This window comes from Azolla caroliniana, unplaced genomic scaffold, assembly GCF_043228905.1.
Source record: "Azolla caroliniana isolate FFs.n. ecotype wild unplaced genomic scaffold, voAzoCaro1.0.p SCAF_5, whole genome shotgun sequence".
Classification (NCBI taxonomy): Eukaryota; Viridiplantae; Streptophyta; class Polypodiopsida; order Salviniales; family Salviniaceae; genus Azolla; species Azolla caroliniana.
In genome coordinates this window covers 22,548,861-22,670,756 of record NW_028230440.1, presented here as the reverse complement: position 1 = coordinate 22,670,756, position 121,896 = coordinate 22,548,861, and the positions used below count along the sequence as shown (strand labels likewise).

At 45.8% G+C, this 121,896-nt stretch overlaps 6 protein-coding genes across 7 annotated transcripts; all 6 read left to right on the top strand.

The window, feature by feature from the left end:
• The first annotated feature begins 1,552 nt into the window (after positions 1-1,552).
• LOC147864482 (uncharacterized) lies at positions 1,553-20,886 on the top strand. Of its 2 annotated transcripts, none has more exons than XM_087320346.1 (19): positions 1,553-1,744; positions 2,222-2,285; positions 2,418-2,516; positions 2,655-2,718; positions 2,805-2,956; positions 5,244-5,303; positions 5,599-5,685; positions 5,781-5,842; positions 5,981-6,080; positions 7,849-8,028; positions 8,863-9,054; positions 18,666-18,764; positions 18,850-18,927; positions 19,098-19,171; positions 19,629-19,770; positions 20,027-20,079; positions 20,163-20,319; positions 20,406-20,489; positions 20,585-20,886. In XM_087320346.1, the coding sequence occupies exons 1-19, from the start codon at positions 1,560-1,562 to the stop codon at positions 20,636-20,638; spliced, it is 1,986 nt and encodes a 661-aa protein (XP_087176472.1). In that variant the 5' UTR covers positions 1,553-1,559; the 3' UTR covers positions 20,639-20,886. The 2 variants fall into 2 exon arrangements, with proteins under 2 accessions (XP_087176472.1, XP_087176473.1); XM_087320347.1 differs by having other exon boundaries at positions 1,554-1,744; positions 2,222-2,322.
• Positions 20,887-25,034: 4,148 nt separating this feature from the next.
• LOC147864479 (expansin-A10-like) lies at positions 25,035-88,320 on the top strand. The gene is made up of 2 exons (XM_087320343.1): positions 25,035-25,881; positions 88,209-88,320. The coding sequence occupies exon 1, from the start codon at positions 25,078-25,080 to the stop codon at positions 25,876-25,878; it is 801 nt and encodes a 266-aa protein (XP_087176469.1). The 5' UTR covers positions 25,035-25,077; the 3' UTR covers positions 25,879-25,881; positions 88,209-88,320.
• On the top strand, positions 31,878-32,924 carry LOC147864481 (expansin-A2-like). Its single transcript, XM_087320341.1, has one exon. It carries the CDS (start codon positions 31,954-31,956, stop codon positions 32,752-32,754), a length of 801 nt encoding a protein of 266 aa, XP_087176467.1. The 5' UTR covers positions 31,878-31,953; the 3' UTR covers positions 32,755-32,924.
• Positions 87,307-88,217, top strand: LOC147864480 (expansin-A10-like). The gene has a single exon (XM_087320342.1). It carries the CDS (start codon positions 87,414-87,416, stop codon positions 88,215-88,217), a length of 804 nt encoding a protein of 267 aa, XP_087176468.1. The 5' UTR covers positions 87,307-87,413.
• Positions 88,321-93,279: 4,959 nt separating the features above from the next.
• LOC147864478 (expansin-A10-like) lies at positions 93,280-94,578 on the top strand. The gene has a single exon (XM_087320338.1). The coding sequence runs from the start codon at positions 93,433-93,435 to the stop codon at positions 94,228-94,230; it is 798 nt and encodes a 265-aa protein (XP_087176464.1). The 5' UTR covers positions 93,280-93,432; the 3' UTR covers positions 94,231-94,578.
• A 2,493-nt stretch (positions 94,579-97,071) lies between these two features.
• On the top strand, positions 97,072-98,446 carry LOC147864477 (expansin-A10-like). The gene has a single exon (XM_087320337.1). It carries the CDS (start codon positions 97,217-97,219, stop codon positions 98,021-98,023), a length of 807 nt encoding a protein of 268 aa, XP_087176463.1. The 5' UTR covers positions 97,072-97,216; the 3' UTR covers positions 98,024-98,446.
• The last annotated feature ends 23,450 nt before the right edge of the window (positions 98,447-121,896 follow it).

Sequence of the window (121,896 nt, the reverse complement as noted above, 5' to 3'; positions counted from 1 at the left end):
TGTTGAACCTATTGAATTCCCAAATTTGCTTTTCGCTATTACAAGTACTTATGATATCCTCTCGCTTCAAAGACACTTGGCAATTTCTGAATAGCAAAAAAGATGAAGTTGCTCATTTTTCCAACCGGTGACCTAAAATATAATTCAAGTATCAAGATGGAGGAACTGTGCTTTTGATGGCTATTTGCATTAATGTTGTTGAATAGTAAGGGACTTGTTTTTTTCATGTATAAGAAACTCTTAATAACATAACATTAATATGGTCTAATGTCCATCTTTGGATCGCGTGCCCCATGTTTTTAATCAATAACAACATATTTTGGTTTGATTCCATCTATGATTAAAGCAACTAGATGCCTATTGATTATCAACATATTCTGTAAAGAGGTGAAGATACAAATGATTTTTTGGTTTATTTTCTTATGTCTCTATTATAGTCACAACATTAGAAACTAGTTATTCTAGGACTAGGAAAAACCATATGGGAGGGACACATGACAATCTAAGACCCTAATGAGTTGGGTCTTGAGGCACCATTGAGACTATTGGTGAGACAAACCTCTTTTCTTTTGGATCAGTTCATCTCAACTTCCAACATAGAGCATAAAATACTATCAATGTTCAGTGAAGTTAGACTTCATAATTGGTCCCTAAGTTTATGTTTGTAATGGACTCTCCCATATTGCATCAACATAACTGTTCACTCATTGTTATAACATTACATGTATGTTATCCATTTTTTACTTACACTTTAGTGGTTGTTTTAATTCATAGTAATGAGTTTGAGAATCTTAATCCCATATTCAATAAGTCTATCATCTTGGAAGGGTTTAAAAGCTCGATTGAGGAAGGTTCTGTGTATTATCTTCCACAATAGTAAACCTCCCACAAAACCATCATTAGGCTAGCAAATTGGCTCCTTCTCAAATTATATCTAAGAAGAGACCTCAAACATATTATCTTCCACAATAGCAGACCTCCCACAATACCTTCATTAAGCTAGCAACTAGCTCCGTCTCAAATCGTATCTTAGAAAAGACCTCAAACATGTTATCGATGTTATATCTAAGTTTCGATGCTAATGAGTTTGTCACAATAAATACGTATTGATTTGTCGACAGATTCATTCAGATCCATCAACAGTCTTTCAGCCAAAATGGCTTCACATGCAGCTATTGTTGCACCCTTATATTTTGCTTTCGAGATCAATAGTGCAACTGTTAACTGCGTCTTACTACCCCAAACACCATATCTCGGCGACTCGATCACTACTTCATTCATCTGATGTCACTAAACTAAGCCTGCATCCCCGTGCTCAATGCCAATGGCGAGGTGTGGCAGTGCAACATGAATCGCTCAAGCACACGAGCACGAGCATACGATTGTCCGGGACAAGAGATGATCGATCGGCAATCAGACAACGGGAGGAGGACATATCTCCACAACCCCTTGGCCTTAAGAGTCTCGAGTCTTCTTCCTACACTATTTTAATAAAAGAAAATTTGTAAACAAAAGGAAATACATACATATGTATGTACGTGGGCTGTATCTTCTGTGTTATGCTAAGACTCAGCCATTCCTGTGTGGTCTCAGAAAACAAGAGAAAGGACCCAACAATGCCTCTGCCGCTACAACAACTCAATCAAGCAGACCTTCTTCTTCTTCTTCATGCAAACCCTCTTTCCCATTCTCCTCGCTTGCTTTCTCCTGCAATCTCCTCTCGTCCTCAGCAATCCCGAGTCAGGTATTGGTTCTCCATTATTCTGAATTTCTATTTTTTCTTCTTCAATATATCTAATGTGGGTATCTGAACTCTCAATCTTGACTCCATGATTAATATTGAACAATTGTAAATATATTCTTTTGAGCAGCATATATCTGAATGCATATGTGTCAGTTATATTATCTGTATATCTGTATGTGTTTAGTATTTACACAGGTAAACTATACATATATCTCGCTTGTGTCAATAATGGCTTATTTTCAGATCTTCTGTTTGCAGAAGTTTGAAAGAATTCACGGTAGATTTCTGGTATGCATTATTAAAGAGACCTATAAACATACTCAGTTAAGGGCCTAAAATTGCATTAAAATGCTGCAATTAATTAAAAATCATTATCACCTGCAATGCATATACGTGTTTTACATGTTCTAGAGTACGATCGTCCTGCTTTTGTAAACATCATGACACATCTAATGTATGTTTGCAAACAATGTGTAGAAAAAATGCTAACAAGGACATCCGAGTTTCGAGCCTCAAAATCAAGTCTTTGGCCACCACGACGGTAAATAGCTCATTAAGAAAAGATAACGTGATAAAAGGTTGTGAATTTGATTAAGATGTTACGCCGATTAGTTTGATATAATTGGATGTCTTAGTAATATTAATTTGAATATATATTGGATTTACAATGTAGATTCTATTAGATCCCAAGGAAACCGTGGAGACTCAAGATTCAAACTTAGTCAAACCATACATTTCAATTTATGACACTACATTGAGAGATGGTGCTCAGGTATCAAGGGAAGCTTACACAATTTCTTTTAGAAACGTTCAGAGATACCTTTACTGTGATGTGACAGTGGAAACATTTAAGATAAACAAACCACCAATAAAGCTCATGTCTATGATTTTTGGTGGCATTTGTTTTCAGATGGTTGGAATCTCTCTTACTCTAGCAGACAAGCTAAAGATTGCCGATGCCTTGGTTGAACTAGGTCAGTTGCTCGGTCTTTAGATTTTGTGGTGGGGAAAAAGTTTTGATTTTTTTTATGGTAATCAAGATGAGAATGTTTGTTTTAAGGTGTGGAATACATCGAGGGTGGATGGCCAGGATCAAATCCAAAAGATGCAGAATTCTTCAGTGTGTGCAAATTGAATATCGAAAAGAGTAAGAAGAACACAAAACTTGCAGCATTCGGTGCTACTCGGAGAAAAGGCTCAGTGTGCCATGAAGTGAGTTTCATAGTTCTTTGAAAACAAAGCATAGAAATCCCTTATGTCATTTGTCCACCGCTTGATGTCATGCATGTAGCCTTTGCATATCTTAACATTTGGGTTTGATTTCTAAGTCTTGGAAGAATCAAGGAATTTAGTCTGAGATTCTGAGGTGATAGAATTTGTTGCAGCAGTGAGAAAAGTCCAAATGTTGTAACTAAGGGAAGTTCTAAAATTAGGAGAATTTGATTAAGTGTGACAAAACAATAGATTGGGAGTGGGGGCATAGTGTGCCAAAGACAATGGTATCTCCCTCTTACATTCATAAAAAACAGTACAATGAAATACATATTTTCCTTCAATTTCCAGTCCTTGATGATGAAACTGACAAATTCTTCCTTCTAGAGGTATTTTTGCATATCTGCCCACCTCAATCTCTAATTGATTTGATGAATTTTGCAGCTGCCCTATCCCACTGCGTGATGCATATGACAGATGTAAATCTGTATAAGAGGGTCTCATGATGAATCCATCCTCCGACATGTGTAAAAAGTTTCTTGTAGTGGGACTGATCTGTGTAATCTTGTTTTCCACGTTGATAATATTCAGTTCAGATCACTGTATTCTTTTCTACTTTGATCATGTTCAGATGGGGACAAATAAAGCTATATTGGAATGGGGGTAGTGTATTTATGCTTATGATTAGGGTGTGTTGATGATGGTAATGTTCATGGTGTGATGGAGGAAATGTTGTGGGGTTGTTGATATAGAGAGAGAGTTCAGATCACTCTATTTTTTTTCCCTCTTCGGTCATTCTAGACGAGGACAATCCAAGCTTTATTTAAATCGAGGTAGTGCCTTGACGATTATGCCCTCTGAGTTGAACCATTGTTGTGTTTCAGCATATCAACAATGATTATCTCTGTGCCAACCTTGATTTCCTTTGTTTAGGGAGTTCCCAAAGATGTTGGGTGTCAGTGAATAATTGGAATAATGCATTGGTGATTATTGGGCTGCTTCTATATCTTCGCAGATTATATCATGGGGCACTACATGCTTTGCTCCTTATCATGTAGGCAATCACTGAGACTAAAGGACTCTCCAAAGCTTTCTAGTTATTTTCCTAGTGACGTCTCAGTCCCCAAGTTTCTCCGCCGTGGAGAAGTCATTATGACAAGTGTATCAAATAGCTACAATTTAGTTCATGATTCTTGGAATTGTATATCTGCACACTGTCTTTCAAGAGCACCTAGGGCTGCATATCCATGAGAAAGTAGAGCATATGCAGCCTTCCATAAGGAGAATTGAGGTCTTGTGAATGTTACTCATAGGTATGGTATGTGTAGGATCGTGTGTATGCCGCCTTTTTTTCTCCCAAGAAGAATTCTGGTTCTGGTCATGTTACCCATGCCTGAGTGGCATTAAACACTACAATCTTTCATGAACACCAAGGGCTGCGTAAGCGCATGCTGCCTCCTGTAAGGAGAACGAAGGCCTTGTGTGAATGTTACCTCTAGTTATGTGTAGGATTGTGGGTATGGCATCTTTTCCTCTCTCAAGAAGAAGTCTGGTTCTGATCCCATTACCCATGCTTGAATGGTATTAAACACCATCACATCAATTTCATCTAGGTTTACTGACAAACCCTTGTCCACACAAAATGATTTCAAGGTATCTAGAGTCTTTGATAGTCCGTCTGGAGAGCTGGAGATCAGCATGATGTCATCAACATATATTTGTACGGCTATACCTTCTAGGCATGCTCCCGAACTGTCAAATCTCTATGTGATACATCATCTATGTAGAAACTGAAGAGTGGGTGATAGTGGGCATACTTGTTTTACTCCAATTCTGCTAGCCACAGCCTTCGGCAACTCATTGGGAGATCACACTTTTCTTGCCACAGATTCGTACAGTGCATAGATTCCCCATTGCATTTCTATGTGGCTTTGGGTGGTTTTAGTGGCCATTGCTGCAGATTCATTTACTGTAAGATAGAATCGCGATGTTTTGTGTGTAAAAATTGTACGGAATGCAGTTGCAATTTTTAAAGAGACTTGAATTATTGAGCCCATGCGTTTCTGGTTAATGAATCTCCAGCACCAATTCTATTATGCAAAGCACTTAGGTTCACAAAGTTAATGTAGGTCTTTTATGTGAAATTGATTCCTTCAAGTGTTTTGAATGTATCAATACCTCATGTACACTATGACTGCATTCATATTGGATGTACAAGCCATTAAGATTTCTGCAACATTGCATTTGAATGTTATGTCTTAATTCTTGGTTGCTGATTTATATGTAGGACGCAAACATTCAAGCCTTGCTGGCAAGTGATGCTGATGTGATTACAGTAGTTTCCAAGGTAAATGAAGTTCTTGCGTTCATAAGTTCATATGTAGTTCATATTTCCATGCCTTGTTTAGGGTTCAGGACAATCGTTTAATTCCTGAAACTGCTTGTTAGTCTTGGAGATGTTAATTCAATCATTCTATATTTGGCCTATTTTACCAAAATGAGTACCCTAAAATTGAAATAAATCTACTTTGGAGGCATAGCATTCTTGATCTTCTTTCAAACAAGACTAGGATATTGAAAAATCGATAAGCTATTTTGCCTACTTTTGAGACGGTGTTCTAACACTATCTTGTCTGTACCAGGCATGGGATGCTCAGGTTCTCCAAGTTTTAGAAACATCTCTAGATGAAAATCTTAGAATGATATCAGAAACTGTAATCTACTTAAAGGTGAGCGTTGTTTAACAACATGATAACCATGGACCTACAATATATTGATCACCTTTGATAGTTAGCCATGTCTCTTGGAATTCTCGTCACACCAGGATCATAGGAAGGAAGTCATGCTTGATGCTGAGCATTTTTATGATGGTTTCTTTGCGAACAGGTTACATCCAAAAATCATTCTCTATTGTCATTCATGTAAAATATCTAGTTTGTGGATACACTTTGTAGGACATTTTGATATTGATTATGCATGCAAATTTATGACTGTCTGAAAATTGTGCAAACATTTTTTCGGCAGAGTTTATGCAATTGATTGTTTGAAAGCTGCTGCAAATGCTGGGGTAGACGTTGTTGTGCTCTGTGACACAAATGGTGGGACCATGCCATGGAAAATTGAGGTAAAGACTAGTGTGCAGCAATTATTTAATTCGGAATTGAATAATCTCCTAGATGTTTAGGGAGCTATTTGAGTTATTTTATCAAATTAAAAAATGGCATAGAAATTTCCAAGTTTGTAAAATTTGGAAATCTTCTGTAAAGACATTGTATTAGAGTAATATAGACATCAAATTTGTTGACAAATAATGGAGCAATAGTGTTTTGCTGATTCAATGATATGCATATGAATAATCTGGATCAAAGAGGAGGAAAATTCTAATGTAAATATATGATTCCTTCAATAGCAAGCATAATCTGGATTGAAGAGATGGGAAGATGTTATGCTCATTCAACCTGTTGTGTTTACTAAGCTGCCGATGTTTTTGATTGAGGTGCTTCTCAAAGAAGGCAGTAGAATAGCCAGTTGATGGTGACATGGACCTGTATTTGCATGTTTAGAACAGGGGGAACATGTTTTAAGCAGAGTTAGAGATCAATTGGACTGTCAACTACCTGGGGCATTAATCAGGATTAGAAGACATTTGAAAATAGGCTTGTCCAATGAAGGGTGTTCATTTATTCAGAATGGGAAACATTGCTTCAGCATTTTCTTACAGAATCTGAAATCCAGGAAAATATTATGATAAATAGTCTGTGCTTATTTTATTTTCTCAACAGAATCTTCAAATTTGACAAGTAAAATTGCAGTGAATGTGGACACTGGTTTGATAGGAACTCAGCCAGCATATATGAAAAGGAATGATCAGTTTCTAAAGATAGAGTATGTATTGGCATGAGAAATTCAAATGCTGTATCAGCAATGAGCAATGCGTGATTTTATATTATGTCTATGCATTGCTTTTACATCAGCATGTACTCTAGTTTCTCCTATCGCTTCCAACTATTCAAAGTTAGGAATTCAAAGAGTAGACAAGTATATCACAAAACTCAAGAATATATGCTATCACAGATTGCCAAAATATGCCTCGAACATAGGATGCAAGTTACAAAAAACTAACAAGAGCAAAATCCTCTCATCTGGCTAGGTGCTTGACATTATCAAATAGTTTAAAAGATGGGGAGTGGAAGATCTATTGGAGCTCTCATGTGATGCTACAAAGTATTTGTGATCATTGAGTATAAATTAATAGAGGCTGGAAGGATGAAGCAGCAAGGTGCTAAAATGTCAAAATTGGAATACTACATTGCAATTAATTAACCATTAATTTTGGCCCCAATACAAGGTAAAAATGCCAAAACATATCAACATCTTATTATCTCCACGTGCCTTGGCTCTTGGAGAGTCCTTACACTTCTTTGAACAGTTATTGAGGTTGCATCATGACATAATCAACGAAGTATGAAGATATGTAAGTTATGCAATGAAAACCTGGTGGAGGATGAATAACAGTTCTCATATGCTTAACATATAAGGTAATTTGCGAGGGTTAGACAACATGATAATTTAAATGTCATACTCAAATCATCACCATGAAGGGTGAGCATGTATCTGCATGCATTATTTTCATACACAAAATTTTACTACAGAGTAGTGAGCACCCATCCTTAGGAAGAACTCATTTCAAGATACATTAAGTCAAAATTGGCCTGCTTGTGGGCGTTAAAAAATCAAATAGAACCAAAATGTGAAATGATATGATTTCATTTCTACATTGATATATCATTGACATCACCCTCTGCTAATATGTTGAAAAATTAAAGGGAAGTTTCTCTGATTTTATGTAATATCGTTAATTTCTAACTGCTTTTGATAACTGTATTCTTCAGGAAGTGACACAGATAGTTAAGAGAGAATTAGAAAGTTGGCCAACTGTCAAGATTGGGGTACATGCTCACAATGATACGGATATGGCTGTGGCCAACAGCCTAGCAGCTGTAAAAGGTGGAGCTACTCTTGTTCAAGGATGCATAAATGGCTATGGAGAACGGACTGGGAATGCAAACTTGGTAAACCCTATCACAGTCTGTGTCATCCACTCTTGCTTAACCTATATTAATTTATAAGAATGCATATTTCTGGACGTCATTTGTAGTAGATGCAAAAAGATCTGAATGTGGAAAAGAGAACAGTCAATAGAGAAGGTAGGGTTTTTTGGCATTTCTTTCTGCTAGCTGCCCCTATCAGGGTGCTTCATACTACAGGTTTAGGAGATCTACCTAGGTGATAGGTAATGCTAAAGGATGCATTTGTAACACAAATTAAGGCTTTGGTATTGTGGGATCATGTTCAAGGTCCGTAATGATGAATGGTTCCTTCATGAAAGCATTATCAGTATGGATTCTACGTACCTTGCTATACATGCCGGGCCAAAATACTCTCTGATTAATTTATCAATCTGTATGACAGGAAATTCCCTAACATCAAGTTTGATCTAGCACTGAAGGTGCTTCCCTTGCGTCGGAGATCTCTCCATCTTGGATCATCTATGTTGAATATCTTACAAAGACATAATTTTTGTTTATCAAAACTCAAAATCTTAAGTTCTTAGATTACAAGATTTTTTAGTACCGTATATTAAGTTTCTCTGCCTGCACACTTATGCACTATATATTAATGTCAGCTCCCATGCAAGAAAAAGAATCCTGATTCAGTGATTCTCATCAATGGCCCATTCTTATTATCTGGTATATGAATTGTCATGTATCCTTCTAGGCCATTAAGGAATAAAATTTAGAATTTCTCCAACATGAAAAGTCAGCTAACAAGCACTGTTGTGAGTTCAATCATTTAGTTAGCTATTATGATCAATTTGCAGTTTTTCATTAATATTTTCTGTGCAGATAAGTATTATTGCAAATTTGCAAGCAAAGCTTGGATACAAGTGTATTCCAGCTACTGCACTTCCCAAGTTATCAATTATTGCTGCAAAAGTTGCTGAAATAGCAGGGCAGCAGCAGTCCCCATCCCAGCCTTTTGTTGGAGCTAATGCCTTTGCACACAAGGGAGGTATTCATGTGGCAGCAATCCGGAAGGTAATTCCAGACAGTTTAATAAAATACATAAAGCTCTAACCTGAATAAAGTTTCAAATGGTCATTAATATCTTCAGGAATTGTATATGTTTCCAAATTTCCTTTAAACACTTAAAATACGTTGCAAATGACTTGCATGCGACTTCTGTATACTGAGGCATTCCTTCACTTAAGTGAATAACTGTGCCTATTTGAATCCAGGTTTGATAATGGATCTAATCAGTTAAGCCTCTTTTCATTTGTTATAGACTTCATTCTGGTAATTACTGTATGAATCACAACTATTCTTATGTCTTGTCATGGTTTGATCTTGTGAACTCTCAGGAATAACCTTGTAAACTAGAGCCTTCTAGAAAGGGAAACCTCAAAATTAACCAGGGAAGGGATCTGGAAGCAATTGACTGCAGTACATATTCCCATAATTAAATAAGGTCATGGAGTAGATTTTATAGGAAAAGCACTGGTGTAGAAATTGCCTATTCCAAGATCATGTAGAAAATTCAGGGATCTTAGACTAACTCTCACACAACAATATCACTTAGAAGACTTAAGGAAAAATTAGTAGATTAGGAAAAACCACGCTGTGATTACAAAGATGTAGATTGGTTTATATAACCAGTATCTACAGGTAGGTGGAAACCCAACGGTCACTTAATTAGGTTCACACTATTCTAACTATATTCACACCTAACAGTTACTTAACTAGGTTCATACTATTCTAAGTATGTTCACACCCAACAGGTACTTAACTAGCTTCACACTACTATAACTATGTTCACACCAAAGCTTTCATAGGATAAACACTAAGTGTAACAAACCCCCTTGAAGTGAATGGTGTGAACTTGAATGTCGTCACTATTCAGGTGTGGCATGAATGTGCAAAGGTTCTATATGATATCCCGGGGCAACCTCCTCTTCCCTACCCGAATGCCCCACGCCCACATGAATCAACCTTCTTTACACCACAAAATGTAAGAAATGCCATTGATTGACTCCAATTTGGGAAGGCCCAAGATCATGATGGATTGGAGCACTCTATCCATGCCCGTGACACCTTGCTCCCATTGCTAGCACACATCTTTAATAGAGCCATGTGTGAAGGTTTCCCTACTAGATAGACTCAGCATTCCATTGTGCCAATCCTCAAAAGTGGAGACCCCATGATGCCAAGCAACTATAGGACAATCATGATTGGCCATTACTTGGCTAAACTATATGGGTTGATTCTAGAATCAGAATTGAGTATATGGGCAGAGCAGAATGGCTGATGTTCAGGTGGACAAGCAGGCTTAAGGAAGGGGTTCACAACTTTGGATCACATATTCACCCTCCGGGCCCTTATTGAGGGTAGAGCCCACAATAAGAGGATTTATTGCTGCTTTGTGGATTTCCGAAAAGCCTTTGACACTGTGCCACGTGCTCGGCTTATACAATGGCTAGAAGCCCTTGGTGTTCCTACATATGTGCAATGGGGAGTCTATGCACTCTATGAATCCATGTCAAGAAAAGTGCGGTCTCCCAAGGGCTTGTCAGAGGCGGTGGCTAGCACAATTGGAGTGAAGCAAGGATGCCCACTATCCCCCACTCTCTTCGGTCTCTATATAGATGAGGTATCACATTACATAGAGAGATTCGGGGGTTCGGGAGCACACCTAGCAGGTATAACTATACAAATATTACTATATGCTGATGGCATTGTGCTGATTTCTGACTCTCCGGAGGGACTACAAAGACATCTAAATGCCTTGAAACTATTTTGTACTGACAAAGGTTTGTCAATCAACATGGACAAAACTAAAGTGATGGTGTTTAACACCACTCAAGCATGGGTAACAAGATCAAAACCAGAATTCTTCTTGGGAGAGGAAAAGGTGGAATACACACGCTCCTACACATACCTAGGAGTAACATTTACAGGACCTAGGTTCTCCTTACAGGAGGCTGCTTGTGCTTGACTTTCTCGTGGATATGCAGCCCTTGGTGCTCTCGAGAGACAATGTGCACATTTGCAGTTCCAAGAGCCACGGACTAAGCTATGGTTATTTGATACACTTGTCACACCAACTCTTCTCTATGGAGTAGAAACATGGGGACCGAGTCTTAACAAGGCAAACCATTGGAAAGATTTAGAGAGACCTTTAGTGTCAATGATTGCTTGCATGATAAGGAGCAAAGTATCGGTGCCCCACGATATAATCCGGGCAGAGATGGGAGCAGTACCTATAATAACCGAGGCATTGTTCTGATTAGTGACATTTATCCAACGACTTTGGGAGCTCCCTAAACGAAGGCACCCAAGGTTGGTGGTTATGTCATCAAGACAATTGGCTGAAAATGGAGACACTCATTGTTGGTATGCTGAAATGCAGCAATGGTTCGAGTCACATAGCATGAGTATAAATGCACTACCCTTGTTCCAATATAGCTTGGACTGTCCCCACCTAAATATGACCAAAGTGGAAAAGAATAGAGTGATCCAAATTGATATTATTAACTTAAAAAACAAGATAACATGGATCAGCCCCAAAATACCACTTGGTACAAAGATGGCCCACTATAAGACACACTTCTTACATACATTGGAGGATGATTCGTCATCAGGCCACCGTATATGGACATACATCTATCCTATGTGCTGCGTAGTGTGGTAGGGCAGCTGCAAACTTCATCACATCAGCTACAGATTGAGGTAGGCAGATATACACAACTACCTCTAGAAGAGAGAATTGGCCAATTGTGTCATCAAGGAGTGGAATATGAGGAACACTATGTTTGTCATTGTAGTGTCTTTTATGAAATTAGAGGGAGATACCATTGCCTCTTTAAACAAGGCTTTGGCCCACTACGCAAGGTAATGGAATATGAGGATCAACGATGCCTAGGACTTTTCTTGCTAGAGCTCAAGAGACATCGGGAAAAGTTGTTGAAGAATACAGCCACACAAGCTCATCCACAAAGAACAATCACAACTTTCTTTAGCCCCATCACTCCAACTAATGCTACAAGTCCATCACGGGATACACAAATGGGCTCAAGACCACAACATAACAAAGGGGTTACAATTGATCGGGCAATAGCAATTTGCCGTGCACGTAGGCCCCAACTCCATGGACCACGACCTTGACAACCTTGTCATCGACAGATAAAACACATTATCTCCCAGCATCGCAGGTGCTTACCTCGCTTCGGAGACATTTCCATTCTGGATTGACCTATGCTAGAGATCTTTCGAAGAAAGAAGCTACAATATACCTAACTTGAGAATCCCACATGTGCCAAAAACCAGATTCCGTCGTTTCTTTTCTTTTCATCTTATTTACTTTTATATTTATTTTATTTTGATTTGTTCTCAAAGACGAGACAACACTCAAGATGTAATCTCTTATTTGGTCTTATAGGCCATTTTGGCCTCTTAAAAGACGTTAATATATCTTTCTTTCTTTCTTTCTCCTGTTGTGACATGTATGTATATTCTTGAGAATAAAGGTGTTTTTCTCATTTTTCAATATGGTATCAGAGCCAAGATCCGCCCCTCTGCAAAACCCTAGATCCTCCTCTTTGCCAAACCCTAGATCCGTCCCTATGCTGGTGTAACAATGATTGGAACAGCAATGTCCTAGCCTCCAAGAGAGGAAAGAGAGGCTTCTCCTTCTAGGATGACAGTGCTATGTGAATGAGAGGTGACTTCAGAAAAGAAGTCGGAAGAGGAGAGTAGAGATAGTCTAGGTTGAGAAGATGGATGAGGTGTTGTCAATATTGAACTAGGATCAGGTGAAAACGTTGGTGAAGTACATGAATTAGGCTGAGATTGTACCGTTTGGAGGTGTGACGGGAACACAACCACCACCTCGACTTCCAAAATATGGAGGACATGGACAAACTAGAGGTCGTGGTCGTGGGGCCTGAAGAGGTGGAAGAGGAGGTTAGTAGGCAAACCTGATGGTAGCAGAAGAAGAGGAAGGAGCTAAGGTGGTGTTCACCGAAGAGGATCAAGCTCTCTAGAAAAACTTAGGAGGAAGCAAAGAGCCCCATTCGTGCCAAGGGGTAACGTTACTACCTATGCTTATTCGGCCAAAGGTACTAGTAACACGCATACTCTTGCCTCTACACCAAAATGGATTATTGATTCTGGTGCATCTAGGCATGTGACGGGTAATGCTAGCAAGTTCTCCTCATATACTCACTTAGCAATACCAAAGAGCATTCAAATTGTTGACGGTACAACACAATCTATAGTTGGTATAGGTACAGTGAAATGTACCGACTCTGTGACATTGTCTAATGTGTTGCATGCTCCGTCTTTCTCAGTAAACCTATTATCCATAAGTTCTATCATACTCCAACTAAAATGAGTTGTTTCTTTTGATATTCCCAATGTGACATTCTAGGAGAAAGGGACAGGTCGGAGACTTGGGACTGGCACATGGCATAATGGACTATGGTATTTGGATCATGAAAGGTTGGATTCGGCATTAGTGTAGAAAAAGACAGGGATCTAGACTGAAATTTAAATGGCCGAACCGAGCATGCCATAGTTCAGAATTGCTTTGTGTTTGGGCATCCACCACTAATGCATTTTGGTCATCAAATTTCTGATATATGTCAAGCTTGTAAAGGTTGTTGAACAAACTACCTGTTATGACAATGATATCACCCTTTGTACGATCATGTACTGTGCATTTGTCATAGAGAAAATGGACAGGGTATCCATGCATAGCAATGGTAGAAACAAAAAGAAGGTTTTTCTTTATGCCAGGGACATAGAGAACATTGTTCAACGTGACTACATCTCCATTGACAGCTGTAATATGAACTTGACCAATGCCTTTTATGATGTAAGAAGCATTATTGGCACAAGTAATGGTGCCCGCCTTATGACAAGCATCTTCAAGTGTGACAAAGAAATTTTTGCAAGTTATGTGTTTAGAAGCACTGCTATCAAAATACCAATCATCCGTAGAGTCACTTACTGATAAACATACGTCATCCTTTGAGGGATCATACATTGTATGTATCGAGAATGCCCACTCATGTTGAGCAATATGTGCTTCTACCTTCGTACCAGTAGAGGTGGTAACATTAAGACCAGACTGTTTTTTCTTCTCTTCACTAGCTTTCCTTTTTCGACATTCACTAATGTCATGGCTTGGCGTACGACAATAATTGCACCTTATCTTCTTCTTCTTATCATGGAAAGTCGAGGCAACATTGCCTTTAGAAAGAAGGTTATTTTGTTTTCGTCCTTGTTGGCCTTTGAACTTGGAAGAGGTAACAAAGGCTTGATCACCACTATTAAGAATATCTCGATTTGCTCGAGATTGAAATTCTTGTAAGAGAAGGGAGATTAGCTCATCAAAGCTGAAGCTCTCTTTACCACTTGTAAGAAGCCTTATTGTTGTGGCAAAGCCTTGATATGAATCCGGAAGCGTGGCAAGAACTTTAGAAACTAGTTGCTTGTCTGAAATCACTTCATCAATGTTGAGTAGTTGTTCCTTGAAGTCCTTGATTTTTGTTAAGAATGCGTCCATGGATTCACCTTCTTGCATCCTTGTTTCTTCAAGTTGTCGCTTAAGCATATTGACTCTTGCTTCATTCCTTTGAGCATACAGGTTCTTTAACACATCCCATGCACTTTTTGAGGTCGTGCAAGATCGGATATGTGGAACAATGTGACATTTGACCGATAATGCGATGGGAGCATGGGCTTGAGCATCCTTACCATCCCACTTAAGTTGTGAAGAAGTGGATAGTTGAGTGGAGCTTGAAGCATTGTTTGCGTCAGTTGTTCCTGAATGGGAGGGAGAGTTTGGAGAAGAACTTGAAGTTGGACGTTCAACGGATCCGATGACAATGTCCCATAGCTGCTTTGCTACCAATACATGTCTCATCATGTACGCCCACATAGGATAGTTAGTACCATCCAACTTGTCTTCAGCATTAAGCATACCGAAAATACTAGTTTGCTCAGCCATTGCAGAAGCAAGAAATATGGATGAGATATCGCAGTACTTGGTGGTTATATTCACCAAAATGTACTAAAGCAATATAATATTGAAGCAATTGATGAGAGATAAGAGTTACTCTGATGTGCTGAAAACTTATTTTGTTGTGGTAAAAACTGGTTGTTGCAGTTGCTGTGCAGTTAGGGTTTGAGACTGCTACAAAATTTGTTTTGACTATACATCCAAAAACAAAAATCTGATTTGGGTGTGCACGTAGTCAGAAGAATCAGCTCGTAATCTACTTTTTGAAAATGTGAAAATAGAGAAAGATCACCTCTGTTGCAGCTTTTTGTTCAAACTTTTGTTGCTGTAGATGGAGAGGTTTGATGTCTTCTTAGTGGGAAGTGATAACAGAAAGTTCTGTGTATGCCTATTTGGAAGGATAGGATAGAGACTAAACTTGCTCTGATACCATGTAGAAAAAGACAGGGATCTAAACTAACTCTCATACAACAAGACCACTTAGAAGACTTAAGGAAATATAGTAGGTTAGGAAAAACGAGCACTGATTACAAAGATGTAGAATGGTTTATATAACCAGTTTCTACAGGACTTATAGACCCAACAGTTACTATATTAGGTTCACACTATTATAACTATCTTCACACCTAACAACTACTTAACTAGGTTCAAACTATTCTAAGTGTGTTCACACCCAACAATTACTTAACTAGGTTCACACTATTATAACAATGTTCACACCAAATCTTTCATAGGATACACTTTAAGTGTAACAAATAGCATCTATGGTAGAGGGAACAGATGTAATGGGATTGAAAATGAGTTGTGAGGACTTGTTGATGCTTTACCACCAACGTATGAGACATACCTCTCAATGGGGTTTTGAGTCAGGTGTATCCACACATTTTTGAAAAGGCTTATAAATCAAATCTTGTTTTTGATGCATGTGAATTTGATAAGCTTACTAAAAGCTCGAATGTTCGTTCAAGTCATACAACATCAAACTACATGCCATATACACCAGCACAAAATGGAGTAGCAAAGAGGAAGAACATACATACTCTAGAGGTAACAAGAAGCATGATGATTTATATGAAGGTCCCAAAGCAGCTCTATGTGTAGCTGATATGTAAGAGATAAACTGAGCAATATCATGAGGAAAACCATAACGATCAGGAGGGACTCCTGCATTACTACGAGAGGTCCTCCCAACCACTATAGGAGAAGGAGAGGAAATCATATTACCGGAGATTTCTGGGTTTGGGAGTTCTATAGGTATTTCATAAGTTGAGGCAAGTCGGGACATGGGACTTGATGGCACAAGTGGCATTGCAGACGTGTTCATATTTCCTACCTTTTGCGTCTTCCTCTGGGTATACACCTTTAGCTCCCCCTCTGCTTGAGTCCCAACACATACAGGTTCCTCGTCTTCTTATCCTCCTTCTTCCTGATCTCCTACACTCATTTCTCAGCTGGTGTAGGGATCAACAAAGGAATTGATTTTTAGCATCCTCTCACCATTATCTCCTTCCCCCATATTTTCAGTCTCAATTAAGTCATCAAAGGGTGAAGTTACCTCTTGTTTATAATACGGCTCCGACTCTCAGAAATGGACATCCATGCTCACAAATAATCTCTTCTCCATTTGACTCCAACAAACGTACCCCTTTTGTGTGGCAGAGTATCCCACAAATACACATTTCACAGCTCTAGGATCAAGGTTTCCTACAGATGGTGTATTGTCCTTTACAAAACACACATCCAAACACCTTCAAAGGAAGGATCCTAGAGTTATCTCCTTGCAACAACTCACATGGAGACATCCACTCCAATACTCTAGAGGGTAATTCTATTGATCAATGCGGTAGTCGTCAAAACTGCCTGTCCCCACAGCTGCGTTGGGACATTCATAGCAATCATCATGCTTCTTGTTACCTTTAGAAGATGTCAGTTCTTCCTCTCTGCTGCTCCATTTTGTGCTGGTGTATATGGGCATGTAGTTTGATGTTGTATTCCTTGATCTGACAGGTATGCCCTAAATGTAATGTTAGCATACTCTGTGCCATTATCCGACCTCAGCACCTTTACTACTGCACCATATTGAGTTTGAACAGCTCTATGAAAATCTTTAAAGTAAACAAATACGTCATTCTTATTTTTCATCAAATATAACCAAGTAACACGAGAGAAGCAGTTAATGAAAGAGACAAAATATCTATATCCATTAATAGAACTTGTCGAACACGGTCCCCAAACATCGAGTGTATCACATCAAATGCATGGGGTCTCCTATGACCTGAACTCCAATTCGAGGTTTTAGTAAGCTTACCATATTCATATGCATCACAAACAAGTTTCAATTTATCAGCCTTTTCAAAAATGTGTGGATATACCCGACTGAAAACCCCATAAGGGGTATGTCCCATATGTTGGTGGTAAATCATCAACAAGTCCTCACAACTCATTTTAGATCCCCTTACATCTGTTCCCTCTACCATAGATGTTAATGCTGAATCCAGCCCTTCATGATCCAAATACCATAGTCCATTATGCCATGTGCTAGTCCCAAGTCTCTGACCTGTCCCTTTTGGTAGAACTTATGGATAATAGGTTTACTGGGAAAGAAGGATCATGCAACACATTAGACAATGTCACAGAGTCAGTACATTTCTAGGTTCTCTGTATACTACTGGTTGTGTTGTACCTATACCGACTACAGGTTGTGTTGTACCGTCATAGAGTCAGTACATTTCACTGTACCTATACCAACTACAGATTGTGTTGTACTGTCAGCAGTTTGAATGCTCTCTGGTATTGCTAAGTGAATATATGAGGAGAACTTGCTAGCATTACCCGTCACATGCCTAGATGCACAAGAATCAATTATCCATTCTGGTGTAGAGGCAAGAGAATGCTTCATGTATTTCACCAACGTTTTCACCTGATCCTCGTTCAATTTTGACAACACCTCATCCATCTTCTCAACCTAGACTATCTCATCTCTCCTCTTCTGACTTCTTTTCTGAAGTCACCTCTCATTCACATAGAACTGTCATCCTAGAAGGAGAACCCTCCCTTCCTCTCGTATATGCTTGGACATTGCTGTTTCCTCTCAATGAGTCATACAGTACAGTCACTTGACTTGCACATCGCAGGTAAAATATATGACCCTCTCACTATATCTACTTCTACCCCGTAACCTCTGCCATTCTGTGTACTGAAATTTTAGACTTTTTAAGATCCATCAACATCCATTGTGTTAACAGTAGTTCCTCATCCTATTTTTTCCTTTCTTGAAGGATGATATTCTAATGACACAGGAAAAATATGTTTTGATAAAGGAAAATGACCTAACAGCACCGGCAAGAGATGTGGCTCACTACCTAAGTTTATGATGTACCTGAGTGGCATCTTCAGAACAAAAGGAAAAAGTGAATTGGAAGAACAAATAAATTTCAATAAGGGGTATTACTGATGGTATCATCTCCACGAATAGAAAGGATAACATCCAAACACTTGGAAATTTGAAATTGATCTCAGTGATTTTATACAATTATAAACCCAGATTCCTTCCACCTTAACTGAGCTTACAGAAGTTACAAGGAAACACGTAATTGCCCATTGTGAATTTTTATTTTTACTTTTACAGATGCCTGAAAGCTATAACCACATGAACCCTACCATAGTTGGAAATACAATGAGATCTGTTGTCAGTGAGCTATCGGGGAGGGGCAATATTCTCGATAAAGTAAGATACCAATGACTTGAAGCTGGTGTAATATTTTCTGTATTGTTACGGGTTCATTTCAGTTTTCATTCTAATTGTCCCTCAGGCTGAGAAAGCTGGATTGAGAATAGATAAAAGCATTGCTGGTAGTGTTCTTGCTCGCATCAAAGAAATGGAGAATGAGGTATCTATGCAGAATGCTTGTCTTTGGTTGGTTGGAATGTATCTGTACCTTTAATTGGACAGCCTTTTAGGGCATGGAAATTTTCTAATATATAATGAACTTATGAATTTTTGATTGTTTGTGTGTGTGTATCTGGGAAATTTTTCTCAATGCGGTATTATGCATTCTAGGGCTGTGCTTTCGAAAATGCAGGGGCTTCAGTAGACATGCTTATAATTCGTAAGGGTGCACAATACAAAACTCCGTAAGTGTTTATTATCTATTTGTCTTTCTCTTTTTCTATGTTTGCAGTCCTGAATGTTTGAACATAAGAACAATGGCTATTTCATATTAGGCATGTTGGCTTCTCATTTGTTCTGGATAGCTAGAGTTATTATTATACTGAGACTTCAACTGATGAAGAGTACCAAACAGAAAAATAAGAAAACCTAAAAATTGAGAATGATGGATGTTGTTAAGGTTTTTCTAAAGCTGCTTAAGGCTTACTTTTTAAACGGAGTTGTTTTCAACTATTTCTGAAAATTGGATATAGACCACCTAGTTCTTATGGTTGTATTTTGGCACTTGGAGCTTGAAGGAACATTCCTCATCCTCATTCTCAATGATCATCTCCACCCCACTTCATCACATTCTCTTTTTTCATCATCATCATCATCATCATCATGTTTATTGATGTTTCTTCTATTGACCTTATAAATCAGTTTTCAGATTCTGGAGTTCTCTGTTATATCAAGCAATCGAGGTAATCTAAATAGTAGAAAAGGAGAATCTGAAACAGTGGACTATGGTGATTCCCAAGTGAATCAGGCCATCGTGAAGCTGAGTGTAAGGGGTAAAGTGCAGGTAAATCCTTAAATTATATCTGTTTTGTTTTTGCATCTAAAAGAGTATGGGGTTAGAACACAACTTATAGGTAAATTTCTGTGTCTAATTAGAACAAAGGGCATTTCTTTGCAGAGACATAAGAAACATTAAATAATATTTCTGTAAAAAAATGGAGAACATTTATTGATACTTAGTAAAAATCAAAGGAGCATTTAGTAAAAAAAGAGAGAGAAAGATATCAGTAAATAATACTAGACACTTCGCATATGTACAGATGAGTGCAGCTGAGGGTATTGGGCCTGTTGATGCTCTAAGTGATGCCCTGAGGTAAAGGTTTTTATACTCACATGTTGTCAGGTCAGATTCATCTGGCCATATATTTATGCTTTTATTTTCTTGATGTGTTTCAGGAATGCTTTAGAAACCCATTACCCGCAACTTGTACAAGTTGAATTGGCAGACTATAAAGTCCATTTGTTAGAACCAGTTAATGCGCGAAAAGGGACGCTATCGACAACTCGGGTTACCATTGATTTTGTCGACAATTTGGGCAACAAGTGGACAACTGTGAGCAAATATCTGTACCTAATATGTATACGATTCTCACCTTGTTTATTTATTGTCAATATTTTATTGCATGGACAATGTTTCAGGTGGGTGCACATTCTTCAATTGTGGAGGCAAGTTTTCGAGCATTAGTGGACGGTTTAGAGTTTGGAATTGTTAATTGCTCACAAGTAAGTGTTTATTATTTTACTGGGAGTAAAATTTCCTGTGCTGAATACAAATGAAGCTCTTTGAGACTCTAATGGGCATCTTTATGAAACATTAGGATGGATGCAGTGTAGATTGTCCACTTCCACATGCTGAGATCAACTATATCTAAATATGCACTTGGATTTGCAAATAGTTAGCCTGGGTCATGTGCTACAATCAGAGCCTGAGAATTGTAATAATTAGTATTGGTCATCGAGGCAGAAAACGTTTGTAGTTCTTAGGTCAAGAGTTACAGACAAGATTGTTACGTCTCCTAGGTAATGTGCTCAAAATGGGCTAAAGGTTACAGTCAGGTTCTTGGGATTGTAATGTTTACTATCAATTATCGAGATAAAGAAACTTTCACAGTTATTATTAGGTCAAGAGTTTTGATTATTTTGAGGTTGCGTTTTTGTAGTTGTCATTCCAATGGATGACACTATGATGAAGTTTTTGGAGCAGATTTAGGTTATTTGGATAGTTCAACCGCTTTGTAAGGATTCATGCACTAAAACAGGGTTATTTCAAACTCATTCTACAAAAATGACACTACTAATCAGATTGTGTACAGTTTTCTGAGATACTAAATTTCGATCAGCTTGTATAAAATCAGTTAGGTTTTGTCTCGTGATATGAACTATTTTGGATGCTAATTCCATTGATCCTAATACAGAAAGAAAAATCTTAAAATGGCCATTGTCCATGCGCAGTTTATGTGAAAATGGCCGAGGCCTAAACATCGTTCCTACCTACCAGACAGAAAAAAGAGATGGCAAGAAACCGTTGTAGGAGAAAAAGGATTTGGAAAACCCGTTGTTCAGACCAAAATAGCTCAACCATTGGTGGACAGAAACGAGATTATATGGAGAACAAGTAGAGGGGTTATGCATAACTTTTTGCTCAAGGAAAAAGGTCACCTAGTTCCTTTTTTGGCGGTTAGGTCATGAAATTGGGGCACATTAGATGCAAAATCTGATGCTTAGTAGCGAACCTTTTGCTTAGAGTCTTGAGCTAGACAATACTTGGTTCTCTTAGCTTGTGTGTGAAAATGCAATGTTTTCTCTGTTTCAACTTGTCGAACAGTTTGAATCAGATGCTAGAACCACCTGCCTTCGTCTTCTACTCTTGACTAGGAGATGTAATGGTAAGATGGGGAAGAAATATTTAATCACAAAATAGGGTCACTAATTGAAAGATATTGGAGAAAACTTTCAATTATGAAGTGCATGCGAGAATTGACAATTGAACATTTGATACTTCAAACAACTAAACATTTGGAAAAACACCAACAACAATACTTGCATATTTGACCATTTGGGAAACATTTGAGAAAACACTTACTTTAATAGCTTGCACACTTGACCATTACAAATCTAATTTAATTCTAGGCTTTAGATAAGTATCTCAATGTCTTTCTACAGTTTGACCAAAGGTGTTATGATATTACAAATCTAGGCCCCTTCTACAAAATGACTAGGAACAAATCTGGAATTACAAAAAATTACCATGGACATTTCTACAATTTGACTAATGGTACTTTTGGTATTCATCAAGGGCATAATGGTTTCTTACTATTTCGATGTAATGAATTTTGTGCTTGGATCAATTATTGTTTGTTTTCGCTCATATGTGATTCATAAATACATCTAGAACTTAGGGAATGTATTGCATAGGATAATTATGTCATTTAGTAGGCACAATTTGTCAATAACTAAAATAAAGTTGAATGTTTAACAAGCTTGCTCAATCTCGTGAAAAATCTAATACAGTTGGTGTGGACATGACCATTTTGAGTTCCAACATATGCACCTCTAGCAATGAATGATAAATTTGTGAAACAATTGATTTTGCAACAATGGTCACCCATGGGGATTTATTCCTTCCTCTATGATGATATTTTTAAAAGATGTTAGATATAGTGTTGATATTACCCCTCTTATCTAACAATAGGCAATGGTTTGGTTCGGTTTGAGAGTGTCAAAATTGAACTGTTTAAAATTTTTGAAACTTGAACCGAACCGAACTGAACCATGAAACCATTACACTGAACCGTTTTAAAAAATTCAAACTGTTAAAACCAGGGTTTCATGGTTTCCAACTTAGGTCGAAATTCAATTTTTAAATTTTAAAAATATAAAATTTTCGGTTTTCAAGGTCAAAATTCAAATTTAAAATTTTAGTATTTTATATTTTTATTTTTCAAAATTTTATAGATTTTCTTAAAATGTGAGAATAAGGCTTGAAAATGAAAAGATTGTTTTAAAAAAAAGAATTAAAAATTAAAAATAATAATAAACCATTTAAAGTGCAGTTTCTAATTGTTGAAACTAAACTGAACTGTTAAGATGTGGTTCGATCTTTGTTGATTGTTACACATATCTCTAGTAATATTTCCCTTAAATATTTTATTTTTATTGAGTAACATTGAAAAGCACATGTTTGATGTGCATCAATAATATAAAATGAGTTTGTCTTGAATTGAACCAAATATAAGCAATCAATTCAACAAAAACTTCTCATCCAAATGTAAATAAAGGGTTCTCATGAACTCACATAAACTAATGTTATAGAAATAATCGATACATTGCCATGACACATGCAATACATGCACTTTAGATGCAAATGCATGTACAAGCCTCTCATAACTTCTTATTTGGTGTAAGGGAAATATTAAGACACCTGATGTTGAAGGTTTGTCTCTATGCATGCTTACTTTACTACTATGAAAACATCTTAGATTTTCTTTCTCTTGTACCAAATCATCACATTCTTGAAATAATGAAAAAGTATAAACACTAGCCTCTTATAGTTAGGGTTCTATAAAACATAACTTGCATTTTTTTAATAAACCCTAGTTTAATGTTTGTGCTTACTCTTATTTTCCCAACCATGCTACTCACGAAGTATCCAATTTTTCATTAACAGGTTGATCAATACAAATGTTGCGGCTCAAATTTGATATGAGAAACTTATTCTTCGAGGCGTTCTTCCCAATCCTTTTTACTAACCAAATTTCAAGATAATCTAGATCTGTTGAAATTGTAAACACATGTTTGCCAAAATATGTTTAAGGTAATGACAATTTGACCAATCAACGAAAAACATGGCTATAGTTTCATCAACTACTTTGCCACTTCTTGATGATAGTATGAGTTCCAACACAATAAGTTAAATATGTGATAAGTTACACAATCATCCATCAAATGACTATTACTAGGCTAACATACTTTTGCCTTATCCACACTTTTGAATATTGCCCAGCATACTTTAGCCTAATCCACTTTCTTGAATAGTTGTCGAATAAGTTATGATAGATAAGGTTTCTGAATTATATTGACACACCATGTGACTTTGCTTGAAAATAGGCTAAATAGATGCATTGTTATGAGATTAGCTCTACATGTTTGGTAAGCTATAAATTCCCTAAAAAAAGTTATACCTATTGAGTGAGTCCTTGAATGATCCTTAGAAGTACTACCATTGGAAGTGGGTGAGGGTGAAGGTGGGTCACAATTTAGCGTGAGCCACAATTATTTAGATTTGAGATTCAAGTGACAGTAGATTTGGGCCAATTGCATAGTCAATAAGATCTCAAAAGTAAAGTGACACACGCCATGTGGGTTTGTTTGAAAGTTTACTTTCAACCCATGGGTAATAGGGAAGGTGGGGGGGACATTGCACAGTGCAACATTAGATACAGTTGTAATACATAGATTGACATAATGCCATCCATCTATGATCGCCGAGGCTAGCGTTTAAGACGGATGGTTGATGTGCCAAATCTTGGAGAAGTGGGGCACACATTTGTGTGAGCCACATATCATCGAAAGAAGAAATGAACAAAGTTTAAAGTGGTGTTTAATAAAGATCTTACTCACAAGGTGTGCAGAATGTGTGAATATTGAAAACCTTTTTACGGTGGAACGGAATGGTGGGGGAACTTGGAAGCCGGTCCATGAGATTACATGAAAGAAAATATGTATTCTTAGAGAGAGAGAGAGAGAGAGAGAGAGTTAAGCCTAGACCATGACCAATATACAATCATCATGGTGGGGATGTGTGAGGGGTGGGACATGACCTAAAGTGATGAATGATATATTTCAATCACAGAACAAGAACTGATGACAATGTGGGGATGTGTGAAGGGTGGGACATGACCTAAAGTGATGAATGATATATTTCAATCACAGAACAAGAACCGATCACAATGTAGTGGACATTAAGTTGAGTGTACTAGACAAGAACAAATAAATACATTATTCAGACATTCACCAACGACCCAGGGTCCCACGACAACAAGGTGCCCACATGACTCGGAAAACTCGGCGACAAATACACGGTGGGGCGCCACACTCTTGTAGTAAAGCTCTCTCTCCATATCTTTTTCCCTCTCTTTGAGAGATAGATACACACGAATCAAACTATGTTATGTATGTATGTAGTAGTATATAAATTCATTGAGCCTGGCAAGTCTTGTAGAGTATTGTCTAATCATCTCTTGGATCCATAACCCCATACACACACATATTATATATATCTATACATACACATATACACATACACATACCAATGGCCTCATCAAACAATCTCATCCTCCTCCGCGTCATGGCCATGGCCATGAGCGCCTCCGCCATTCTCTTCATGGCCTCTCCTCCTGCTGCCGCCCAATCCTTGCCCAGCAGCTGGACCTCCGCCCACGCCACCTTCTATGGCGGCGGAGATGCCGCCGGTACCATGGGCGGCGCCTGCGGCTACGGCGATCTCTACACCTCCGGCTATGGCACCGACACCGCCGCTCTCAGCACCGCGCTCTTCAACGCCGGACTCAGCTGCGGCGCCTGCTTCGAGATCAAGTGCGACGCCGCCGCCGACCCCAAGTGGTGCGTTGGCGGCGGCGCCTCCAGCGTGGTGGTCACCGCCACCAACTTCTGCCCGCCCAACCCCGCCCAATCCAGCGACGCCGGCGGCTGGTGCAACCCCCCGCGGGAGCACTTCGACATGGCGCAGCCGGCGTTCGAGAAGATCGGGGTGTACAGCGGCGGCATCGTGCCGGTGGTCTACCGCCGCGTGGCCTGCGCCAAGAAAGGCGGCATCCGCTTCACCGTCAACGGCCACTCCTACTTCAACCTGGTGCTCATCACCAACGTGGGCGGCGCGGGCGACGTGACGGCGGTGTCCGTCAAGGGCTCGCAGACGGGATGGATGGCCATGAGCCGGAATTGGGGCCAGAACTGGCAGAGCAACGGGAAGCTTGACGGGCAGAGCCTGTCGTTCGCCGTGACGACCAGCGACGGCAGGACGCTGACGTCGTACGACGCGGCGCCGGCAGGCTGGAGCTTCGGCCAGACGTTCGAAGGCGACCAATTCTGAGACCTGCGGGCTTTTTTGGGGGGAGGTGGGGGCGTGTCCGGCTTGACTTTTCTTGACTTGACTTGACTTGAATTAAGTTGAGTGTGTTGAGAGGAGGAGAAGCCTTATAAATACATACATACATATACATATACATATATATATATATATATATATAATATTATATAATTATATATATAAGCTCTGTGTGTGTGTGCATGTTGTGTGTACTAAATCATAATTTATTTAATTTAACACTTCATTCTATCCCCTCTCATTCCCGGCCATACCAGCCGCCTTCATAAGAAGAAGAAGAAGAAGAGGAGGAGGAGAAGGAAAACGATCGCCCGGATGGACTACTATCCGATATTTATTCATTTATTTTTGTCCGCCGCTTTTGCCGAAAGAGGCGGCGTGGCTCTCGACGGTGTTCGTGGTAACGACATGCATACATTGAAACCCAACCAACGTGATCTTTGTTCACAGAGTGATTGACGGATGGCGGATCTCTAATGCGTGGCCCGGCCCCTCTTTTAAAAGGTAACATTTTTTTCGATAAAGGTCAACAAAGCAAGCATTCAATCAAGCGACGAGCTATGAAATAGAGAAAGGAAATGTCGCCCCCAAGGATTGTGCTCAAGGATGACCCAATTCCATCCTAATGCCATTGTGGATTTAACACTAGGGGATAGTCTTTCTCTCTCGCGTACAACTTAAGGATGACTTGTAGAGCACTTGGTCAATGGATTTATCGGTGCTACTACAGTTCCTTCTTCGATTCAAAGTATGCTTTCAATGCCATTGTGTAACTCTGCTCTAGTGGCTCTTGAAAGATTGCACTTCGAAGGCAAGTTGTCTAGCCTCATTGATGTCTAGATGTCCTTTCAATTTAAATGTTTCATTATTTTCTTCTATTTGACTATCAAGCTTGTACTCTAAAAGAAATATAATAAATATCTTTTGATCTTGGAGCAACATTTTCATACATCCAATTATTATGCTCTCTATAGTTACCCTAGTAAGATGGTCAACTAATGGGGCAACCAATGTTTGCAGTCATTTTTGTATTGCAAATTCAATGTAGAACTCATTGTTCCTAACCATTGTATTCCTACATGTCACTATCCTCAACCCCCCATGCAATGTGCAAAAATGGAGCCGGAAATCCAAGCTTTGGACTTCAAGTTCTTGAAATTGCTATTTGTTGTTCCCCATGCATATGTACACAGATGGCACAACACTACTAGGCGTAAAAACCTCAAGCACTTTCTAACTAAATTTAGAGCAAGAATGTTTAAATGAAGATCTGAACATGATTATGATGCCATGTGATTTTACACCTAATTTGAGTTATCCAATGGTCATGACTTATGACTCATGATCATTTACATTGTCAATTGAAATATTTAGTAAGATCCAATGATCGTACTCAAAATTTAAAGAACATTCAATGTTTCAAACATAGAAACAATAATAAAGATCTCAAATGCACATTTCATGGTTTATTAATAGAAAAGTAAGATGGTTGGTTATACAGATTGGTAATTATTGTACAACTTTATATCAAACGAAAATTCACACAAGACAAGACAATACTCTGTTATTCGTCAATCCATAAAAAACTTCGTGCATGATAACTCGAGAGGATTTATATGTCATTCAAAACTAGCTTTATAATAGCCATGAAGAGAAGAAGATCAAGAATGAGGTGCAAATATATATTGTCGAAAGTCAAAAGAGTTTAAATTGTTCTAGAGAGCCAAATGAGATTTTAAAAGATTTCAAGAAGTTTAAGGTGTATGATTTGATAATGTATAGACTGCATGACTTATGGATAGGATCGTTTAGGGAGAGGGGAGAGGGCCTATGAGCAATAGGTTAACCCAAATTTAGATGATTCGTCCTTATCCATTGTCTATATGTTTTTATATGCGAGGCCTTTATGGATTTCCCACAAATCCTTTTCGTTGCTTCTCCACAAATAAAAAGACTAATTGCTTATGTTAGCTCTAGGAAGTTGGACAATGGTTGTTCAAGAGGGATGTTATCTTGCTGGGGAGTTGGTACCATCAAATGCACCTACATGAGCCTTTTACATATACAAAGAGTTTCCTAGAGGTACAAAGAGCATACAATAGTGGCACAAACCCAAAGTGGATTTGTAGTGTCATCGATAAGATACAATACCTCAACCCAAATGGATCTCCTATAGTTATATTATGGAAATGTACATCCACTCCAAACCAAATGAAACACACTACAATAGCTTTTCACACCAATGGGATATCTTCATAGGAATCCACTCAAGTTTTGTTATGATTCTTTGGGTATCCAAAAGGAAAGAGCCTATCAACTCTTTAATTTATCTTTACTTGCTATATCTTTAAGTTATTATTTTTCTTCTCAAATTGAATGTGCGGAAGATTTTGTGTAAAAACTTGCACATAATTTGTATTAATGCAATCCATTCTAGTCTTTGGTTTGGTAAAGGTAAATAATAAGTGTTTGAAGTGAGATGTATGTAATTTGTGTTTGTCAACAATGATTTTGTGGCCGACAAGAAGGTGACAGAATCGACACCCATACTGATGTGAAAAAATGATTTGCCTTTCTAGAAGTGCATTTTGCACTTTTGTGATCGCCTTTTAAACATATTCTCGAATGTTGTATGGCAATCGATAGAATTTTCATCGAATGGATAATGGCAAAACACCCAAATCTTTCAATGCTTTCCAAGTCCTTATGGGGCCTTATAAGTTCAAGCATAATTAAACTCTAGAGTGAGATACATACATATTTTACGAAGGCCATAATTTGCATGTTGTGGATTAAGTCACAATAGATAAGAATTTCAAGTATATGTATAACGATACACCATGATGTGAAACACTTAAAAATTTGAGAAATTGTCGGGTATGTATGTATGTGATGTTCTCACCCATAAATCCACCAAATAATTTTAATACTTAGTGATAAGATGTTTCACTTTACCTTCTTCTTTTTTCGCACCTCACATTGTAATTAAGTTTAAGATATTTGGGCTGATTGGAGGCGCAATAAAGCTTTCTAATCATGACCTACACACCATGTTAGCATTTTTCAAATTGTTTTATCAAACCATGCCATGAGGATGGGTGGAGTAAGGGGATGCATTAGAAACAAGAATACACATTGTCGACATAGCCCCAACCAAGTTGTTAAATGATCGTGATAGATATTAGAATCTAGTTTAAGGCACATGATGATGTCGAAATATAGATCCTAATGAGTGTGAGCCCTTTATACTAGCATGAAACCTCCAAATCAAGGTTTGTTGGTGGAAAGCATGGTATATGTGTGAAACCGTACATTTATAGATGTTGTCGGAGAAGTAATCCAATGCACATCATGTGAGCAATATATATGATGTTTTTTTTCTTTTTGTGAGATCTATCCATCTTGAGGGACAATAATACAAGTTGATGGATATTGAGGTTTTCATGGATATTAGCCTTAACATCACATCTCCACTCAAATCGTTAATCGAAGCCCCATTACAAATTGACCTCAAATAATCCATGTATTTCTAAACTTTCTAAACAAACAGATAACTTAGAAGGGAATGATGATACCAAAAATACTCTGATTTTTTATTATGTGACTAACATCACATTGTTAAGTTGCAGGCAAAACAAAGCTATATTTTGTAATAGCAGAACAAGGATTTAAATGACCAAAATATGTTAATTATGTTCATTTTAGTGTTTTTCACACACTTTTTAATATAGTTGTGTGTTTTTACCAAAAAGAGAGAAAGGTTCATACTATTACGAATCTAAGGCATAGTTTTAGAGACATTCATTTAAGCTGAATGTAGTGCACAACCATTGGTTGCATGAAATGCAAGACATACAAAAATTCTTTTTAAAAAAAAGGGAAATGTGCCTAACAGTTTACAGCCTAGCTACACCAATTAGTTAACAATTTGGGCTTCCTTTGTGTGTCAATACATTTATAGCTTTACTTTTACACTCTACTTTGCCACAATCTTATGGGATTATGTAATCGGTAATTTTTTCTTTTCCAAAGACTCCACTGTTTTTTATTTGTTTGAGGTATTCTAACCTTACAAGAAATTGGAGTATAGGCAAGGAACTAGGGCCCTCCCATTCTTGTGATATGATCTCTTCTTGTGTGAGGATGGAACTCTTTTATCGCTGTCAAGGGTCAAGTTTGGTATTCAAACACAATATTTTCATTCTAATAAATCCTTGTTTGAGGAGTTACTACAATTTTGCAATGATGGATGTTGTCTTCTAATGAGTTAGATGAATGGATATTAGAAGAGATAAGTCAAAATATTATTTCATTTTCGAATGCATATATGATTAGGGATATCATAATTTCACTTATATGACATCATTCTTACAACTTATCACATGTCATGACAATCACATTGATAGATAACTTGACCTAAAAATATCCCATCAATGTTGGTGAACTGAATGTGATAGGAATGGTTTGTAGTCGTTAACTAGGAACACTTGCGTTATCCTTTTATGTATGTCTCTACTTGCCCACTATTAGACGAGATCAATTTGGATGTTAGTCTTTGGACAATATGATGATGTTGTTGCAATTGTCTCTTTTTCACACATGCTTGATAATCAATTAGAAGAATGTGTCGAGACATACAAAAGTGCACGGAAAACTAGATATATCATTGGAATTCCATGAGACTTGTACAAGTGGGACACACTACTTTTGCATAACCTACATTTTGAAAGTTATGGATTGAGTCACGAGTACCACAAGAACTCGAAAGCATATGTGCACACCATGTAAGCATGTCTGAAAATAACTAAATGCTATGAAAAGTTGCAAATTACGTCTATAGTTTGGTCAACCGTAAACCCAATGAAGCAAATAAATGCTTTATGTTCTTTAATGATCCTTATAAGTCAAAATTGGGCTTGAGTGATTTGTAAAGTGGGAGGCACTTTTGTGTGAGCCATTGACAAAGGATTGAGCCTATTTCTAAGGAAGTGTTTTTTTATGTGTCATATTTTTACAAACGGAGTTATGAAAAACCCCCATTACTAAATCCATGCCATTTAAAAAAAAACAGTGAGAATGTAGAGTGACAAATATTGTTGGACTATATGTATACAATTCTAGACGTATATGCCAGCCTAAGTTTGGTACTAATATGTATCCATCTCGTGAATGTATAAATACTTAGTGAAACAAAAACTTAAGGCGGAGTTTGATGTAACTCTAGATTCCAATGAGGGTCACCCCTCCATGAATCAAGCTGGCGAGTACGTATTGTAATAGTCTGGTCATTATGTGATAATCATGATAGTAGAATCCAATTTGAGTTGCAGTTGATGTGAATCTAGATTCCAATGAGAATCACTCCACCATGTTGAGCTGGCTACTATAGCTAAGGAAGAACATGTAGATCCGAATGAACTCTAGGACCCCACCATAAGGTGCACATCTGTGTGAGCCACACACTTTGCCCCAAAAAGCACATTGCAAAAAGATCTCCAAAGGTAAATCATTCCATGTGAGGGAGTATGTACGAAAGAACGGTTTGACAATCAAACGACAAAATACAAATCCATCAATAGGGTGGTAATAAAAGCCACTACATCCATTTGTTTTCTATGGGTCACTATTGGATAAATAATGAATGCCGCTCGGAACATGGCCATTAAATCCATCTATAATCATGGTCATGGTCCCTCATGTCGAAACGTTTGTGTGTTACGTTGTGGAACGTGACCCAACTACCTAAGGTGTGGGGGCGAGAGTTTGTGATCATTAATGACTCCTTCGTCGGTTTCGAAGGAGGCCAATATACGACGACCATTATACGTACGTACAAGTGGGACATGCGTAGCCGTAGCGCTCTTATTCCGTGGTCTTGTTACATCATCAAACACGCATGTTCACAAACACAAACTAGTGGATTACTATATAAATTCAATGACCCTCACAAGGCTAAAGTATTCCTAAATCATCTTGGATTCATAACCCCATACACACATACACATATACACATACACATATACACATACACATATACACATATACACATATACATACCAAATGGCCTCATCAAACAATCTCATTCTCCTCCGCCTCATGGCCATGGCCATGAGCGCCTCCGCCATTCTCTTCATGGCCTCTCCTCCTGCTGCCGTCCAATCCTTGCCCGGCAGCTGGACCTCCGCCCACGCCACCTTCTATGGCGGCGGAGATGCCGCCGGTACCATGGGCGGCGCCTGCGGCTACGGCGACCTCTACACCTCCGGCTATGGCACCAACACCGCCGCTCTCAGCACCGCGCTCTTCAACGCCGGCCTCAGCTGCGGCGCCTGCTTCGAGATCAAGTGCGACGCCGCCGCCGACCCCAAGTGGTGCGTTGGCGGCGGCGCCTCCAGCGTGGTGGTAACCGCCACTAACTTCTGCCCGCCCAACCCCGCCCAATCCAGCGACGCCGGAGGCTGGTGCAACCCTCCGCGGGAGCACTTCGACATGGCGCAGCCGGCGTTCGAGAAGATCGGGGTGTACAGCGGCGGCATCGTGCCGGTGCTCTACCGCCGCGTGGCCTGCGCTAAGAAAGGCGGCATCCGCTTCACCGTCAACGGCCACTCCTACTTCAACCTGGTGCTCATCACCAACGTGGGTGGCGCGGGCGACGTGACGGCGGTGTCCGTCAAGGGCTCGCAGACGGGGTGGATGGCCATGAGCCGGAACTGGGGCCAGAACTGGCAGAGCAACGGGAAGCTCGACGGGCAGAGCCTGTCGTTCGCCGTGACCACGAGCGACGGCAGGACGCTGACGTCGTACGACGTGGCGCCGGCAGGCTGGAGCTTCGGCCAGACGTTCGAAGGCGACCAATTCTGAAATGTCCGAACGCCCGCCTGATTATTTGTCCGGACAAGCCATCTTTTGGTTCGGATCACCCCCCCCCATTTATTCTATACACATACGGATGCCGATGAGTCTTCGAGACCATCGGAAAAACGTGTAACTACTATCCCATGTATTCCTTGTATAATACACACACAATGTATTCATTGTATAATACACCACACATTGGAAAGCTTCGCTTTATTTTAACTTTACCTTCCACTCAGAGTAGTATGGCTTCTAACAATCGGCAATGGTTTGGTTTGGTTCGAGAGTGTCAAGATCGAACCGTTTAAAAAAAAATTCAAACCGTCAAACCATTAAATTGTTAAAACCGCAATTTTGTGATTCAATTTCAGTTTTTCAACTTAGGTCAAAATTCAAATTTTTTAAAATTAAAAAATTTCATTATTTTAAATTTTAAATTTTCAAAATTTTAAAGATTTTCCTAAAAATGTGAGAATATGGCTTGGAAATGAAAAGATTGTTTAAAAACAATTAATTTTTTTTTAAAACCGTTAAAATCGCGATTTCTAATCGTTGAAACTGAACCAAACCGTTATGTTGTTAAGTCGCGGCTTCGCGGTTCAAAACCGAATCATTGCCAACTGTTTGTGGTTTCCATGGTCTTGGGCCTTGGCTTGCGATTCAATTGCCATGTATTTAGTTAGCTATCAAGCCTCAAAGGTTCATGTTTTCGATTCCATCATAATCTTGACATACATTCATATACGTATACGTATACATGTACTTATACATATGCATATACATGTACATGTCTTTGATATTCTTGTTGCGATACCAAACTCAACTAGGTCTACCAATGTTCTTACAAATAGAATTTAATTCAGCTAGTTTTTAGTGCTCATGAATGAGCCGAATGTATTTGTGTCAGCCCATTCTTAACCTTTATGAGAGGAATCGAGGGCTTTGTATATAACATGCTCACAGAGCATGGTTGTAACGGATTGACTGTTTTGTTAATGAAGGTGTGGTCTTCTGTTTTGGGTGTGTTGAGCGGACAAGCTCAACCAGATCCGGATCGGAGTCCGGAATGAAGAATCGGATTGGTGTCCGGAACCAGGAGCCAAATCGGATTGTAACCGGTAGGCCATTAGAGGCCTATGAATCTAGCCTAGTACGTAGGCATATTTTTAGGAGTTAGTGTCAGTCGCTTGTATGAGCATTGAAGTACTTGTTAGTACTTCTGTCAGTCCTTTTAAGGACTTTTATAAAAGTGCTCACAAAGCACATTGTATGTACAAAGTGTTATTATTTTGAATTGAGTTTCTACTGTTCTGCTCTCTCCCGTCTCTCCCGTGTATTCAAGCATTCCATCAAACCTCCATTCGGTGTTCTACTGTTGTTCGGACTAGCCGATTTTGTCTTAGCTTCCGCACATTATCTTTTACAAGCCATACAGTCTCTCTGTGTTACTATCTTGATCTTGATCTCCATCTTTGTTTCTCTTTCTAGTTTTCTGTCTATCTGCTATAACAGTCTGTTCGGTAGAGCCAAAAGGATAAAGGCTTGTTGAGCGGCAAGCTCAACTGGAGTCGGATCGGCTGGATAAGCCTGAGCCGGTGAGCGAGATGGATCGATAAGCCGGTGAGCAATCGAGCCGGCAAGCAACAGAACCGGTTAGCCGGATCCAATCGGTAACCGGAAGCCTAGTATTAGTTTAGAATATGAGGCAATTATAGTCTTGTAGTAAGTGTCAGATGCTTGTGTGAGCATTGAAGTACGCAGTACTTCTGTCAGTCCCACGAGGACTTGTATAAATAGTGCTACTGAGCACAGTTGTATAAACAGAGAGGTTTTTATATTGTTTTGAATATAGCTTTTACGTTCTGCTCTCTCTGTCTCTCTCGTGTACTCTGTGTATTCTTTGCTTTCTCTGTTTTCTAATGCTTCCGCAAGTAATCGTTTACATGGTATCAGAGCGCGAGGGTTGAGAACCTCTGCAGCCGACAAACGCTTGAAAGCAAAACCCTAACAGGTCGTAAGAACAATAGACAGAGAAGTGATGGATAGAGGAATGGCTAGCTCACTCCTTGTGGAGAAACTCGACAAATCCAACTACGCATCTTGGTTGTACAAGATGCACCAGTACCTGCTTGGGCATGGCTACTGGAGTTTCGTCGAAGGAGCCAACGAAACAGCACCTGATGCGGTACACAAGGATTTCCCAGTGTGGGAACAGTTGGCAAGCAGAGTGATGTACTGCTTCGCGTCCAGTGTCGGAGACCAGCTGCTGAGCCACATCCGAGACGCCAAGACGTTGAAGGAGGCTTGGGGAAACCTGAAGAAGGTTTTCGCCGCGAGCACTACAGCTCGGAAGCTGCAACTCAGACAGGAGTTGAGCAATGTCCGACAGAAGGACATGTTGGTGGCGGATTACACAACCCGGATCAAAGAGATTAGTGACTCACTTCCCTCTATCAACGTTACCGTAGAGGAAGACGAGATGGTACAGGTCTGTCTGGGGGGCCTGGCGTCTAAGTTCATTGCCTAGTAGTCTAAACTAATACTAGGCTTTCGGTTACCGATTGGATCCGGCTAACCGGCTCCCCAAATCACCGGCTCAGTTGCTCGCGGCTTACTGATCCGTCTCGCTTACCGGCTCAGGCTTATTCAGCCGATCCGACTCCAGTTGAGCTTGCCGCTCAACAACCCATTTACCCATAACTTCTCCGGCGAGTGTCCCTAGCTGGTAGGAACCGTTGAACTCTTGTGTAATCCAATATGGTCCCGAAACCATAGCTTCCCTGACATCTTACCCATCCGGGTCTGGAATACAAGTACCGGCTTGCCGATCTCGAACATTTTTTCGTTACCTTTCCGGTGTCGATCGAAGAACGCTTTCCTTCTCTGTTGCTCCAGTTCCATGTGCATCATGCTGGCTATCCGATGTTCCTCTAGTTCGCATAGTGTTGCTACTTGAATTGTTTCCGACTCCTCGTTTAGGCGTTCCCGAACCTATAACCACAAACTAGGAACCTGGAATTCGATCGGCATTACTGCTTCCAATCCGAATGCTAATTGGAAAGGCGTTGTCCGGATACTTGTCTTATATGCTGTCCGGTACGCCCAGATTGCAGTGTGCAGCTTTGTATCCCAATCTGTCCGGTTTTCATTGACGATTTTTCGTAGGATGTTTTGTAGCGTCTTATTTGTGGATTTCGCTAATCCGTTGGCTTGCGGATAATACAGAGTGCTTCGCTTGTGCACCACCGAATAGAATGTCGTCAAGGTCTCCACCACTTGTCCTAGGAAATGCCCACCTTGGTCGCTAATTAGCTTGATCGGACATCCATACTGGCACCAGATATATTCATATAAAAACTTTGCCGTGGATGCCGCGGTGTTGTCACATAGTGCTTTGGCCTCCACCCACTTGGTGCAGTAGTTCGTAGCGACAATCACGTATCGGTTGCCGGTTCTCATTGCTGGTGGTTTAAATGGGCCGACGAAGTCCAGCCCCCATTTCTGAAATGGTTCTAATGGCAACACCGATTGGTGAGGCATTCTTGCCTGTTCCGTTGGTTGGCCCATCCGCTGACATAAATCGCATTCTTTAGCATATCAGACGACGTCTTTTAATGTTGTCGGCCACCATAGGCCACTCTGCCATATTTTCCTTGCTGTAGCATCCCTAGCATAATGCCCTCCGGCAATGCCGTAGTGTGCTTCATGCAGTATTTGGTCTTTTTTGTTGCTGCGCACCACGTGTCGCCATATGCCATCCGCGCCTTTATGGTACAGTGTGTCCTGCAATAGGCAGAAGTGCCGGCTTTGTACTGCTAATCGTTTTTGCCCGTCTCTGTTCATCTCCTCTGGAGGTAATTCGGTGCTCAGGAATTGGTGCATGTTAGTGAGCCACTTGTCCTCCTCGGCGACCGTACCATCTGTTGACAGGAACTACACGTTCCGTTTACTCGACGCTCGGCCACAACCGAGCCTAGAATAAAACACAGAAAAGAAAAAAAAAGAGATAGGGAAGGAAACACAACACGATAGAGAGAAGAGTACACAGGATGTTTACGTGGAAAACCCAAACTCGGGAAAAAACCACGACAGCCCACAGACCGCGAACTATCACTATGTCAGAATGTACAATAAGAAAACACCGAGGCCACGACCTCGAGCTTGCTATCTTCGCCACAGGTGGCGGTTACAATAAGAGGCAATGACCTCTTCCTCTCTCTCTCTCTCTCTCTCTCTGTACATAGTTGCACGCTCTAATCTTGCGCCAACAAGAATGACAACAACACACTCTAAAGTTTGCCCTAAGTCATATTTATACTAATGTGACTTTTCGGCTATTTACAAACATAGCCCCGATGGACTCTCAGAAAAACATATTTACGGATATGTCCCTTCATCCGGTGAGCACTCCTCACCGGGTCTGCATCATCCGACGCTTGCCGGGTACTCGTCATCCGGTTCTGACCGGGTCTTCCGTTTCCGGGTACTCCTCATCCGGTTCTCACCGGGTCTGCACCATCCGGCTCTCCGTAGCCGGGTACTCGTCATCTAGTTCTCACCGGGTCTTCCGTGGCTGGGTATTCCTCATCCGGTTTCGGTCTCGGCCTATCGGCCTCGGCCGAGTTTGCTCATTAGTACTGTTCTTCTCACTTCCCATCTGGAGGGACTTGTTTCCTAACAAATTCCACCTTCACTCCGGCATGGGATGTCTTACTAGTCCGATCCGCTTCCGTTATGCATCCAACTTGTTGGGTATCAGTACTTTGGTCAACATATCTGACCCGTTCTTGGCCGTGTGGATCTTCGTCAGCGTGAACTCCTGGTCATCTACTCTTTCCCGGATCCAGTGATACCTTTGCTGGATATGCTTCATCCGGGAATGGTAGGCTGCATTCTTAGCAAGGTGGATGGCACTTTGACTGTCGCAGTAGAGCTGGTATTCATCTTGCCTGATACCGAGCTCTCCGATGAAGTCCTTCATCCATAATATTTCCTTGCCGGCTTCCACAACCGCCATGTACTCCGCCTCCGTGGTTGACAACGTAACCGTCTTCTGCAGCCTCGACTGCCATGAAACAGCTCCCCTTGCATATGTCATTACATACCCGGATGTGGACCGGCTGGTATCCACATCAGCCGACATGTCCGAATCGGTAAACCGTCAAGTTGAGGTTTTCCGGAGCCGAATCAGAGACACATATTCGAAGTGCCCTTCAAGTACCGGAGTATCCATTTTACTACGTTCCAGTGCTCCTTGCCAGGATTACTCATAAACCGGCTCACCACTCCGACTGCGTATCCTATATCCGGTCGGGTACACACCATTGCGTACATTAAGCTCCCGACGGCAGAGGCATATGGAACCTTCATCATATCAGCCTTCTCTGCTTTCGTCTTCGGGCTTTGCTTACCGGATAATCTACAGTTTGCCGAGAGTGTCAATCCGACCGGTTTCGCTTCCAACATATTGAACCGCTGAAGCACCTTTGTCACGTACTTCTCCTGTGACAGCCACAATTGCTTCGATGGCCGGTTCCGGATGATATGCATCCCTAGCATCTGTCTTGCCGGACCCAAGTCTTTCATTGAGAAGGTTCGGTTGAGAGCCTTCTTCAGCATCCGTATTTTGGCTTGGTCCCGTCCGACGATCAACATGTCGTCCACGTACAGAAGGAGTATCAGGAAGTCGCCTCCTTCGAACTTCTTCACAAACATGTTGTGATCGGCCTGCGTTTTGTGGTACCCTTGATCGGTCATGAAGGAGTCGAACTTCCGGTACCATTGCCAAGGAGCCTGCTTCAATCCGTACAGGCTCTTCTTCAACCGGCATACCAAGTGCTCCTTCCCTTTCTCCACGAATCCTTCCGGTTGCTGCATGTAGATCTCCTCTTCGAGGTCGCTGTGAAGGTGTAGGGAATGAACAAGGCCGTCAGTGCGGAAGAGATCACACAGTATGAATCTGTGAGGAAGAAATACCTGCGTATGAGAGAGGCAAGAACAAATTACGTACAGAGAGAGAGAGAGAGAGAGAGAGAGAGAGAGGAACAAAGAATATATCTATATTCATAAAGGGGCAACCATTACAACAATGAACAACCAACCTTTACAAAAGGTTACAAAGTCACTTTATGTAGTGACTCACTTAGGGCAACTGCCCTTTATGTTATTTACAGAAATAGCCCGAACTTGGGCTCTTTAAGAGGATAGTGTGAATACGTCCATTATATATTTGTATTCGACACCCGGTGAGAATTGGATGACAAGTACCCGACAAGCGCCGGATGATGCAGGCCCGGTGAGGAGTGCTCACCGGATGAAGGGACATATCCGTAAATATGTTTTTCTGAGAGTCCATCAGGGCTATGTTTGTAAATAGCCGAAAAGTCACATTAGTATAAATATGACTTAGGGCAAACTTTAGAGTGTGTTGTTGTCATTCTTGTTGGCACAAGATTAGAGCGTGCAACTGTGTACACACAGAGAGAGAGAGAGAGAGAGAGAGAGAGAGAGAGAGAGAGAGAGAGAGAGAGAGAGAGAGAGAGGAAGAGTTCGTTGCCTCTGATTGTAACCGCCGCCTGTGGCGAGGATAGCAAGCTCGAGGTCGTGGCCTCGGTGCTTTCTTATTGTACATTCTGACATAGTGATAGTTCGCGGTCTGTGGGCTGCCGTGGTTTTTTCCCGAGTTTGGGTTTTCCACGTAAACATCCTGTGTACTCTTCTCGCCGACTGGGAGTCAGAGAAGAAGGTAATGAACTCTGAGTCGACCGGTAAGGATCGATTCTACGATGAGCAGACCCAACCGGCAAGAGACCGCTTAGCACTCGAGGAACCAGCTGGTTACGGTGAGGATACCGAACCGGTAGAAGAAGAAGTAGAGGAAGCTAAAACCGGAACTGGCCAAGACCCCGAATCGGATTTGGATGAAGAGCAAATGGAGGAGCCGGCTACCGAAGCCCAAAGACGGAGATATCCTCTCAGAGAGAGAAGAGCCCCCCAAAGATTTCCGAATGCAGAGCATGTGCTGCTAACCGATGAGGGGGAGCCAGAAAGCTTCGTAGAGGCGAAGGATGACACCCACAAACGCAAATGGTTAAGTGCCATGTAGGATGAGATGGATTCCCTACATGAGAACCATACGTACGAATTGGTGGAATTGCCGAAAGGAAAGCGGGCACTCCGAAATAAGTGGGTGTACAAGTTGAAACCGGGAGATGCGGCAACCCCCCGAGATACAAATCCAGGATCGTGGTCAAGGGCTTCCAGCAGATGAAGGGCGTGGACTTCAACGAGATATTTGCCCCGATAGTAAAGATGACCTCCATCCGGACGGTGCTGAGTATAGCGGCAAGCATGGACCTCGAGGTAGAGCAGCTAGACGTGAAGACGACATTCCTTCTGTCGAATACAAATGTATAATGAACGTATTCACACTATCCTCTTAGAGAGCCCAAGTTCGGGCTATTTCTGTAAATAACATAAAGGGAAGTTGCCCTAAGTGAGTCACTACATAAAGTGACTTTGTAACCTTTTGTAAAGGTTGGTTGTTCATTGTTGTAACGGTTGCCGCTTTATGAATATAGATATATTCTTTGTTCCTCTCTCTCTCTCTCTCTCTCTCTGTACGTAATTTGTTCTTGCCTCTCTCATACGCAGGTATTTCTTCCTCACAGATTCATACTGTGTGATCTCTTCCGCACTGACGGCCTTGTTCATTCCCTACATTTGGTATCAGAGCTTGGATGTCCTTCATCCTGCTGCCGGCCGCCATTCGAATCTTTGGATCACAACATTCTGTTTTTTTGTTTTGTATTTGAAGAAACAGAGAAGAGAGAAGAAGAAGAAAAACGAGGCTTGCATCTCATCGCGTTAGATCATCTTCACTTGGAGTAACCCAGCCGGCTATACTCTGTTCCTCGTGATCGTAACCGCAAGTTCAACAATACATATATCCGAAACCGAACCGACTCGGGATCAAATCCGACTAGAAAGATATCGGGTGAGCCGACCGGCTGCACTCCAACAAGGTTTGTAGTCAACTCCGAACCAAGCTTCGTTAACCGAAATCGAATATGATGGCATCAACATTCGGCTCATCGGAAATGAGTCTAAGGAGGTTCAACGGTTCAAACTTCAATTTTTGGAAGGAGCAAATGCAGGACTATCTTATAGTCAAGGGTCAGATCGATCCGATTGAGAATAAAACCGCTCCAGAAATATACAAGGCAAATGAGTGGTAGAAGCTGGACAAAACCGTCCGTGCCACGATTCGGATGCACCTACCGGAGTCAGTGTACTTCACAGTGCAATCGTGCACGACAGCCTTCGAACTTTGGAAGAAGCTGTCGGAAACCTACGAAAAGAAGGTTGCCTCAACGAAGATGTATTTGATCCGGCGCCACTACAACTTGCGGATGAAAGACTCCGATTCGATTCAGGCACACCTTAACGAGTACGAAAGTTTGAGCTCCCAAATGTCGTCACAGGGGACAACAATCGAGGATGAACTCAGAGCAATGATTCTCATGAGCAGTCTCCCCTCCTCTTGGGAAACCTTCGTTACAACTGTGTGCAACGCTTCTACGACTGCCATCAAGTACTCCGAAGTCACAAGTGCAATCCTAACTGAAGTATCTCGGAGAAAGTCTTTCACCAAAGACTCGGCAGAAGAAGCCTATGTAGTACAAGGTTCGATTGACCGATCGAACAACCGGGGAAGAAGCTCTTCCGACCGCCGACAAATTAGCAAAGCCACAGCAAGTCCTGGGAAACCCGAATCTGCAACTACTGCAAGAAACTGGGACACATCAAGGCCGACTGTCGGGTACTCAAGTCAAAGACAGACAAAGTTCTGAGAGCTGATAAGAGGAGTAACTGGCATGAGGAAGTCAACTACGTCGGCTCTTCAGCCGAGATATTGACGACCGACCCGAACATATTGTTCATAGAGAATCCAGTCGAATCAGAAGTTCTGCTTACGACTGAAGAATCTTGCACATGGCTTCTGGACTCGGGCGCGTCATATCACATGACACCTCACTGATCACAGTTTCGGCAATATTCGGATCGGCACTCCGACTCAGTTTGGGTCGGAAATTCGCAGCACTGTGCTATCATCGGAATCGGCACCGTAGAGCTCAACCTTCTGGGTGGCTCTACACTCGTACTAGACAACCTCCGACACGTTCCTGAGCTCTCATGACCCTTGATCTCAATCAGACAACTTGATGAAGCTGGCATCTGTGCTGGTTTCTCATCAGGAGGGTGGACACTCCATAGAGGGAACCTCCTGCTTGCTAGAGGACCAAAGGTACACTCATTGTACCCTTTGTATGTCACACTAAGAGAGGGTAACTTATTTCTGGTAGATATCCCTGTGACATCCTTATGGCATGGACGACTTGGACACCTCAGCAAGGCCGGCATCACGCACCAATCCAGAGCCGGATACATCCCGAAACTCTCCTTCTCGGACCATCAGTTTTGCGAGCATTGCCAGTACGGCAAACAGGTAGCCGCATCACACCCGACATCAGCACCAAGAGAGTTGAGCTCGCTTGATTTGGTCCACTCAGACGTCTGTGGCCTGATGCCACATCAGTCACTGGGTGGTGCCTCGTACTTCGTCAATTTCATTGACGACTCAACTCGGAAGGTGTGGGCTTACCCCATCAGAACCAAAGATCGGGTGTTCTCGATCTTCTCAGATTGGCTCACAATGGTCGAAAACCAGACCGGTCGGAAACTGAAGTGTCTCCGAACCGACAATGGCGGTGAGTTCAAATCTGATGAATTCGTCAAATTTTGCCAAGAACGCGACATTAGACGTGAATATACGACACCATATAGTCCGCAGCAGAACGAAATCGCAGAACGCATGAATCGAACGATTCAAGAATGCGTTGTATCCATGATCCAACATTCCGGACTGTCGGATGGTTTCTGGGAAGAGGCTCTACTCACGGCAGTACACATAATCAATATGTCGCCAAGTAGACCTCTAGGACTTAAGATACCTCAGGAAATATGGACCGGCAGAAAGCCGAATTATGATAAGCTAAGGATTTTCGGTTGCGAGGCATACACCCTCATACCGAAAGAAGACCGCCGAAAACTCGAACCGAGATCAAGGAAATGCGATTTTGTCGAGTATGGACCCGACGGCGAGATCGGATACCTACTCTGGGACCCCGAGCACAGGCAAATCGTCTGATGTTCGGACGTCGTGTTCAACGAGTCGACTATGCACAAAACGGCCGAAAGGCCTATTGAAGTCCGAAGGGTAATATTTTCCGAAGTGCCAACCCTTCATGACGACCCAACACACAACGTGAGATTGGTTTCACGGGTAACCGACTTCTCTTGCACCGAATCCATAGATTCGGCACAGCCGAATGGCTCGGCTTCCGACCATCCGACATCGACACCCGGTGTGACCAGTCCAATCATACCTCGAAGATTCGAGAGACTGTCGCAACCTCCGGAGAGGTACTCTCCCGGAATTTTCTTCACCGACGCCGGCGAACCGACGTCCTACGAAGAAGCATCGGTAGTTGCCGATTCAACCACCTGGCATCTGGCAATGGAGTCGGAAATGCACTCCATCCGCGCCAACATGACTTGGGATTTGGTCGACTTACCGAAGAATCGACGTGCTCTTCCTTGCAAGTGGGTCTAAAGACTAAAGGAGACGTCCGACTCGACCACCCCAAAGTACAAGGCCAGATTGGTTGCTACGGGATTTCGATAGGAATATGGCGTCGACTTCGACGAAATCTTTTCACCAGTGGTGAAAATGACCACCCTTCGTTTCATGCTCGGTGTTGTGGCTGCCGACAATTTGGAGCTGATTTAGCTAGATGTGAAAACAACATTCCTCCACGGTGATCTAAAGGAGGAAATCTACATGGAGCAGCTGAAAGGTTTTGTGGCTACCGGTCAGGAACATCTAGTCTGCCGACTCAGGAAGAGTCTTTACGGCCTGAAACAGGCACCCCGATAGTGGTACAAGAAGTTCGACGATTTCATCCAGTCGGTCGGCTTCTCCAAGAGCGATGAGGACCACTGCCTCTTCACCAAAACCGCTCAAGACGGTTCTCCCGTCTTCCTCATACTCTACGTGGACGACATGCTACTCTCCGGTCGGCATACCGGAGAGCTCATTGAACTCGTTTGGAAACTGCGATTGAAGTTTGCCATGAAGGACCTCGGTCCGGCAAGACACATACTCGGAATGAAGATTAGTCGGAATCGCGCCAAAAGACAACTTTTTCTGTCTTAAACCGACTACATCGGACGTGTCTTGGAATGCTTGAACATGCAATTGGTCAAGTCTGCTTCGACCCCGCTCCCCATTCATCTTCGGCTTCGTCAGCGAGACTGCCCGACATCCGGTCCGGAGGGGGAAGATATGAAGTTGGTACCGTATGCACCGGCAGTAGGCTCTCTAATGTACGCGATGGTCGCGACACGACCTGATATCTCTCACGCCGTAGGAGACATCAACAGATTTATGCACAATCCCGGCCGATCGCACTAGAACGCAGTCAAGCATGTGTTCAGATATTTAGCTAGCACAAAAGACCACGACATCCTTTTCGGTGCGAACTCAACTTCAGGCGTAGTCGGTTACACCGACTCGGACTTCGCCGGTTGTGTGGACAGTCGCAAGTCAACAACCAGATACTGCTTTAAATTCGGCAATGGAGCAATCTCGTGGAAGTCAAAACTTCAGGAGTGCACAACCACTTCAACGACCGAAGCAGAATATGTAGCTGCCTCGGACTCAACGAAAGAAGCTTTATGGCTCGGTCGGCTGGCGCACACGTTTCGGCAAGTCGACTCCGACTCGGTTCCAATTGTCTTCAACGACAGTCAGAGTGCCGTTGCTTTGTCGAAAAATCCGGTTCATCACAACGCCTCCAAGCATATTGAAGTTCGATATCACTTTGTTCGGAACTGCGTCATTTCCGGGAAAATCGGTATAGAGAAGATATCTACAACCGATAATGTCGTAGATGGAATGACCAAGTGTTTTTCGGCAGACCGGTTCCGGTCTCTTCGGCAACAGATGGGCGTAACAACATATCGGTCCGGTTGAAGCCGGACATAGTGCAGGACGGTTTCGGACAACCGACATCGGTTCACAGACGATCTGCTTCAGCTTTTCCGACCCGACCAGTTCGGTCTTCTGTCTACGGATCATGCCGATTCAAACAAAACGGACCTGTCCGAGAACCTATGCCTATATCCGTATTTCTTTAGATAACCCATGTATACGCCCATTATGGGGGAGTGTCGAATACAAATGTATAATGGACGTATTCACACTATCCTCTTAAAGAGCCCAAGTTCGGGCTATTTCTGTAAATAACATAAAGGGCAGTTGCCCTAAGTGAGTCACTACATAAAGTGACTTTGTAACCTTTTGTAAAGGTTGGTTTTTCATTGTTGTAACGGTTGCCCCTTTATGAATATAGATATATTCTTTGTTCCTCTCTCTCTCTCTCTCTCTCTCTCTCTCTCTCTCCCTCTGTACGTAATTTGTTCTTGCCTCTCTCATACGCATGTATTTCTTCCTCACAGGTTCATACTGTGTGATCTCTTCCGCACTGACGGCCTTGTTCATTCCCTACTCCGGGTTTTCCATTTCCGGGTAGTCCTCATCCGGTTCGCACCGGGTCTGCACCATTCGGCTCTCCGTAGCCGGGTACTCGTCATCCGGTTCTAACCGGGTCTTCCGTGGCTAGGTATTCCTCATCCGGTGTCGGTCTCGGCCTATCGGCCTCGGCCCAGTTTGCTCATTAGTACTGTTCTTCTCACTTCCTATCTGGAGGGACCTGTTTCCTAATACACGTGTCGCCATATGCCATCCGCGCCTTTATGGTATAGTGTGTCCTGCGGTAGGCAGAAGTGTCGGCTTTGTACTGCTAATCGTTTATGCCCGTCTCTGTTCATCTCCTCTGGAGGTAATCCGGTGCTCAGGAATTGGTGCATGTTAGTGAGCCACTTGTCCTCCTCGGCGACCGTACCATCTGTTTCCGTTTCTACTATGACCCTAAACAACTCTGCATCCGGAAACTCGTTTGGGACTCCGTCACCGGTAGTCTTACCGGCTCAAATAATTTGGAACCGCATGTTGTATGCCTGGCCGGTGAAATATCTCAAACTCAAATTCCTGTAATAATAATGTCCAATGGGCCAGCTTACCCATGAGTGATGCTTTTGAGACCAAGTAAAGTAGCGCCGAATGGTCTACATGAAAGGAAAATTTCCTCCCCAATAGATAGTGTCGGAACTTGGTGACGCTGTAGATCATGCCCAAGGCTTCTCTTTCCGTCGTTGAGTAATTACGTTCAGCCTGGGACAGCTTCCGGTTGGCATAATACACGGGCCGGTACCACTTCGGTTCGGTAAGTTGCATTAATGCTCTCCCAATTGCTATGTCAGATAAGTCTACGAATACATGGAATTCTTTAGACCAATCTGGAGGTTGCACCACCGGTGCTTGTGATAGTAGTACTTTTAATGCTCGGTAAGCCTTCTCTTCTAGGTCCATCCATTGAAATGGCGTCTGGTGCACCGCAACATGCAATGGTGTGGCTAGGTCTGCTAGATACTAGAGCATCCGGCTATGCCATCGGATTTGTCCTAGGAACCGACTCAATGCTTTCGTCGTGGTGGGTGCCAGTGCCTCCAAAATTGCTTTGACCTTGTCCGGGTCTACTGCGATACCGTCCTCGCTAACGATGTGGCCTAGTAATGTACCGCTTGACACTCCGAACACACATTTCACTGGGTTAAGGCTTAACCGGTAAACCCTACATTTCTCAAGACATAGTCGGAGGTGTTCCCCTTCCCAGCTGTACACAACGAAATCGTCTACAAACACCTACATGAATGCTGGAATAAATTCTCCGAAAATCTCCATGATTATGTTGGGAGACAGGTCCCTCCGGATGGGAAGGGAGAAGAACAGTGCCGACGAACAAACTCGGTCGAGGCTGATAGGCCTCGGCCGAATCGGTATGAACCGGATGGGGAGTACCCGACTTCGGAGAGCCGGATGGTGCAGGCCCGGTATGAACCGGAGGAAGAGACATATTCGTAAATATGTTTCTGAGAGCCCATCGAGGCTACATTTGTAAATAGCCGATAAGTCATATTAGTATAAATATGACTTAGGGCAAACTTTTAGTGTGTGTCGTTTTTTGTTGTTGTCATTCTTCCTTGTTGGTGCAAGAAGAAGATAGAGCGTGTAACTGTACAGAGAGAGAGAGAGAGAGAGAGACGAGGTCGTTGCCTCTGTTGTAACCGCCGCCTGTGGCGAAGATCTGAGATCACTGAGGTCGTTGCCTCAGTGAACTCACTGTTGTATATTCCTACATAGTGACAGTTTGCAGCCTGTGGGTTGCCGTGGTTTTTCCCCTATTTTGGGGTTTTCCACATAAACCTCCTGTGTACCATTTCTCCCCTTTGTGTCGCGTTTCATTACCTGTTTTTCTGTGTATGACAAGAATCTCGGTTGTGGCCGAGCGTCGGACATAGGGAACGTCCAGTTCTCAACAAGTGGTATCAGAGCGAAATCGACACAGAAAATGGACGAATCGTTTGGCGGCATGTTCAAGCTCACCGGCTCCAACTATCTAGTGTGGAAGTCGAAGATGAGGGACATGCTCGTGGTTAAAGACCTCTGGCTGCCGGTTCAGTTCGGGGACAAGAGACCGGACAAAATCGACGCCGCGATATGGGAGGTGATGCACATGAAGACAACGGCGTACATACAGTGCTTCATCGACATGAGCCTGTACAACAACTTCAATGAAGAGAGAAAGGCTCATGAGCTCTGGGAGAAGATCGGCATAATGTTCCAGAACAAAAATGCTGTCAATCAGGTGTCGGTATTCCGGAAGCTAGTAAGACTCCGGTACCAAGATGGCTCCAGCATGGCGGAGCATATGAATGCCTTCCAGGGGCTGATCCACCAGGCAACATCATTGGAAGTACCTCTTGCCGATGAGGTCCTAGCGCTACTCCTGCTCGGTTCCCTCCCGGATAGCTGGGAGACGTTGGTTGTCACTTTGGGCAACGCCGGGCCGGAAGGAAAACGGTTATCCCTAGCAAGAGTAAAGTCGAGCTTGCTAGATGAGGAGGCTCGTCGGAAAGACAAAGATACGAGCTTCGACTCCAAAGCGCTCCTTACCAAATCGGAACGCGGAAGACATAGAAACCGTAGTCCCCAGAACCGGGAGAAGTCGGGGACACGGTCAAAGTCAAGGGGGGGGCCTACTTGCTTCTATTGCGGCAAGCCGGGACACTTCCAAAAGAACTGTCGGCATTTCCGTAAAGACAAGGAAACCGACGGTACCGATTCGAAGCAAACCCCGAACCGGAACGGTAAAGACCGGAGGGGGCCGGGCCGGAAGGGAACGACGGCAATTGCGGCAAGTGAAGAGGAGTTGATGCTCATCACCGAGGAGAGTGAGATAAACCATGCCGGCGACGAGATGACCTGGGTGGTAGACTCCGGAGCGTCGTTCCACCTTACCCCGGACCGGAAATGCTTCTCATCCTACTCAGCCGGTGATCTAGGCTGTGTCCGGATGGGGAATGAAGGAACATGCCGAATTGTCGGCATAGGAGACGTGTGGCTGACAACACCAACCGGATGCAAGTTGCTGTTGAAGGATGTCTGACACGTTCCGGAAGTTCGTCTGAACCTGATATCAGCCGGTCGGCTAGATGATGAAGGCTACACGGGTATCATCCGGAACGGTGTCATGAAGTTCAGCAAAGGGAGCCTGATTGTGGCTCGGGCCCGGAAGGTAAACACACTGTACCTGATGAATGCCCGGTTATGTCCGGAAGAAGTGAACGTGGCTTCCGACACTGCCGGTGAGCTGTGGCACAAGAGGCTATGTCACATGAGTGAGAAGGGGATGAAGAGGCTTGGAGACGACAACCTCATTCCAGTGAAGAACGTGCACTTAGAGAAGTGCACTGATTGTCTGGCCGGTAAGCAGAACCGGACCTCCTTCAGACCAAGGCCACCGATGAGACGTAATGCACCACTGGAGTTGGTGCATACAGATGTTTGTCAAGTAGAGACGAAGTCAAATGCCGGAGCGCAGTACTTCGTGACGTTCATAGATGACCACAGCCGGAAGCTGTGGGCCACACCGCTGAAGACGAAGGATCAGGTGTTATCAGTCTTCAAAGAGGTCCACGCGAGAGTGGAAAGAGAAACCGGCCGGAAGCTGAAGGCGGTTCGAGCAGATAACGGAGGAGAGTACCGGGGGCAGTTCGAGGAGTATTGTCGCTCGAAGGGAATCCGGCTCGAATTTACCGTGCCGAAGACGCTGGAACTAAACGGACTGGCCGAGAGGATGAACCGGACCATAATGGAGAGGGTCCGGAGTATGCTAGCGCATGCAAAACTACCCATGAAGTTTTGGGCTGAGGCATTGTCGACGGCGACATATGTGATAAACAGATCACCCTCAGTACCCTTGGACGGAGACACGCCACAGAGAGTATGGACCGGTAAGGAAGTGTCCTACCGGCATCTGAGGGTGTTCGGGTGTCTCGCGTACGTGCATGTAGCAAAGGACCGGAGAGGAAAGTTAGATCCAAAGACCCGGCCATGCATATTCCTCGGTTACGGTGATGATGAGTTCGGCTACCGAGTGTGGGACCCGGTCGACAAGAAGGTATTCCGGAGTCGAGATATTATCTTCATGGAGGACAAGACGCTCGCCGACTGGGAGTCGGAGAAGAAGATAATGAACTCCGAGTCGACCGGTAAGGATAGACTCTACAATGAACAGACCCAACCGGCAAGAGACCGGTTAGCACTCGAGGAACCAACCGGTTATGGTGAGGATACCGAACCGGCAGAAGAAGAAGTAGAGGAAGCTGAGACCGGAACTGGTCAAGACCCCGAATCGGATTCGGATGAAGAGCAAATGGAGGAACCGGTTACCGAAGCCCGAAGACGTAGATATCCTCTCAGAGAGAGAAGGGCGCCCCGGAGATTTCCGGATGCAGAGCATGTTCTGCTGACCGATGAGGGGGAGCCGGAAAGCTTCGAAGAAGCGAAGGAAGACACCCACAACCGAAAATGGTTAAGTGCCATGCAGGATGAGATGGATTCCCTGCATGAGAACCATACGTACGAATTGGTGGAGCTGCCGAAAGGAAAGCGGGCACTCCGAAACAAGTGGGTGTTCAAGTTGAAACCGGGAGATGCCGGCAACCCCCCGAGATACAAAGCCAGGATCGTGGTGAAGGGGTTCCAGCAGAAGAAGGGTGTGGACTTCGACGAAATATTCGCCCCGGTAGTGAAGATGACCTCCATCCGGACGGTGCTGAGTATAGCAGCAAGCATGGATCTCAAGGTAGAGCAGCTGGACGTGAAGACGACATTCCTTCACGGCGACCTCGAAGAGGAAATCTACATGCAGCAACCGGAAGGATTTGTGGAGAAAGGGAAGGAGCACCTGGTATGCTGATTGAAGAAGAGCCTATACGGACTGAAGCAGGCTCCCCGGCAATGGTACCGGAAGTTCGACTCCTTCATGACCGATCAAGGGTACCATAAGACGCAGGCCGATCACTGCGTGTTCGTGAAGAAGTTCGAAGAAGGGGACTTCCTGATACTTCTCTTGTACGTGGATGACATGTTGATCGTCGGACGAGACCAAGGCAAAATACGGATGCTGAAGAAGGCTCTCAACTGGACCTTCTCAATGAAAGACTTGGGTCCGGCAAGACAGATGTTGGGGATGCACATCATTCGGGACCGGTCAGTGAAGCAATTATGGCTGTCACAGGAGAAGTATGTGACAAAGGTACTTCACCGGTTCAACATGTCAGATGCAAAACCGGTCGGATCGACACTTCCGGCAAACTGCAAGTTGTCCGGCAAGCAAAGCCCGAAGACAAAAGGAGAGAAGGCAGATATGATGAAGATTCCATATGCCTCTGCCGTCGGGAGCTTGATGTACGCAATGGTTTGTACCTGACCGGACATTGGATACGCAGTCGGAGTGGTGAGCCGGTTCATGAGTAATCCCGGCAAGGAGCATTGGAACGCGGTCAAATGGATACTCCGGTATTTGAAGGGCACTTCAAATATGTGTCTCCGATTCGGCTCCGGGAAACCTCAACTGGACGGTTTCACCGATTCGGACATGTCGGCTGATGTGGATACCAGCCGGTCTACATCCGGGTATGTGATGACATATGCAGGGGGAGCTGTTTCGTGGCAATCGAGGCTGCAGAAGACGGTTGCATTGTCAACCACAGAGGCGGAGTACATGGCGGCTGTAGAAGCCGGCAAGGAAATATTATGGATGAAGGACTTCATCGGAGAGCTCGGTATCCGGCAAGAGGAATACCGACTCTACTGCGACAGTCAAAGTGCCATCCACCTTGCTAAGAATGCGGCCTACCATTCCCGGACGAAGCATATCCAACGGAGGTATCACTGGATCCGGGAAAGGGTAGATGACCAGGAGTTCGCACTGACGAAGATCCACACGGCCGAGAACGGGTCAGATATGCTGACCAAAGTGTTGACACCCGACAAGCTGGACGCATGCCGGAAGAGGATCGGGCTGGAAAGACACCCCATGCCGGAGTGAAGGGGGAGTTTGTTGGGAGACAGGTCCCTCCGGATGGGAAGGGAGAAGAACAGTGCCGACGAACAAACTCGGCCGAGGCTGATAGGCCTCGGCCGAATCGGTATGAACCGGATGGGGAGTACCCGACTTCGGAGAGCCGGATGGTGCAGGCCCGGTATGAACCGGAGGAAGAGACATATTCGTAAATATGTTTCTGAGAGCCCATCGAGGCTACATTTGTAAATAGCCGATAAGTCATATTAGTATAAATATGACTTAGGGCAAACTTTTAGTGTGTGTCGTTTTTTGTTGTTGTCATTCTTCCTTGTTGGTGCAAGAAGAAGATAGAGCGTGTAACTGTACAGAGAGAGAGAGAGAGAGAGAGAGAGAGAGACGAGGTCGTTGCCTCTGTTGTAACCGCCACCTGTGGCGAAGATCTGAGATCACTGAGGTCGTTGCCTCAGTGAACTCACTGTTGTATATTCCTACATAGTGACAGTTTGCAGCCTGTGGGTTGCCGTGGTTTTTCCCCTATTTTGGGGTTTTCCACGTAAACCTCCTGTGTACCATTTCTCCCCTTTGTGTCACGTTTCATTACCTGTTTTTCTGTGTATGACAAGAATCTCGGTTGTGGCCGAGCGTCGGACATAGGGAACGTCCAGTTCTCGACAGATTATCCGCTGCAAGGTTGCCAGCGCCTTTTTAAGTCCGAACATCATGACTACAGCGACAATTACTCCCCATTTGGTAACAAAAGTGGTTTTCTCCTGGTCGTCGGGGTGCATCCATATCTGATTGTAGCCGTTGAACCCGTCCAGGAAACTATAAACTTCGTGACCGGCTACTGCATCCAGGACTCCATCAGTAAAAGGGAGTGGGAAGGTGTCGGTTATCGTTGCCGCATTCAACTTCCGGTAGTCGACACATACCCTAATTTTTCCGTTCTTTTTCGGTACGACGACTATCGGGCTCAGCCATGTCGCCTTCTTGACCGGCGGATGAACCCTACCCGTAACAATTTGTCAATTTCGTCCTTTACTTTTTCTGCATAGTTAGGGTTCATCCGGTACGCGGTTGCGCCACCAGCTTGGCATCCTTACTCAGATGTATCTGGTGTTGATACAACTGAGGATCTAGCCCCTGCATGTCCTCGTAAGACCACGCGAATACGTCCCGAAACTCCTTTAGTAAGGTGATCATTGCCGTCTTCCTTTTTGGAGTCATTTCTTTGGCGATGTGAACCGGTCTTGCGTCTTCTGCGGTGCCTAGGTTTACCTCTTCCAGCTGAGAGGCTTTTACGCGTTGAGATATTGCCAATTCCTTCTCCAAAGCTTCCAGCGCTTCCAGCGCTTCCTGTAACTCTCTGATGGCTTCTTTATCCGGTTCTTCATCGGCATCCTCCGGTTGCATTATATATGGTGCCACTGCTTCGGCGACATCAATTTCAAATAAAGGTACAATTTTCGAATTCTCTTGTAAGTACTGATCGACCTCTTCATCAGCCAATCCTTCAAGCATGTTGACACATTCTGCATGTAGTGGAGTCAGCTCCTTGCCGGTACTCGAATGTGGTTGTGTAGGTACTCGTACTTTCGCTTTGCCGCACCGGAAAGTAATTATGTTTTTCTGCCAGTTTTGCTTGATGTGCGTTGTTTTTAGCCATGGGCAGCCCAGCAACAGTGGGTATGCCCCTTGTGCATTGAGCTGGAGGATTACTACCGAAATGCGGAATGCGTGACCTTTGATAGTCACTTCCAAATCTCGTATCAATCCGGTAGGTCTCACTGAACTTGTGTTCGCCATCTAGAGCCAAAATGGGCACAACTCCCAGTCCTGGATTCCTAGGGTATTACAAGTTCGGAGGCTAATCACGTTCACGCCGGATCCTCTGTCTATAATCATTCCGGGTAGCTCTCGTCCCTTGATGATGGCTGTGATAGCTGGATAGCTCGTGTCCACTATCGTCGGTCCTTCCTCCGGATTAGAAAATAACTTCGGAGCCGGTGGCGTGTCGACCGCAATCATTCCCGTCTTCAGTCCTTCCGTAAACCGAGGTACTAACTGCAATAGCCGACCTAATGGTAGCGTGATTTGGCATTCTTGCAACACCTTCCATGTTGGGTTTTCCGCCTGGCTATTGCCGGTGGGCTCCTCTAGATTCTCTTTAGTTGTTCCAGTTCTGCCACATTCCGCTCATTTGCCTTCTTTACCCATTTTGTGGCCTGCTTCCGGATGGCTTCTTGGGTTTCCCACTCCGTTGCTTTTCTTTTTGACCTTGTGGTCACTTGTTGTATGTCCGCGACTTCCGCTACCACCATGTTTACCGCTGGTCGCTTATCGTAGCTTTTCGCCGGACATTGGTTATTGTAGTGTCCCTCTTGTCGGCAATAATAGCAGTAAGCCTTCTGGGTGTTGCTGGATTCTGCTTTCGCTCCGGCACCCGGTTGAGGTCCTGTTGTAAGTGCTTGGCCTTGGTTCGGTTGGGTACTTGGTGTACCCTTTTCCAGCTCCCATTGATGATGCCGTGTTTTGTTGAAATGCTTTTTGTTCCGGTAACCCTGTTGGGGCCGGTCGTCATACTTGCCATAGTCCTCCCTTCGTGGGTTGTAACCGGGGGAGTGATCCTGGTTGTATCGCTCATTCCGTTCCCCGTTATAGTCCCGATATCTATCATATCTATCATACCGGTCGCGGTCATAAGCGTCTCTTTGATCACTGTACCAGACATCTTGTGTCGGCCGGTAACACTCCTCTCGCCGCCAGCGCTCTTCTTCCTCCTCCTGGTTGCTCCGTGGTTCGATTTGCCGGACTGGTGGCGCTTATCGATTCAACAGGTTATACTCGCACCAATCCATTGTGTGATTTCTGGAATGACAAAGCAGGCATGGAGAACGCACGGTGTAGTCCAGTGCCGAGTGTTCGGCATTCAGGCAAGTCGTACATTGAATTGCTTGTCGAAATCGGAGGTCTTCATTGGTTGGTAACGCTCGTTGGAGTGCCCCCATCGTCAACCATGAGCTGGATTTTTCCATTTCCCTGACTCGGTCTATGACTTGGTCGACGGAACTCGTGCGGAAATCAATGACTATGCACACCGTTCGTAGGGGTTCTCGGAGTGCTACTAGGAATATCGCCTTAGTCTCTTCCTCCGGTGGTACCCGACTGAGTTGGCTGTGCATTCTCTGGAATTGGATTACAAATTGTTGAATGTTCTCCGTGGGCTCCTGCCGGATGGTATAAAATAGGCCGACCATTTCCCGTTGATCCACGTCTTTGTGAAAACAGTGTAAGAATTTAGTTTCCAATGCCTCAAACATCGTGATGGTGCTGGGATCTTGCGTCATGCACCATCTGGCGGCGGGCCCTTCCAGGGTCGAGCCGAACTCCGCCATCTTTGAGCGTTCTGCTTCGGACGCGGTTAAGTGTTGTGACACATGATTCGCTTCCTAGGTCTGCTGAAATGCATAGACGTGGGCCTCTGCATCCGGATAATCCCGGTACTTGGGATATTGAAACGGCATGTCGTCATCAGGTGTTGGAACGCGGGCTGGTGGTGTCAGAGGTCTTTCCTCCGCCTCCGTCGGAGGTCTTTCTTCCTCTGTGGGAGGTCTTGCTTCCTCTGTGGGAGGTCTTTCCTCCTTTGCTTCGGGTGTCGGGGGTTGCTCAGACCTTGGCCGGTCTGTGGTTTCCAGCTCTGTCAATTCTAGTTTAGGTGTCGGTAAGGTATCTGATTCCTCGTCCGCCGGTCTGTCTGGGGTGTCGTGACTACTACGGTAATTGGAATGAGCGCTATATTCACCGTCCGAGTCCGATTCAAAGGCCGAAAACAGTTCTCAATCGCCTTCTCCTACAGCTAATGCTTGCAGAAGGGATTCCGCTTCCCGAAGACTACTTAAGCTGCTTCCTTCGTCGGGGTGGAAATCTTGTTGCAAACAGAGTGACTCCTCAGCCACTCACCGGATCACTTTGGAAAATGATTGATCCGCATGAATCTCTTCCGCCCGAACGAAGTGATATCGATTGTCGATATGCTTGGAGGCATTGTGGTGAACCTTGTTTTATGAAAAAGTAACAACACCCTGACTGTCGCTGTAGACAATTGGAGCCGAGTTGGAGTCGACCTGTTGGAACGTGTGCGCCAACCGACCGAGCCATAAAGCTTCTTTTGCCGCGTCGGACGCAACTACATATTCTGCTTCGGTCATTGAGGTAGCTGTGCACTCCTGAAGTTTCAACTTCCACGAGATTGCTCCATCGCCGAATTTGAAACAGTATCCGGTTTTTGATTTTCGACTGTCCACACAGTCGGTGAAGTCCGAGTCGGTGTAACCGACTATGCCTGAGGTTGAGTTCGGGTTGAAGGGAATGTCGTGGTGTTTTGTGCCAGCTAGATATCTGAACACATGCTTGATTGCGTTCCAGTGCAATCGGTCGGGGTTGTGCATGAATCTGCTGAGGACTCCTACGGCGTGAGAAATATCACGCCGTGTCGCGACCATCGCATACATAAGGGAGCCGACTGCCGGTGCATACAGTACCTGTCGAATATAAATGTATAATGGACATATTCACACTATCCTCTTAAAGAGACCAAGTTCGGGCTATTTCTGTAAATAACATAAGGGGCAGTTGCCCTAAGTGAGTCACTACATAAAGTGACTTTGTAACCTTTTGTAAAGGTTGGTTGTTCATTGTTGTAACGGTTGCCCCTTTATGAATATAGATATATATTCTTTCTTCCTCTCTCTCTCTCTCTCTCTCTCTCTCTCTCTCTCTCTCTCTCTCTCTCTCTCTGTACGTAATTTGTTCTTGCCTCTCTCATACGCAGGTATTTCTTCTTCACAGATTCATACTATGTGATCTCTTCCGCACTGACGGCCTTGTTCTTTCCCTACATTTGGTATCAGAGCTTGGATGTCCTTCATCCCGCTGCCGACTGCCATTCGAATCTTTGGATCACAACATTCTGTTTTTTTGTTTTGTATTTGAAGAAACAGAGAAGAGAGAAGAAGAAGAAAAACGAGGCTTGCATCTCATCGCATTAGATCATCTTCGCTTGGAGTAAGCCAGCCGGTTGTACTCTATTCCTCGTGATCGTAACCGCTCGAGGTGAAATCCCCTTGTGCAACATTGACACGATCGTGCTCCACTCGGTTAAACGGCATCCGAACAGGTCACCGAATGTTGCTCGCCGCCCATTGTAACCACTCGGTGTAGATCGGTCTGAAGACAACAATCCCAATTCGTGCTTCATCCGGCTGATCGACATTCGGGAGGATCAATTGGATCCGTCTCTCTCGTCGCTGCAGTCCCCGAAGCAGAATCGGTCCAGATAATCGGTTTCAATAATCGGTATCTGGCATATATATTCGGAAGCGAACCAGGCTCACTCCGACTCGGTAACATTCGGGTTCTGTCCCTCGAGTTACCGGAGTCAATTCGAGCAACTTCAACAATACATACATACGAAACCGAACCGACTCGAGTTCAAATCCGGCTAGAACGATATCGGGTGAGCCGACTAGCTGCACTCCAAGAAGGTTCGTAGTCAACTCCGAACCGAGCTTCGTCAACCGAAACCGAATCTGATGGCATCAACATCTGGCTCATCGGAAATGAGTCTAAGGAGGAGCAAATGCAGGACTATCTTGTAGTCAAGGGTCAGATCGATCCGATTGAGAATGAAACTGCTCCAAAAATATACAAGGCAAATGAGTGGTAGAAGCTGGACAGAATCGTCCGTGCCACGATTCGGATGCACCTGTCGGAGTCGTGTACTTCACAATGCAATCGTGCACGACAGCCTTCGAACTTTGGAAGAAGCTGTCGGAAACCTACGAAAAGAAGGTCGCCTCAACTAAGATGTATTTGATCCGGCGCCTCTACAACCTGCGGATGAAAGACTCCGATTTGATTCAGGCACACCTCAACGAGTACGAAAGTTTGAGCTCCCAAATGTCGTCACAGGGGACGACAATTGAGGATGAACTCAGAGCAATGATACTCATGAGCAGTCTCCCCTCCTCTAGGGAAACCTTCGTTACAACTGTGTGCAACACTTCTACGACTGCCATCAAGTACTCTGAAGTCACAAGTGCAATCCTGACTGAAGCAGCTCGGAGAAAGTCTTTCACCAAAGAATCGGCAAAAGAAACCTATGTAGTACAAGGTTCGACCGACCGATCGAACAATCAGGGAAGAAGCTCTTCCCGACCGCCGACAAATCAGCGAAGCCGCAACAAGTCCGGGGAAACCCGAATCTGCAATTACTGCAAGAAACCGGGACACATCAAGGCTGACTATTGTGTACTCAAGTCAAGGACAGACAAAGCTCAGAGAGCTGATCAGAGGAGTAACCGGCATGAGGAAGTCAACTGTGTCGGCTCTTCAGCCGATATATTGACGACCGAAACGAACATATTGTTCATAGAGAATCCAGTCGAATCAGAAGTTCTGCTTACGACTGAAGAATCTTGCACATGGCTTCTGGACTCGGGCGCGTCGTATCACATGACACCTCACTGATCACAGTTTCGGCAATATTCGGACCGGCACTCCGACTCAGTTTGGGTCGGAAATTCGCAGCACTGTGCTATCATCGGAATCGACACCGTAGAGCTCAACCTTCCGGGTGGCTCTACACTCATACTACACAACGTCCGACACGTTCCTGAGCTCTCACGACCCTTGATCTCCCTCGGACAACTTGATGAAGCTAGCATCCATGCTGGTTTCTCATCAGGAGGGTGGACACTCCATAGAGGGAACCTCCTGCTTACTAGAGGACCAAAGGTACACTCATTGTACCCTTTGTATGTCACACTCAGAGAGGGTAACTTATTTCTGGTAGATATCCCTGTGTCATCCTTATGGCATGGACGACTTGGACACCTCAGCAAGGCCGGCATCACGCACCAATCCAGAGCCGGATACATCCCGAAACTCTCCTTCTCGGACGCTATCGGAAACCTACGAAAAGAAGGTCGCCTCAACGAAGATGTATTTGATCCGACGCCTCTACAACCTCCAGATGAAAGACTCCGATTCGGTTCAGGCACACCTTAACGAGTACGAAAGTTTGAGCTCCCAAATATCGTCACAGGGGATGACAATCAAGGATGAACTTAGAGCAATGATACTCATGAGCAGTCTCCCCTCCTCTTGGGAAACCTTCGTTACAACTATGTGCAAGACTTCTACGACTGCCATCAAGTACTCCGAAGTCACAACTGCAATCCTGACTGAAGCCGCTCAGAGAAAGTCTTTCACCAAAGACTTGGCAGAAGAAGCCTATGTAGTACAAGGTTCGACCGACCGCCGACAAATGAGCGAAGCTGCAGCAAGTCCCGGGAAACCCGAATCTGCAACTACTGAGGAGTAACCGGCATGAGGAAGTCAACTGTGTCGGCTCTTCAGCCGATATATTGACGACCGAAACGAACATATTGTCCATAGAGAATCCAGTCGAATCAGAAGTTCTGCTTACGACTGAGGAATCGAGCACATGGCTTCTGGACTCGGGCGCGTCGTATCACGTGACACCTCACCGATCACAGTTTCGGCAATATTCAGACCGGCACTCCGACTCAGTTCGGGTCGGAAATTCGCAGCACTGTGCTATCATCGGAATCGACACCGTAGAGCTCAACCTTCCGGGTGGCTCTACACTCATACTACACAACGTCCGACACGTTCCTGAGCTCTCACGACCCTTGATCTCCCTCGGACAACTTGATGAAGCTAGCATCCATGCTGGTTTCTCATCAGGAGGGTGGACACTCCATAGAGGGAACCTCCTGCTTACTAGAGGACCAAAGGTACACTCATTGTACCCTTTGTATGTCACACTCAGAGAGGGTAACTTATTTCTGGTAGATATCCCTGTGTCATCCTTATGGCATGGACGACTTGGACACCTCAGCAAGGCCGGCATCACGCACCAATCCAGAGCCGGATACATCCTGAAACTCTCCTTCTCGGACGCTATCGGAAACCTACGAAAAGAAGGTCGCCTCAACGAAGATGTATTTGATCCGACGCCTCTACAACCTCCAGATGAAAGACTCCGATTCGGTTCAGGCACACCTTAACGAGTACGAAAGTTTGAGCTCCCAAATATCGTCACAGGGGATGACAATCAAGGATGAACTTAGAGCAATGATACTCATGAGCAGTCTCCCCTCCTCTTGGGAAACCTTCGTTACAACTATGTGCAAGACTTCTACGACTGCCATCAAGTACTCCGAAGTCACAACTGCAATCCTGACTGAAGCCGCTCAGAGAAAGTCTTTCACCAAAGACTTGGCAGAAGAAGCCTATGTAGTACAAGGTTCGACCGACCGCCGACAAATGAGCGAAGCTGCAGCAAGTCCCGGGAAACCCGAATCTGCAACTACTGCAAGAAACCGGGACACATCAAGGCCGACTGTCGGGTACTCAAGTCAAGGACAGATTATGCTCAGAGAGCTGATCATAGGAGTAACCGGCATGAGCAAGTCAACTACGACGGCTCTTCAGCCGAGATATTGATGAACGACCCGAACATATTGTCCATAGAGAATCCAGTCAAATCAGAAGTTCTTCTTACAACTGAGGAATCGACCACATGGCTTCTAGATTCGGCTGCGTCGTATCAAGTGACACCTCACCGATCACAGTTTCGGCAATATTCGGACCGGAACTCCGACTCAGTTCGGGTCGGAAATTCGCAGCACTGTGCTATCATCGGAATCGGCACCGTAGAGCTCAACCTTCCGGGTGGCTCTACACTCGTACTACACAACGTCTGACACGTTCCTGAGCTCTCACGACCCTTGATCTCAGTCGGACAACTTGATGAAGTTGTCATCCGTGCTGGTTTCTCATCAGGAGGGTGGACACTCCATAGAGGGAACCTCATGCCAACTAGAGGACCAAAGGTACACTCATTGTACCCTTTGTATGTCACACTCAGAGAGGGTGACTGATTTCTGGTAGATATCCCTGTGTCATCCTTATGGCATGGACGACTTGGACACCTCAGCAAGGCCGGCATCACGCACCAATCCAGAGCCGGATACATCCCGAAACTCTCCTTCTCGGACCATCAGTTTTGTGAGCATTGCCAGTACGGCAAACAGGTAGCCGCATCACACCCGACATGAGCACCAAGAGAGTCGAGCCCACTCGATTTGGTCCACTCGAACGTCTATGGCCCGATGCCACCTCAGTCACTCGGTGGTCCCTCGTACTTCGTCAATTTCATTGACGACTCGACTCAGACGGTGTGGGCTTACCCCATCAAAACCAAAGATCGGGTGTTCTCGATCTTCTCAGATTGGCTCGCAATGGTCGAAAACCAGACCGGTCGAAAACTGAAGTGTCTCCGAACCGAAAATGGAGGTGAGTTCAAATCTGATGAATTCGTCAAATTTTACCGAGAACGCGGCATTAGACGTGAATATACAGCACCATATAGTCCGGAGCAGAACGGAATCGCAGAACGCATGAATCAGACGATTCAAGAACGCGTTGTATCCATGCTCCAACACTCCGGACTGTCGGATGGCTTTTGGGCAGAGGCTCTACTCACGGCAGTACACATAATCAATATGTCGCCACGTAGACCGCTACGACTTAAGATACCTCAGGAAATATGAACCGGCAGAAAGCCGAATTATGATAAGCTGAGGATTTTCGGTCGCGAGGCATACGCCGTCATACCGAAATACGACCGCCGAATGTTACCGGCCGGCAAGGAGTCCAAAATACGGAGTGAAGGAATTAATTTAGTATGGTTGTAAATAAGCATAGTGTGGACGGACGGACTGGAAACGGTATGCCGTTCCAGATCCGGACGGATCCCGAATAGGTGCGATAGGCACCGTTTTGTACTACGGGCCGGAAACCTATTTAAAGGCCCGGACCCCATTGTAATCGGAGCAGATAATTAATAGAGCTTATGGTGTTTATACTTCTGTCTGATTTCCGTTCTGTAATTACTGTTATATCTTACGCGTGTAATTAACCAAAGCATTCTAATCGTGTAACTTACGTAAGTCGGTGTAATCGTTGAATCTTAATCCTATGCCGTAATCACCCTTTGGTGAAGTGTCTCCGTGACACCTTGTGTTAGGCCTTGTCCGGCCAGCGAATAACACAGTTTTGGCGACCACGATTCCTGCTTTCTCGCAGCGAACGACGGTAATGGATGACTAGACCAACGCACGACTTGGTTACAGACCGAGCTCGACGCCTCGCCGAATGGCAAAGACGACGTGAGACTTTCCAGCAAGCAGCGCACGAAATTCGCTCGGATCGTTCGTTCTCCAACGAGATCCGGAGAGTCGCGGAGGAATCTCTTCGGTTACAGCAAACTCGCGACCAGGACGACGGAAGCAGTCTAAGTAGTCTCCGGGAAACCGAACGCCTCCTCGAGGCGCTGGCAAGCGGAGAAAACGAGGCAGAAGCCTTTTCAGCCTACGAATCAGATTCCGAAGGGGGATACAGCGTGCACACGAACTACCGGAGCAGCAACGATACCCCCGGCGGCCCGGAGGACGACGGGTCGGATACCGTGCCGACTCCAGAACCGGAACCACAAACGGAAGCCGTCAACCCACAAACACCGGAAGTGGAAGAAGCAAAGCCACCGACACCAACGAAAGAGCCGGCGAAGGTACCAGAAGACGAGCCGGTGAAAGAACCGGAAAAAGAACCGGAAGAGGAACCGGAAGTGGAACCGGAGAGAAAACCGGAAAGATATCAACAAACGCCACTAAACCACGGCCTAATACTGGACGACGACATGCCGTTCCAATACTCAAAGTATCGCGATGATCCGGACGCGGAAGCGCATGTTCATGCCTTCGAGCAGACATGGGAAGCAAATCACACGTCCCAGCGAATGACACCGGAGGAAGAAGAACGCTCGAAGATCGCGGAATTCGGGGTCACGTTGGAAGGACCAGCAACACGATGGCGGCGGATGCAGGACCCGGCGACCATCACAACCTTTGCAGAATTAAAAGCAAAATTCTTGCATTTTTTCCACAAGGAGGTCGACCAGACGACAATGGTGGGCCTGTTCTATACGATCCGACAGGAGGCAGGGGAAAGCATTCCCCAATTCGTCATCCATTTCCAACGAATGCATAGCCAGCTTGCTCGTGCACCCCCGGAGGAGGAATTACGGACGATATTTTTAAACGCACTCCGGGAACCGTTACGCACGGTGTGTACGGTAATCGACTTTCTAGGAAGCACCATTGACCAGGTCATTGACCAGGTCAGAGAAATGGAAAAGTCAAGCTCATGGCTTACACTGGGAACACTGCAACGGGCGTTACCCACCGAGGAAGATCTCTGGTTCCGGCAGGCAATTCAATGCACAATCTGCTTGAATGCCGGACACTCGGCAGTGGAGTGCACCATGCGAACCCAGTGTGTGATTTGTCAATCCAAGAGTCATACAACAGACCGGTGCGAGTATAACCTGTTAAACCGACAAGCACCACCCGTCCGACGGATCGAGCCAAGAAGCAGCCGAGACGAAGATGAAGATCGTTGGCAAAAAATGAACCGGTACCGACCGGCACAGGATGTCCGGTACGGAGACAGACAAGAGAATGATGGCCGGTACGGGAATCAGCATGATAACTACGACCGGTATGAGCGATCGGACCGTTATCGGGAGCCCAACAGGCGACACGAGCAATACGACAGAGACCATTCCCCTGGTTACCGAAGGCACCAGGAAGACTACGACCGATTTTACGATCCACCACGACAGGACTACCGAAATAAAAATAAGAATAATAAGAAATGTAATTTCAAGAAAGGTGGTCACCCTAGGGACCCGGAACATGGAACCCCAAGGAACCAACCGGCACAGAACGCACCACTCACTACGGGACCGACTCCGGCTACCAGCAATGCTGAATCCAGCAATACCCGTAAAGAGTACTGCTACTACTGCAGGCAGGAAGGCCACTACAGTAACCAGTGCCCGGTAAAGAGCTACGAGAAACGACCAGCAGTTAATATGGTGGTTCCGGAAGTGGCGGATATACAGCAAGTAACCACACGGTCGAAAGGCATGGCCAAAGAGTGGGAAACACAAGAGGCCATACGAAAACAGGCGACGGAATGGGTGAAGGAAGCCAATGAAAGGAACGTCGTGGATGCGGAACGGCAAAAGGCGAATACCATAGGGAGTGCCGGCGGTAGCCACCCAGAAAACGAGACATGGCAAGCACTGCAAGAATGTCAGATCACGTTGCCGTTAGGAAGACTCTTGCAGCTCGTGCCGCAATTTACGGAAGGACTAAAAACGGGCATGACAGACGGTATAGCCCCACCGGCACCAGTCCTCTTCTCGAATCCGGAGGAGGGACCGACGGTGGTGGACACTAGTAGTCCGGCGATTACAGCTATTGTCAAAGGGCACGAACTTCCCGGCACAGTAATCGATGGAGGTTCCGGGGTGAAGGTAATAAGCCTCCGCACGTGCGATGCCTTGGGTATACATGAATGGGAGCCATGTCCGTTCTGGCTACGGATGGCGGATACGAGCTCTGTACGGCCGACGGGCTTAATACGGAAATTGGAGGTCACCATAGGAGGTCACACATTTCACATCTCGGCTGTAGTGCTGCAGCTACAGGCGCAAGGCGCGTACCCACTGTTGCTGGGCAGACCATGGTTGAAAACAGCACACATCAAGCAAAATTGGCGGAAAAATATGATTACCTTCCGGCGCGGAAAAGCCAAGGTCCGGGTACCGACACAACCACGGACGAGCAACGGTAAGGAATGCACACCGCTGTATGCGGAATGCGTAAACATGCTTGAAGGGTTGGCAGACGACGAAGAAGCCCAGTACTTGGAGGAACACCCGAAGATCGTACCACTCTTCGAGATTGACGTGGCTGAAGCCGTAGCGCCATACTTGCCGCAGCGGGACGAAACCGAAGCCGAACCAGACAAAGATGCGATTCGGGAATTACGGCAAGCACAGGAAGCGTTGGAACGGGAAATGGCCGTTTCCCAACGGGTAAAAGCATCCCAGCTCGACGAAGTGAACCTAGGAAGCAAGGACGAATCAAAGCCGGTACACATCGCCAAAGAAATGAAGCCGGAAGATAAAGCGGCGATGATCAAACTTCTCACGGAGTTTCGCGACGTATTCGCCTGGTCATACGAGGACATGCGAGGGCTGGACCCTCAATTATATCAGCATCAGATCCACTTAGGCAAGGACGCGAAACCAGTGGCGCAAAGACGTTACCGAATGAACCCCAACTATGCCGCCAAAGTGAAGGAGGAAATCGACAAACTCCTAAGAGTGGGCTTCATCCGGCCGGTAAAGAAAGCGACGTGGCTGAGCCCCATCGTCGTCGTCCCAAAGAAGAACGGTAAAATCCGCGTGTGTGTAGATTACAAGAAACTAAATGCAGCCACAATTACGGATGCATTCCCTCTTCCGTTCACGGATGGAGTACTGGATGCCGTCGCCGGCCATGAAGTTTATAGTTTTTTAGACGGGTTCAACGGATACAATCAAATCCGGATGCACCCCGACAACCAGGAGAAGACAACGTTCGTCACCGAATGGGGGGTGTTTGTGGCCGAAGTAATGATGTTCGGCCTAAAAACGGCACCAGCAACGTTCCAGCGAATCATCATGGAGATCTTCGGCGAATACATTCCTGCCTTCATGCAGGTTTTCCTGGATGATTTTGCAGTCTATAGCCGGGGAAAAGACCATTTGCAGCACCTACGGTTATGCCTTGAAAAGTGTAGGTTATACCGGCTAAGCTTAAACCCAGCAAAATGCATCTTTGGAGTTTCAAGTGGAATCTTACTGGGACACATTGTAAGTAAGGAGGGCATTGCGGTCGACCCGGACAAAGTAAACGCGATACTAGGGGCACCGGCGCCGAAAACGGCCAAAGCACTAAGACGATTCTTAGGACAGATCCGGTGGCACAGCCGGATGCTCCGCCACTTGGCTGACTTGGCTACACCATTACACACCGCGGTACATCGGACACCGTTCCAATGGACGGATACGGAGGATAAGGCATACAATGCCCTGAAGGTACTTTTGTCGCAAGCACCCGTCGTGCAGCCTCCGGATTGGAGCAAGGAATTTCATGTGTTCGTGGACGCTTCCGACATCGCTATCGGCAGCGCCTTAATGCAACTTACGGAGCCCAAATGGTACCGGCCGGTATACTACGCCAGCCGGAAGCTGTCCCAAGCGGAGAAGAACTATTCGACGACGGAACGGGAGGCCCTAGGCATGATCTACAGTGTCACAAAGTTTCGTCATTACCTATTGGGAAGGAAGTTCTCCTTTCATGTGGATCACTCGGCGCTCCTGTACTTAGTGTCCAAGGCGTCCCTGACCGGTAAGTTGGCCCGTTGGACCTTGCTGTTGCAGGAGTTCGAATTCGAGATTTTCCATCGGCCCGGTATCCAGCATGCCGTAGCAGACTATCTGAGCCGGTTAGAGTCCGGAGAATCAGGCGACGGAGTAGCGGATGAATTCCCGGACGCAGAGTTATTCCGTATCACCCCGGAAACGGCAACGGACGACACGGTGGCATCAGAAGATAGGTGGCTGACAAACATGCACCAGTTCCTAAGCACGGGCCTGCCACCGGAGGAAATGAACCGGGACGAGAGGAAACGACTGGCGGTGCAGAGCCGCAATTTCTGTCTGTTACAGGACACTCTCTACCATAAAGGAGCAGATGGAATATGGAGACGGGCAGTCCGTAGTGACGAGAAACAAGTAATCTTACGGGAAGCACACTGTGGGGTTGCCGGAGGACACTATGCCGGGGAAGCGACGGCAAGGAAAGTATGGCAGAGCGGCTTATGGTGGCCCACGACGTTAAAAGACGCCGTCAAGTATGCTAAGGAATGTGACCTATGCCAACGAATGGGCCAGCCTACGGAGCAAGCACGAATGCCACACCAACCGGTACTTCCACTAGAGCCATTCCAGAAGTGGGGGTTGGATTTTGTCGGACCGTTCAAGCCACCGGCAATGAGAACGGGTAATCGTTATGTCATCGTGGCAACGGATTATTGCACTAAATGGGTGGAGGCTAAGGCCTTGAGAGACAATACCGCGTCATCCACAGCAAAATTCCTGTACGAGAACATTTGGTGCCGATATGGATGTCCGATTGAATTAATCAGCGACCAAGGAGGGCACTTCCTCGGCTAGGTAGTGGAAAGCTTAACAACGTTCTATGCCGTGGTCCATAAACGGAGCACACCGTACTACCCACAAGCGAACGGGTTAGCAGAGTCCACCAACAAAACGCTGCAGAACATTCTCCGCAAAATCGTCAATGAAAACCGGACGGACTGGGATACAAAGCTCCATAGCGTGCTATGGGCGTACCGAACGGCATACAAAACAAGTATCCGGACAACGTCGTTCCGGTTAGCGTTCGGCTTAGAGGCGGTTATGCCAGTGGAATTTCAGGTACCAAGCTTACGGATCCAACTACGGGAACGGCTGAATGAAAAGAAGTCGGAGGAAATGCGGCTAGCAGCACTATGCGAACTGGAGGAGCAACGACTGGCCAGCATCCTACACATGGAACTGGAGCAACGACGACGGAAAGCGTTCGTTGACCGTCACCGGAAAGGTAATGAAAAGATGTTCGAAATCGGAAAGCCGGTGCTAGTATTCCAAACAAGGATGGGCAAGATGCCGGGTAAACTCCGGTTCAGATGGACAGGCCCGTATTGGCTGACACGGGAATACAACGGGTCCTATCAGTTAGGGACACTTGCCGGTGAAGTACTAGGCAAGTGGGTCAACGGATTTAGATTAAAGCCCTATAAAGGACCGATGCCAAAGAACCCGTTTATGCAGACCACCGGCACTATACCGGGAACGGTACGGATGGAAGAAAAAGACGACGGGGAACCCGTAGCAGAGGCGAAGGAAGACACGGCAACCCGTAAGGAAAACGGTAAGGGTCCGAAGGGACCTACGGATGTGTAAGGTCACATACCGTCATTAAAAAAAAAAAAAAAAAAAAAAAAAAAGAAATCATTAAAAATCGAGGAGTGAACGGACGTGAAAGCAAGGAGCGAAAAGGTACGTAGTGGGCATTTAAGAGCCGCCACGTTACTTAATACTAAATCGGTACACGACGTGCGCATGCTCGAAAAAGGCGCCAAGACGCACAGAGAAAAAGAAGAGCGCATGGAGACCTTCTTTTTTCGCGAGCCAAGAAGCACAGAAGCACCAAGGCAGTGGAAGCTTAGCAAACGCAAACCTGCACTCAGAGAACCCCCGCGTTCAGAACGCTCTCTCTCTCGCTCTCACTCTCATCACCACTCTACCTCGCCATCTTTCCTCGACCTCGAAGCAGACATGGAACCACAAACGCTGACGGAAGCGGCCAGGAAATGGTTCAGGCAACACGGACTGGATGGGTTCTTGACCATCATGGAGGCACCACCGCACAAAGAAGCCGACCAGGTCATCAAGGAGCTCGACAAAGAAGTCATCACCGAGGAAGCGATCCGTGCGCTAACAGGCCTTCCGGAGGGGGGTATTTTTCAGATTGATAATCCAACCTCGGAGCAACTCACTCGATATTTCGGTGAGTACTCTGTAGCCGGCAAAGGCTATCGAACGCAGGGCGGCGAAGATCCGCTGTTCAGGGAGATAGCTCGAGTGCTCCATGAGTACGGCCACGTGTACCCCCGACCCCCTGTCATGCCAAAAAATCGGGCAGGGATGATCATAGCCACCTATGAAGGGATCCAGGTGGACTGGCCGGTGTTGATTGCAGACGGTTTGTGCGCGGCAATCGACATGGTTCGAGGAAAGGACGGCAAGGAGGGCCGGAAGCTGTGGCATGCCGTAGCTCAGTGGATAACATTGCTCGTGCCGCCGGTCGAGACCGTTCAGCCAAAGAAGCGGCCAAGAGTATCGGAAGGAAGCACCTCGAAGCCGGCGTCCAAACGACAGCAGCTGCTGGCGTCGAAGGCGACAAAAGGGAAGAAACGGCTCCCAGAACCGAAGGAGGTGTCACCGGTGGGACCCGTTAAGATAACCATACGGCGACCGGGTCAGAAGGAACCAGAACCCTTGACGGCACAGAAACATGCCGTTACCCAGGAAGAGGAAACGGAGGAGCCAGAAGAGCACCTCCAACGACGGTCAAGAAGTGGGGCCGCCGGGGCAGCGGGGGAGCGTTCGGACCCGCAAAAGAAAGAAACGCCCCGAACTCAACCTGAGCAAAACACAAGGGAGGAACCGGAACCGGTGCGTGTAGAACCGGCCTTGTCGACTTCTATACCAGAAGTCATTCCAACGGCTCCGGAGACGGCGAGAACTGGAACTCAACAGCCGGCGAGCCCAGCCAGCACACACGGCGGCCAAGGAGTAGAACCAGAACGGCAGATACAGGCACTCAGGCCAGACAATTCCACAGTGAACGAGCCGACTCGACCAGTACAGCAGCAAGGCACCAGTAGCATGTGGCTACGGTGGGTAGGCGAGCAGATCGCCGGAGCGGTCGAGTACATAGAGGCGGAGGAGAGAGCGCACAACGAACGGTTGCTCGTCACAACCGTAGATCTAGAGACGGCCCGGTCCAGAATCCGGAGCCTTGAACAAGACTTGGACAGGGTCACAAGGGAAATGGCTCAATTGGCTTTGACAACACAAGTCCAAGCACCGGTGACTCCGGGCAATGTACAGAATAAAGCGTCAGATCAACCTGTACAGAGCAATCAGACCCCGGTAACGGAAACCGTTCCGGAGAGAAATACGGCACAAGCCCAAGAGCTTGCGGACTTAAAAGATGAGCTAGCTGCCCAAGAAGCGCTGAGGAGCCGCGAAAGAGAATTGAAGACGGCAGCGGAGGCAGAACTCAAAAAGACTGCTGACAATCTACGCCGGGCCGAGGAGAGCTTACGGAAAGGCCACCAAGCGTACGACCGGCTCAAGGAGGAAAAGGAGAAAATGCTGCAAGAGAAGGACAGGCTCCGGAGGAACGCCGAAACAGAAGTAGAGCGCCTGAAAGAGGAACTTCGGTAGGTAAAGGACCGGGAGGACCGGAACCAGCGCCAGATCAACGGCAAGCTCAAACAAAAAACAGAGGAATTTGAGCACTTGCACCGGGAGTATAAACGGTTGCAAACGGAGCACAAGGAACGGACGGATGAGCTCCGGCAAGCAGTTGATCGGACCGCAACGGCATACGCTAAGGAACAAGCGGAAACCAGAAGACGGCTGGAAGAGGCGGATAAGGTTCGGACAGAGCTCCTCAGGCAACAGCAGGCGGAAAAAGAAAGAGCGGCGGAGGTACTGCAGAGGCTGCAGACAACATATCAAGGGCAGCTGACGCGCTACAGAGAGCAGGCGGAGGATACGGCGAATCTCATCAAGCAGTTGAAGGAGGAGCGACAAGTGGTGGAAAGTAGAACGCAAATGGGAGCAAGTCGCATCCAGGATATCATGCGGGCCTGGTTGAACCAGACCAAGAGCTTGATTGACAACGGCTCCGTCAAATGGTGGACCAAGTGGGCCACGAACGCGGCGGAACTCCAACTGCTCCGGGCCGACATAGAGAACCGGCGGAAGGAGGGAGATGATTGCTATATGCTGACTTCCGAAGACTTCACCGGCATAAGAGATGAGCTGGCCGAGGACTTTCAAGCCTTGGCAGACGACCAACTAGGGCAAGTCCGGCAACTTGTAGCTCAGCTGGACGACGACAGGCTGGAGGCGCAGATCCAGTTTGAAAGCTACGAGAGGTCCCGGATCCGGGAAGAGAAAGCACGAGAACCGGTTACGGTCAACCTCAGTGATGAGGAACCGTTACTGGAAGGAGAACGGACCGGAAGCAGTCAAACGGAGATGCCAGAGTCAGAGAGACAAACGGAGCAGCCGGAGTCAGAGAAACAAACGGAGCAGCAGCAGCAAGCAGAGCAGCCGGAGTAGCCTCAGTCCCAACCGCAACCACAGCAGCAGCAGCAACCACAGCCGCAGCAACCACAACCGGAAGACCAAGTGGAAACTCTGGAACAAAGTATTTTGGACAATTTGGGTGAACAATGAAGGGGCCGAGAAGGGTTCGACGTACAAGGTACTGTCCCACGGGCGTGCCATGTGTTACCGGCCGGCAAGGAGTCCAAAATACGGAGTGAAGGAATTAATTTAGTATGGTTGTAAATAAGCATAGTGTGGACGGACGGACTGGAAACGGTATGCCGTTCTAGATCCGGACGGATCCCGAATAGGTGCGATAGGCACCGTTTTGTACTACGGGCCGGAAACCTATTTAAAGGCCCGGACCCCATTGTAATCGGAGCGGATAATTAATAGAGCTTATGGTGTTTATACTTCTGTCTGATTTCCGTTCTGTAATTACTGTTATATCTTACGCGTGTAATTAACCAAAGCATTCTAATCGTGTAACTTACGTAAGTCGGTGTAATCGTTGAATCTTAATCCTATGCCGTAATCACCCTTTGGTGAAGTGTCTCCGTGACACCTTGTGTTAGGCCTTGTCCGGCCAACGAATAACACCGAAAATTCGAACCGAGATCATGGAAATGCGTTTTCCTCGGGTATGGACCCGACAACGAGATCGGATACCGAATCTGGGACCTTGAGCAGATGCAAATCATCCGAAGTTCGGATGTCGTGTTCAACGAGTCGACTATGCACAAAACGGCCGAAAGGCCTATTGAAGTCCAAAGGGTAATATTTTCCGAAGTGCCAACCCTTCATGACGACCCAACACACAACGTGAGATCGGTTTCACGGGTAACCGACTTCTCTCGCACCGAATCCACAGATTCGGTACAGCTGAATGGCTCGGCTTCCGACCATTCGACATCAACACCCAGTGCGACTAGTCCAGTCATACCTCGAATATCTGAGAGACTGTCGCAACCTTCGGAGAGGTACTCTCCCGGAATTTTCTTCACCGACGTCGGCGAACCGACGTCCTACGAAGAAGCATCAGCAACTGCCAATTCAGCCACCTGGCATCTAACAATGGAGTCGGAAATGCACTCCATCCGCGCCAACAAGACTTGGGATTTGGTCGACTTACCGAAGAATCGACGTGCTCTTCATTGCAAGTGGGTCTATAGACTAAAGGAGACGTCCAACCCGACCACCCCAAAGTACAAGGCCAGATTAGTTGCAAAGATATCTCGACAGGGATATGGCGTCGACTTCGACGAAATCTTTTCACCAGTGGTCAAAATGACAACCCTTCGTTTCATGCTCGGTGTTGTGGCTGCCGTCAATTTGGAGCTGATTCAACTAGATGCAGCCGAAAGGCTTTGTGGCCACCGGTCAGGAACATCTAGTTTGCCGACTCAGGAAGAGTCTTTACGGCCTGAAACAGGCACCCCGACAGTGGTACAAGAAGTTCGACGATTTCATCCAGTCGGTCGGCTTCTCCAAGAGCGATGAGGACCACTGCCTCTTCACCAAAACCTCTCAAGACGGTTCTCCCGTCTTCGTCATCATCTACGTGGACGACATGCTACTCTCCGATCAGCATACCGGAGAGCTCACCGAACTCGTTTGGAAACTGCGATTGAAGTTTTCCATGAACGACCTCGGTCCGGCAGGACACATACTCAGAATGAAGATTAGTCAGAATCGCGCCAAAAGACAACTTTTTCTGTCTCAAACCGACTACATCGGACATGTCTTGGAACGCTTCAACATGCAATCGGCCAAGTCTGCTTTGACCCCGCTCCCCATTCATCTTCGGCTTCGTCATCGAGACTGCCCGACATCCGGTCCGGAGGGGGAAGATATGAAGTCGGTACCGTATGCACTGGTAGTAGGCTCTCTAATGTACGCGATGGTCGCGACACGGCCTGATATCTCTCACGCCGTAGGAGTCATCAGCAGATTTATGCACAATCCCGGCTGATCGCACTGGAACGCAGTCAAGCATGTGTTCAGATATTTAGCTGACACAAAAGACCACGGCATCCTTTTTGATCCGAACTCAACTTCAGGCGTAGTCGGTTACACCGACTCGGACTTCGCCGGCTGTGTGGACAGTCGCAAGTCAACAACCGGATACTGCTTTAAATTCGGCAATGGAGCAATCTCGTGGAAGTCTAAACTTCAGGAGTGCACAGCCACCTCAACAACGGAAGCAAAATATGTAGCTTCTTCCGACGCAACGAAAGAAGCTTTATGGCTCGGTCGGCTGGCGCACAGGTTTTGGCAAGTTGACTCCAACTCGGCTCCAATTGTCTACAACGATAGTCAGTGTACCGTTGCTTTATCAAAAAATCCGGTTCATCACAACGCCTCCAAGCATATCGAAGTTCGATATCACTTTGTTCGGGACTGCGTCATTTCCGGGAAAATCGGTTTAGAGAAGATATCCACAACCGATAATGTCGCAGATGGAATGACCAAGTGTCTTTCGGCAGACCGGTTCCAGTCTCTTCGGCAACAGATGGGCGTAACAACATATCGGTTCAGTTAAAGCCGGACATAGTGCAGGACGGTTTCCGACAACAGGCATCGGTTCACAGATGATTAGCTTCAGCTTTTCCGACCCGACCAGTTCAGTCTTCTGTCTACGGATCATGCCGATTCAAACAAAACGGACCTGTCCGAGAACCTATGCCTATACCCGTATTTCCTTAGATAACCCATGTATACGCCCATTACGGTGTCGTGAAGAAAACCGTCCCTTAGAGCAATCGGTGCATATCGCGCGTGAACCGGCTCTTCACGCGTGCGCGCCCCTTAATGTATATAATAGAGAATTAGGTACATAGGTATATCTTGGGTAGTTAGATTCGGTAGGTGGGAAGTAAATGAGGGAGACGTCTCCCTTCTGGAAGATATAAAAGAGAGGGAGACGCGGGGGAGAAGGGGATCGCGCATTAAGGAGGACGAAGTGTTGTCGGACCGTAACCGAACGCTTCTCCTCTGTTTGTTCTCTATTGCTCTTCTCTGCAGATTTTTGGGAGGCTCGCGCTGCTTCGAGGAACGCCCGTGTGCTTCCGGCAGCACCTCCATCCTATCTCCTTTCGTGCACAGACGAACAGGCATCGGCATCTGTTCGCCGGCCTGTTCGGTTGTAACCGCTCGCGTGCTCTGTTGTTTACTTTGCTATTCGTTAATATATACACATTCGTGTCTCTCTGTCTCTGTGTTCGTTCGTGCCTTCTGCGTTGATGGGTCGTGCCCCTGTGTTCCTTTGCTCATACGCAACCAGGCGTCTCTCTCTTTCTCTTTCCCCTTCTATCACCTGCTCTTTGGTTCAAGACCCCGGTGGTCCCGCCTCGTTTCTCCACGCATGCGCGTAGTAACGCGACATATTTGGTGAACCCGACGTGAAAGGCGGTAGAGGAGCAGAAGATGAGAGGGTCAGATCTTGCAGAGGCCATGGCTTCGGCCGTGGACCGAATAGTGAGCGCGCGCGAGGGCACCGGCGCCCTTGACAGGGCTATTGAGGCGATCGTCGGTATGATCGGCCAGTTCAGTGGAAAGGATGCCACGAGTTATTTGGCGTCCTACTGGGCGGAGATGTTGATGAGGGATATTCCGGAAGAGAGGCGTCTTGCCGGATTCCCTCGAGTGGCGATGCCAGGTATCCATGCGGAGGTGCTCGAGGTCCGGGCGGAGAGCCGGACCTGGGAGGAGTTTGAAGGACGGCTCCTGGAGAAATACGGGCTGGATGACGCGCTTCGACTTTCGAAGCGGGGCTTCATGGAGTGGGTGGAGTCCCCCAACAAAGGAAGAAATGCGTCGATACTCCTCTGGGAGTTTGAGGAACGCTTTGCGCGCCTTTCGGCGCTCGACCGGACCGTTCTAGACACAAGTCGTGTCCTACTGTTTGTCAAATCGGTTGACGCATGGGATCGGGAACAAGTGGGCTCCTTACTGGAAACCGAAGACGGGCTGACGGCCGACTGGGCCGCGGTAAAAAGAGTCTGCGGCCGTTTTGACAAACGGTGGGAGTGGGCCGATACAAAGGCGACCGGGACGGGACCTGTCGCAGCAAGGAAGCCTGAACCGACACCGCAGGCGCGAAGGGAAGAGACCCGAGAGTGGCTCGAAACCGGTTCGGCTTCGACCGGCGTGGTCAGAGGCTCGTCCGAGGGAACAACTTTGGAGGAGTTAACACGAGCGGTAAAGGATCTCCAGATCGCCCAGGCTCGGAGGGAAGGCGGCGATCAGGCTCGTGACCGACGGCCTTCGGCGGGAAATAGGTGCATGTGGTGCGACGAGGTCGGCCACATCCGGAAAGACTACGGGGACTTTACGGAGGCTTTGAGAAGGGTAGTGTACTTGTGGGAAGGTCGGGTGCACGCCAGTGATACCCGGAGGGCCCTGAACCGAAACGACGGGCGAGGAGGAATGAAAAGGCTGATGGAAGAGGCGGCAGCCCGGCACGCGGAGACCGTCCACTACTCAGCGTCAGTTGGTATTCGGGTCGGAGGCAGCGAGGCCCGGAAGGAGAGCAAAGCCGGGTTTTGGCCATTGGTGCTGGAAGGCCTCGCCAGTGCCCGACTAAAGAGAGACGAGGCGGACAGCGCGGAGAAGCGGGTCCAGGAGGTAACCGGGTGGAGTGACCCGATCGAAGAAAAGACGGTTTTCGTCGAAGCAGCATGCCAGAACTACGAGGCTCTGGTTGAAGACAAACGAGTAGGTAAAACCAGAGGGGCCGGACCCTCACAGAGATACGAAACCCGATTCGGGCCGAAACGGAACGAGGCCGGTGAGTCCAGTGCCCGGGATAACCACAAGAACGGCGGATACCGTTTGGGCACGAAGATCGAAAGGACCACGGACCTACGAAAGGTTTAGGGTTTAACGAATCCTCGACAGCAAAGTGGAACTGTCGTTGCGGGAGGTGCTCGGAATCGCCAAGAAGGAGTTCCACGACTCCATCGTGGACTTGGTAAAGAGGAAGAGGCTGTCGACGGAGACAGAACCGGAAAGGCCGGTTGAGGTGCGGACGGCGCACATAGAGGACATGGCACTGGAAGACGAGTGGGCGGAGAGCCACTATTCGAGGCCACACTGGGCCCAAGCGACCACGGAAACCCTGGTGAAGATCGGAGATGTTCAGGAACCGGTGGTGGCGTTGGTGGACCACGGTTCGGAAATAAACCTGATGTCCATGGACTTCTACAAGAAGGGGAAATGGCTGATCAACACTAAGCACGGGTGGAAGATACGGGCGGCGACGCGCGCCACCGAGGAACTACACGGGGCCTGCCCAAACGTGCGAGTTAAGATCGGCGACGTCGAGATAGACCAGCACTTCTTTGTGCAGGAGACGTCCTCGCACCCGGTCATACGGGGAGAACCGTACATTACGGCAACGCGAATGGAGACCAAGGTGCTGGACAATGGGTCGGCTTACGCGAGGGTCAAGAGTCAGGACGTGCATCATTTGGTCCAGTTCCTGACGGTGCGACCGAACCACGAGCGAAACCGCGAGTCCCTCGGTGGCGAGAACCGGGAGGATTTTTAGAGAGGGCTGCCAAGACGTGGGGGCGTGACAGTCCACACACTCCGGGAAAACCCCACAAATGTATGATAGAGGCGAAACCGAAGAAACCTTGTACCATAAGTAGGAAGTTTTGTTTCTCCGACAACGGAGGGTATACGATAGTCGGCATCGTTGGCCGAGAAAAGACAAGGGCGGAAGAGCGACTTCGGGCATGCGGAGTCCTCGAGCCCAGCGAGGAAATCAACAGTGCCGTGGAGGCGGTCTCCTTCGACGACACCTTGGGAATACTACGAGAGGTGGTCGGAGAGGGCCTTAAGGAGGACCGGAAGATACCGGTTTGTTCAGAAGAGATGTACGAAGTCATCGCGGACTTCAGTCGAGGGCTCGAGTCGGATCGGACGGCCCGGGTTAACATGAAGTACAAGACTGTGGACCGGAAGGTAAGGCCAGTCGCGGCACCCTTACCGGAGGGCAGCGAGTTGCGAATCAAGGGGGTCGCGTCGGACCCCAGTTTACGAGATCCGGCCTGCATAGGACACACCTTCACCGACAGAACGCTACGGGAGCTCAAAATCGGTGGGGGCGGGTTCCTACTGCCGGCGGAAGAAGACCGGTTTTGGAGAATGCTCGGAAGGCACGGGAAAGCCTTCGCATTCTCACCGGAAGAGATCGGGTGCGTAGACCCGACAGTCGTGAAGCCGATGGTGATATTCACGGTACCGCATGTGCCGTGGAATCTCAAACCAATTCCTCGAGGCAGAAAGTCGATATGGGCATCCTCGAACGGTCGAGTGCCCCGTACTCGAACCGGTGGTTTACCGTACCAAAGAAGAATGGGACGTTGCGGTTCATTCAAGACCTGCAACCGGTCAACAGAGTGACCATTCGGAACGCAAGAATCGGACCAACGATAGACGAGTTCGCGGAGGCCTTCGCCGGAAGGTCGATCTACTCGGTCGGTGATCTGTACTCGGGGTACGATAAGTTCCAACTAGCCGTAGAGAGCAGAGACATTACGACGATGCGGACTCCTCTCGGCCTAGTGCGGATGTGTACCCTGCCACAAGGAGGGACGAACTCGGTGGCCCACATGGTGAATGCGATGAACAACGTGTTGAGGGATTGTATACCGGACATCACCATGCCATTCTTGGACGACATCCCGATGAAGGGATGTCCGGTGGAGGAAAGGGACGAAACGATCGGACTGGACGGATGCCGAAGATTCGTGGCGACACACATTGACGACTGCGAGAGGGTGCTGCAGAGGCTAGAGGACGCGAGGCTCACCTTCTCCGGGGAGAAATCGGCCTTCGGGCAATCAGAGATCATGGTTGTCAGACATCTATGCGGACCGTATGGCCGGAAACCGTCTCCGGCTAAGGTGGAAGCCATCTCCGCAATGAAGCCCGACTGTAACTCAGTCACGGAGGTACGGAGGTTCCTGGGAGCATGCGCGTTCTACCACATATGGATCCTGCACTACGCCCACGTTGCCAAGCCGCTATACGGGTTGCTGAAAAAGGGGCGAAAATTCGAGTGGCGAGACGAGCATACGGAGTCGGTCCGAAAGATGAAGGAGGCTCTTGTTGCAGCTCCGGCACTCCGGAAGGCTGTTTACGAGAAAGGCACTCCCATCTACATAACGGTAGATACAAGTCCGACCGGGATCGGATGGGTCGTCAACCAAGAAGATGAGGACGGCGTTCGGTTCCCAATCCGGTTCGGCGCAAAGGTCCTCAGCGAGCGACATCGAGGATACGCCCAGGTTAAACGCGAACTCTGGGGTATCGTTTCGGCGGTGAAGGCCGATAAAGACTATTTGATCGGGACAGAGGTGATTATCGAGACGGACTGCCTGCCGATTCTCAGCATGGTTTCTGGATGCGCAACCCCGGACCTAGCAATGCTCAGGTGGATAGCGTACATCAAGTCCCTGGATCCGGAAATACAACACATTTTCGGGAAAGACAATGCCATGGCCGACATGCTTTCGAGGGCGCGATTCGACGACAAGGGCGGCATGGTTTCGGAGGACGAGGAAGTCAGCGTAGACTTCTTCGAGGCGGCCTATGTAACAACCGAGGGAGGGAGCACTCCGGCGCTTAACGATTTCGACGAGAGCAAGTACAACGGGGAGTGGCTGCAGATTGGGGGATTCTTAAGGACGATGACGCCGGACGCGTCATGGACAAACGACGAGGCCAACCGGATCCGGAAGAAAGCGTACCGATTCTTTCTCCGGAACGGATACTTGTGGAAGCACCCGAAGAAGACAAACGGCATCCCGCTCCGAGTAGTGGCGATGGAGGAGGAACAGGAGGAGTTGCTGAAGGCCTACCACGACAGCCCCTGGGCTGGACACCGTGGGACGTGGGCCACGTTCGAAAAACTAAAGGGGAAGTACTGGTGACCGGGATTGTACCGGGACATGCATCGGTTCGTGACAACTTGTGAGAGCTGTCAGATGCACTCCATAGTCCGAAATCGGGACGAGCTTCACCCTACATACCCGCCGGCCATCCACTTCAAATGGATGGTAGATTTGGTGACGATGCCGATGGGCGTAGGGCAGATGCGATATCTGGTGTTGGCCCGGGAGGACCTGACGAACCAGGTGGAAGGTCGAGCCCTGCAGAACAAAACGACCGCGGCCGTATGTCGGTTCCTGATCGAGGACGTGATATGCCGGTACGGGTGCGTCGGGAAGATCGTGGCTGACCGCGGGGAGTTGGACGCCGAAGAGGCCGAGGAGCTGTTCGACCGGTTAGGGGTCAAGCTCTCGCTCACCACAGCGTACAATCCGGAGGCGAACGGGAAGGTGGAGCACGGACACGGACCGATCGTCAAAGCGCAAGTCCGGGCATGCGGAGGCCAGGTCGGGAACTGGCCACGGCTGTTACCTTATGCCTTGTGGGCGGACCGGACAACGCACAATTCGGTAACCGGGTTCATGCCGTCAGAGCTCATGTTTGGACAGAAACCGATCATGCCGATGGAACGGACGATCTCCTCTTGGGCGACAGTAGACTGGAGAGACGAGATGAGTCGGGAAGAACTGCTAGTCGCGCGTATACGGCAGCTCGAGCGGAGGCCAGAGGATGTGGAACGAGCGGCGGAGAGACTTCGGACGGCGAGGATGAAGAACAAAACCCGGTTCGACCGAACGCACCGGCTCCGAACAAAGAAAATCGAGGAAGGCGACTGGGTGCTAGTTTACGACAGCAGCCTCGACAACCAGCACCGGGCAACACGGAAGTTTGCAAAGCGGTGGTTCGGGCCTTACGTGGTAATGAGCGCCAACGACAACGGGATGTATCACCTAGCGGAACTCGACGGTACGAGGATGGCGATACCGGTAGCAGGGAAGCAGATCAAAGCGTTCAAGAAGCGCCACGACGGCGAACCGGATCTAAGAGGCCTGGACAACGACGACGAACAGTCCGAGACGGAGGATGAACCGATGGACGAGGAACAGGAACCCGGACCGGTTTTCTCCAACCAGAACACAATTTTGGCGCATACCGGTGGATGCGCGGTTAGGTGGCGGCGGATGTCGTGAAGAAAACCGTCCCTTAGAGCAATCGGTGCATATCGCGCGTGAACTGGCTCTTCACGCGTGCGCGCCCCTTAATGTATATAATAGAGAATTAGGTACATAGGTATATCCTGGGTAGTTAGATTCGGTAGGTGGGAAGTAAATGAGGGAGACGGCTCCCTTCTTGAAGCTATAAAAGAGACGGAGACGCGGGGGAGAAGGGGATCGCGCATTAAGGAGGACGAAGTGTTGTCGGACCGTAACCGAACGCTTCTCCTCTGTTTGTTCTCTATTGCTCTTCTCTGCAGATTTTCGGGAGGCTCGCGCTGCTTCGAGGAACGCCCGTGTGCTTTCAGCAGCACCTCCATCCTATCTCCTTTCGTGCACAGACGAACAGGCATCGACATCTGTTCGCCGGCCTATTCGGTTGTAACCGCTCGCGTGCTCTGTTGTTTACTTTGCTATTCGTTAATATATACACATTTGTGTCTCTCTGTCTCTGTGTTCGTTCGTGCCTTCTGCGTTGACGGGCCGTGCCCCTGTGTTCCTTTGCTCATACGCAACCGGGCGTCTCTCTCTTTCTCTTTCCCCTTCTATCACCTGCTCTTCGGTTCAAGACCCCGGTGGTCCCGCCTCGTTTCTCCACGCACGCGCGTAGTAACGCGACAACAGGGGAGTGTCGAATACAAATGTATAATGGACGTATTCACACTATCCTCTTAAAGAGCCCAAGTTCGGGCTATTTCTGTAAATAACATAAAGGGCAATTGCCCTAAGTGAGTCACTACATAAAGTGACTTTGTAACCTTTTGTAAAGGTTGGTTGTTCATTGTTGTAACGGTTGCCCCTTTATGAATATAGATATATTCTTTCTTCCTCTCTCTCTCTCTCTCTCTCTCTCTCTCTCTCTCTCTCTCTCTCTCTCTGTACGTAATTTGTTCTTGCCTCTCTCATACGCAGGTATTTCTTCCTCACAGATTCATACTGTGTGATCTCTTCCGCACTAACGGCCTTGTTCATTCCCTACAGTACCGACTTCATATCTTCTCCCTCCGGACCGCATGTCGAGTAGTCTCGCTGAGACAACTGAAGGTTAATGTGGAGCGGGGTCGAAGCAGACTTGGCCGAGTGCATGTTGAAGCGTTCCTAGACACGTTCGATGTAGTCGGTTTGAGACAAGAAAAGTTGTCGTTTATCGCGATGCCGACTAATCTTCATACCAAGTATGTGTCTTGCCGGACCGAGGTCCTTCATGGCAAACTTCAACCGTAGTTTCCGAACGAATTCGGTGAGCTCACCTTCATGCTTGCCGGAGAGGAGCATGTCGTCCACATAGATGATGAGGAAGACGGGAGACCCGTCTTGAGCTGTTTTGGTAAACAGATAGTGGTCCTCATCACTCTTTGAGAAGCCGACTGATTGGATGAAGTCTTCGAACTTCTTGTACCACTGTCGGGGTGCTTGTTTGAGGCTGTAGAGACTCTTCCTGAGTCGGCAGACTAGATGTTCTTGGCCGGATGCCACAAAGCCTTTTGGCTGCTCCATATAGATTTCCTCCTGTAGGTTACCATGCAGGAATGCCGTTTTTACATCTAGCTAAATCAGCTCGAAGTTGTCGGCAGCCACGATGCCGAGCATGAAACGAAGGGTTGTCATTTTCACCACTGGTGAAAAGATTTCGTCGAAGTTGACACCATATTCTTGTCTAAATCCCATTGCAACTAATTTGGCCTTGTACTTTGGGTTGGTCGAGTCGGACGTTTCGTTTAGTCGATAGACCCACTTACATGGAAGACCACATCGATTCTCCGATAAGTCGACTAAGTCCCAAGTCTTGTTTGCCCGAATGGAGTGCATTTCCGACTCCATCGTCAGATGCCATGTGGCTGAATCGGCAGATGCCGATGCTTCTTCGTAGGATATCGGTTTGCCAGCGTTGGTAATGAAAATTCCGGGAGAGTACCTCTCCAGAGGTTGCGACTGTCTCTCGGATCTGCGAGGTATGACTAGACTAGTCGCGCCGGGTGTCAATGTCGGATGGTCAGGAGCCAAGCCATTCGGCTGTGTTGAATCGGTGGATTCAGGACAAGAGGTGTCGGTTACTCGTGAAACCGATCTCGTGTTGTGGGCTGGGCCTTCATGAAGGGTTGGCACTTGGGAGAATATTACCCTTCGGACTTCAATAGGCCTTTCGACCGTTTTATGCATGGCCGATTCATTGAACACGACATCCGAACTTCGGATGATTTGTCTGTGCTCGGGGTCCCAGAGTCGGTATCCGATCTCGCCGTGAGGTCCATACCCAAGGAAAACACATTTCCTTGATCTTGGTTCGAGTTTCCGGCGATCGTCTTTCGGTATGAGGGCATATGCCTCGCAACTGAAGATCCTCAGCTTGTCATAATTCGGCTTACTATCGGTCCATACTTCTTGAGGTAATTGAAGTCCTAGAGGTCTACTTGGCAACATATTTATTATGTGTACTGCCGTAAGTAGAGCCTCCGCCCAGAAGCCATCCGATAGTCCGGAGTGTTGGAGCATGGATACTACGCGGTCTTGAATCGTCTGATTCATGCGTTCTGCAATTCCGTTCTGCTCCGGACTATAGGGTGCCGTATATTCACGTTGAATGTCGCGTTCCCGGCAAAATTTGACGAATTCATCAGACTTGAATTCTCCTCCATTATCGGTTCGGAGACATTTTAGTTTTTGACCGGTCTGGTTTTCGACCATTGCAAGCCATTCGAAGAAGATCGAGAACACCCGATCTTTTGTTCTGATGGGGTAACCCCACACCTTCTCATTCGAGTCGTCAATAAAATTGACGAAGTACGAAGCATCGCCGAGAGACTGATGTGGCATCGGGTCACAGACGTCCGAGTGAACCAAATCAAGGGGACTCGATTCTCTTGGTGTTGATGTCAGATGTGATGCGGCTACCTGTTTGCCGTACTGGCAATGCTCGCAGAATTGGTGATCCGAGAAGGAGAGCTTGGGGTTGTAACCAGCTCTGGATAGGTGCGTTATGCCGGCCTTGATGAGGTGTCCAAGTCCTCCGTGCCATAACGATGACACAGGGATATCAACCAAAAATAAGTCACCCTCTTTGAGTGTGACATATAAAGGGTACAAAGAGTGTACCTTCGGTCCTCGAGCAAGCAGGAGGTTCCCTTTGTGGAGTGTCCACCCTCCTGATGAGAATCCGGCACGGATGCCGGCTTTGTCAAGTTGTCCGACTAAGATCAAAGGTCTTGAGAGCTCAGGAACGTGTCGAATGTTGTGTAGTACGAGTTTAGAGCCACCCGAAAGGTTGAGCTCTACGATGCCGATTCCGATTATAGCACACTGTTGTGAGTTTCCGACTCGAACTGGGTCGGAGTGCCGGTCCGAGTATTGCCGAAACCGAGATCGGCGAGGTGTCACATGATACGATGCGCCCGAGTCAAGAAGCCATGTGCTCGATTCCTTAGTCGTAAGCAGAACTTCTGATTCGATTGGGTTCTCTATGAACAATATGTTCGGGTCGGTCGTCAAAATTTCGGTTGAAGAGCGGACGTAGTTGACCTCCTCATGCCGACTACTCTTCTGATCCGCTCTCTGAGCTTTGTCGGTTTTTGCTTTTAGTGCCCAGCAGCACACATGCAAGAGCCCTCTTTACATGTTTGACATATGGCCCACATGCAAAACCCTCCCCTTCCTATAAAAGGAGAAGGGAGTATAGTCACAAGGATATCTAAGGAATCGAAATCGAAGAACTATATTGTATGATATATCAATCAAATCAAATAGAATTATATTACATAAGAGATATCATAAGATAGAAAGAGGAAGACAAGAAGGAACACAATAAAAGAAAACAACTAGCTTGGCCATGGTGCACAACTCGCAACGAAAAGGCGGAGGTTCGAGTCTTATCCTCATCGAAAGATAGACGGGAAGATTGTGGTCTACTATCAAGAAAGAGAAGAGTGACTACCTTGTGAGACAAAGTTCAACGGTTCAACGACACTCACAACCATTTTGTAACTCTTTCATGAAATAATTATAAATTTCTTACATTCCCTCAATTATCATTTTACATCCTATCTTGTCATAACTTGATGATCACTATTTAGTCTATCTCTACTCTTTCGTTTCTTCCGTCCAAAATCCCAACGATTCCTTCCTCACTTTCACGTTATCTTTTGTCTGCGCAACCCGACGCTTCTGGGCAAGCCACGCCACGACAACGGCCTCACCTCCAACACAAGTTTTAGTCACTTCGGCATCAAAAGGGCATAAGTGTTTCCAACCATGTCAATTTGGGCACAACGATGAATTCGGCCTAGTTGAATTGGACATAGAGGTGACTTTCGGCTCGGTTGATTCGAGAACAGCACAGGAGTGTAGACTTTGACCAATAGTATATTATCATCTCTTTGTTATATCTGTAATTTTAGTTTATTTTATTACAGATTTGTTTTGCAATACGCCCATTACGGGGGAGTGTCGAATACAGTAATATAACGGACATATTCACATTACCCAGAACAATCTAGGTTAGGCTATTCTTGTAAATAGCATAACCTATTCTTGTAAAGTGCAGTTGCCCTAGTTTGGTTAGTATATAACCAACTTTGTAACCTCTTTGTAAATGGATGTTAGTTGTCATACTTTTGAATCTCTCTCTCTCTCTCTCTCTCTCTCTCTCTCTCTCTATTGTAATTAGCTTGCCCTATTGGTAAATGTTGGGAAACAGGTCCCTCCGGATGGGAAGAGAGGAGCCAAGCTTGATGAGTTCGGCAGGAAGAATTTCGACTCTACTACGATAATCAGAGTGCCATCCATCTTGCCAAGAATGCAGCCTACCACTCGAGAACCAAGCACATCCAAAGGAGATGTGAACCTAAGAGAAAGCGAGAGAGAGTGTGAATGTGAGTGACTGTCTCTACAACCGTCTGTTGACGAGGAAGAACTCAAGGTCATTGCCTCTGAGCTTCTTGTTGTACTCCTCTCATCATCATAGGGATTCTGTTTTGGAGTTTATGAACTCCACGTGGTTTTCCCAGTTCGGGTTTCCACGTTAAACATCCAATGTCTCTCTGTACTTATTTTCTTGTCTTCACGGTTTTCGTCTGTGTACTAGCTCTCTTGTTTTTTGCACCTGGATACAAACGTGTAACCAGTTGTGGGTGGTCGATTCTGTTTTGGAGTTTGTGGACTCCACGTGGTTTTCCCAGTTCGGGTTTCCACGTTAAACATCCGGTGTCTCTCTGTACTTATTTTCTTGTCTTCACGGTTTTCGTCTGTGTACTAGCTCTCTTGTTTTTTGCACCTGGATACAAACGTGTAATCGGTTGTGGGTGGTCAATTCCTATCAGTAAGTTGTTACAATACAAGCCACTATGTCTTGGGTTTGAAACCCAATTTTACTCACCTCTCTATTATATACTCCATACATATCTCTTAATTCACTAGGTGCCACTGTGGAATGTAGGGTTGAACCCATGACCACCTGGTCTCCATTGGGCAACCTTAACAATTGAGCTACATCCATCTAGGCCTCTCTCTCTCTCTCTCTCTCTCTCTTCTCTCTCTCTCTCTCTCTCTCTCTTGTGAAGCTTCCATTGATATCTGTCTTCTTGTTGCATCACGTACACAATGTGTATTATTGATCTAGACTAGATTTTCATAGTGCCCTTTAATCTAAAACGATCATACTCCAACACAAAGCATATATAATCATTACATTTGTGAGCATATTGTGATGGGGAAAGTTCATCTCCAACACATCTTACCAAACAAGAGTACATGGAAGAAATTCAACCTCGTCATACAAATGATTGTATGATATAGTTTAGCCTAAATGGGCACATAGAGATCACAAGCGTAACAATGCACTTTGTGTGGGTATACCATTGTTCATTGTGTATAAACAAACACTCATTGAGCACATGTGTGTGCTTTAAATCTAGCATTGACTTTACGTATAGGAGATGACTTTACATTAAATGAAATGGATATTTTAGTTATTCTACTTACTCTCCATCATTCCTAAATGGATGAGGACTAGCTTCATTGTGTATAGCCATAGAAGTCCTATATAAATCAAGTCTCCCCATATAAAGTGCTAGTTAATTGTGATGTATATTTTATTTACTCTTACTATTTATTGTTAATTACATTCTTTATAGGAAATTTCGGAACCCTAGAATGTGTGGTAGTTCTATGAACATGGCCCTCATTTCCAACAATCAAGATACTTGGGAAACCTTTATCCATGCATAGATTAGGAAAATTTTATTTATGAGATGAAAACGCAAGGGTCCATATTGCCAACATTAACATTGTACTCTCTGAACATATGAATTCTCTAACCGAAATACTTTTTCCCTTTTGGTTAATGCTCTTAAAATATTACACTCCAGTAAATAGCAATTATATATAAATCGCGTGGAATTCCCATTGATGACTAGTTTTCACCTCAAGTTTATTGTGTTTTAACACTTCCTTGTAGTTCATTATCAAGATTGTAGGGAAAAGAGACATCCCAGAATGTCCAAATAGTTGTACTTTTCGAATTGAAATTGTTTAAGCTATAAAGCATTGTTGTCCAGTATGAGTATATGATGGGAAGTTGTCCGACATATATTAATTTAGTGTTGTGAATTCAATTATGAAAGCATCTTTCATCACAAGTACATGTATTGCATCTAAGTTGACATTTTTCACTATCCACACAATTTTGGTATCCATCAAATGAAGATGTTTTCTACTACATTTATAGTTCTCCAAATATTAGAGTAGTTTTCAAGGTAACTCTATCAAAAGGGCTCATTTCCTACATGGATCTCCTATCTGAAAGTGCATTGGTCGCTTAAGTGAGATCATGTTCCTCTATTTAGAATGCATTCTCTATATATTTTCTAATGACCAAGTTGTTTTTGCCAAATCCAGTTGAAAGACAATTTCGTAAAATGTTCCTATAAATTGATTACTGACATATTCACTCAATAAGCTAAATAGCTAGTGGGTAACTTGATGATTTATATTAGTTCAACTCTAGTCATAATGAACAGACTTCAACCAATAAGTCAAATACCTACGAGAGTTCTCGATGATCTTGTCAAGTTACTAGTGTCGTCTTAATGGCGACGTGATACTAAAGCATAACTAGAACATTGAAAGTTGTCTGTTAAATCAACAATAAATAAGATTTGGAAGGTATAGTGACACACCATGTGAGGATGTCTCGAAAGTAAAGCTCAAACATGATTAAAAGTGGAGATATTAAGTTAGCTATCCTTGTTCATGAAGACCGGATATGGTTTGTTAGGCCTTCTTATTAAGTCCCACCAACGTGAAGTGGGACACACTTTTGCATGAGCCACACAATTACGAATTGTCACAAACGATGAGCTGAAGGGAAGCATGACCCACAAGACAGCGACATCATGGCTAAGATACACAGAATACATGTTGCATACACCGTATGATGACCATGTGACATCGACCATGCTCGAATTGATGGTGTATAATATTATTATTATTTCTATGGTGTGTGGATGGTCCCCCAACCCCTACCCCTCTACACCCTAACCCTATCCCTTGTTGGAAAAACTTTGATTAAAAAAAGGCATGGGTTTGCTTTTAATGAGGAGACAAGCTACAAGTAGGGCGTCCAAAGACAGAATCGAGGTGCCAAGTGATTGAGCCATTGCGCTTGTTACGACAATATTACATCAACCACCACTCGCTCCCTAGGGGCCACCAGCACACAACACTAAACTCTCTCTCTCTCTCTCTCTCTCTCTCTCTCTCTCTCTCTCTCCACACCAGTGGCACCTTACTTATCTCTTATCTAACAGAACATTCACACAACACATCAACACTCTATAAATTAGGATACACTCCTCCCTCCCTTCCCCCCTCTAAGCTCCAAACTAACTCTTCATTCCTTGGACACAACTCTAGTATTAATCTCTGCCGTTGGATCACCAACGACAGTTACGATCCTACGGTTGAAGATTAATATACCACATGGCACTCCACATGGCCCCAATTCCTGCTCATCTCATCTTCTTCTTCATCGCTTTGATGGCCTGCATTCCATTCCACCTGCCTCCACCTGCTGCCGCCCAATCCTTGCCCAGCAGTTGGACCTCCGCCCACGCCACCTTCTACGGCGGCGGCGACGCCGCCGGCACCATGGGCGGCGCCTGCGGCTACGGAGACCTCTACACCTCCGGCTATGGCACCGACACCGCCGCCCTCAGCACCGCGCTCTTCAATGCCGGCCTCAGCTGCGGCGCCTGCTTCGAGATCAAGTGCGACGCCGCCGCCGACCCCAAGTGGTGCGTTGGCGGCGGCGCCTCCAGCGTGGTGGTCACCGCCACCAACTTCTGCCCGCCCAACCCCGCCCAATCCAGCGACGCCGGCGGCTGGTGCAACCCGCCGCGGGAGCACTTCGACATGGCGCAGCCGGCGTTCGAGAAGATCGGGGTGTACAGCGGCGGCATCGTGCCGGTGGTCTACCGCCGCGTGGCCTGCGCCAAGAAGGGCGGCATCCGCTTCACCGTCAACGGCCACTCCTACTTCAACCTGGTGCTCATCACCAACGTGGGCGGCGCGGGAGACGTGACGGCGGTGTCCGTCAAGGGCTCGCAGACGGGATGGATGGCCATGAGCCGGAATTGGGGCCAGAACTGGCAGAGCAACGGGAAGCTGGACGGGCAGAGCCTGTCGTTCGCCGTGACGACCAGCGACGGCAGGACGCTGACGTCGTACGACGCGGCGCCGGCAGGCTGGAGCTTCGGCCAGACGTTCGAAGGCGACCAATTCTGAGAGAGTGACGGAGACGGAGACGGAGACGGAGAGAGGAGAGAGGAGAGGGCGTTGGGGCTATTAATATAAATAGTGATAAATAGCCCCCCTCCTCCCCCCCCCAATATCTATATAATTCATATTGGTCACACATTTTATGTATATCTATATATATATATGTAGTCTATATCTATCTATCCATTTGTGTATGTTCTTTGTGTTTCTTTTCTTTTTTTTGTAGCACCCGCTTCGTGGTAGCTATTATTGTAGGCGCAAGCCTCGCCTCGGTTTCTGGCTCGACCTGAACATTTTTTCCTTTCCTTTTATTATTAACAATATTCTTGCCACGCTTTGTCGCCCCCCCCCCCCCCCCCCCCCCCCGCCGCCTTCCTTCATAAGTAACATTCTTGTTATTTCTTTGTTGGGTTCGCTCTTGGTATCTCATGTCTGCGATGTGTGGACCAATTCAATCTAATAAGGTTCATGGTGTACTTACCCTTTCAAGATGTCACATTTCATGCTCACATAAGTGACACATTTCATAACTTGCCATAAACACTATGTTATATACTAAATGGGTGATCCATCATTTGGAAACATTGCCTTTAAATACATTCATTGAATGTACCATTAAGAATATTACGAAGTACAAATTTGTACAAATTTGATGGCGGGTGGTCATAAAGCTAATGCTTTGCAATCATATTTTGACTTTGGGATTATTACCTGACAATTTTGAGATTATGTTTTCTCACAAACAATCATTCGTACAACTAGAAAACATGATAATTGCATTGTAAAATTACAATGCTCATAAATAATGAACGAGAATGGACCCATCAACACAACTATCTATGGGTCGTACGACCCTTGTATAATTTCGATGGGAATTGATGATCGCTACCAATTGCAAACTTGCAAAGCTATGAATGGCCATTACATGCCGTATCTTTTGGAAGAAATGTCATTAGGTTGTGCCAATGTGATATTGCTAACACCGCGACACCATGCCAATGTCTTTAGGTCTCCATGGATTATGTTGAATTTTTGGTTACCCAAGTGGTAGCAAAACGACAAGTTTGTTGTTTACAACATGATAAGACTTTGGAAGACTCAACGATGCTCACTAGGGGGTTGAGCAAGAACACAAACATGAGTAGAGTGAATGGAGATCAATAGAATGTTCAGAAATAAAGGGAGGATTCTAGAAGAGGTGTGAGTTTAATCACTCTATGACAATTGCCATGTTATTATTGGCTCATTCTAAGGGCAAAACTGAAGACAAATTAAGTATAAATGACAACATGGAAAAGGAATTTATATATAGACAAGAACATGAGATACAAGGTTATGCCGAAGAATAGTACTGAACCAAAATGCTTTGGTAGCATTGGGATCTTCTCTATTTACACTCCTAGTCTTATGCATGGTTACCGCCCAAATATCATGGATGCTTGTCACTTGGTTATCATTCATATTTATCACTTAGTAATCATGCATACTTTTCATATAATAATGTGTAACTATCATATAATGTGCTATAACAAATGCATAATAATGCAATGGTCCGTTAATGGGTGGTTTCACCATGTTTGATAATCATCAAGTAACAATATTGCTCAACGTAACAAAGCTCAATGGGTGTTTTCAAGTAGCTCATGCATGATTCAATGCTTAATAACTAAGGTGCTTATTGAAGGGGTATGCTTATTAAAGTCTAAAGCCTTAGTTCAAGTGCCCTAAATTTTGTAATATTTTGTATTCTCATGACACCATCCTCCTCCTTCAACAATGAGTTCCATAAGTCGTGAATAATTACGAGTGTAATTATGTAGTGTAGAAGTAGATTGGAGAGGTGTGTGTTATGTGTGTATATGAGAGAAGAGAAGAGAGAAGAGAGACACAAGGTCGGAAAACAAAAAAACTTAAACTTGAAGGGGAGTGTAAAAGTGAGCAAAGGCATCCTAAGTTCATTGGGCAACATGATGGTACATTATAGTAACTTGGTTGACAGGGGATTTTTGAAATAACAACATGTTGGTGCAATGTGCAAGGCACAATCAAGTGGGGGAATGTATGTTGGTTATCATGGCAGGCCCTAGTTGACGAATACGAACATCAGGAGGAGGGCATGACATTGGTGATAAAGGCACAAGAGATCTCGTTTTCCACCGCCGACAATACCCATTCAACTCCTATTAATGCCAAAGCTCGAGTCATGTTGGAATTGGTTTGCCCAATAATAATTTCGATTCTCTGGAAACAACAGTGTAGGCGGGTCTTCTCCAATCAAACTGTGCATTAGGAGATGTGGATTGAAGTTGTAGCCACACGAATGAACCAATACAATGGCCTCACGGGCGGAACCGATGGAGCCAAAAGACAACGATTAGCCTTCATCCAACAATGATCGTCCTCTCCCTTTCTTAAGTTAGTGGGCCTCCATATAAGATGGAAGTAATCATGGAACTATTGCATCCCAACTCGGATTTGTATATAACATTCTCATTTGTAAAATTTTGTAACTAATGGAAGGAGTTTTTATTTTTTTTAAACGGGAGATTGCGATCTATGAGACAGGAGAGAGAGAGAGAGAGAGAGAGAGAGATTACTACCAAGGTTTCGTAGCCACATGTTAGTTTTAAGTGTGTGCATTGCAAGGTGGATGGTGTGTGCAATGCTTTTGTACTTGATGGGAGGCATGGAGTCAAAGCATATCTAGGAAAGTTGAGGGGAGCACTAATGTGACAATTTTCTTTATTGGAGGAAGTAGAAACTCTCTCTATATAATATATATATATATATAGAGAGAGAGAGAGAACACATATATGCTCTTGTACCTACTAATGTGAATAATGAAGTCACCATTTCTTATGTTGTGGATTGAATCTATGTTATGATTTATCTCATAGTGAACTTGAGTGTCGTGGTATTTTGCTAATCTTGACATCTGTCTGTCTCCTATTTCATAGTCATGATCTACGATCATTAGGTCTCGAGGGATTACATTAAATTGGGGTTATCCTAAATCCAACAAAAAGTGCATAGTCATTTTGAAACTACCAATTTCGTATTATTCCCTTTGGTTTTCGCACTACAACCATGAAATATATGCAAAAGCAAAATTATACATCAATTAAACGAATATGTATGCACGCCGTGAGACAAATGCTCAATGAACTTGTATATCGTAAAATATTTAGATTAAGTGAACTCCTTTGTGCATTTGCCTTTTAGTGTATCTCGTGAAACAAGATGTGTTAGAACTATTCCAACTTGACCTACAACTTTGTGTGTATCGCTTATATAATTGTATGTTGATATTCTAATTTGGCCACCAATATTTTTAATAGTTGCACACCTCCATCAAATGTTTTCAAGTCTCATGCCCATTTCTATTTTTTCCTTGTTTTCATCATAATTTTGTGTTCCAACAAAAACATTCTGCTACTTGAATACTAAGATTATATATGGACCACAATCTATGAGGATGTGTGAAGTTTTCTGACCCAATTTGAGTGTTTTCAGTGAAAGTGGGCTCGTGACTGGTCTAGAATGGTCAAGTTATGATGTGTAGAACAGTCCATGATTATTTCTTGTCTGCATATTCAATCATTAAAGGGTCTTCTAGTGCAAGTACATGTAAGTTGCAAATGTTCAAGGACCACACGACACAACGATATTTTTGTGATGTTATAAGATTACCACTATGTTATACTTGCATTTATGGAGATATTTCCTAGTGTAGTTATTGCAATTGGTTCTCCAAAATATCTCAAGTATTTACCTACATGCACAAAGTTATCTATGTAACTTGAGGCCATGTGATTCTAAGTTGTAACAAAAATTCAAGTAATGTTAGAAGCATAAATTGCAAAACTTATACCATGAAATAAACAAAATGTGAACCACTTCCAATATTCCAATTTTACTCAAATAGTGTCTAAGATTCAACCTAGTCTTACTCCTTTCTAGAGTTGGACATGGAGCCTTATGAGTAGTGAATTGAATAGGTTGAATAAATATTACAAGTATTATTTACACTGAACTCCGATTATGACATTGGGTTGCCATGCTTACTTAACAATGGATAATTTAATTTGGTAAGCCCTAAGATGGTCCAAACAATAAACCAGGCCATGGTGAACAAGGATACACAATAGTCATCATTCATACAATTGTTTCGTTATAAATTCTAGCATTGTCAAATGGTAACAAAGAACATAGTTTTGCCTAAACCACCCTTAAAAAGTTGCAAGATTCATGTCAAAGCAGATAAGATTTTGAAGGTGCACTGACACACCATGTGAGGATGTTTGAAAATAAGGTAAAATGTTATGATAAAACATTGAGACAATTAGCCTAGTGCATCTATTATGATAAGGTTTCGTGAGCTATATACCATGAGCTATATATATATATATATATATAAGTTCTATCATCTTGGTAAAGTGGGCCATATTGAAGTAGGGCAAAGGTGTGTAGAAGCCACACAAGTCACCAAAAAGACTGACATACACCATGTTCAAAAGGTTGAGGGTAGGGACAAAAGGTACCTAGTGAAAGTCTAGACTCCGTATGTACATGAGATACATTGTATGATGATGTCGAAAAACATTATATGGACGGGGACAACTGGAAACATATGGTCCACCACCTGCCCTCCCCATCTGGGCCAAAAATAAATAAATTAGATGATGGCGGCTACTTTGCCAGGTAAGGATCTCCTTGTAATACTCTTAACTACTTTCCCAACAAGGGGGTCCTTGTAATACCTCGACTCAGACTCGTGAATGGAAAACCGACATGAAACAACTTGGCACACTCTAGTTAGTTAGTGAGTGCCCATATGGCCCTCAATGTGACGACCATATGCCCATGAGCCGATGTGTTGAGAGTCAATCGTCGAAGTGTTCCCCACCACCACCCCCCTCGGCCCCACCCAAATGGGGCTATCAAGACACTTAGCCCCCTCTCTAACTCACCACTTGTCCTCTATTCTTTTTTTTCTAACATTGGCAAACCACACTCATTATAAATTAAGGATCAACCCCCCTTCCTCTTCCTCTCACAACTCATAGGCTTTAAAATCTCATCCAAACCCCTTCCTCGGGTCTTCCTTGTGTGTTAATCTTCTGCAGTAGAGTTCCTTTTGTGTTAATCTTCGGCCGTAGGATCCTCCCAGCTCCTCGCTCTGAGGTCGATCCTAGGCCGTAGTGAGACGAAAGAATCTCTAATGGCACACCATATGGCCCTAATTCCTCCTCACTTCATCTTCATCACTTTCATAGCCTGCTTTCTACTCCATCACAGTGTCATTGCTTCCGCTCAATCCTTGCCCGGCAGCTGGACCTCCGCCCACGCCACCTTCTACGGCGGCGGCGACGCCGCCGGCACCATGGGCGGCGCTTGCGGCTACGGAGACCTCTACACCTCCGGCTACGGCACCGACACAGCCGCCCTCAGCACCGCCCTCTTCAATGCCGGCCTCAGCTGCGGCGCCTGCTTCGAGATCAAGTGCGACGCCGCCGCCGATCCCAAGTGGTGTGTTGGCGGCGGCGCCTCCAGCGTAGTGGTCACCGCCACCAACTTCTGCCCGCCCAACCCCGCCCAATCTAGCGATGCCGGCGGCTGGTGCAACCCTCCGCGAGAGCACTTCGACATGGCGCAGCCGGCGTTCGAGAAGATCGGGGTGTACAGCGGCGGCATCGTGCCGGTGGTCTACCGCCGCGTGGCCTGCGCCAAGAAGGGCGGCATCCGCTTCACCGTCAACGGCCACTCCTACTTCAACCTGGTGCTCATCACCAACGTGGGCGGCGCGGGAGACGTGACGGCAGTGTCCGTCAAGGGCTCCCGGACGGGGTGGATGGCCATGAGCCGGAACTGGGGCCAGAACTGGCAGAGCAACGCGCAGCTGGACGGGCAGAGCCTGTCGTTCGCGGTGACCACGAGCGACGGCAGGACGCTGACGTCGTACGACGCGGCGCCGGCGGGGTGGAGCTTCGGCCAGACGTTCGAGGGCGACCAATTCTGATTAAATGTCCGGGCACTTGCCCAATTATATGCACGGATAAGCTTTCTTCTGTCCGGGTCACCCATTTAAATGACCGGAGCTGAGGCTGGTTTTATATATATATATATATATATTGTATGTATATCAAACAAACAGCCCGCTTGCCCGGCTGGCCGGCACACATCACATTTGTAAACACACACCACCTCTTTCCCATTGATCGGAAAATAAGGACCCCAACGTCCCTCCTCCCAAAATGGGAAAGACGTTCCGCACCACTATTTCTCGATCCATGTACTTCTACCATTTCTCTATTCGTTTCTTCCCCTATCTAATTAATTAATTCGTCCTCTCTTTGGATTTGGTTTCGATTCTGATTCGCTGCTTCAATTGCTTGTCTCGTTGTTGCCTCTCCGTGTAGGAGTGTTATAATTTCAAGACTCAGTCACTTTGTAGACTCTATAGAGGAGAGGGAGGAAGAAGTGCACATAATTAAGTTATACTAATGTTTTGACCAAACCATGGTTAGCCAAAAGCCCTCCCCTTCCAACCTATATCTAGATTTAATTTTCCTCTTAGATCATAAATATATGTGTGCTTGACAAGATTACTTATCTTGGTGGCAATCAATGTTTATACATTTCCATTCATAACCTTGGGCACATGATCAAGGATACTCTATATCGTTTCTTCTATTAATACCATGTAATTAAGTAAAGCCAATATGCAATCGCATGTACATATCTTTGCATGTGATCATTACATAACCACTATATGATGGATGCATCATAGAGCAATAGAAGTTCTTCGAGCCTTTGAGTTTACATATTAATGAATGAAAGTAGAGAAAATGATGTCAAGGTCCCATCCTCTGCCTTCGTGATCCTTGCCTCGAAATGTGTCACCAACACATAGTTCATGCCTAGCACATGCACTTGTCAACATATGACATCATATGTCCAATAGCACAATCAGTTTTGGGGAGGGTTCTACGCTAACAATGTATCCAAGAAGGAAAAGTTTATTGAAGGAGTAATTGTAACATCATTCCAAAGGTATCTAAAGTACAAATCATTGTCGTTATGGAGGATCCTAGCACACGATTTTTAGCACTTATCGTGTTTTAGTTCCACATTCCCACAATCCAACTATAACTTTTCCCACCATTTTTTGCAAATTTTTTTGCAAAGAATATTAAGGAACAATTGTCTACATTTCGAAAACCTCGAAGAAATTGTATGATCAAAAGTTTGAATGTCACAAGCGACCCACGACTACTTTCTTAATGTCTCGAAAGTCCTTTTGAACACATTTGGATTATACACATCCTACCTTCTTTAATGCTCCCCTAGAGTAGATTGTTACCAAACATTGGGGTAACAAATTACAATCATTCACTTGTTACTACTAAATTAATTTCCCCAAAGTTGGTGAAGCTTTCTATCTTGACAAATTACATTTATTTAACGTACCTATTCAACACACTCTACGCCCTTGTATTTTTCATTGTTTTATTAATCTTGAATCCTCTCTAAACTACATTCTCTTACTCATTATGTATGTTAATAGAGTCATTATGTTATTGTTGGTGTGCCTTACTATTTCTAAGAACCTCAAATTAACTTCATTCTCATGTCTTTGAATAAATGTGTTCTAAAGTAATCTTGTTGTCGATGTTAAACATAGCTTCCTTGTCATCGATATCTTATTAGCATTGTCTCCGTTTTTTAGTATCATCTTTTAGAGAGATAATCTAGTTTTTTGAAAGCCCTAGTGAAACAAAAACCTAGTAAAATCATATGATATCTATAGTCTTGTTAATGTTTGTAGCTTATTAGTAAATTATTTCTCTATTAATTGTTCTCAGTACCAGAGGATGACAATAATGTTTGCTCGCACTACTCTAACCTTCACATAGTATTGTAGGTAGGGCCACCTAATTCGAAGCGATTGTAGTATTGAATGCCAGTGATCATAATTGCATCACTTTTAGTACATCAAATACTTTTGCAGAAATGTCTTTTGTGAAAGTTAAATTACAACTTTTCACCAACAATTTGTATTCAAGCAAAGTTCCTCCCACAATGGGTGTTTGAGAGCAATTACCCTTCTAACAACAATGACACGATACAGTTATACGTCGAAATGAATGAATCATATTGTCTACACTTTAGTGTCAGTTGTTCACACTCGTATAGCACTAGCATCCTAAGGGGCACCTTCACCCAAAGTCTACAGTACCGCAACATCATGTTTACCCAAGCCATAATGCTTATGTCGAAACGTACTAAATGTTGAGATTCAATGTATAAAAACTATTGTTTTGCAACTAGCTTCATGTCCCCATGGTGTGCTTGCGATCAAATGCTTCCTGATGTCGAAACTGTAGCAATACAATGAGAAGCAACTTCATGTGCATGATGGGTGTTTGCAAATAGTCCATGCCCCCACTCCGTCAAAACCGTAACGACACTATACATCAACACATTAAAAATGCATGGTGGGTTGAGCAAGCAAAGATAAGACACCGGGAGGGATGTTAATAAACGATAAAGTAGGGTACAAGACAAAAGGGGGGGGGGGGGCGGCAAGTAGCTTGTGTGTTTTCTCTTCCGGATCGCCAAGAGGAGGCATGACATGTGGCCTTCATAAATGGGGTGGGGGACCATATTACTAGTGTGTTTGGTGTATGTTAATGAACAACATGTCCAACTTGCACCTGGTTGGTTTGCATGTTTGGAGACCAACCCCACACACACCCCCTTTCACAAAAAGATATTGGCTCCAAGACATTGGACTTATAAATAAAAAACTCAAAACCTTTTCATGACCAAGCATTATCATATGTCCACACAGAAACACCATCCAAATCAAAATATATGTCCACACAACACCGCCTTCCTTAGCCCAAGAAGAAGTGTCCCCTACTAGTAGTACTCCCCCTTCCTTCTTCCTTTACCGCCTTCCTTTGAACAAACCTTTGTTTGTGCTTTCTTTTGCCAACACCATGCCTTCCTTCAGCTTGTCCTTCCTCCTCCTCGGACTCCGACTCGCCGCCTACTTCTCCTTAGTAATTCTTCCTATCGCCGCCACCGCTTCACCTGCAGGATACGGTGCTGGCGCCGCCTGGAGCTCTGCTCACGCCACCTTCTATGGAGGCGGCGACGCCTCCGGCACCATGGGCGGCGCTTGCGGCTACGGCGACCTCTACACCTCCGGCTATGGCACCGAAACCGCTGCTCTCAGCACCGCGCTCTTCAATGCCGGCCTCAGCTGCGGCGCCTGCTTCGAGATCAAGTGCGACGCCGCCGCCGACCCCAAGTGGTGCGTTGGCGGCGGCGCCTCCAGCGTGGTGGTCACCGCCACCAACTTCTGCCCGCCCAACCCCGCCCAATCCAGCGACGCCGGCGGCTGGTGCAACCCTCCGCGGGAGCACTTCGACATGGCGCAGCCGGCGTTCGAGAAGATCGGGGTGTACAGCGGCGGCATCGTGCCGGTGCTCTACCGCCGTGTGGCCTGCGCCAAGAAGGGCGGCATCCGCTTCACCGTCAACGGCCACTCCTACTTCAACCTGGTGCTCATCACCAACGTGGGCGGTGCAGGCGACGTGACGGCGGTGTCCGTCAAGGGCTCCCGGACGGGGTGGATGGCCATGAGCCGGAACTGGGGCCAGAACTGGCAGAGCAACGCGCAGCTGGACGGGCAGAGCCTGTCGTTCGCGGTGACTACGAGCGACGGCAGGACGCTGACGTCGTACGACGCGGCGCCGGCGGGGTGGAGCTTCGGCCAGACGTTCGAGGGCGACCAATTCTGATTAAATGCCCGGGCACTTATTTGCCCCCATTATTATGTCCGGACAAGCTGCCTTTTGTCCGGGTCGCCCATTTAAATTAATTGACCGGAGCTGAGGCCGTTTAAGCATGGCTGGTGGTTTGTTGTAGATACACATACATATATATAATGCTGGGGTGGGGGAACAGAAGATGGAGGCTGGTCATCAATCATTAAAAAACAGTGGAAAAAAAGGACAGCCCCGCTCGTTGTTTACTGACACGATCCAGTCAGGTGCTCCGGCGACCAGATAATAATCTGGCCCCAGTTCCGGACCTCATCGTAGTCTACTCCCAACCCTGCTCCAAAAGTACCGGACCAGGGAATAATGTAACATAAGATGTCCATACGATTTGTCCATTTATCTATGTTCGTGATAATATGATAACAAGCTTTACATTTCCAATCTCGCATCGTATACCCTATTCGGGGCCCTTAATTAATTTACGTTTGTGTTAAGGCCCATCAATAACCCCCTTGAATCTGTATGTTAACACTTATGGATAAACCCTCATTGCTTGCATATCTCTTGTCTCCCACCAACCTAACCTTTTGTCTCATCGTATTCTTGTGGTTGTGTCCTTTTATCTTGGTCCTGAGGGCTAACACCATGGTCACGTCACGAAACCTTATGCGTCTTCGCAATGAGATTACTCTTATGTCATTCTGTTTACACATCTTAACACTTGAAGGACAAGCATGGCAATGTCCTTCATGTGCAACTAAACATAATTTACATTAGTAAAGGAGTGTGGCATGGTTATTACCATCATGTATCTATTGAGATTGTGTTTGTGCTCAAGGCTTGTACCATGTAGATTATAGTTGTCGGTATCTAAAATTTATTGTATTGCTAGTTATTGCATGTTGCATCCTTGATTGTGAATCGGAACCTAGAATACAATATTGTGCTCTAGATTATTACAAATGCATTGATGTCAAGATGAGTGTAGATATTGCATCTTTCATTGTTTCTTGGGCTTATGACATTTGTTGCATCATAACTTCGGTAGCTATGTTATTTTGCTTATTAGATATTGTAGTTAATGAACCTTTTCAAGCTTTATTGAGGTGTAGCGTATTCTAATATCAAATCTTTGAAGAAATACATGATCATGGACAATATGGTTCATACACAGATACGTTCATATTTTGTTAGGATACAAGTAGCCAACAAAAAGGTGTTAAAATTCAAGTTGTGCATGTTGATGGGACGATGTCATGTTGGGTTATGTTCTTAACACCACAAGTGCCCATTTTTTGAGGAAATTAATTCAAACCCTTTTTCATTTTGGTTGTATGTACTACACAAACGCAAGGTAGAGATGATGTAGTTATAACATTAAATCAAATCGATGACCATGGTTGTAGCACTAATATTACCACACTTTGGATGTGTTGTGCAAACACGAACGAAAAAGAAATGTGAAGACATGTATGTTTATCATGATGTCATCATTGAATCTTCATGGCAAGTGGGTTCAGTGCATTCATAGTTTAGTGTCTTCAAACTATGATAGTTTCTAACATTCGACTATTAGTCAATTCAAAAAGTTTCTTGTAGCACAACTATAATAAAGGTATGCTTACGACATATGGGAAATCTATGGGGAAATAAAGTTGATTGTAAATGTAAATGCTCCCTGACACATGAGAAATCCGTGAGGAAATATAACTGCCCAAGTTAGCACGTTATAAAAGTATTTCTATCCAAAATTTTGGTATAGTGATTTCTACCTTTCTCTCTCTTCATTTACGTTTACATCTTATTGATTTATTCTGCCCATGTTTCTCACATTATTTTTCTTAATTTTGCTAATGGGGAAGAAAATTGTGTTTTATGTGATATGTACACAACCACTTTATACCCATCATTTTATCAAATTGGTCTATATATTCCAATAATTCTATTAGTTTGTTCCTTTTAGTCCATGAAACATTGTAATGACTTTGATATTCTTGTTGTCACGTTATCCATGTAATATCGTGATGATTTCTATCTTCTCGTAATTACATAATTCATATAACTTTGTGAAGATTTCTATCTATAGTCCCATTATCCTTGTAACTTATAAGTTATTACATCTAGTTGTTTTGTCATTATCTATGTAACATTATAATTGTTGAGATGTCAAGCTCAATTGCACATCTTGTGCATGATTGCACGCTCATTGAAGCACATTGTTATTGAGAATGCGACCGTCTAGGTGCGGAACAATCTCAACACTCTTTAGTGAGGAGATCGTTAATAGATGCAGTGAAGAAGATTGATGGCAACTAGAAACAGAATCAAGAAGGAAGATCAACAAGAACGCAAGAGAGAGAGAGAGAGAGAGACGTTAGGCACAAGATGAACTATATTTGCAACAACTAGAAAGCTAGGTTACAAAGTCAATTTATATACTGACTAACTTAGGGCAACTGCCATTCTCACTATTTACATAAATAGCCTAAACCGAGTGTGTACAAAGGGAGACAATGTGATACGTTAATTAGAGACCCGCATTCAAAACTCCCCCGTAATGGGTGTATACATCGAAAATCTGTAAATCGAAATAAATGTACAATACAGATTGATACAAGGTTTTTCGAACAAATTGAAAATTTCGTTCGAGTCAGTGAACTTCGAAAAAACAAAAGGCCGAACTGGATGAGTTTGGGAAAATTAAGACCAAGCTTGAGTTGTTGAAGTCGATTGTTCGAAAAACATCTTGAGTGTCCGACTTAATTAGACTGATTCTTAGTTATGCCCATTTGGTGCCGTAGTGTAAAAGTTAGCGCGCGGAAGCATTAGACAAACCGGCTCAGCAGGATAGCAACAAAAAATGAGAAAAGGTTTAATGGAGAACTTAACACAGAGAATACGCGTGGGAGAGAGAGAGAGAGAGAGAGAGAGAGAGAGAGAGAGAGAGAGAGCAGAACATAAACTCAATTCAAAATATCACTCTAAAACTCTGTACATACAACGTGCTAAACAACACTATTTATACAAGTCCCCAAAAGGACTGACAGAAGTACTATGTACTTCAATGCTCATACGAGCAATTGACACTAAGTATGAGACAATGATTACCTAGTAGTCTAGGCTACTACTAGGCTTCCGGTTCGCACTCAAATCCAGCTCTCTGATTTGGCAGGTTGTTTCCGGATACCGATCCGGCTCATCCTTCCGGATGCCGATCCGGATCCAGTTGAACTTGCTCGCTCAACACTCCCCCTCAAGCTCAACTTGAGGTCGGATCGTGGTGTTAGTGTATGTGGCAGCCGTTCCTTCCACCCGACTCCTTCTTGCGTCGTTCCGCCTTGCTCGCGCTCCTCGTCCGGTCCAGTTCCGCTTCGCACGACCCGTCCGGTACTGCGCACCTCGACCTCCTTGGTCGGCTTGTCTGCTCAACAGGCCTATTTTGGCTCCTTCGTTGTTATGACTCCGGCGCTTGTCGATCCATCTGTTCCTCCATGTCAGTGTTGACTTCCGCCGCCTTCTCGTCCGGTTGGCCTTTAGTTGATCTGGCTTCTCCGAATCTTGAACCGAATCGGCTTCCTCCGATTCGTTCTAACTCTTGTCCGAGTTGTTAGTCTCCAACTCGTCTTCCATTTTTAGGCCTTTCACCACATCGGACCACGTTCGGGTCTTGGCCTTCTTCCGGTCGGCTCTATCCTTCTTGACTCTGCTGTTGCTGCCGCTTGCTCCGACTTGTTCGGATCTGCCGACTCCTTCGGTCGACTCGGCTTCCTTTTTCTGCTTATCTCCCCCCTTGGTTCTTTCTTCCTCTCTGACTCCTTGTCCGGTGCCATTCATCATTCATCCCCATTCCTGTTCTCCCCCTCAAGTGCGGCACATCGAGATGCTGAATACCGAGCATCTCCGAAAAATGCTGCAACTTGTCCGATCCTAGCGGCTTGGCGAAGATGTCAGCAACCTGCCGATCCATGTGAACATACCGAAGTTCAACTTCACCGCTCAGGACCTACTCACGAACAAAGCGATAATGCATTTCTATGTGCTTTGTCTGAACATGGAATATAGGGTTCTTGGCGAGATGAATGCTGCTCATGTTGTCATAGTAGATCAGGATCGGGGTCGGTACCTCAATCCGGAGGTCACGCAGCAGTCGCCGAAGCCAAATGGCTTCACAGGTGGCATTGTAGCGCCCCGGTACTCAGCCTTAGTGCTCGATAGAGCCACTGTTGGCTGCATTTTGCTGCTCCACGCAACAACCGTGCTACCTAGAGAAAACATGTAACCGGAGATGGATCGACGATCCGATGCATCACCGGTCCAATCGGCATCGGTATATCTGACTAGCTTCCCAGCTATACCATGTCGGTATAACAGTCCCCGGTCCTTTGTGCCGTTATCATACCGGAGTATCCGGTGTGCGCACTGAAGGTGCTCGACGATCGACTTCTGCATGAATTGGTTGATCACTCCGACCGGGTAACTAATGTCCGGTCGAGAGATTGTTAAGTTGTGAATGTTAATGTGCGGAAGCGTCAGACAGAACCGGCTCAGTCAGATAGCAACAGAAAATGAGATGAAGGTTTAATGGAAAAGCTTAAAAACACAGAGGAGACAGAGAGAGCAAAACATAAAACTATATTCAAAAATTAACTCTAAAACTCTGTACATACAACGTGCTAAACAACACTATTTATACAAGTCCATAAAGGATTGACATGTACTTCAATGCTCACATGTGCGACTGACACTAACTACGAGACAATAATTACCTAGTAGTTTAGGCTACTACTAGGCTTTCGGTTCCCAGTCGAATCCGACTCTCCTATCCAGCTCCCCCATCCGACCGGTTGTTTCCGGATACCATCCGGATACCGATCCGGCTCAGGATTATTCAACCGATTCGGATCCGGTTGAGCTTGCTTGCTCAACACAAGTATATGAGGTTTCTGACGATTGGTCGGAACCGTTTCTCATCGCAGGCTGGTCCGAAGTCAGGACAGAGCTTTTGATTCCGGTCCAGGGGTGTAGAGATAGGTCGGCATTCCGTCATGCCGAACTTGTACAACATATTCAACACATAATGGCATTGCGAGAGCAATATGCCGTCGGGGGTTCGGATCACCTCGATCCCAAGGAAATAATGAAGGTCCCCCAGGCCCTTCATCTCAAATGCATCTGATAGCTGGGCCTTCACTCGGTCGATTTCATTAAGTCCGGGTCCGGTGATGACTAAATCATCTACATAAAGCAAAATGCAAATCAGACCATCCGGATAGTTCCGGATGAACAATGAAGAGTCAGACTTTGAGGCCGCAAACCCCATCTTACACAACCGGTGCGTGATCTTCGCATTCCAAGCTCAAGGGGCTTGCTTCAGACCGTAAAGCGAGTTCTTGAGTCGGAACATTGCCGACTTGTTCATCTCCGATTGGAAACTGGGGGGTTGGATCATATAGACCCGTTCTTCAAGATCACCTTGAAGAAATGCATTCTTCACGTCCATTTGGTGAAGATGCCACCCCCTTGCCGCAACAACCGCCAGTACTACACGAATTGTTGTCATCTTCGCTACTAGAGTGAAGGTCTTGTCGTAGTCGATTCCGTGAGTCTGCGCGTATCCCTTTGCCACTAATCGGGCCTTGTACCGGTTAACCAAACCATCAACATTGTACTTTACCTTGTACACCCACTTACATCCGATTGGTTTACAGTGTCGGGGAGGGTCAACGAGGTTCCATGTGTCATTGGCATCGAGTGCCTGCATTTCTTCCTCCATAGCGGCACACCAATTTGCGTCCTTTGCCGCTTCTGCGTAGCTCTCCGGCTCATGCACTTCCGCCACCTTGGTCATGTGCGCATAGTGATGCGCCATGTACTCGTAGTACCCATACCGCTGGACGGGGTTCTTCTAGCGGATTGAGTGCGTAACTTTTCGTTAGCCGGTTTGAGGCCCTTCTTGGCTGTCTCAGACTTCCTTTCTGAAGATCTACCTTCTTCCTTTCCGGGGTCAGGTCCGATCCGATCTGACTCTTCACTGCCGGTGTCGTATTCCGGCATCTTCTTCTTCCCCTTCTCTTTCCGCGTGAACTGTCTCCTTGGTTCCTTGCTCAGGGAGAGCACGACAGAGTCTCCACTACTCGCCGGTTCTTCATCCGACTGGTCATCTCGACTCAGCCGCTCATTCGGTCCACTTAACCGGAATGAGATCGGACTCTCTTCTAGAGTGCCGAAGTCCTCTCCGGGTTCACTAGCGTCATCCTCCGGAATCGAGTCTTTGTCTAGAGTTGGAGTCGGTAGGGAGTACCATGATGCCGACTCATCAAACTCGACATCTCAACTTATTCGAACCTGTTTAGTCTGGGGGTTATAACACTTATACCCCTTCTGTTCATGCGAGAAGCCGACGAGTATGCATTTCTCTGACTTCGGATCCAGCTTCCTCCGCTTCTCATCCGGTACATGCACATATGCTATGCTACCGAATATCCGAAGGTGCCTTAAATTTGGCTTTTGCCCGAAATATAGCTCATGTGCTGACACCTTGTCTCCGATCCAGTTTTGGATGTAGATGGCCGTCCGGACCGCCTCAGCCAAGTAGGATTGGGGCATGCTCTTCTCCTCTAGCATTGCCCTTGCCACGTCGACAATCGACTGTTTCTTCCTCTCGGCCACATCGTTTTGTTCCGGTATGTATCGACAGCTGAATTCTCTATGAATTCCGTTCTACTGCAGATAACCGTTGAATTGGCCGGAAAAGTATATTTTTCCGCCATCCGACCGTAAACACTTGATCTTCCTCTCCGTTTCTCGTTCAACTAAGGTTTTCAAGTTCCAGAAACATTCGAAGACTTCGCTCTTCAGTTTGATGAGGTAGATCCACGTGTGCCGGCTGTAGTCGTTGATGAAGGACATGAAATATCGACTCCCGCCAAGACTAACGTTCTGTGCCGGTCCCCATACATTCGAATGTATTAGATCGAGCTTGTTACTGCTCCGATTTCATTCGGTGGGGAATGGAAGCCGGTGTTGCTTCCCGAGTTGGCAGGCTTCACAAATTTCGGTAAACCGAAAACACCTTGTTTCGATTGCAGGTCTTAAAGCCTCTAGTAGTTGATGTGGCCGATCCGCTTATGCCAGAGATCGATGTTTGATTTAGTCTTCTGTCCTTTGGCAAACATGGCGGGGCCAACGTCATTTGTGTTGAGGATGAACATCCTCCCTTCCTTGTGCCCTTGCGTGATTATCCGAACTTCTTCCTCGATGAAGCACCCGAGGTGCATAAACCGCACTTGCATTCCCTAGTCGACGATTTGTCCAACCAACACCAGGTTCTTTGTGATAGTTGAAACGTGTTGTACATTCATCAGCTTCTCCTTTGTTCCGACATGGCTTAAAGGGACTTCTTCGACATGCACAATCGGGTGAGGGGTGTCGTCTCCGGTTTCGACAATCCCCGATTGTTCCGGTTTTTCCAAAAAAGAGAACCACTCTTCATGGCTCATCATGTGGTTGGATGCTCCGTAATCAATGTACCATACTTCCTATGATTTGGAAGTAGTCTTCTTCATCAAGTTAGCCTTGTGCTTCATCACGAAGGTTGGCCCTTTACTGGTCTTCCCAGTTTTGGATCCTTCCGATCCTTCTGTGTAGTGCGAGCTTTGCCGGTTTTCCCGACCGGCCTTGCCGTATCTGTATTTGTCCGAATCGGCGTGCTTCTTCCATCACTCTCTTTCCTTGTGGCCCTTTTTGTCACAATACCAGCATTCCGTGTCAGCTTCCGGCGCCGCTTTGACTCCCCCTGCTTGTGGGGGGTCCGGAACTGCTGTCGGCACTACCTCTGTGCCTTCTGTCCTGCTCTTGCCGGCCGCCTCCATTGCGTGCTAATCCACCTTGTCCACCACGTCCATGGGGCCGATCTGTCACCATCTACAACATCCAGTCGTTTGATTGAGTGGTCTTGGACCCACTCACGTGGTTTTCTTTGATCATTAGCATTGATTGCAAGTTGAAGAAGGACGATGGCTTCTCTTGGGTGCGGAGCGCTCTCCAGATTGGCCCGTACCTTTGCGCTAGACCACCGAGGCAGATTTGTACCATCTCGTCTTCGTCCACCGTCATGTTGATGGACCTGAGTGCGTCACAAATGTCCTTTATCTTGGTGGTGTAATCCGTAACCGACATGTCTCTTTGTTGAATGTTGTTCAGCTCTTGCCAAAGTTGCAACTTATGGGCTGTGATACTCGCGACGAAAATCTTCCATAGATTTTCCCAAGCCTCCTTCGGCATCTTTGCATCCTTTATGTAGCCGAGCATCTGATTGTGCACACAAGATGCGAGGCAGTACAATACTCGGCTTGGTCCTTGCTCCCATACCGGGAAGTCATTGTGTGCCGGCTCCGGTGCTACCTTGTTAGTTCCTTCCATGTACCTCCAATAACCATGCCCCAACAAGTATTGGTGGATTTTATATGACCATGATGCATAGTTGCTCCAGTTGAGCTTCTTTGTTGGAAGTGAACTCACCATACCTCTGTCCATACCCTTCTCTGTCTGTTGTTACCGGTTATTAGGGTTTGTCTTCGAAAGCGTCTGTCGGCTACAAAGGTTCTCAACCCTCGCGCTCTGATACCATTTAAAAGTTAGCGTGGGGAAGCGTTAGACAAACCGGCTCAGCAGGATAACAACAGAAAATGAGAAAAGGTTTAATGGAGAACTTAATACAGAGAATACGCGTGGGAGAGACAAAGAGAGAGAGAGAGAGAGAGAGAGAGAGAGAGAGAGAGAGAGAGAGAGAGAGAGGGCAGAACATAAACGCAATTCAAAATATCACTCTGAAACTTTGTACATACAACGTGCTAAACAACACTATTTATACAAGTCCTCAAAAGGACTGACAGAAGTACTATGTACTTCAATGCTCATACGAGCAATTGACACTAAGTATGAGACAATGATTACCTAGTAGTCTAGGCTACTACTAGGCTTCTGGTTCGCACTCGAATCTGGCTCTCTGATCTGTCTCCCCAATCTGGCCGGTTGTTTCCAGATATCATCCGGATACCGATCCGGCTCTGGCTTATTCAACCGATCCGGATCCGGTTGAGCTTGCCCGCTAAACAGTTTGTCTTCGAAAGCATCTATTGACTGCAGAGGTTCTCAACCCTCGCGCTCTAATACCATGTAAAAGTTAGCGTGTGGAAGCATTAGACAAACCGGCTCAGCAGGATAGCAACAAAAAATGAGAAAAGGTTTAATGGAGAACTTAACACAGAGAATACGCGTGGGAGAGAGAGAGAGAGAGAGAGAGAGAGAGAGAGAGAGAGAGAGAGAGAGAGAGAAAAGAAAGAAAGAAAGATATATTAACGTCTTCTAAGGCCAAATTTGGCCCATGAGACAATTGGTTTACAACAAAAGAGTTTTTATCCAGTCATCATAACTAAAATAAAATTAAGTAAAAAATAGAACTTAAACTAAAAGAGTTCTAGTAGTGTACAATATGTAGTATACTCGAAAGTGACTATACACTAAGCCTAATTTTATTTCCACCCAAGCCTCTCGAAAAGAAGTGGGGGGTCAAAGGGTCTTGATGTGGGTTCCAGTGTAGAGAGTGCCCTAGCCATGGCTTCTAGGCGGTGTAGCTCACGTTCCCTTATTTTCAATATTGCTTCCACATCACGTCGAGTTGCTTTGAAACCCCGGCACCCGAGGACGTCTGGTTCTTCTCTGGTTTTCTGCCTCATCAATGGAAAGGCCGAGTGGTGCAAGTGTGTCGGCATTCGTTGTCTCCTCAGGTTCCTGAAAAACTTCATTTGTTACATGTTCGTGATCATTAGCAACATTATTGTCAACATTTTGTAACTTATTCTCTCTGTGTTGTTTTAGCTCTAGAATGTATTTACCTAATTTCTTTATATCTAGAGCATCTAATAGTTTGGGGAGGGTGGGAGACGGACCAAGTATGTCTTGGTATTTTGCCCTTATCTCGGCATAGGTTGGACACTTGCATGTAAAGTGGTACTCATCCTCTATCTCTATGTGACATAACCTACATATCCTTTCCTCCCTAGGGACTCCACTAGTACGGCCATTCTCAATCTCAAGTTGGTGAGATGATATTCTAAGTTGTCCAATGGCAACCCTTAGTGCATGTGGTAAGAATACATCTAGATATTTTGGTCGCATGATAAAACCTAACTCAGAGAAGTGCATGAAGTGTTTCTTATAGTACAACATTTTAGATGGGAGTGGCTCTAGTGGGGTGATCCATTTACACCGAGTGTAAATTTGCCATATTTCTTGGCGTATTACTTTATTGCGGTCCTCATGAGAGATTAACGTGTTATCACTCGTGTGGTTGTACCTAAGGGGAGGTAGGTTATTAATGTCTAGACCATTCGCAAGAAGCCAACTCACCATCATGCCATACCATGAGCTAGTATAGCCGGACTCATACAATGATCAAGAGGCCTTAAAGGCTTGATGAGATATTCTATCATGTGGTTGGCTATGTATCCTATCAATGAAGACTACAAGTTGAAAAAGTGCCTCTACTAACATTGGGGGTAACGTGAACTCGGCCCTAATAATGTCATGTAGTACAGTCGATTTGCTTCGGAGTTGGCGTGATAGTATCATCACCAATGGTCTCTCTAATTGCGTCCACATGAAAGATGGTAATCCTGGAGCCCAAACCGCTGATGCATACATGAGGGAGGGGGTCACTAATGAGTCAAAGAGCCACCCTTTAGTCCGTGGCTCTTGAAAGTGTGCTTGGTGGCATTGTCTCTCTAGGAGTGAGAGGGATGCATGTCCTCTCGTGAGTCTATCCTTCGCTGCCTGTGTCATCGAAAATTTACCTGAGCGGGCACTAAAAGTGACTCCGAGATAGACGTATGATCCAACCACCTCGATTGGGCTATGGGAGATAGTTAGGTGACACTTAGCTCTAACTTGGGCCGATGTGTGGAAGATAAGGACTTTCGTTTTCCCTAGATTCACTACCAATCCTCGTTGTACACAAAAGTCATCTAAGGCATTAAGGTGCCTCTGTAGGTTGTGTTCCGATTCAGAGAGCAAAACTATGTCATCCGCATAGAGCAAGATACGAACCTGCTTATCCCCAAGGACCACTCCGGTGCCTCCCTCACGAGCAATAAAATCTGTGATCTCATCAATGTAGATCCCAAAAAGCGTCGGTGATAGGGGGCAACCTTGTTTTACACCAATAGTGCTAGTGAAACGATTAGATAGGCCACCTGGGCATCGGACACACCCAGACACTTGTTCATATAGTGCGTAGATGGCCCATACCATATCATCTGGTATCCTCAAGCTTTTAAGTCTATCAAACAACCGCTCTCTAGGGACTGTGTCAAAGGCTTTGCGGAAGTCCACAAAACAACAATATAATTTCTTCTTGCAAGCCTTAGTTTGGTCAATTAGGCATCTAAGTGTGAAGATATGATCAATAGTGGAGAAGGCTCGTCTAAAGCCAGCTTGTTCAGGTGCACGAAGGTTTAGGGTCTCCATATAGTCGCTAAGCTCTGCTTCCATTACTGCACCATATAACTTAGCAAGGGTATGGCCTATCATAATGGTCCTATATGTATTTGGGTCCATGGGGTCCCCCCCTTTATGTATGGGGGCCACTGTATTCATAGTCCATTGTGGTGGAAAACCCTCCGCAAGGGCACGATTGAAGATTAGAGTTAGCAAGGGAGCTAGGCACTCTCTCGCATATATAATGTGTTCTACTCGCAATCCTGTGTGGTCCATGGACTTCCTATGTTGTAATTTCTTTATGACCTTCATGACCCTAGAGGTCGTGAAAAGTGTCCCCGTGGTAGGCCGGGGTGTGGAAGGCATTGGAATGGGTGGTTGGTTTGGGATTTGGTAAAGTCTCTCTGTATATGTGTGCCAAGTTTCAGGATCTTCGATGGGTGTTTGTGGTCTTGGCTCCCGTAGTCTCTTCCATGCCGTGGCACAATCGCTACTCATGAGCATATGGTAGAGTTCCCAGTATTGGGATGCCTCCCATGCTCGTCTCTTACGACGTGTCATCTTACGCATTTCTTTGCGAGCTTGTATGGAGGTAATACTACCATTGAGTTGCGATACTGTAAGTTGTCTATGTAAGTCCCTACAATCCTCGTCATACCATTTATTTTGTGGCATTGATCCTGATCTACCTTGATTTGAGTGTTTTGTATATGGGAAACTGCTAGCTGCTGCGGAGTGAAGGATGTGTGTGAGTTTTGTACTAAGGCTTTCTAACGGTAGGGAGGGATCAAGGGAGGGGAGATGGGCCTGAACATGTTGAGAGTATATGTCAGAGAGCTCATGTGTGAAATGTATTGTGGTGTGATGGCATGGTTGACTAGACTTGGTGACCTTAGAGATATCACATTTTAGCTCGAAGTATAAGAAACTATGGTCTGCGCCAATAGGGCATGGGACCACTCGGAAGGAGTTAATCATGTGGGTAGCTTCAGGGCGCCCTATTAGATAGTCAACTGTGCTTTCCCCTCCTCCATGTGGGAAACATGTGAGCTCTTCCGAGCCTGGCCACTTAGCTAAACCATTATATATGACCATCCGGTGCCGACTGCCAAGTTCGAGCAGATGATGGCCAAAGCTCGTGGCGTCCGCACCTTGATCCTTTGATCTACGTGTGGTGCCTATGTCTAAAGGATCAACATTTACCATTTCTAGGTTTCTATTCATCTGAAATACTGTGCATTGTCGGGATTGGGTTCTCGCATTGAAGTCTCCTACAAGAAATACTTCTCCTTGGGAAGAATATCGGATTATGTCATCCGATAGGGGTTCGTATGGAGAAGGCCCATGTGGCATTCCTTCATCGACTAATCTCGTCAAGCCACCAATATTATAACGGGATCCTTTTGGGGGAAAGTAACAAATGGTGAAAAATACTGCATGGTCTTTGCTTGTGGAGACTTTCACCCACATAAAACGAGCTTCTGGGTCTATCTTCATTATTTCTATCCTATTATGTAGCTCTCTACGAAACAGTATCGCGACACCTCCAGATCCCCTAGTAGTGTGTCGACGTGAGGTTTGTCTAAAAGCGGACTCCCAACGGAATCCTTCAACCCATGGGAATCCTCTATTTGGGCTCTGATGTGTTTCTACCAAGAAAAGTATATCAGATACCTTTAGTATCTCCTCTAGGCGGCCGGGGCGTGCCCAGAGTGCGCCATTACAATTCCATAGGGTTATCCTAAGTGCATTTTCTGTCACATGGGCCACACGCCGTCAATTAGTAGTGCGATCATTTATGATCACTCACCCCTCTCGGTAAAAGGCGCGATGGCCTTCTTTACGAGCTTGCATAACTCGTGGCATACAACTCTTGCGATGCTCAATTTGCATCTTAGTGAGGTCTTCATCGAGATAGATGGGGTCCCCATCCATTCCTCGAAGGATTGGTCTCTTCTTAAAGAAAGTGATTCTAGAGTCTAAGTCTTTAAATCGAAGGACTAAGGCTCTCTTCCTAGTTGTGTCACGCCCGGCCCTCCATGCTTTGGTGATAGGTAGGGCCTCTGTGTACCCTAACATTTTCCCAAGTGTTTGTGCGTCCTCATTTGGGGATGCACCTTCCTTGATCCTAGTGACACGTACATTTAAGCGTCGGGCCTGACGCATTTTCTCTTCTTCAAGGGTGGTATTAACAATATTTTCATCTTTTATTTCTTTTTTAATGTTTCTTTTAACCACATCTACCCAACTCTATGTTATTATTAACTTCCTCTTTAACTTTTTTAATTTCGTCCTTTATATCCTCTATAGAGGATATTTCACCGTCTTCTCGAGATACCTCGATGTCCTTAAGTTGTTTTTTAAGGTCGATGTTTTCTACTTTAAGTTGTTCTATTTCGGCCTTGAGGGCGTCTTTTTCCTCTCTATCTTTTTTCTTGTGGGTTTCGGTGTCTTTCACCCATTTTTTCATATCCATCTCTATTTTTGTTAAACGATTAAACATATCTAAAAAGTCCTCCTTACTTATAGCCTCGTCTTGTATATCCTTATGTTCCTTAGTCCGTCTAGACGTCATTGTGGTGTCAATAGGAAAAAAAGGTAAAATAAATGGGTTCGAGACTTAGCCGAGTTTGTGTGTATGTCGCAATCACATCGGCATTTTGTAGCACGCGACGAGCACACCAAAAGAACCCACCCACGAACTCGTCAAGAAAATGGCACTTCACAACATCAAGAGAGAACGGAGAAGAAACACCCCGTGACGATGACGGTGACGACGGCAGTCGTCAAACGACGGTAGACGACGGCAGCAGACGGCAGACGGCTGCAGACTGTAGAAGATGGCTGCAGACGGTAGCAGATGGCGACGACCGTAGACAACGGTAGTCGTCGGACGACGGGCGACGGCGACAACGACGACACTAACCGGCAACAACAACGGCAGAGAGAGACGAGGAAGCGAGAGAGAGAGAGAGAGAGAGAGAGAGCAGACGACGACGGTTGCAGCGGCGGCAGACAACGGCTGCAGACGAGAGAGAGAGAGAGAGATAAACTCATGTTCTTTTGGACAACAACTTCGTAGGATGAGAGGGAAATTGATGTGGCAATTTTCACAACTATGTTCTTTGGGGACATTGTCCCGAGAGGAGATACAGGTATGCCATCTAGTTTTGCAACATTTGAGAGGGTTTCCCATGCATCATCACTACTCATGATGTAGTGAAGATAGCAAGGGGTGTATTATCATCTTGTTTTAATAACAAAACATTGATTTACGAAAAAAAGAAAAAAAGAAAAAAAGAGAGACATAAACTCAATTCAAAATATCACTCTGAAAACTCTGTACATACAATGTGCTAAACATCACTATTTATACAAGTCCTCAAAAGGACTAACAGAAGTACTATGTACTTCAATGCTCATATGAGCGACTGACAGTAACTATGAGGCAATGATTACCTAGTAGTCTAGGCTACTACTAGGCTTCCGGTTCGCACTCGAATCCGGCTCTTCGATACGTCTCCATGATCCAGCCGGTTGTTTCCGGATACTGATCTGGCTCATCCTTCCGGATGCCGATCCGGCTCTGGCTTATTCAGTCAATGCTCATATGAGCGACTGACAGTAACTACGAGGCAATGATTACCTAGTAGTCTAGGCTACTACTAGGCTTCTGGTTCGCACTCGAATCCGGCTCTTCGATACGTCTCCATGATCCAGCCGGTTGTTTCCGGATACTGATCTAGCTCATCCTTCCGGATGCCGATCCGGCTCTGGCTTATTCAGTCAATCTGGATTTGGTTGAGCTTGCTCGCTCAACACATAGGGATTGGAATCGATCCGCCAAAAGATATTTGGTCATCCCATTTGTGAAATTTTCAGCTGTAGATATCTTTTCGAGACCGATTTTTCCTAAGATGACGCAGTCCTGAACAAAGTGATATCGAACGTCGACATGCTTGGCGTTGTGATGAACTAGATTTTTTGACAGAGCGATATCACCATGACTGTCACTATAGACAACTGGAGTTGAGATGGATTCAACTTGTCAAAACGTTGTCGCGTTGTTACGCGCGTGCGTGTGGAAGGGGCGGGACCACGGGGGTCTTGGACTAGGGAGAAGAGGAGAAAGGTTAAGACAACGAATGGAAGATTAGCTCATAGCTCAAGAGGAGAAGAGAACGAATATGACATTATGATAGAAGAAGAAGAAGAAGATGAAGAAGATGGAGTCAAGATACTCAACAAGAACTTCTATTAAGAAAACATAAACGCTTTACAATGGTGGTCGCCATGGCCGCACCAAACTACTATAAGAAAACCCTAAGGGAAAACCCAAGAAGAAAACCCTAACCGAAACCCTAAAACTGAATAGGAAACCCTCGACCTAAGTGGTATGCCTCTCTCCCTCAAAATAGGCAACCCCTCATAAGTGACCCCTCCCTTCCTTTTATAGCCCAAGGAGGGAGGGACCTTACAATGTGGGATAGAGTTTCCCCTCTTATTTCTATACACCATTTCCTAGTATATATGTGCACATGGTGCACACCACCGATTTGCCTATTCCACCCCGGTTTCCGCCTATGGACGAAAATCTTCACGACATCCGCCCCCACCAAACCGCACATCCACTGGTATGTGCCAAGAAAGGAGAAGAGGCGAGATTGTTCGGCCATGGCGATAAAACCGAGGTTCGTTGTGTCCTCGTCGGTCTTGCTCGGCTTTGTTTCCATTTCAAGCATGCCCGTCCCTTCCACACGAACCATCATAACATCCCTTTCCACCATATCCGTCGCGCGTCCTCGAGCCGACGGCTCCAACCGATCCACCACGTCCACCGTGTGTCCCCGAAACATCGACTCCATCCGAACCGCCATATCCACCGCGTTCGCCTTCCTCCTCGGTCGGTCCTCCCAAACGCCATTGCCAATCCGGTCACTCTTTCTTTGTCCGCCACGTAGGTCCTCCGATTAGGCCCCCGGTCACCCCGTTTGCTCGCCGGATTCCGCCCCTTGCGTACCACTTGTGTTCTATCTCCGGCTCGATCCTCTCTTCGTCTCGAACACCTCGTGCCGATTCCCTCCGTTCCGCGCCCACCTTCCGTAGGCTCTTTCCGTGTGCCCTTGTTGTCTCCCGACCATGCGCTCATCCTTCGGTCCCTCGGCGACCTCATTTCGCGCTCCTCGTTTCTCCTTTGCTCACCATGCTCTCTCGCCGTAGAGCGTACCGTCATCCCGACCACCATGTCAGTGTCCTTCGCGACTCCCATTACCGCTTCATCCCGACTCTCGTCCTCTTGGCCCGCTTGGACTGGCATGCCTTCTGTGACCCCGCGCTTCCTCTTCCCGGCGCGTAGCCCGTTGCTCTCCATGCACCTCCTCCGGTTCTGAAGACATAGCCTTCCATGCTCGCCGATCAACCGCTGATACCGGCACCTCACCGCTCTGTCTCTCGCTGCGTGCATTCCTCACAAAGGCTCGTATGTCCTCCGGGTGCGCTCCCGATCTCTCCGATCCCACTCCTGATTCCGCCCTTTTCGTGCCGCGTATGTTCCTTTGGTTTTATCGTCTCCGCATGCTGAACACCTCGGCGTGTCGACTCTTCCTGCTCCGCGCTTGCCTTCCATAGGCTCTTCTCGTGCGCCGATGTTGTCCCCTGAATATGCGCTCATTCGTTGGCCCTTAAGCGACCCCATTCTGCGTTCCTTGCCTCTCCTTTGCCCGTCATGCTCTCTCGCCGTAGAGCATACCGTCATCCCGACCTCCGTGTCGGTGTCCCTCGAGGCTCTCGTTACCGCCTCACCTCGACTTGCGCCCTCTTGGCCCGCTTGGCCTTGATGCCCTCCGGGAAGCCGCCGCGTTTTCTCTTCCCGGTGTGTCCCCCGTTGTTCTCCGCGCACCATCCTTCGCTCTCGCCACCCATCCGCTGATCTCGGCACCTTACGGCTTCGTCTCTCGCCGCGTGCTTGCCTCTCAAAGGCTCGACCGGTCCGCCGTTGCTGGTCACTCATTACCGCTCTTCCGGGTGCATGCTTACTTCTTGGCCCTCCGCTGGCCATAGTGCATGCTCCGTTTTATGCCGTAGTGCATACTTCGTATTACGAGCCTCATCCGTCGTAGACCCGACCCCCGCGTCGGTCTCTTCGTCCTTTGTTGCCGTAGCCCCTTCCGACTCCGGCTTGCCGTCTGGGCCATGCTCGTTCGTCTTCACACACCGGGTACCCATTCCGGTAGCCTCGTCCGTTCCAGTCTCTGACTCCTCGCCGCCACCCGCCGTCTCTTCGGTCTTATGTTGATCCGCAACCGCTGAAGTCTCAAGAATAGGTGTGGAGGGTTCCTCTTGCTCTCGGTCTTCCGCCAAGCCGTAATCACCGTGCCCGCTAGGCCTCCTCAATACGCTTACTGACTCTTGTCGCGTGTTGTGACCCGTCCTCCCCGATCTCCAATCATGCCGACTTAGCCTTCGCCCGGATTGGTCTCGGCCAATCGAGTTCCGGTTTGGTCGGCTCCCTTTCGTAATCGTAACTGGCTGATCAATGTTTGTCCGCACAAATCCAACCTTGCCGACTCTTCTTCGGTTCGGGCCTGGTTGACCGGACCCCGCTCCAATCTTCTTCCGCCTCGTCTTCCGGTCGTGTCAGATTATCAACCGGTTCATTTTCCAGTCGGGTCGGTTCCCGACTCTCTCCTCCTTGCCATTCCCGACCTCTCCGTCGGTCCTCTTGTATATCCCCGTTACGGACCTCGCATCCTCAACTTCGCACGTGTTCGCTCCGGGCCATGCCTCCTCATGACCACCGTCCTTCTCTCCGGTCTTATGTTGGCATTCGAGTGCAACTGCCGTAGTCTCCGGCCCCGATGTCGAGGGGTCTCTCCTCCGTCCGCTATGACCTTCCTTGTCGTCGTTTCGATCGTCCGCTTTGCTGCCGCCACCGCCCGTCGCTCTAGGTCTCATGTGGGCTCTCGCACCGACCACCGGAGCCTCTAGGGCTGGTGTGGGCAAGGACCCGGCACCCCCACTCGTTGTGTCCGTAGCTGCTTCCGTCCGGACGTCGTTGTCCGCGGCTACCCCATCTCCGATTCCGCAAGCCTCGATTACGCTTGCCACCGTCTCTCCCATGCCGTCGTCTCGATTGCCCGCCTTGCCGCTGCCACCGTCCGTCACTCTAGGTCTCACACCGGCTCTCGGGCCGGATGCCGGAGTCTCTAGGACCGGTGTGTGTAAGGTCGTGGCACCGCCGCTTGTCCCCTCCTCACTCGATGTTTCGGGCCGCCATGTCCCGAATCCGTAGTTACCGGCCTCCATGGCCGTCCCTTCACCGCAAGGCAAGAGGGTCGCTTGCTCCGCACCCTCTCCTATGTCGCCGTCGTATGCTCTCTCGGCCTCCGTATAGGCCCCGTCTTCTACGTCTAGGGAGGCTTCTTCCTCCGCATCCTCCGATCGCCTCCGGCCTGTCTCCATAACAAGCCCTTCTTCGGCTCCGATTTTCGCCTTCACAAGCTCGCATACCTCCCGTATTAGCACCTCTAGGTCGAGCTCCTCCGAACCATTTTGCGTTGAGCTCTCTTCCGGCGGTAGTGCGTACTCACTCACCGCTCTCTCTTTTCCGTCGCTCGCGGGCCATGTTGTGGCCGACCGCCTCGCATCATGTTGCCGGCACACCCACCGATCGAACTCATGTCGACCTCTTCCTTCCGGTTCCGTGTACCCGTACGCCTCCAATAGGGCTCCCTCAAAGGACACCCACAACTCATGAGCTTCTCGTAGCTCCTTGACCTCCTTGTGCACCGATACGGCTGCCACTCGAGGAAAATACTCTAGCCGCATCGCCTCGTCTACGCCCCCTTTCGCCATCTTGGCATCGTATGCTTCCAAGAACCTCGGGACATCGTCTCCGTTGAATCGGCCGACTCGATCGACCACCCTCTCGACGGCTTGTTGAGCCACATCTCGCCTCGCCTTTTTCCGTCGCGCATCCATCACGATCTTTGCCATCATCTCCTCGAAGTCAAGGTCTTCTTCCATCTCCATGCTCCCTTGCCGCCCTTCACGTCGGGTTCACCAAAGATGTCGCGTTGTTACGCGCGTGCGTGTGGAAGGGGCGGAACCACGGGGGTCTTGGACTAGGGAGAAGAGGAGAAAGGTTAAGACAACGAATGGAAGATTAGCTCATAGCTTAAGAGGAGAAGAGAACGAATATGACATTATGATAGAAGAAGAAGAAGAAGATGAAGAAGATGGAGTCAAGATACTCAACAAGAAGTTCTATTAAGAAAACATAAACACTTTACAATGGTGGTCGCCATGGCCGCACCAAACGACTATAAGAAAACCCTAAGGGAAAACCCAAGAAGAAAACCCTAATTGAAACCCTAAAACTGAATAGGAAACCCTCGACCTAAGTGGTATGCCTCTCTCCCTCAAAATAGGCAACCCTTCATAAGTGACCCCTCCCTTCCTTTTATAGCCCAAGGAGGGAGGGACCTTACAATGTGGGATAGAGTTTCCCCTCTTATTTCTATACACCATTTCCTAGTATATATGTGCACATGGTGCACACCACTGATTTGCCTATTCCACCCCAGTTTCCGCCTATGGACGAAAATCTTTACGACAACATGCAAGCCAACCTACTGAGCCATAAGGCCTCTTTTCCCGCATCAGACGTAGCTACGTATTCGACCTCGGTCGTTGATGTGGCAATACAGTCCTGAAGTTTTGATTTCCACGAGATTGCTCCATTGCCTAACTTAAAGCAGTATCCGATTGTCAATTTTTTATTGTCCACACATCTGGCAAAGTTCGAGCCGGTATAGCCGACTACGAATAAGGTGTCGTTTGGGCCAAATAGAATCCCAAGGTCTTTTCTGCCCACCAGATATCTGAACACATGCTTTACTGCGTTGTAATGCAATTGGCTAGGGTTGTGTGTTGTCCGGGGGTCAAAATAGTACCATATGAGAATCGCAATAGGAATTAGGTAGCAGTAGGTAAACAACCGAAAGAAATCAAAAGCAGCCAAAAAAAACACAACCGAAAACGTGGAAGGAGGAGCGCGGCAAGGAATATCTATATAAGGAGCGCAACATATCAAAGGAAGAAGGGGGAGACATATAGGAGAGAAGTTTGAGGTGACTACGTAATTAATCCTACTCCAGTTTATCTGATACATTCCGGCAGATAGCCGTGTAACTGTAATCACCACTCATTTCCGTAATCCAAACAGTGTTGGGTCTATTTTGTGTCATTGTTCCCTTTCAATAATTGTTAAGTAACCTATCTCTCCCTATCGTGTATGAATAACCTGAGGTATCCTCTTACGTTGTCATAGTGTAATTCACACACTACGTGAAAATTGCATTTTGGTTCCTCTGTATGGGACAAGGAGGAGCTGGTAAGGAGGACCGGTGAGAACCGAATGAAGGAGGAACCGGTAAGGAGGACCTGGTAAGGAGACCCAATAAGAACCGGATCAAGCGGAACTGGCAAGAGTCGGATAAAGAAGGCCGGTGAGAGTCTCTCACCGGATGAAGAGATAAATTTATAAATAGAAGAAAATATTGTTACATGCATAGGGCAGGATTCAAACCCTGTACCTCTACGTAGACAAACCCCAACCTTACCATTGTACTAACTTATCGTAAATGTTTTAAATATAGATTTAATACGTATAAGAACTTTATTTATGCCTACCTTTATTAAAAGGTAAGTCATGCATTTTTAGAATGCGTGAATACTTTATTTATAAGAAAAATGTACACCAATAAAAAATTACTCGTGCACATCTAGCGAGCATGAGCACTATATTTAGGAAATAAAAGCATAGTGTAAAAAGCAACTCATGCACATTTAGTGTGCATGAACACTTTAGAAAAAACATGAAGTTATGCTTAGCCTCTTCCATCCTTATATACGGAGGAGAGAAGGATGTATGATGTTGTTGATTATTTTACAAGGATTGATCAATCTAATATATTCGTGGGATTCACGAGTTTATCATAAAAATTCTCTTTCTTACAATCTAAATATTGATTAAATACACTTAACACGCGGGAGTCATAAGTTTTTATTTCTTACTTCTCTGTTTCTACCTATTCATAACTAGCCTTATATTGTATTCTTCTTTCTCCTAGTCCAAAACCTAAGTGGTTCCCACCCGACTCACGCAACGATCCGGAGCCGAAAGGCACGACACAAGTGGTGAACCCGACATGAAACCGGGTGGCAAGGAGATGGAAATTCAACCAGAGGCTAACAACATGATGGGGATGTTCAAGTGGATGCTACAAGAACAACGTGCGATGTCGAAGATTGCGGTGGCAGTAGAGCGGCTCGTGCAATGGAACGGGCAATTCAATAGAAAAGATGTGTCGCAGTATTTGCGAGATTACAAGGCGGAAATGCTATGGTGCGGGATTTCGGAAGGACTGCAAGTGACATCCTTCAACCGGGTGGCGACCGACGGGCTTCAAGGGAGTATCCACGGGATACGGCAACAATATCCGACGTGGGAGGCATTTGAAGAGGCGCTAAAGACCACGTTCGCCATCAAGAACTCCTCCAAGGCAACAAAGAGGGGATTCGAAGATTGGGTGGAAACACCAGATAAGGGATGAAGGTCCTCGATGTGTTTTCGTCATTCGAAAGTCGGTTCGGGGGGTTGTCTGCGAGAGATCAAGCTATCCTCGCACCGGACAAAGTGATCATGTTCCTATGAGTCGTGGACATCCGGTACCGGAAAGATCTTCGAGTGCTTTTGGAGGACACGACCACCGAGAGTGGCCTCACCGAAACATGGGAAAGGGTAAAAGCATGCGAGTGGAAACACTATTATAGCTAATTAGCTACTAAAATGGCCATAGCTAATTAGCTATTTGTTTAGCTAGTCTTTCTTGTGGGAAAATCAAATATTTGAAAAACTAATTTATGAAAAAACTCAAATATTTGAACTTCTGTTTCAGACGTAGTGGAACTTGGGGAATATCACCATCATCTAAGGTCGACTTCAATGTCATCAATTTCCTGTTTAGCCTAAGTCTGATTTTGAACGCAGATGGAGTACTCAGAGCACGAACGCAGACGTAGCTCCCGCAACAGCAAAAAATTGACATTGCAGATTGAGAGCTACAACACAGAACCCGCTCGATCATCGTCCAGGTATGTTTCAGTTACAGAAACCCCAAACATTTGTTTTTTCTTTTTGACTACTGTCTGAACTTTGGTGCCGATTCATATTTCCCCAAAATCGAATAGGGCGAAGTCCTTGGAGTCCCATACAAGGATGTCTCGCAAATCGGGGAGTAGCAACAGGTGTGTTTATATTACTTTTTTTGTGTTTAATCCTGTCTTTAGTGATTAGGGTTTGTGATTGAAATTTCTGATTAGGGTTTTTGACTATAAATTTCTGATTAGAATTTCTGAATAGGGTTTCTGGTTACAAATTTTGATTACAAATTAGAATTTCTGAATAGGGTTTTTGTTTATAAATTTCTGCTTAGGATTTCTGATTAGGGTTTGTGATTGAAATTTTTTATTAGGGTTTCTGATTGAAATTTCTGATTAGGGTTTTTGATTATAAATTTCTGATTAGAATTTCTGAATAAGGTTTCTGGTTACAAACTTCTGATTACAGATTTTGATTAGGGTTTCTGATTTCAAACTTCTGATTACAGATTTTGATTAGGTTAAGTTAAAGATTTTGCACCATTTTTGTTGTTGTTGATTGGGGTTTTTGATTCTCACATATTTTGATTTTGCACTATTTCTGATTTCTGAAATGATATTTCAGATGGCTCGTTCCTCCGTATACGAGAGTGCTAAACTTCGCAAAATTTTGCGAGACAAAGGAGGACTTCCACAACACCTATGGTCTGTCACTCGAGGGTGTTGACCCTGCTGTCCTAAGTGATAAATTGATCAGTGATATAGACTGGATGACAGTATATACAGTGCCTAGAGTCAAAGGCAAGGTCAAGCTGAAGCATGTACGAGCCGACTTGTACGATGACTGCATGAGACTGCACCAGAAAGTTCATCAGGAGATCCCAGTCAACAATGAGTTGTCAGTTTCATTTGCTAGAGCATTTGCATATGAGTACTGCAAAACAGCGAAGGAATCTAGAGACCCTGAAATGTATAGGGTAGCTTGGGCAGTCTATGGTGAGGCATCGGTAAAAAGATGCCGAAAGATGGGGACCTTGGCACAAAAAATAGACAGATTTTGGAGCATGGCAGCTGTTGATGCAACTGCCGACTCCCAGCAAGACCGGGGGCATACACCACACCGACACCCAAGGAAAGCCAATGTCGATGATACAGGTGAGACATTGGTTAGCTATATGCTAAAAAATGTCCATGAAGCCTGTGAGACATTGGCATTTTTTAAGACTGATTTA

What these genes read in the sequence shown, in the direction of transcription:
- LOC147864482 (XM_087320346.1), top strand. Translation starts at nt 1,560, where the DNA reads ATGCTAAGACTCAGCCATTCCTGTGTGGTCTCAGAAAACAAGAGAAAG. An exon ending in GGTGCACAATACAAAACTCC is followed by an intron (nt 19,172 to 19,628) that starts GTAAGTGTTTAT and finishes CTTATAAATCAG; the next exon opens with TTTTCAGATTCTGGAGTTCT. An exon ending in GCTCTAAGTGATGCCCTGAG is followed by an intron (nt 20,080 to 20,162) that starts GTAAAGGTTTTT and finishes GATGTGTTTCAG; the next exon opens with GAATGCTTTAGAAACCCATT.
- LOC147864479 (XM_087320343.1), top strand. Translation starts at nt 25,078, where the DNA reads ATGGCCTCATCAAACAATCTCATCCTCCTCCGCGTCATGGCCATGGCC.
- LOC147864481 (XM_087320341.1), top strand. Translation starts at nt 31,954, where the DNA reads ATGGCCTCATCAAACAATCTCATTCTCCTCCGCCTCATGGCCATGGCC.
- LOC147864480 (XM_087320342.1), top strand. Translation starts at nt 87,414, where the DNA reads ATGGCACTCCACATGGCCCCAATTCCTGCTCATCTCATCTTCTTCTTC.
- LOC147864478 (XM_087320338.1), top strand. Translation starts at nt 93,433, where the DNA reads ATGGCACACCATATGGCCCTAATTCCTCCTCACTTCATCTTCATCACT.
- LOC147864477 (XM_087320337.1), top strand. Translation starts at nt 97,217, where the DNA reads ATGCCTTCCTTCAGCTTGTCCTTCCTCCTCCTCGGACTCCGACTCGCC.